Raw genomic sequence first — 144,179 nt, forward strand, 5'->3', positions numbered from 1 at the left:
GCAATGTCTCAGGGGGAATCAGAAGAGCGGAGCATGGGTAGAGGCTAATCCTTGGCTCATCAAGCAAGCAGCTCCAATTTCTCACTGAAAACCCATGAAGGGAAAGAAACTGCATTGACCACTGCTTCTTGTGTTATGGTTCGCCAAATGGCACAGAGCTCCATAGCACACACTTGGCTCTTGGGCATCCTCCTTGTGTTCTGACCAAAGGCTTGGCTGTCTCCTGCAGAGATGTGGTCAGCTCAGTTGTCCTTCAGTCACTTCAGAGCTTTACTTCTCACACAGACAAAGTAAAATTGCTACAGATGTCCTTGCTGGCTACCTTGCCCTGACCACTTTGAGCATTAATGGGAGGGAAATGCAGCTACCAGCACACCTTGGTGTGACCACCAGTGCCTGTTGCACAGGCTGCTAGGAAAAGTAATCACATCCCTGAATCTTTTATGTCCACAAAACAAAAAATGATGTGCACTGAACCCTGATTTCGGCTACATCTCTTTAATCCTGGAGGAACAGTTTAAATGCTGGAAATTGAACGTAAACTGTAAAAGATCTGCAGCTGAAAATCAAGCACAGTGCAAAAAATTTGATGTGGCTGCAAATCAAGGAAATTAAAATAAAATACCAATACTTGATTTCATTCAGAGGAAATTTTGTGAGTCACAACAACTTACTCTTTATGTTTATAAACACTTCAGCAATAATGTAAATGAATAAATCAAGCAAAGAAGAGAAGTTCATTTGAAATAATCTCTGGTTTTAGGACACCTTTGTACAGAACTATGTTTTTCAAATAAATAAATAAATCTATTCTTTGTTGCCATAGCAATAGATTCCCACAGTGAAATAATATCATACCTGCCTTTCTCTTAGCCTTCTGCAGTATGCAGTCACCACCCACTCTCCTAGCCATCAGTAATCAGCAAGCTCTCCCTTCTCACCCCCTCATGTTCTGGGTACACATTTCAGGGCGGGGGACACAGCAGTTGTCATGCTGGCAGGTGCACAGAGCCAAGAGGGCCCTCAGCATGCTGAGGATGTGCAGGGCTTACTGACACCACATCCCCTGCTCAGGTCCTCCACCTGTGGGGTGCTCCTCCTGCTGCAGTCCTAGGCCTCCATGCGTGCTCTCTGCCTGAAAATTGTGCTGAGAGTACTGAGAAGGCTGGGAGCAGGTCCCAGCACAGGGCTGGCACTGCCAGAGCAATTTCAGGTCTGGAACAGAAGCTTGATTTCCTGAGGTTAAGCATTAACTGCATTAATTAATCCAGCGTGCTACCACAGAGATTCAAAACTGGCTCCTTTGCAAAAGTCTGCAGGGCCACCAAGATGCACAGAGCACACGGCACAGCCAGGGGTCATGTGATTTTTTTGAAGCAATGTCCTGTCACCACTCGAGCACCCAGCTCTGAGTTTAACTGTATGAGTATCCCAGCTCTGAGTTTAACTGTATGAGTATTTTCCCACATTTGAATTCCTACATGACCTTCTAACACTAAATCTCCAAAATCAAACTGAGTGGTTAAATTAAGCAGATAATTCATGCTAAAAATTGACCAGGTACAATTACTTCAGGGGAGCATGACTGTTTATTGTACTGATTTGCACTACTTCAGGAAATAGCCCAGAACTATGAAAAATGGGCTAGAATAGTGCAGTTGTTGATTTACAGGTGGACAGATAAGAGCTCCTTCCTGCTGCCTCCACCAAATCCACCTCTGTCAGCACTGCTCCTTCTCTGGCCACAGGACAAGACTCCAGCCTGCTCACAGCTGAGGTCCCCTCTCCCCACAGTCAGCATGCACCAGGCTTTCAGTAGTCATTCCCAGTCTCTAGTGGGAATCTCTCAATGTGTCTGATTTTTAATTCCAAACCGCCTGACTACATTTTTCCTTGGCTGGCCTGCTTATAAAATATTTATTCAATTTATTAGAACTTCCTTGCAGAGACATTATTTTTAATAAGTACAAAAGTTTCTCATTGGTTATATGGAATATACTGCAAAATACCTGCATAGTATTATGTGTCAAAAGGAAAAAAAGTAGCATGACAGAACTCTTTCTCCTTGAATGTCAGTTAATTTAGTTACTAAATATGGTTTCAGGTACATGAGAACGTTGTTAATGCATGCCTTTGTTAATCCAAGAACAAGATGGTTTGATAGCTCACTGACCACTCAGTAGTTCCTTATGGACACAATAACACCTATTTAAGCAATATGTATGTAAATAATGATTATTTTAATTATAACTGAGGCATGATGCTACTTTTATGCTGGGAATACTAAAATTGCATTCTTCATTCTAACAGCGGACTAAACAAAGCCCCTCCTTATGTCTGAAAGACAAAAGACTCAGCATTTGAACAGCAATACATTTATTTTGGCACATTAACAAGAATTTAAGGGCTTAATCCCTCAACACACTGCACTGCTCACCCAGCAGTATGGTTACAAGCTCTCCAGCCCTTGCCTGGGAGAGCAGTGGCCTTGCTCTGCCAGACTTAGCGCTCAGTGTTCAGTGCTCACTTTGGCAGCCAGACCTCCAGACCTGCTTTGCAGAACCTAGAGATTCCCACAACTTTCTACCACTGTGGTCAAATGTGACAATCACTGAGAAAAAAAAATATGTTATTTTCAACACTGACAGCAAGAACACTGCTTGTCACACATATTCTATTGCAGCTGAGGATCCTCTGGGGTATTAGCAGTGGGAAAACCCCCGCAAGACTAAGAATTTAGAAGTCTAATTGGACAATTGGGTATGTGGGCACGCAGCAGCTGCCTCTTCTCTGAAAGCTGTGCAAGGAAAAATCATCACTGACACACTGAACAAAAAACTGACCCATGTCAGACACTGAATTCACAACGAAGCCCACTCAGATGTATCTGATACAGTAATAAATCAATTAAAAGACTGAAATGATAAATCAATTGTGTGCATGCTGGCAGGAATTATCTCACCTGGGAAAAACAGGTCCTAGCCCCTATGAGCATACTCTGCACTCCATGGCAAGGAAGGTGCTGCTGGCCCCACACCACCACTACACCCTGACATGCTTTGGAGATTATTGTTTTAGCCCACAGCTTATTCCCAGCACAAAGGAGCAGTCAAGCACTGGTTCTCAGCAGCCATCTGCAGTGAAGTGGAACATAGTTTGCATGATCTCAAGCTAACCGTGAAGCCAGACAAATAAAGATGATAGAGCGAACCAGGCAACACCAAGCATCACCACCTCCTATTGCTCATCTCCCAGGTGCAGCTAGAGACCAGCCCCAAAAGCCAGCATTTCAGCAGGACAGTGGGCTTTTTCTGTACCACACGGAACTTCAACTGACCTGATTAGCATACATATCTGAACAATATACACTATCTTTTAATCGACCCACCAAGATCAAATGTCACTTGCACAACAGAAGACTCTTGTGCTTTTTTTCCAGCTGTCTTTGTCTGGCGGATTCAACTCTCCCAGTTTAGTAATGCTCCAACTTTGCTATCTTCCTGGCATGACACAAATCCACTGAAGGATTCCAGTTTGTTTTTGGCAGTGCTTGGACAAAGGAATTGCACACAGAAAGATGGACTGTAAACTTAGTTTCTCTCTGCAGAAACTGCAGCACAAATGTTTCATTTTCTGCTGTACAAACAGACAAGACAGGCGAATGAAGTGCAATAGGTATGAAAAGTCAAATGCAATTATTCCATCTACCAAACACCTTGATTACAACTTCATGCAGACATAATCTGTTATGGATTTGTGTTTAGGGATCTTTAGCTTTAGGAAATGCCCAAATATGCAAAGCAAATGCTGCAAAACAGTCAAACAGGAATTTCTTCCTATGTTAATGATTTTGTACACAACCATTTCAATAAAAGCTGGGGAGTGCTCCATGCCATGCATTTCCATTGCAGGTCAGGGTGCCAGGCAGTAGATAACCTCACTCCACTCCATGAGTTCCAAACCACTGCCTATGACTCCTCAGCATCTCAAAACTGGTGTGTAAGATCCAGCAAAAGAGTTCTCCCACAGCTTCACCAAGAAATAACACCTACTTCATCTATTCTGACTCAGCAGCAGCTAGGCTACAACAAAAGGGGTGATAGCTACATAACAGCACCAGTGTGAAGACAAAGCCCCTGACTGACACAGTGTACAGATTCTGAAGCCCCCTTGGCAAATGTTGCTTCACAATAAAGACAATAATGCAGCTGAGAATTTAACATGGACTCCTCAGCAGTGTATTGGCCATGGAAAATGGCCATTCATTCCCCATGGAAATGAGAAAACTAGGGGAAGCTGTTGGAAGCATTAATGATTTTGCAGCCAGATTGTCACAACTCATCCTCACAAGCAGCACTCCCATGTAGGTGTCTGGGCTCACAGAAGCTGTCAGGGCAGTCCCTGTGACTATAGGGAAAAAGGAGCCAAGCTTCAGGGTAGTGTTTTTGTACAGTTATCATCGCTCACCTCAGGTGTGACATTGTGCAAGTCAGTCTGCTTCTACAGACATTCTGCATGCTCAGCTTAACCATGTTAATCTGAAAACAAAACAAAACAAAACCCGACAACAACAAACCTAAACAAAAATATACATACATGCATTTGGGGTTATGCCCCACATCTAGCCTGCATTTCCTGTGTCTCATCTATAACGAGATCACACTTCTCAGCATTTACTTCTAAGTATAAAGCAATGACTGCATGTAGTAGAAATGCTAAGTCACAGCTTGAAATGGTGATTGAGCATCCTGCGGAAAGGCAGGGCCAACTCAGGGGAGGTCAAGTGCATGCAGTATACCTGAGTGACTAAAACAAGTGGAACCACATTCCACCCCTTCCCAGACCCCATTTAAGAGTTGGCAGTGGAGGCAAAGGTATCTTACTGGAGATCCCTGCATAACTAAGGCCTTCTAAAGGTAAGTAGCTTCTTTCCTTTATTTCTGTGCCCACAGTTGTTGCATTTGAGCTAATTATTTAAGAAGATGGCTGGTCATCGAGACTCCTAATACCCCAAGAAGGAACTGTTGGGGGGAAACCCTACAGTTCCTTGGTTACCCCTAGCTGAGTGCTGCATGGATTATTGAAGAATGGGGACCTATAAGGAACAATGGCCCCATTATTAAAACCCCTTGCAAGATGGCAGAATTTTTGAATAAATTAGAATAAACTTTCTTAACAACTGAGGAAAGTAGTAGCGGTGTCTGCTGTGGCATGGCTGCTGCTACTACTATTAATGCATATTGTTCCTTTGAGTAGAGATTGAAAGATGAAAAGGAGCTTTTAAAAGCCCACATCAGATGACTGGAAAACAATATTACACTTTTAGATAGGGCTAACTGCCTCATCTTTGACTGGCATTTCTCCTCTATAATTAAGGACTATCTCATTAGAAGGGAAAAAGATCAACAGGATCCTTGGATACCAGTTGAATCTAAATATAGAAAGAAAATCAGGAAGACTAAAATGCAACTAGAGGACACAGGGACCTCAGATCCCCTTGAAATAAGACCAGTAATTACTCAAAAGACAAAGTCCACAATAGACTGATGGGGTTGTCACCCAAGCAGTGCCCCCCTGTACACACCACATTACATGTGACAGCATTCCCATACATGGCTGCTGAACTCATGGATTTATTACAATTTAAATAGAAACCATAAGAGAACATACTACCCTGCCTGTTAAGATTATGGGGCATGGAGACCTAAAGTGTAGTTATTAATGGACCAGAGATTTCTAAACTTGCATCCATCACCACACATTCAGACTATATGCAACTGTAATGCATAAGGAGGAAAATAATTCTCTAATTCAATGGACAGTGGCAGGATCACGAAACGTGGCCAAATGAAAGTGATGTCCCCATAAACACTGGACTTTGATGAAAGAACTTCAAAATTATATCAGAGAACGGGGAATGAAGAAGGCAATTTATGATGAGACTTTTGAAAGTCCAGACCTGGTTAAGTTCTCAGCAGGGATGAGGGACCTCATCTTACAATAAGCTCCTCCCCATGAGTATGGCACACTGGTGTCCATACTAAACCCTCTGGTAGGCACACAGTTCAGTGTCCAGCAAGCTGCCCTGCTGGAGAAACAGGAAGCCTTCAGGCCAGATACAATATCTGGACATTGGAAGGGGAAGAGGTCCTACTTATAACTAAAACTAGGAGACCCGCTCTATGGACTTCTTGATCAGGGCCCATACAGGTAATTAAAAAACAGATGTTTAATGATTTTTGACAGGCTCCTTTTTTAATAAAAGGAAAATGCCTCCTCAAGTGACCTAGGCCACTATGCCTGAGCCACCTGAAGAATGAGAATTGGCAATTGCACAGTTACTTGCATGATGGGGGATGCCAGCCCTCCTGCACCTAGGGCCCCTAGATTGGAACGGAGGCCCTGTGTTGAATTAACTATTTTTTGGTCCCAGAGGAACATAGAGCAAGTGATTCTATTAGTAGACATGGATGCAGAAACATCAATTATTTATGGTGATCCAACTAAATTCCATGGAGATAGGGTAATGATTGGTGGGTTTAAGGGACAGACCATCCCTGTAACCCAGACATGATGAAGCTGGGGGTTGGGTGTTTTCCTACCCTGGGAGTATAATGTGTCTATTGCCCCAGTCTTGGTGTATATATGAGGCGTAGATACACTACATAGTCTGACTCTCCAGATGGTCGTATCCAGAACATATCTGGGTGGTGCAGTTGATATTAAGAGGCCATATGAAACATGAAACTGTTTGCCTGCCAGGACTGTGATAGATTACTAATACTAAACAGTATAGACTCTGAAGGGGGAGGGAAGAGGAGGGGGGAAGGAAATCTCAATAACAGTGTACAAACTAGACAAAATAGGAATCATAAGGCATATGCACATAGCCTGTATAATTCCCCCCATATGACCAGCACAAAAGTCAGACAGCACATGGAGAGTGACAGTGAATTACAGAGAATTAAATAAGGTCACATTACCCATTCATACAGCTGTACCCAATATTGCCTCCCTGATGGACACACTAAGCAGGGAGCTAGAAACCTACCATTGTGTCTTAGACTTGCCAAATACGTTCTTCAGTATTCCTATCCATGAAGAATTGCAAGATCAGTTTACATTTAAATGGGAGATGGGAAGTGGGCCTTTGAGGTTCTGACAGAACAGTATGTGCACTCACCTAGGCATTGTCATAACTTAGTGGTATGTGACATAGCAGATTGGAATAATCCCAATAACATCAAACTGTACCATTATATTGATGATCTCATGTGACATCTGACTCACTGGTGGTATCAGGAAAGGCAGTAGATTCATTAACTACCTATCTACAAGAGAAAGAATGTTCAAGGACCAGGCCTGTGAGTGAAATTCCTGGGTGTAGTTTGCTCAGGAAAGACCTAAGTATTACCTAGTATGATCATAATAGACAAGGTTCAGGTGTTCCCAGTCCCTACTGTGCCAAGGCAGCTGCAAAAATTTTTGGTTATGTTGGAATACTGGCATTTCCTTATACCCCACTTAGCACAGCTGCTGAGGCCTTCATACTGACTCACAAAGAAAGGTCAAAAATGGGATGGGAAGAGAACTAAACAAGAGGTGTTCCAGCAAGCAAAACTAGCTGTTCAACAGGCCCAGGCACTGGGTATATTTGATTCCACCCTTCCAGCTGAACTAGGTGTCCAAGTAACTCAGGACAGGTTTTGCTGGGGCCTGCTGCAGTGCTGGAATTCTGTTCAGACCCCAGCTGATCTGGTCTCGGGTCTGGCATGGAGCAGGAGAGAGTTACAGTATAATTGAAAAATGGTTATTGGCTGCCTACTCTGCATTACAGGCAGTAGAGCCAATAACCCAAATAGTTGAAGTTATAGTTAAGATGACCTTGTCAATTCCAGGGTTGGGTGAAGGATCTGATCCCCCTTCTTAAGACAGGGTGGCCCAAGCACAGACAGTGGCACAATGCATCACCTGTCTCAGCCAGAGGAGTAGTCTGTCATCAGTGAAATAAGAGCTTCAAAAGAACCCAGAGCTTCAGAAGGCCTGGTAATATGTTACAGTGATGTGCCAGAAGAGACAATGGTTTCTCCACTAGAGAAGAGACCTGTTCAGGAGAGGAAACATCTAATTCCTGAAGATTCCTGGTATACAGAGGTTTGCTGGAATGCAACACTAAGCCCTCACTGCTGACACCTCCATCCATAGCATGGCTCTGGTCCCAGCTGCTGTGAAGCACAGATGTGCACAAATGTGACTTAACAGTCATCACCTTACAGAGGTGTAGTGAAGGACAATCAAAACTACTGATATTTGTAAAACATTTAGAGTCATTGAGTGAAGGCTTTTAGAGAGATTTCATTATCCACACTATTTTTTTTTATTCCTTTACGCATATGTACTATTAATTCTTCTTTTGGTTCATGATTGAGATTCTGTAATAACAGACTAGTTAGTAAGAACTAGTAGTAAGAACTAAGAGTAAACTGAAATAAACTTCCCTTCATTCACCCTGGTGCTGGAGAATAAGAGCTGCAATCAGTACATAATGCTTTGTCATCTGCAGTTAGTTCACAGTCATTCTTCCCTATCCTCAATTTGGGGTCTATCTCATGGGATGCAGTCATTCACAAACTGATTCAACATGAGTTTCCCAGACTACAGTTCTTCAGAAGCTGCTCCAATTTGGTTTTATACCATGAGGTCCATCCTCCAAGAGCAGACTGATCCAGCACGTGCCCCATAGGTGACAGCTCTGACCTGGAGCTCGTTTTTGTGGGGGCTCCCTATGGGCTCTGGCGTCCTTAAGGCCAAATCCGCCTGCTCAACTGTGGGCTCCTCCATGGATCCTCATGGAGATCTGCTCCACATGGTGTCTCATGCTTTGCAGGGTGACAGCCCACTCCACCATGCACTGCTCCACAGGCTTCATGGGAGCTTCTGTTCTGTGTCTGGAGCACACTGTACCCTCCTTCTGCACTGATTTCATTGTCTACATAGTTGTCCCTCTCTACAACTGCGGTGATCTTGACCAGTGATAGGACCTGAGGAAATGGCATTAAGCTCCTTTTTGGGAAGTTCAGGATGCCTATTAGGAAAATTTTCTTCATGGTGAGGGTAACAGAACACTGGAACAAGCTGCCCAGACAGGTTGTTGGGTCTCCTCTGGAGACATTCAAAACCCACTTGGATGCATTCCTATGTGACCTAATCTAGGTGTCCCTGCTCTGGCAGGGAGATTGGACTAGATTAGCTTTGAGGTCCCTTCCAATCCCTTACATTCTGTGAGACAGTAGAGATTTCTTAGAAAAGGACAAGGAGGAAACAGACATGAAAGCAGGACAGCACATGCTGCCTTGTGCATATTGAGCAACAAGTCAATATAAAGCCTATCATTTTACAACAGCAGAATTGATTGTTTTTAATTTTAAGCATGTACATTTAGATAACAAGATGTCATCCAAACTCAAGTTTTACTGGACAAATTGGATCCTCAGTTTCCCTGCAGAGTTCATAAGTAGATTGAGCATTGTTGAGGACTTGCAAAAGAAGCTTTCTTGGTTTTCTCTTTCCAATGTAGCTTTACTCCTCCCTAACAGTAAAATTTCCTGTAAAATTTAACAAATGCGGTTATGTAATTGATGGGTCTTTTCTCATAGGGAAGTAACCACTTTGAGCCCAAAGTCAAAATTCCATAGGACATCCTCATGCTACTTTGGGACAAATATTTTGTCTCAGAATATCATATGCAACATTATTATATCATTTTATCAAGAGCAGTAATTTAACTAAATGCAACTACAAATTATACATTTTTACCTTGCTGAAATTGCTTGTTAAAAAATCTTTGTCAAAATGTTTTGAGTAAACCTTTTCAGAAAGACATGGTTCTGGCAAAAAAAAAATCTATTAAATAAATACACAATAGCACAAATTTACAGAGAAGAATAGTTGCAAAGAAGCTAAGCCAAATAAATGTAATTTCTGGTTAGTTCTTATTGCCATCAGTGGTTATCCCTGGGTCATTTGGAAGAGGTTTTCGTAGTCTTTAATTCAGCATCATGGAAAGACACAACTACTGTGGACACAAGACTCCCATTTTCAATTAGCACCTTCTTTTTTCTTCTGGAGAAGAGCTGTTGTCAAGGGCATCATTGCACAGGGAGCAACATTCAGCTTTTGGACAACTGAACCCCAGAGCGCTCTGCCAGAGTCAGAGTTTTGGCACAGGGAGATACTGACACATGTGCATTCAGACCCTCAAGTAGCTCAGCTGATCTGCTACTTGTGGCTCAAGTCAGACATTCAATTAATCATCTTGTCAAGGAGCTGCTTTATGGAGATGTATGTGATACAGCCCCTTATGAATAAACACGTGAATTAGCAGATCCTAGATTAGCTGCAACTCTGGGGAGATGGAGCACATTTCTTTGTATGAGGAACTGACATAAATACCTAGAAATTAGAGGAGGCACTGATCTTTCCGGAGTGCTTGTGGAGGAGCAAAGCCCATCATTCTCATTATGTTATGTTGCTGTCTTTCTGATTTTCAAAACATAGCAATGAGACAAATTTTAACAAAATGGTATTTTATTGACAGAATCACTAAGGAGTGATTACTGCAGCATGTCCAGTTTACCCTGCACCCTGACATGAGAGCAGTGACAGTGCTGAATACTGCCAGGTGAATCCATTTTCTTCGTCAGCTATGTGGGGTTTTTTTGTTTGTTTTTTTTTTTTCCTTCTTTTTCCACTATTCTGTGACATCTGTAAAAGGAGTACTTGGCATACCTGGAGCTCCTTTTGTAATAGCAACGCTCTGGGTTTACCCAAACTGAGTGTCTCAGTTATACAGAGCATACGGAACAGCAAATTTCTGGGGCTGACATAGCGTGCTTTGTGAAAAATAAAATAGGTATGGAAAACCTATGAATCAGCAGAGAGAACATCACACATTACCCAAGAAATTGCTGTTATAGTTGTGTCAGAAGCAAACACTGATCTCTTAAAAAGAAAACTATATGCAAAGGAAACAATAGCTCTTCTAAGTGACTCACATTTTTCACTGTGAATTCTATCTTAGGTTATAAGGAGAGGTATCTTGCCTGGATGACAGAAACAGACCACCCAGTAATCTTGAAAATCTTACTGTACAGCAATGTACTTAACATGCCTCCTTATCTGTTGGTGGTGGTGGTGTTTTTGTTGTTGTTGTTGTTTTTATATTTGTTTCTGTTTGTTTGAATGTAGAAATGAGTGCCTAGATGGAGTGGGAAAGTGGCTGAGGAGTGCTGTGAATCACAGGGCTTGAAGAGATATTGTAGCTTTTACTAAACAGTGCTTGGAGATACAGGAGCTCCCTACAAATTTGAATTCCTTGTAATATTTATTGAGAAAAAGAACACTCATCTTCTACATAGCAAAATATATGCACACCAGTTGACACAGTAAGCTGGCAGGCACAATCCAGCCCTTTGCAAATACACTTTTGTTATTAATCTTTGTACCTGATCCTCTTTGATTTAAAGGTAATCTTACTGAAGTCAGTACCACTCCTGATTTACAGCAACATAAAGAGTTACTTTCCCTTTTTTAGTTCTGTTAACAAGGTGTGGCCTCAACAGTGCCAAGTACAAGGAGAAACCTCCCTGCTCCCACTGACTACAAATCTCTGATACAAGCCAGGATGCTACTGGCTTTATTGGCCATCTAGGCACACTGCTGGTTCATGTTCAGCTTGCAGTCAGCTGACACTCCCAGATCCTTTTCCTTTACACAGCCTTTCAGCCTGTAGTGCTGCACATGGCTGTTGTGACCAAAGCGTAAAGCCCAGCACTTGGCCTTGTTGAACTTCATCCTGTTGGACTCAGCCCAGCTATCCACCCTGTCCAGATCACTCTGAAGGCCCTTCCTACCCCCTGGCAGACTGACACTAATTCCCAGCTTGGTGTCATTTGCAAACCTGCTGAGGGTGCACTTAATCTCTCCAGGTCATCAATAAAGATATTGAACAGGACAGGCCCCAGTATCGACCCCTGGGGAAAACCACTCATGAGCAGCTACAGATGCATGTAACATCCATTCACCACTCCTCTCTGGGCCTGACACTCCAGCCAGTTCTTTACCCAGCAATCCTTCAAGCTACCAGCTTCTCCAGAAGGGTACTGTAGGAGACAGTGTCAAAGGCTTTGCTAAAGCCTAGATAGACTGCAGTTCACAGAATCACAGAACTGTAGGGGTTTGAAGGGACTTTCCGAGATCACCAAGTCCAATCCCCCTGCCAAACATCAGGTTTCACCAGTAGGTGTCCAGATAGGTCTTGAGTTGAGACCTTGTGGTCTCAGCTCAAGGAGACATATTCTCCAGAGAAGGAGACTCCACAACCTCACCTGTTGAATATCTCCCTAAAGATGCAGAGATGGTGCTTTGAGTGTCAAAAGTCTCCGCTGCGCCCACATGTGCCCTTGTCACAGCCTTGCCACCTGGGCCACATGCACCATGCAGACCACAGATGGTGCGCTAATGCTGAAGCAGCATTCAGACACAGCTGCTTCTGCAACTGAAGAGCCTGAGTGTGAACAAAACCCAGGCCTAGCCCTCTATACAGCTATTAAATATTAAATAAATGAGACAAACACTGTGAGCAATGCATTTTTTCTGTTGATGCTATGCGTCTAGTTGATTATCTCAGAAACAGCGCATTGACTCCAGAGTGTGCTCATCTGGACCAACACTGAGATTCCAATTGCTTCACTCAATGCAGGGCTGGGTCACAAGGAACACCTGAGCTGCATACATGAGTGGTGCTGGTAGCACAAAATACATGTGTGACAACAGGTGCTATTCCTGTGTGAGCTCAGGGCCATCACAAAAACAAGAGGAAAGGGGAAAAATGTAAAGATTTGGCTGACTGCAGCAATTCCTTTTTGCACCCATCAAAGAAACTTCTAAAGCCAAAAGGAACTTTTCTGAACTTTTACCCAATGCTTGCCAAAATGCTTGAGCTGTACAAGTACTGCAACCACCTCAAATGTGTGAGTCATGACTTGAAAACCCATTAGAGACAAACGCACAGACGGGCTGCGCGCAGGTCTGCTCTCCTCGCTCTTGTCTAACAGCAGTGGAGGGCAGTGCTGCTCTGACAGCTCCCACACCGCCGGTGTAATGCCTGCTGTGCGCTCCTTGGAGGCAGCACGATGAAACTGCACCTTACAGCCCCTCTGCCTATGCCTCCATTTCATGGAGGACATCGTTGGGGCCATAGAAAATTCTGACACGCATCCGAGGCCACATCATGACTCCCTCAGGAGATTTCAGGGCTTTGCACGCCTGGTGCTGAGCTTAGAGGAGGCTAGGCTCTCTCAAGTGCTAAATGGAGCGAGCGTGACACCGCATGGCTGTGCTGAACTCTTCACCTCTGATGAGCAATCCTCTTTCTGAGAATCACAGAGCTCAGACGGGTGCTGAAAGCTACTCGGTGACCCGACGTCACACAATCCCTCGGGGCTCTATTGCGCGGATGAAGGGAACAGAGCAGCTAGAAGTTAATACACGCGGCTGACTTCCACCCCAACACTGGGCCACGTGCTCCAGAACAGGCCGATACCACACAGCCACAGAGCACAACAATCCAAGGAAAGGCCAACGGACAGAAAGCACGCAGCACGGCAGTAACAACGCGGCGGGTTTCACGTGGGCCAGCGACACGCCGCCCCACGCCGGGAACAGCCCTCCGGAGAACGGCCACGCGCTCGGCCCGGGGAGAGTTCCCCCTTCCCGGGGTAGCGGGGAACCGAAGGGCCGCGGCCTCCATCCCCCACACACACGCACACAATGGCGGCCGCGCCTGCCCGCCGCCGACCCAGGGCGGCGCCACCGCCATCCGCTGCGGCCGGGCAGCGCCTCGGCCGCCGCCCGCTCTCCTCGGCGGGGCCGGGGGCGGGGCGGCGGCGCCTTCCCATTGGCAGAGCGGAGGCGGCCTTGCGCGGTGCCTGAGCCGGCCGGCAGCGACCGCGGACGAGCGGGCAGAGCGAGCGAGCGAACTCTGACAGAGCGGCCGCGTCCCAGCGCGGCAGCGGGCAGGGGGACCCGTTCCCGCTTCGGCTCGCCGGGCTCAGGTGCGGGGAGGCTGGGTACCCCTATGGGTAGCGGAACCACGGTGGAATGCGGCGGGCGGGCGGCGCCCTGGGGAAGGGGCGGGGGTCTCGGGAGGCGGCGGCGCTGCTGAGGGCGGGCGTTCACCTCCGCGCTCCTCCGCAGGGCGTGGGGCGGCCCCAGCGTGGCGGTGATGAGGGCGCCGAGTCGGGGCTGAAGGCGGTGGTCAGCGGCGAGACGCTACCATGATGGTGTTTCGGCAGGAGAACCTGGACGAGCACTACGAGACCGGCGAGGACCTCGGCAGGTGGGTGCGGGGCGGCGGGGACAGAAGTTTTCATTGTGCCGCTCTGGCGCGGTGCGGCGGCGAAGGGAAGGGAAGGAGCGGTGCCGGGGATCGTTGTCGTCCTCCCCGCTCCGTAGGAGAGGGCTGCGGCATGTCGGGATAGCACGGGGCTGAATCTGTGGCCGGCGGTGATGTCAGTGATTGCAAAGCTCGGACGGTGTCTGATTACCACAGGGCAGTGCCGAGGGCAGGGGATGTCCTGATGCCCCCGGAGGCGACGGTCTGGCAGTATCGGCCAGGCTGCGCGGTGTAGCGGGGCTCTGAGCTGTGGGACTGCTTATAGAAGGGAGCAGTGCGTTGTTAGAGACGTTTAAAGCAACAGAAACGTGCTCGTTGTGCAGGCGCGTATAGAACCTTTTCCTACGTCTCAGGTGACAGGCTGTTGGTCAGCCTTGTACTGATTTGTTGGCTGTCGTGGTAGAGCAGCGTGTGGTCACGCTGAACCATAGATTTCAGGTGTGTGGTTCAGGTGTGTGGTTTTTAAAAAAAAATTTAGGGAAGAGTGTGTGAAGTGTTATAGCAGTCCACAGACTGAAAACTGAATTCTAAAACTGACACCGTGCTTGTGCTCACAGACATTGGTACATAATTTATCTTAGAAGAAAATAAGCAGAGTCAGAAATTATCTTATTATGTTTTCTTTAAATTCAGGAAAAAAAAAAAAAAAACAGTTCCAGCTTGCTAGTTTAGGAAATGCTAAGGTTTATGTAACCAGTCATGTATTTGTTTTAGAGGGAAGGTGTCTATGCAGCCCTTTCCCCAACACCTATTTGTGAAGGAAGAGCCAGTTCTGTAATGATGCTCACATACAGAAAAGGTTTCATAAGGACACTTGCATAGACAGTGTTTAAAAATTGGGTATTTTCCCACACAAGCATGCTTGAGAAGTCTTGTGTTAGCTCCAGAATGTAGCCCTGAAGATGGAGGATTTCATTTTTAAAGCATGGACAAGTGCAAATACTGAATGATGATACACAGTATTAAAAAAAAATAAAACAAAAAGCAAGTGGAGCTTTTAAAATTGTCTGAGTATAACGTAATCAAATTCATTAAAAACCAGAAGTTGTTATATTAATGTGATCAGTTAGGGACAGGGTGTTACAGTACTTGAGGCAGTTTGCTTTTCTTCATTTTAGTGGTTTATAACCTTGGTGTGCAGTTTAAACCTATAACATATAAGAGTTTAAAATAATTAGTTGGACTCCAGTCTTTTTTCCTTAAAAAAAATAATCAATGTTAACAAAGAACCTCACTTATTTTTAGCAACTGTTGTGAGAAAATGCAGATTGATGATAAATATACCCAAGTTTGTAGATTTTGCTTTAAAAATAAAAAAGCCTGAAGAGTTTACTTCAGTCTCACTTTGAGAAATGCGCATCATTCCACCACCACTAACTGCTGTCAGTAGTAGGGGTGAAGAAATCTCAGCAGAGCTGAGCTGTTTAGTTTAGTGATGCTTTTAAATTGCTTTTGAACTTAATCTTCTAGGGTTGCTTGAAATACTCTTATAAATGCTGTTTCTTTCCCTTCCTTCTTTCCTCCTTAGCCTCATCACCTTTGTTTGCATGTAATTGTACTTGGAAATGTCAGCCCTGTGTGAGGCTTACAACTGAAGAATCAAATAACTATTAAAAACACCATTGACTTGAATTTTTTTTTGTATTTGTATGAGAACCTGAGTAATGACCTAAGCACTGATTAAAGGTTCTTTTTTTGCTAAATCAGCCTATTTTTCCCTTACTAGGGATGAATTCATTTGCTTCCACTTAGCAGCAGCAAAACAAACAAGTGAGTAGGCAAACAGATCAGTCTTGTGTTGTTTTGTTGTTGCTGTCTTTTTCACTACAGAATATTTGCATGTATGGATCCTGAAGCTTCTGGGACCACCGGAGTTTTGAGAAAGCTTTGTGAAGATGCAAATACTCTGACATTTTAATCTGTTTTCACTATTTTTCCTTGTGAAATATTTTGCTATCTTTATTGCCTTACAACACTTCTGGCAGTAACTAGAATAAAAAGTACCTTTGCAGTTCTAGCAAAACTCTCTTGAAGAAAATGTGTGGATTGTGTAAATGAAATTTCTGATCAAAGCTAGTGAAGGAGGTTTAAATACTGCTTACACAAAACCTGCAGATGGCTGAAACAAGGAGAAGAGGTAGTGGTGTGCCTTGCCTGAAAAATAATGCACTTCTCAGTTTTATGTTATTTCTCGGTGTGATTTTAAAAGCAATAAACAGTCCTTCTTTTGCCAAAGTGTTATGAGTTTTACTCCATTTTTTGGTTTGCTTTTATTTACCACTGTAGAAAATAAGAGTAAAGGAGTTTAGAAAAGTGAATACTGGTGGGATCATTCTTTATTTTTTTCATCTTGCCTGTACATGAATTGAGCAGATAATATTATAACTGTTGAAGTGGATATACTTCTTTTGTCATGTTAAGCTTTTGAAGTGAGTGACCTGAGACTTGCTGATCAAATGCTGTCTTCAAGACAGAACCTCATATGTGGAGACTGTGTTCTTGGTCATTGTACATGTTGTTTTATGCACACTTTTTTGCATCTTACAGATTTTTACAGGTATGTATCAGTGTATTGTTAGGTGCATGTTACTTACAGATATGTTACGTAATCATGTAACCGTGACATTTCAAAGAGTGTTGGAGATTCTGATCCTGCTGGGTTAGAGATTATCATCAAACAGCAACAAATTTACTGAAGCTGGTTTATTCATTTTAATTCTGTCTGCAGTTGCAAGTTGTCTGACTGTGCATTTTAAATACCCTGCTGCAGTGCCTCTGCTTCAGTTCGCCCAAAAGATGGGAATTAAAGTCCATCAGTATTAGAAGCCTTACCATGGGGAGGACACAAGGAAAGACCTTGAAACCAGATCAGACAAATAAAAATGTTTTTTTTCTTTCTTTCTTTTTTTTTTTTTTTCTCTCTTCTATGATTGACTTTGCCTGGAAGTTGTTACTGTGAGAAATGATGCATTGCTCAGGAAATTACTGTGAGTGATATCCAAGTGAAGCTCACTATATACATTGCGTTTGTTTATATGGATTGAAGTTACTTAGTTCTTAGTCTTAAATACTAATCTCCTTCTGACTCTGCTTTTCCTCCCTTTTTTTTTTTAATCATTAAACTTCTGAGTTTTTCCTAAATGACATGCAGATTGATGAAATAATATTTTGGAATTGAATAATGGTATTTGCATTGCACTGTGGTTTGCCACTTCTTAATAGGAGACCCCTGTTATTTCAAAAAGTAGGAAGAACTATCAAACAAGTTTAAACTTCACTTGTTTGGATCTGTTGAATTCATGAGAGAAACACTTTCAACAGTTGTTGTACAAAACCCATGATGGATCTCAACAGCTCCAGAAGTCTGTATGCTTCTCCTTGGTAGCTCACTGAACTGAGGAGCTAGCAGGGTTAGCTTACTGCTTTCTGCTGTTAGCTAAGGTATCTAATCACTTTATCAGTTCAGAGAGGAAAATGCATAAGGTAATGTGATGAAGGTGCTGATAATAGAGGATAGGCAGTTGTGGAAGCATATATTTATGATTTGAAAAATGTTCTTTTCCTTTTGAGCATTCAGTTAGAAATCATTTTTTAGGCCATGTGGGATCTGATTTCAGTAGTAAGCAGTGAGTACGTAGGCAGGAAATATATATATGTTTTGGTTATTCACACTTCTGTTTTCAGAAATGCTTATTTTTAGGACTACAGAGGCTGTCCCACACTGATCGTAACTACATTGCACTCTGATGTTGAGAGGAAAGAGAAAATATTGGACAAAAAAATGCTTGGATGACAACTGCAGCGTAACCTTCATGGTGCTTTTCAGACTTGACAACTTAAACAACTCATAAGCTGATGTGAAGAAATTGTTCACGTATTGTCAAGTTCCGTTATGAGATGTACAGCATGTGAAATTCCTTCAAAGTGATGCTTCATCCCAGAATGGCCAAGCTGAGAACCATGCTAATTATCTTTTTAATACTGTTGTAGTGTGACTTTTTTTTCCCTTATCAGATTAGAAAGTCATGGTAAGGGGGGGGGAGGTCAGGGAAGGAGCAGTTTGAAGGATGGTCTGGTAAAGCTAGAAGTACTACATAAGTCTAAATTTTTTAACTGTGCCTGTGGAAATTTCCAATTTCTGCTTCACTGCATAATCCTACCAAAACTGCAGCTCAGTTTGCTCCCTTGAAGGACACGCTAACCTTCATTTTTGTGTGGAGACAAAAGTGCTGAATATTGATGATAGGTAACAAGCAAACCTCTGGAGCAGTGTTTCCCAAGTTACTCATGTAGGATTTGCAAGTGTGGAATTCAGAGCTTTTGTAATTACGTCTATGCAAATTCCAGTAATATGTGTAAGTGAATTGCATTAAATTGAATGGGCTGAAAATACTGGCCCCAGAGCTGCTACTTGTGTAGGACACCTGAGTGGCTGATGAAACCCAGGTTGCAGCAAAGAGCTATTTCGTGCTGTCTGTGAGCTGTGTATATGTTGTATCAGCATTGTAAGCTTTGAGAAGCTGAATAGTTAATGCTTACCTTGATAACATGAAGTGGAGCAAGTCCTAGCCCTGTTAGTTGCATGGGGACTGAAAAAGTAATTTTCTAGCTGTGAAGTATGGTGGTAAGAGTTACTCTTTTGGATCTCATCTCACTTTACCTCAAAGTCATTCCTGAAAATGCCTCTATTTGGAAATACATAATGAACTGTGAGCTGCTGATCGTGCAGACTGCACACAGCACAGCCAGTGACAACTGTTGTCTTTTAAAATGTGTTGAGAAGCGTTGCTGCAGGAAAACCATAGGAAGTGCAGCTGTTTTTTGGTGTAAGAGCTTCATTCTTAGTGCAGTTCTCTGAACAGAGAAGTGTCTGTTTTAGAGGACTTCTGAAACTAAGTGTAATCAAATCTACAGTTTGGTGATTATTATTCATTCATCTAAATGCAGAAATTTTTGTAAATCTGAATTTATCAGGAAGTAGATAAATATGTTTGTCTTTGGCTTTTCTAGTTAGGCTCAGTGAAGTACAGACAGCTCCTGAAATGATGTGCTGAGGGTGTGCTTAAACTTTAATTTGTTCACTCTGGCTTTGTTTTTTTGTTTTTCTGTGAGTGTGGAGGTTTTTTTTTTTTTTTTTTGTGGACTTCTTTTCTCATCTCTGTTATCTGGCTTTACAGATGTTCAGGTATATCTCTTCCTCTGTCAGAACTGTGTGTACTGAACAGAATTTGGCATGTTTGGCTTAGGAGGAGGCTGAGGCTGCATTTCCCTGAAAGGTGTATGCCAGGCCCAGTCCAGGCTGATTGTAGCTGACAGGAGTAGTATCACTTTCCCCTGCTGAATGTTTCTACCCTTTTCTTCGATGCAAAGATGCTGTCAAAGAGAAGAAACACCTTATATCTAATTTATGGCCACAGTTCATGCTCAGATCAGCTGAAAGCCCTTTGAAATCTCAACCTGTGAGGAGGCCTCTACAAATCTGTGTCAAGTTAAACACCTGGGAGGAACAGAGGTAAAGAACCATGGTACGAAGGCAGAAGAGCATAAGCTGTCAACGAGGAATTAAAGCTGAAAATAATGAGAACGGTGCAGGGTACTGAGGTTGCAAGGTAACCTTGCCAGATAGTTGTTAAGAGTTGGTAATGCATTAAAAGGCATGTCAGTTTTTGGAGGAAATTGCGTATTTCCTGTGAGAGCCGCAGCTGGTCTTAATGACCAAGTTCCTGTTTTTGCCTGATTTTGTTAGCCTTACAGCAGACACACAACTTGTTGGTATAGATATATGTTAGGGAGGGAGCAATGTCTGTTAAAGCAGTGGTTTAGTAGTTTCTATTTCCTGAACGATAGTGTCTGGCATAGTAGTCTTGTTTCAAGTAAGACTTCTGTCAAACTGTGTTTTGACCCCATTGCAGGAAGATGGGTTACCCAAAGGAGTACTACCTAGCAGACCTGAAAAGCATTAATCACCAGAACACTAGATCTTACTTAGACAGCAGTAGCTTACAGCAGGAACTGAGATGGACAATGAAAAGTTTGCCCTTCAAGATCCAGGAGCTGAAAGTACTTCCTTGTGTATCTTAATAATGCAGTACATAAAGAGTAATGTAAATGGTGTGAAAGTTAGTGGAGCAGTCTGCAAGAGCCTCTGCCAGGGAGCCTAATGTATGTAATTTTACTGTACTCAGATCTCATAACTTGGGCTGATATAACAAGAGTGGTGCCTGCCTGTCTTGGTCAGCTGTTGGGTAACATTCCTGTCACAATGCAGGAGGGTGAGGTTCTTCTGAGTATGCTGAAAGAAAGAAAATGTTTGCGGAAATGGAGAAAGGTTGAACTTAAAAGATCAAAATTAGATTTACACTTTAACATTCACAAGTAAGTGAATAGGCTGGAAAATGAAATGCTGCTGGCCTCCAGGAGAATTAACTTCAGGATTTCTCTTTGAGACAAACCCAGTTTGAACAGGGGACCTTAATTGTTTAAAGGCTGAGCTTGTTGAATTAATGGAGAGTTTAGGTTGACGCTATTGTGGGTAAAAAGGAGACTGATAAGAATTTATTCTTTGTAGATAACTTAGGTCAGCTTTAAATCTCCCTTCTATCCAGGCATGTTATAATACTCGAGGATGTTTCTTTCTTTACTGAAGGTATTAAATTTTGAGCATCTTGGAAGTCTTATTTGGTTTTTTTGGTTGTTACACACATTGATGTCATGGAGAATGTCTTCTGGACGGTGCTTTTCACCTAAATCCAGAACAGTTCACATAGTTTAGCATTGCTGTGAAACACCACACTGAGTAATCCATTTGGTGGTTTGCAGTCTTATGCTCATGGTTTTGATATTTTATCCCCTTCCCCTTGTCCTCTGTCGATTATATAACCAGATGTGACAAATGACTACCTCTTCTTGAAGGTGCAGTAGTGCTGAGGAGGAAGCATCGCTATGTGGTTGCCCAGACCATGAGAATACATTTTCCACCTCCAGTATGAAACCTGCTTGGCAGTAGTATGCCTCTTCTTAAAGGAGCAAGTCGCTCCCTGAATAGCTTCCCTGCAGATTAAAGATGCTGCAGGTGTTTAGAGCATGTTGTCTGTACTTCTCTGAAAGAAAACTAGCACTTAACAGGTGATGGCAAGCGTAGGAGGGTATATCCACACCTTTGGAGAGTTTGCAGTCAGTGTGAATTATAACTGTGCTTACAGTCTGATTGACAGGCATAGTTTTATTGAATTCATTGCTGAGCTGTGCAGGGGAGTGAGCTATTGGGAAGGAAAAAAAACAACACATTGCTTTGTGCAGTGCCCTGCTGTTTGTGCGTTTCTTGCTTTAGCTGAATGGTAGGATTGTGTTTTAACTGAGGCAGTGTACTATAAATATTTGCTTTCTGCTGTATCTTTATGTCTCTTTGTTAGGGAGCAATCCATGCTGTTCATAAGTTTTTGCCAGTTACCTGAGGAGGCCCTGCTTTTGGTCTGGTATGTCAGTTGGCTTCTGGGCTCAACTTTATCTTAGAGACCATCTCTCAGAGGCCCACTGTAAGGCTTGAGGTACAGGGTGGTCAGTGCGTGCCTCTGAAAGTGTTCACAGAGTGCATTGCTTGTGAGCATGCCTGTGGGGCTGGGGATCAGGAAGGCCGTGATCTGGAGCTACAGTGTTTTGAAGTTACTGCCCTTACAAAAGAAAAGAGGAAAGGGGTTCATTTTCTGGACTCTATGGTGACCTTCGAGACATGATTACAGAGTGCCTTTTATCACTTCAGTCTCAGCTGAAATTTTTAGTCTCGATTTGTATTTCAAGTTGTCTGCAGTTTAAGAGGACTGTATTTTGTTTCTGAAATGGTGCCTTGTAGTTTTGCTTTTCTAAATGAGAAGAAGAAAAACAGTGTTAAAATACTGAGATCCTATGTTCTCTTGAGTGCACGTTGTTGTTTAGCTTTTACCGTGCTTAGATATGTAGGTATCACTAGTAATGTAAGAGTTAGTGTGCCTTGACTGTATTGTATTCTCTTCTGGCACTTCATGCAGCTAAATTATTTTGCTGAGTTTAATGGAGATTTAGTGGCGTGGAATTTGTTTATCCTTGTCCAGACAGGGAAGTAATATTGCTGGATATTTTACTTGTGTCTAACAAGTTCTTGGCCAAGATCCCATCACTTCCAGTAGCTCCATCAAATAAACTGTTGGCTTATTGCTTCCTAGGAAAACTACGTACATGGCAGTCTTGGTCACAGCATCTGTGAAACAATGGGTTACTTCCATTGGTGCAGATTTTTACAAGCGTTGCATGCAGGCTCTTGTTTATAGCTGGTTAAAATGCTAATGGTGCTAACTGTTGAAAAATAGTGTTTTTTAGCTGAGAACTTGTTCTATCAAATATGTCGTCATGCTCTTTGTAACTGTTGTAGCCTCCATGGAAATAGGAAGCATTACTTTTGGAGCAACGTGTGCTGCAGGAGCTGAGCTATTTGCATAGATCTGCTGTCTGTTCCATGGGAAAGGAAAGCATGCCAGGGAACAGCTTATTCCATGGTGTTTTTGTTATTCTTGTTGTTTTTTATTTAAAGGCCATCTTATACTACTTACTTCACATTCCAGCCTAAAAGAAGCATTGCTTTTTCTGCTTTTGTCACTAGCTACATTAATTGAGGAAAAGATAGTTCCAGATCACATCTTATAAAGCTGATCTGTTTCTGGTTCCTTTCTTTCCTTCAGAAAGGCTTTACATCATGGTTTCCTGTATGAATGAGTATGCTGCTGTCAGGTAGCTCCTGGTGGGTGCTGCAGTGTCTCCCTCTTAGTCTGCCCAGGTGCCCTTATATCTTGGCCAAAACCGTCCAAGGAGAGACCACCAAAGGCGATGCTCTTTGTCCTCACCTGCCATCCTGTCCCTGCAAGCACCAGAACCTTACAGTGGCATGATGAGTGTCAGGGGAGTTTGTGGACCTCCATGGCATTTCATGGAAATACTGCTCTGAGCAGAGAGGGAAGCTTGTCTGCTGATTAATCTAGGTAACAAGGACTGTGGCTGAGCAGGCTGTGACTGTGTGGTCTGGATGCTTTCCCATCACAGAAGCTGTAGTGCAGACAGGCCTTCGTTTGCATGGAGGTCAGAGGGGGCAATTTGCAATATATTTTTTTAAATGTTCTGAATTCCTAAGTGCTCCGGCTCATCTGTGAGTGTGAACAGATGTAAATGAAGACTAAAGAGCAGGGGAAGCAGACAATTACTTGGCTGTAAATAGCAGCTCATAAAACCGTAATGTATACAGACAGTTATTAAGACTTTTGGTATGAGGTTTGAATATATGACAGAAACTGTGCTTTGTTTGCAGTTCTTGTAATAACAGGTCTTGATGTCTTCCTAAAAAGCTTACTGTAGTCAGGAAGAGGCAATATGTTCACTAGTGCTGATTTTCTGGAAAAACATCAACAGATGATGCACTTATGGATTATATTTCTTGTTGAGTTTCGTGTGTATCTAGCTAACACCAAATTAATAACTGAAATGAGAAAACTAAAAATCTTTCCAAGCCAAGTATAAACTTGTGATTTTATGCTTTTATTTGTGCTCTGGTACTGGAATGTTAGTAAAGTCTATGGATTTTACAGTGATTATTCATTCCCAATGGGAAGTAAATGTGATAAAATCTGTACTGTACCTTTAACTGTATCCTTTCTTAGAAAAGCATAACCAGTTGGGGGGCTTTGCAGTCTGTCTTCATTTCTGCTTACTGTTTTTCTAACAAGCATTTACTGAATAGTCAATGCCCTGTCTTAGTATTGAATTACTTTTTCAAAGACAATGGAAAAACACTTTCTTAAATTAGCCCTATTTTATATATCTAATAACTGCTTCTCTGCTGTGAGTGCCATGCATTTGGATTTTTGGGTTTGTGACTGCTGTGTAGACAGCCTCTGGAGCTGGAGCATGGAAATTTTTCTGGATGCTGATTACTATTGTTCGTTAAGATCATAGGTTGAATGTCCTAAAACAGGGAGGCTCTTAAAGGTGAAATAGAGGGAAGTTATGCATTATAATGAAGGAGTGGATGGCATAACTGAGATACAATAAGCATTATCATTAGACTCTTCCTTCCCAAGCTGCCAGACAAGCACGTTTATCAGACAAGCTTCAGAATCCTTTGCTATAGAAGAGAAGCAAAGCAGGAAGCTTAGCCTTTTCTGTTCGTGAAATTGCAACAATATTATTTGTGCTTAGTATCACCAAAATCAGATGTTTCTTCTGATAATGTACTTTGACACCACAGGTTCCTAGTTTAAGAATTTTTGAAAAGCATAGGACTGATCTGTTGTCTTTAATTCTGAGTTAGGTGTACCTCATAAATCCTTATAACATGTAGGCAGGCTAACTTACAAAGTAATGTTAATTTCTGAGCTGGTTTACAAATTTCATGAAAAGTCTGAAAGGAAAAATAAAGTCCTAAGGAACAATAGAAGCATTAAGACTCAAATTCTGGCATTAAGAACTGGCACAGTAAATTATGTTCTTTATTTATATGGTTATTTACTTAGGCATTGATCCTGTAAGTACTTGTAAGCTCTTTTTTATTATTGTAAGTGATGGTTACTGTAGTGATTAAAAAAAATAAAAAATTGCTGCACTTCATCTTCTCGCCTTATTTCTGGCTTCTTCATTTCCATCAGAGACGTAGCTATTATTTGAACTATTTGCAAGTGTGAATACCCTGTTTTTCATATGATAAGATCATTTCTGAAAAGGCTGTAACAGATGTACATATATTCAGACCAAATGAATTCCAGCAAGCTCCAGCACAGGCATCATTATTACAAAATGGCTGGTATCCAGCTGGCTTGGAAGTTTTACAGCCATACGTATTCCCCTAGCTTATACGGTAGCTACTGCTACATCTAGGCATGGATTCACATTGGTATTTTAAACCACTGTATATATGAGTAGACTTCTGTCTCGGAGCATTTTCTTGAGCCCTTATTTGGGCAGATGAAATAATACTTGCTTCTTCCTGTTGCAGGATTTGAAAATTGCTAAGTGCTAATATTAAGGGACTTATCATACAAGCCCTTTTCTTTGAGTGTTATTTTTAACATCTTCAAGCTTTACAAGAGTGATAAACATGTGAAGCATGATATATGTACTTATGCTTACAAAGGAATAACTGTTGATATGATGTTCCCTGCACCCCCCCCCTCCAAAAACATTGCAGTTGTTATTCACATCTAGGCAATAATTTGATCAGGAAAAAGAAATGTCTTGGCATTGCTCAGCCTCTTGCATGAAGTTTCATTGATGTTGATAACTTGCATTTCTTGTCTACTGGCACAGTGACAAGCATGCTTGTCTAGCATTATACAGGCTGCATAAGTGAATGCTACATAGATAATACGGAACTGAAGACAGAGCCGAATTGTTTGTGTGTGTATACAGGAAATGAGGAAGGTTTTGTCTGTGCCTGTTTGGTGTGTGCCTCACACCCACCTATGCTAACAGTTCTAACAATTTGAAAACGCTAAAAAACAGAAAAGAATTTAATCCTTAATTGGCTACTTTAGTATTTAAATAATTCAGTGAAAACCTTATAGCAATCAGGAAAGTTTTCTTTGCTCGTCTTTGTTTTGTATCTGCGTTAATTTATGGGTTTCCAGCAGGACAGAACCATCAGACCTTCAGTAATGCTTCTTGATTTTTTCAGTGCACTTTCTTTTCCAAACTGCTGCCAGCACAGATCCTGAGTACTTTTATTCAGTTCCATTTGCATTCCAAAACCCGAATGTGAATAGGGAAAAAAAAAGTCTGACATCAGAATTCCTGCTCAAGCAAGGGAACCTGTTTAAGAAACATCAGCTAACTCCGTATCAGCATGCAGTATCTCTTTGTTCTGATTATCAACAACAACACAAATTGGCTTATTTACCTGCCACATTGATCCATTGACAAAAGTCTAATTTGTATTTATCCATGCAGTACTAGTGAACAGATTGATGTAAAGGAGTTTCTCTCTCTTTTTTTTTTTTTTTTTTTTTGTGAAGCTTAGGCCTTGGAAAACACTTTCTCTATTTGTACACAGATGCCAGTTTGCCTGTGCCAAGAATGTTCCTTTTATACACTAGAAAGTTCTACCAACAGTGCAACTCCTCTTTCTGGCAAGGGCTTTATTGGTGTTTGAGAGATAAAATAAATCTTTCTGCTCCTTTTTTAACCTCCTCTCTTTCCTCATATGCTTTCTTTCCTTGACCTTCAGCTGTGTTAAACTAATTTTAAAGGGCACAGCTTGACCTAATTGCTTAACAGAGTATGATTGTGGAGAAATCCTATATATTGTCTGCTAACCCTGCGGTCATAATTTCTTTAAAATCATGTGCTCTTTTGAAAGAACATGCTGGTGGGAGGGCTGTGTGCTGGCGCTGTCTGTGGAGGATTTAGCAGCTGCACGATTTTTCCTTTTCTTCATTGTTTGAAGCACCATTGACAGTGCCACCTTTTCTGCTTGAAAACCGTTTATCCTTCATTTTTCAAGGCACTTTTTTTTTGAGAAAATTGGTGTCCGGCTGAATCACGAATCTCTGCTTTGCTTTTCTACCCAAATGAAAAACACGTGGGTGTAAGTTCTTGTGTGATCTTCCCTTGAAAACTTATGACAACTTAGGTGTGAGTGCAGTGTGAATTTGAACACATACAATTAAAGATAATTGCTGTCAGCCCCCTCATTCCCAAACCCTTCGAGTGAGAGTGTATGCAGCCCAGGGGGCCTTGCCTCCCTCTTGGTCTGTGGGTGCTGGCTGCCAGGCCTGTCACAGCCCTTGCCCCACCCTGAGTGACAAGTGGAGAACTGGGCAGATAGCTGTGCACACACAGGCTGGAAGTTATACTTCTGTTTGTGATAAATCAAGTCAGATTAACTGAGGATGCAGGGTTTTTTCTGGTTCATAGAATAACTTAGTGACAGAAAACTGGTTGATGTTGAACCTAGTGGTCTGAAAAGTATGGCGCAAATAAAAGCATGTGTTTCCTAGCTATGTTTGAATTCCTTAGATAAACTGATGGCATGCTATCAGTTTTAAGCTGTTTCTGAGAGCTGATTGTGATTCTTGTATTCTAGCATGGAGCCTGCTGGCCCTTACTCCCCTGCTGAAGTGCTGGGTAGGCCTTGGTGCCATCACCACACTCTTTTTAGGGGAGAAAGAAAGCTGATGTTGGAGGGCACTTGGAGCTCTCCCTTTTGGCCAAAAATAGGGATGCAAACTGATTTTCTATGAATGGTATTTCTTGTGTTAGTTACAGTATTAGTCGTCCCACTTAAATATTTATTCTTCTTTATTTTATAACATCAAAGAGCAAGTTTAGAAAAGTGTGACCTCTTTTTTTTTTTCTGTCATGTGTATTGCATACCCTGTGTTGTAAAAGGGTGACTTTGCAAATTAATATTATTCCTTCTGTGTGTTTCTGTTCATCTTTAGTTTATGTGGCATGCTCTTAAGGTCCAGTATTATCCACCATACACCCATAGACGTTTTTGCTGTATTATCTTGCTGGTAGTTATAACAGAAGCTGTTGGGGCTCGCTCTCCCTGAGAAACATGGGAAAAACAAAGGCTCCATATGGTAGAGTAGGATTTGTGAGAAGAGATGCAGCCCATTCTTGTTGTGATAAGCAACACATCAGGTTTGGTGTTCCTCTGTGAAACAGAGCTCTGTTAGTACTTGAGTGATGAGACAGTGACTCAGATGAGATAGTGTTTTTGGGGGGAATTTTTTGCCAAAATGCTGGTGAGAGTGTGAGAGTGTGAAGCAAGTACCTGAAGTGTGCCTGAAAGTGTTACTTAACTTTTCTGCAGAAGTAACTGTTCATTTGTTCATTTTTTAGCCCGGGAGCTCACCTAGCAGAATCTAAAAAATGTTTCTGAAACCTGCATCTGCACCCTCAATTTGCTACATTAAACCAAAATATGCCTAAATACATTTAAGCCTCTTAATATTTTGCTGCTATCTTTTCTTCTGTGGTGTCTAACCAAGTTTAGCCAACCAGTAGTGCCAGGTGAAGTAAGAGAGCTTTGTGAGTTTTATCTTAAAAACAAGGGTGGAGGAGGAGAGGAAAGAGACCGTGTCTGTGTCTGTGTGGATGTACAGGATGTACAGTGTTTGGTTTTCTTTGCATGTTTTTTATTTTTACTTCACACATAAACTATATTGTCACTGGTGTGTTTTGAGAGGTCTTGTGTTTAAACAGCTGTATAGAATGGTCTAATACTAACAGTTCTTTTCCTGCAGCCAGTTTGGTTCAATTTTTTGGGGCTAAGAAGTTCAAAAGCATTTTGAGCTGCCTCATTTAAATACACCTTTCTTAATCCTGATGAATAATGTTATATTTTAACAGTATTTATGTGATAGTAGCTTTTAGTAAGGATGACAACCTGTACTTTAGAGAAAAAGAGGCATCTTTTTGATACTGTTTCTTGCTTACAGTCTTCATTGACATACGCAATGGAAAAAGCCAACTTTGTAACAGGATACTTTTTGAAGTAAAAATTGAATCCATCATTTCAGGAAAGGGATGAGCCTTGTGGGTGTAGTCAGTTAATCTGTATCAGTGTTTGCAGAGTGCATATGCAAGTGGCTGGGCAGGTGGTGCCTTGAGGCAGCAGGTAGAGGGCATTTATTCGTCCAAGGCAGTCTTGTACTGGGATAAGGGTAGGTGGGCTCTGCCTAGCCTGGCCTTTGGAACCCTGTGGTTGTGAAGTGGGGTACTATTGCAGCTCCAGTGAAGAGGGGTTGCTGCTGCTTACCTCATCCTCTTAAGCAGCTTCCATGCTGCCCAGGGTGCACTAATGCACTAATCCACATAAAAATTGGACCAGTTTGCAGTTTGTATTGGAAATATATTCACTTCGTTTGTGTGTAGCTTTGTTCAGATTGCTTATCGACTCTGTATTCTCCTGCCTCTTTCTTTGTCATTGTGTCAAGGTTCAGTTGCTTCTATATCCCAACAGAAACAACGCTCACTGTGTTGTGGGTTGTCTTGGGTGTTTATCTTTGTTCACATTTGCTTTTTGTCCTTTGCACTTTACCTGTTGTTTCGCCTCAACTGAGCACTTGCTTCCTGATTCCTGCTGGATTTTTTTCTTTGACTTAAGCATGTCAGAATGCACCAACCTGGTCTTAGTACCTGAATATCTGGACAGCAGTTGAAATTGTTCAGAATGTTCATGGTTAAGAAAGGGTGAAAATGTGTTAAGTCTTACTCTAAAATAATCAATTTTCCTCTAAGTGATGCCCTCTTAGCCTTTATCCAACATCTGGACTGTAACACCTACGTCAGAAAGTTGTCTTCTGTGATAACGAGCTCACCTTGATACTTTGTGAATCAGCAGAAGTTTTATTTGTTATTTATGCAGTCGTGACTGCTTTCATTGGAAATTTCTGGAACAGTGTGAACTCAGTTGATCACTTTTTTTGTTTGTTTTTATTGGGAGGCACCAGTGTCAGTACTGTGTGCACCCTAACCTCACTGTCGATATGGATTCCTAGCTGAAATTCCTAAGTGGCCGAGCCAATCAATTATTTTCTGGGATGGGAAGACTAAGTGGTAGAGGAGTATATGGGAAATAAATGTTATTCTTTTGCACTGAATTTCACATTACAAAGACAGCTATGCTTTTTGTCTGCTTAAGATTTGAAATGGCCTCTCCAACCATTGCAGTGTAGCCCTTCTGTTCATACTGGATTTTGAATGTTGTTTACCAGCAGTTGTGTTTGGTGTTACCTTTACATTTTTCAGGATAAGTGATCTGATGCTACTGCTGGTGAAATTAGAGTGTTGAAGTGTTAGTTTTCTGTATTCTGTCCTCTCTGCTTCCTAATTCAGGGAGGAAATCATCTATAGGGAAATCATCAATCTATCATATAATTTTCTGACCTGTCTTCTTTTTGTTTTGTCTGTGTTATTTCAAACAGTGAACTTATGTTTAGTGTTGGGTAATCCATCTGTAATAGTCCTATACAAAATCAAATTTGATGTTTCCAGAATAGTATCCTAAATGTAGCGAACTATCTAGAATTTAATTCACTTTGATTTCTTAACTTGACAATGGTAGACTTTCTGTATTTGAGAGAAGCTGTGCATTGTGGAAAAATACCAGGGTTCTTGACTGATCAAAAGTGGTAATACGTTGCTTCTTGGTAATATTGTGTTGCATCACTAGTAACCTCACCTTTGTTACACAAACATCCAGCTAGTGATGGGTCACAAGTGGTGTTCCCCAGGGGGTCAGTGCTGGGACCTGTCCTCTTCAATATCTTTATCAGTGACCTGGATGAGGGCATTGAGTGCATCCTCAGTGAGTTTGCAGATGTCACCAAGATGGCTGGAAGTGTTAGTCTGCCTGGGGGTAGCAAGGCCCTCCAGAGGGATCTGTACAGGCTGGAGGGCTGGTCTGAAGACAATGGGATGAGGTTCAACAAGACCGTGTGCTGGGTCTTGCACTTTAGCCACAACAACTCCAGGCAGTGCTACAGGTTTGGGGCAGAGTGGCTGGAAGACTGTGTAGAAGAAAAGAGTGTGGGGGTATTGGTCAGTGCTTGGCTGAACATGAGCCAGGAGTGTACCCAGATAGCCAAGGAAGGCCAATGGCATCCTGGTTTGTATCAGAAGTGGTGTTGCCAGCAGCTGCAGGGAAATAATTGTCCACCTGTACTCAGCTCTGGTGAGGCTACACCTTGGATATTTGGTTTTGGATCCATCACTGCAAGAAAGACATTGAGACCCTGGAGTGTGTCCAGAGAAGGGCAACAAAACTGTAAAGGGTCTGGAGCACAGGCCTTATGAGGAGCGACCGAGGGAGCTGGGATTGTTCAGTCTGGAGAATAGGAGGCTGAGGGGAGACCTTTATTGCTGTCTATACCTGAAGTGGTTGTGGTGAGCGGGGAGTCAGCCTCTTCTCTCATGTAACTAGTGATAGGACGGGAGGGGATGGCTTCAGGTTGCACCAGGGGAGGTTCAGGCTGGATGTTAGGAAATATTGCTTCTCCAAAAGAGTGGTCAGGTGCTGGAATGGGCTGCCCAGGAAGGAGCTGGTGGAGTCACTGACCCTGGAGGTATTCAAGGAGTGTTTGGATGTTGTGTTGAGGGACATGGTTTAGTGAGAATGATTGGTAATAGGTGGTCAGTTGGACTGGGGGATCTTGTATGTCTTCTCCAACCTTGGTGATTCTATGATTCCCTGCTTCAATTTTTTGAGTTCCAGTGCTGATATTTTTCATTTTAGTCAAACACGTTTCATTGCATTTACTAGTAGTCTGTCATATGAGGAGAAGAGTTTCAGCATCTCAGCATGAAAAATGATGTAAGGCTAGAAGAAGAGCAATTATTTCTAGCTGTCAGTGTTATTTCTTCATGGTAATGGTTTTCCTGTGATATCTTTGGAAGTGGGTGTTGTCCTGTATGCTTACTTTAACTCTGATATCCCCTCTGCTTGCAGTTACAAAAAAGTGATGTTTATGCTCAAGTCATAGTAACATCATCTCTGCTGAGCAGGCTGTAGATACTTTTCATGTGGGTGACATTTCAAGCCATTCTGTCATTTAGTTTCGCCTTGCAGTCATTTTCCTGTCTCTAATAAAACTACCTTCTATCCATCTCTGTGAAATGGTTTTGTGCAGGCTTGTTTACAGCTACAAACTAACTTTCTTTTTCTTGAAACTTGAATATAAACTGTCAATTAAATTATTATTAGTTCCTGTTCCTGGTTCTATGGTATCCTAGATCTAGGTTTAGAAATAGCTTTTTTTTTTTAATCATATGGTATTTTACCTGCTTCTCTCTGCTGCCCCATGCCACGTTATGTCAGTGTTGCCATTAGGCCATGGTTTTTAAGAAACCTTTGTTGGAAGGAGTTTTTACAGTGCGGAGTTTATTTCTATGTCCCTGATACCATTATGTCCGATTGCTTAAAGCAGTGCCTGCAATAATTCACTGTCTTCTGGAAGTCTGAACCTACGCATCTACCAGGGTTTCAACTTGTTTACTCAAAATGTTCTTTACAACAGAGCTTGAGATGGACTTTCTTTATTGATAAAGGTTTTTTCATTTCTGTTTTTTGAGAAAGCTTTCAAAAACAAGCAATAAATATCTTAAACTGTATGTAGTGAGTGTACTGAGAGTGACAGTGAGTTCAAGTCTGACAGGTGCTCCAAAACAGCTCAGGCTTCTGATATCTATATTTTGGTTATTATTGTTGCCAGTATAATGAGAAGTAATTCCGAAGCTTTTCTGTCTCAAGGTGTTACTGTATGATTTTAAACTAGGAAGTATTTGGGGATTCTGTATTCTAGTTCACAGATGTCTGCATCAAATATTCAAGCTCATTTTGTCTGCCAAATCTGCAGAAGCTGTTATGCATTATGGCAGCTGATCTGTGTTCTTTCCTCTGTCATCACCAACAAGCTATCACTTCAGCTATGTTTCTGCCAGCTAGGCAGTCTGAAGGTTATGCCTGGAGTAACGCTTGTGCAAACTCATTGAGAGGGGAGTTTTACTGGTGTCACTGTGGGAAATATGGAGAAAGTTGTCTTCATTTGATGAACTCACATTTTTCCACTTCTTGCAATTCTGTTTAAGTTGTTACAGAACTGCTGTTCACACCAGCAAGCAGCCACCCTTCAGCCCTGCTGAAGCTGTGAGGCTGTAGCAGTTCTTTTTGTGAGTACAGGAGAAGCTCCCAGTTTTGGGAGGAAAGGGGAACTCTTACACATGCCTGCTACTCTGCAGATTTAAACTTGCATGCCAGCACATTTTCTGGACAGGCTGACAAGACCACAAGCAGCTTCTGTTATTTTTTTTTTTTAGTCACCACTGAAGACTGTAACAAATATGGTGGCTCCTGGCGGATAACAGTGGATGCATCCTCCAGGTTTTCATAACAAACCTGTCTTTATGGAGTGAGAAGCTGTACGTTCAGAATGTTGTTCACATGCAAATATTTGCCTTTCTAAAGTTTTGCAAGTCCCATATGCTCCAGGTCAGTAAAAATCTAGTCAAGTCCACAGACAGTATAGAAGGAAAGGCTGGTGTGCTTGGCAGCAGATAGAGCCGACTACTTCTGGTGAGCTGCTGTGTGCTGATATTTGCTTTCCTGTGTTACCTGAGCTGTCTGCTCTGTGAGTGGAAGAGGAAAGCAGCCAGTTGTAGAACCATAGAATATCCCAAGAATATCTCAAGAGTATCATGGAGTCCAACACAAGACCACCAAAAATCCGAACCCTGTATCTGGAAGCATTGCCCAGAGTCTTCTTGAATGCTGGCAGCCTGAGACCCTGTTCCATGCCACTCGCCCTGTGGAGCAGACCCAGTCCCTAACCTCCACCTACCCCTCCCCTGACACAGCTCCATGCCGTTCCCTCGGGCCCTGTCGCTGTCACACAGAGCAGAGCTCAGCGCTGCCCTCTCTCTGCTCCCTGTGAGAGCTGCAGCCGCTATCAGGACTCCCCTCAGTCTGCCCTGCTCTGGGATGGACAGACCCAGTGACCTCGGCTGTTTCCTCCCACGTCCTTCACCATCTCAATGGCGCTCAGTAGTTGCGTGGACCATGGTGGAGGCTTCAGATGTCAGAGAGGAGGAAAAGGGGATCTTTCTTTTTGGGCAGATTGAGTTGTGTTTTTTTTTTTTTCAGCCGTGTACTACATACCAATAGAGCATCCCCCCATTTTGTGGAATACACAGTGTGCTGTTCTCTGCTCTTGTGCTGAATATCATTGTGTCACATGGCAGCCACAGGCACAAGGTCTGCTGTGAGATAGGCACAGGCAGCTTGTTATGTGGGTTGGTTAGAGCTTTTCATTAGCTGTGCAGTATGCACTTGCTCCTAGGCTTCTGAAGGCAGCGTGGAACTGGCATCACTATCCACAAAGCTACGTCTGAATGCTGATGTCACGAGGAATGGCACTGGCTGCTTTGTCTGAAGTGATGCAGGACCCTTGTGCTAGGCAAAGCGAGGGACTGTTTCTGTCCAGACCCTGCCCCTGACATGGTGTGTTCTCAGGCAGTCCTAAGTCCTTAAAGGATCTGTTTCTCAAAGTGAAAAAGGGCAATTACAATTTATTCTTTATCCAGCTCTTCTGTAAGGTGAAATGTAGCAAATGCACTAGCATACTGATCTCTATTCTTTTCTATTTACCCTTGGATGTTTTCTCTTTCATTTAAAGTGAGCAGGGAGAAGCTGCCCGCCAATCACAGTGATTTTTTTTTCTTTTTCATGTTAAAGTGTCAGATAAATTAAAAAATAAAAAATAAAATAAAAAAAGAAGCACGATGCTGAGGGGAGAGGCCATTGTGTTGGTCTCCCTGAGACAATTTGTTTTGAATTGAAAAGATGGGGCTGGCCAGCTTCTAGAAAAGGCAGGGTACTTGCTACTGCATTTATACAAGAGGTGCATGCTGAGGAGCGGGTGGTAATTTCATGTAACAGTTTTTGTTTGAAAGAAACTCTAGCTTCTATGTAAGAAACTCTAGTAGGCCTTCCTAAAGGGAGCCTTGCTTCAGGTGGCATTTCACATAGCTCATACAGGAATGATTCTTTATGTCAGAAAAAGGAAAGCAAATGCATAGAGTTTGCATTCTTGAAGCTGAAAAGAAATGTCTCGGTGGATTTTTTTTTTGTAAAAAAACTGCAAGGAAAATTAGTTGGAACTTTGCTTGCGTTATGAGAGCTTAATTCATTACTGTCTAGTTCCATTTGTATTCCATGTAGGAATATTATATTTTTTAAGCAGGTAATATATAGGAGAAGAGCTCAGTAATTAGTTCTGTTTAATATTTCAGGTATTTACATGAGAATTCTTTATGTAGAAAATAAAAGATTAATGCCAACTATGGTTTATGAAGTTAAATACTTCAGGGTTGTTTGTAATTCTGCATGCCATAATAAGTAGCATCTCAATCAGATATGTTTTTGATAAAGCAGACTGTCATTTGTATTCAACTTTTTAAAATTATTATTATAATGTACAGAAACATCTGACCAAATCTTCAGAAGAGTGTTTTGATGCATAGTTAAAACTAATTGAGTGCCCTTTGTACCCTTGCAAATTGTCAAGAGGAGTTCTCCCTAACTTTCTAAAATCTCTGAAAAATTAATCTCTAAGAGTAATGACTGAAAGAGTAAATGCATTTAGTGAGTTTTTAAAGTGTTTTGAGGAAGTCATGACAGCAAAGAAGGCATAGCAGAATCTCTTACGAAAGTGGAAGTGGTGAACAGAAAAAGTTTACTGAAAATGCTGAAGGGCTCTTGGGTGAGCTGGTTCTATTTTTCGTCTGGGTTCTCATCTGATATATTCCAAGTAGAGGGAAGCTGATGATGGCAGTGGGGAAGAGGCCTGAATCCCCAGCTTGCCTGTGCTCATCTGTTTGCAGCAGAGGTGGTCTTGGATGCTTTCTGTAGGGATGCTGCTTCTGCCAAGTATAACCAGAGAATGCCAACTTGCAGGAAAAAAATGTTACTGTTAAAACTCGGATTACAAAGTCACTTGTGAATCCAAAAACTATTGATTTAATTTGGAGCTGTGATGAAACACGCTTTCTCTCTTAACCAAGTGGCCCAAGTCTTCCACTTGTTCTCTGTGTGCTGTAATATAGTGTATCTACAATATACGGACTGCTCTGAAAATATGCCTCCTATGTTACTCTGTTGGCCCATGGTGTCAGAAGCAGATATTGGTGACATGGCAGTAGAGGCTGAACCTTTCCACCAGTATTACGTTACATGTTCCTGCCATGTGGCAGTTGGCAGCAGAGGGGCAGTCTCACAGAATGGCATCTGACTTGGAAGAGTATACAAAGCAAAGGTGTGTAATTGACTTCCTCCATGGGGAAAGGTGGTGCCCACTGACATTCGCTGATGCTTGCTGATTGTTTATAGTGACCAAACAGTGGATATGAGCACAATTAAAGCTGGACTGTGTGGGCAACATTTTCCTAGCAGCTATGATGGTATTGCATCTGCGAAACAGTGCATCACCTCTACTGGTGCAGGCTTTTGTGAGCACGATGTGCAGGCTCTTGTTCGTCATTGGCGGAAATGCATAACTAATGGTGGTGACTACTGAAAAGTAGTACTTCGTAGCTAAAAATGTACTCTTGTCAAGTAGCATCATCATGCTCTTTGTATCTGATAGTTTCCGTGGAAATAACTAGGAGACGTTAGATCTGGAGCAACTTACTTCTAGGAAGCTGGGGGGGATGGGGAAGATAGAGTGAAACAAGACCAAGTTATGAATAACAGTTCTACAGTGGAAAAATTAACAAAAATGCTCTGTGGTGAAGACCAAGGTTTCTGGAATGAATTCTGTAGTTTACACTCTCCTTTGCTCATCCCTTGTCCATGGGAGGAGGAAGAGATTCTGCAGCTTGGAGTGGTTGTTATGCTGACGTTTCTATGACTACATTTTTGTTCCAAGGTCTAGCTCTTATTCTGAGTAGAAGGAGCTGCACCACTGAAAGCTGGGGCTGATGTGTGTGAGCGTTTTATAGACTGGCTGAATTACCTGTAGAAAGTGAGACTTCTGCTCCGCAGTGTTACTGATTATAAATATGCAACTGTTTTGAATGACAGATCTCCTGGCATCCTGTTATTAAAAACCCAACTTAGAAAAGCACTTTATTTTTTGGCACAGAATCTGAATTTTAGGGAACAACTCTTTTTAGCAAGGCTATTTTGAACTTGACACACTTTCGACTTTCATTTATTCTCACTGTTGTTATTTACTGAGCATAAATTGTGCATGACTTAATCAAAGTATATATATGTTGCTTGCACTGGTCCCCAATTTTTCTTGTATACATTTACATATTCCTTTGCTGTTATCAACAAAATAGTTTTCATGGTGTTCAAAAATGTCATCGAAGTATGCATGTGGATTTTGGATTGCTTCATAATGCTGACCATCAGAGTTGTTAGGTCAAAGCTGCCGGAAGGTAGTTTCTCTGCAGTGTGTGTGCTTGCAGAAATGCAACTGGAGTGGAGCTGAGATTCAGAGGATGCATTCATTGCCAATGGAAATACTGTGACACAGCTGTGGCTCCAGACAGCCGGCTGTCCATGCACATGTTGCCTTGCAGCATAGCCCCAGTCCTGCTGTGTATAATCAAGTGACTGTCTCTGGCTTGCTGAATTTTCATTAAGAGCTATGTAGCACATTCATCTTTCATCCCAATACGGCTTACGCTAGTTTTCTGGAAAGTAAGCAACAGTTTACTACCATAAGTACATTATGTTAATATTGGAAGTATAAAAGCCTGAGTTCCGGTTCAGACTGCAGATATTCAGGTGAGATCTGGGTGTTCTAGAGTGCTTGTGTTTCTGGAGGTCCTTTTTGTTCACATCACCTCAAATGTGGGTTACTGTCTTTACTTATCTTCCTTGAAGCATGGTAATTTTTCTACTTATGAGCATTAAGTAGCACCTCAAAGCACTATCAACTTGAGTGCCTGCAAGTATAGAAAAAATACCATTTTCTGGGTTGCAGCACTGATGCTGAGAATTGAAGCTTTCAGTATTCTTTTATCATCTAAATGGATATTGCTCTTTTTGATCATGGGTCAAAGCAAGTGCTTATTGGCAAAAAGCACGTGTTAAAAACCATTCAAGAAAAATAGTATGGTTTTGCAGTGCTAGTGGATACCATTAAAAGCCTTTGGACACAAATGGATTCAGCCCCAAAGGATGGTGGGAGGGTTGTTATTTTTATTCGGGCAATTAAATTGAGCCAGTGGATGAATAAAATGACAGTGCACTTAATTGGATACAAGCTGTTTCAATTTTCAGTGATTTACTGTTATTTATCATTTCTTTGATTCCTGAAGAGCTTACCAGTCAGCCTCTGAAGAAATAGTATTCTCTCCTTTTCTGTAATTGCAGCTGGAATTCTTACTGGAAGCCTCATTCTTGTTCTGCAAGGAGTACTCACACAAGGAAAGTGCGTGCTTAACCTGAGCCTATCTGATTATTCAGCAGTCGTGTGCTGCGGATATCAGGGTCCGAGTTGATTATTCTCGGGTGGGGAAGCATGACAGGACTCAATATATGAGTGATCAGGCTTCAGTTTATTACCTGAACAGCCTTATTCTTATAGTGTTTAAGACAGAGGTGTATAGAAAATATCACACAACCATATGTAGAGAGCCTTGAGAAAAACAACTTTAAAACAACTCCCAACGATTAACAGCAGTGAGAAACACATTCTGGAGTAGGCGACTTTTGATACCATCCTAATCCTAAGAAACCAGGCAGGAATGCGTCGGCGGCAGACGTGAAAGGCAGTGCTGGCAGGGCATCCCCTGCTTCAAAGCAGTTGCCACAGTCCATCTCCTGCTTTTACTTTGCTCGAGGTTCACACAATGTAGTTTCCTTTGAGCACCATATCAGCATGGCCAGTGCATAACACAGAGCCCAAAGGGAACACCTGCTAGCTAAACAGAATAGACTATCAAGGACAGCTTACTCTAAAAAATACCTATAGTTACAATTATCAGCAGTCCTGTGAGGCCCTCTTCACTGAAGGCAGGCTGAACAACATCATCACAGAAGTTTCCCATAGACGTCTTGGCAGCTTGGGTTGCTCAGCTGAAGCAGTTCATGTCCGCCTTGAGTTGTCACTTGGTCCAGGGACATCGTGACCTCCTATCAACATCTAATACTTTTCCATGAGTATATAGTCTGTGCTGCCATGCAAACTATGCTCGTACATATCACCATGACCTCCTTGCTCCTGCAGCCATTTCCCAACAGTAGTGCTCCAAATTTGCTGTCTCTTTAGTGCTTTGTAACAACGTTTTCAAGTCCTATCAGAGGATAAGAAAACTTTTAAATGAAAGGGCTGTTTTTGGCACAGGTGTTTATTTTTCAGTCCATTACTTCTGCTGGTACACTATGACTGTTGCTTTTGTAATACTCTGAAATCATCTTGAGTGCTAAACAGAACCACTTTCAAGGAGCAGTAGTCTTTCTTTCAGTATGTTTCAGCATTGTACATTTGAAGGTAAAAATGCATAGGCTGAGTTGTTAGGATGCAGTCTGTTTTTTGCTGGAAGGAACAAGGTTAGAGAGGTGCGTTACGTTAAGAATTATGGGTGTTTTGTTTTGTTGCTATTGTTTTGTTGTTGTTATTGATGTTTTTAAACAAAGATTATGGTACTCCTGCCCTTGTTATTCCAGCTATTGAATCTCTTCATGTACTTAGACTGGAGAAAGTGTGAATGTGCCTGACCCCTTTCTGTCTTTGCACAAACTTTTACAGAGTGGTACAGGTGTTGTAAGTTAGGGCTTGTATGGAGTAAGCCCAAGGAAAATAAATGTCCTGTGTTCTAGGATAGGATGTTCCATTTAGTTCTGTTGTGGGGAGACTGTTGATCCTAATTCTTATAATGAGAATAGGAAAAAAATGGAAGAGGTTTCCATGTTACTTTTACTTTTTTAAGAAAGAGAAACTATGTTTACATTCTTGGAAGAGTAGTCATTTGGAATTAAAAAAAAAAAAGATGTGAAACTTCATATGTGGCAGAATTCCTGGAAGTGAAAGCATTTTGGCAAGTATAGGAACTTCAAATGGTTGTGCTTTAAATGGGATGCATTTAAAAATTGACTGGCCTTGGGCACAAAAGCGGGTGGAGTAGAGTAAACATCCGAGAACTTCCTGCTGAAATACTATTGCCTAATGAACAAAATTTTTTGTGTATATGTGAGATAGGTATGTGGGGAGAACACAGCAAGTGAGGGGGAAAAAAAGGGCAGATACTATCCCTATTGGTTCTGGTTAAACAGCAGGATTTGTAGATTAATCTTTTTGCCAGTGCTGCAGATTGATGGGCAACCACATGATGTGCCATCTGCCATCAAGATGATATGTTAAATTTAGATGTTGTGCATAGATATTTTTATTTTTCATTTATCTTTTAAGACACTTGTTACTGGAGTTATTATGCTATCAAATAAGAGAGGAAATCACTTCAGAAAGTAAGAATTAATTTTTTTAATGAGGTATGTAGAACCCTTTAAGTCCTTTATTTGCAATTTACTCTCAATTCTTTTATTTAGGTTACAGTAAATAATTTGTTTAAATTGTGTGTTTTAACTACACGTGCTATGAATCCATCTGTTTAAGTCTGTAGTTGAGAAGGTAATAGGTTCAGACTCATTGTTCTTCCCAGTGTAACAGGTAAGCAAGTTTCTCTCTATGTAACAAGTTTAATGTACTGGATGAGTATGAAGGTCACATTTGGGGTGCAATTCTGGAGTGAAGGAAATGGGAAACTCTGGACCAGACAGCACTTCATTTAATCTAGAAATAATGCAAGATTGTTTGTTTTTGTCTAGTATTTGTTAAAGAATGTTTCTCTGATGTGCCCTGCCATTTTATTGAACAGACAAGATAGGTTGGAAGGAATCCAGGTGGTGCTGAGAACACAACACCATGTGCACAGCAAGAGAACAGTTGTGAAGATCTCTCTCCTACAAGGGAGAGAGTTCCAATTCATGGCTTTAGCTGTGAATGGGGAGGGGACATTAGTGCCTGGCTGTCCTGCTGGTATTGGATGTGCTTGTCAGCACAGGGAGAAGGAGAGGAGAGAGGGCCAGAAAGTATGGGGAGGAACTTCTCACGTTTTCAAGGTTTTGATGCTATAGCTTTATTATCTGCTTAGATCAGACAGGAATCAGAGAAGTGGACTTGAGGCTGGAGAGGGAGGTAGAGATCTCTTAATTCAAGAATTCTGCAGACTTGGTGAGGAAAATAAGTACAGTGGGCTGACAGCTCTCAGAAGACTGAGGAGAAAGCCTTTCAGTTGTGTTATGGGGGCACAGCAGTGGGACCAGTCAGAAAGTGAAGGTGGTGAATACTGGTGATGAACAGAAAGCTTTTGCAACTGTGCCTCTTGTTCAGAAATCTTTGTTCAGCAGGAGCGAAGGGTCAACAAATGGTATTTTACATGTATTGCAAGCCTTTGTCTTAGCCTGCTGCTTGGTCAATTTTAAGTCTGTCTGGGAAAACAGAAATTAACTTCATTTTTACAGTTACCTAAATTGATGGAAATAAGTGTATAGGAATCTTGTCAAAATGTTCAGCTGAATTTAAGACTAGGAGTAGGATCACACAAGAGGCAGGACTTGCAGCTTAAACTCCGAAAGCGGCTAAGGACTGTGTAGAAGTTTCAAGATGCATCTTGCAAAGTGTTTTCTTCTGAGCAGGCAACTTTTGAAGAGCTTACTGAAATCTCTCTTATACTACTGAGGTGTCATCTGCCAGTTTGTGTTTGATTGCTAACTTATTTTTGAGTCCTAGGTAAATTTCAGTATTTATTTATTTTCAAACTGTGATGAAATGACCTTTTAGACCTTGAGTAAGGCTTTGTGTGACAGTTTAGATCATATTTATTGAACAATCTATTGTATATATGCAGTATTTGGTTTGTCAGAGCTTTCTTTGCTGTCCTGTATTTCCTCTACTGTTCTGTTGTTGTTGTTTTAACAAAGACCGGTGACATCTTTCAGTAATCTTATTTGTTTTCAGTACAGGAAGTATCCAGATGTATTCCTTAAGTAATAAATTTACTCTTTGAATTCCTGATTTAAGATTTACTTATAATATCTGCCTATATTTTGGATGATGTTCTTGAACACTTTATTTGTTATACAGTATTAAATAGATAAATATAAATATGTAAACATTTCTTTAATAAAGTGTAGTTCACTCACATCTAATCATATATCAGGGGGGTGGTCTGCATAAAGAAAATATAAATAGTCTGTATTCCAAGCAGTACACGTGCTGCTGTTCTTTCAGGTGTTTTCATAACTGCTTCCACACTGAATTGCACAATAAAGTATCTACAACTTTGAGTTTTACAGTTCCTTCCACTGACCCATACAAAGTCACATGCTGATCCTCAGCAATAGCTCTGAGCAAGAGTTATTTGCAACTTCACAGGGAGATCTGATGTTATTCAGACAAAGCACATTCTGCAAACTGCAGTCCAGTTTAAAACTCTGACTGGAAACAGAGCCTTGCATACAGGAAGAAAATGCTGGGGCTCTGTTGTCGGATGACAGAAAGAACTGTGCTCTAATTTAGTTAGTAGCAGCTATGCTTGGCATGGGTTCTGCATCTGCCATCAGAGAAAGATGTCAGCAGGAAGCAGTATTACAGGCTTTTTGACTTTTTGATATATTTATTTTCAAATTCCACGTTTCTAGTTAAACCCATCCAAGAACAGTAACACAGTTACTGCATACCAAGAGGGTGTATTCTGAATATCTAGATATTCATTCCACAATGTAGTGTAGTATGTGTACAATAAACTATCAACAGCATGTCATACAGTCATGTTTTATTTTTTGCCTTGTTTCTGCAACACTCTTGTTGTAATGTAGTGAGATTCTGGCATTTACATGTATGTAAAGAATAAATGAAAGTGTTTACATGTTCTGGATGTGAACAGGAGGGAACAAGCTGAGCATTTTTTTTTTTAGTGGTTGTCCTCTGTTCCACTCCACAAAATCGACTAGTCATCACAGGACTGCATCTTTATCTTTTACTCCTTATTTTGAGATGTGAGCAATTCACTGTTCATCTACAATTGAAGTTTACTGTCAAACTATCAATACTTAGAATTTACTTTTCCCTCTCTGCCTGATGGCCTATATTGGTTAATAAGTGCTTTTGCTGCAGTAATTGTATGCACAGGTGTGTGCATGCATGCCTAAACAAGTTTTAACTTGTTTTTTATTAGCTTTGTTGGTAAAATTGTATTGTTGTTCTGTGACTAGAAGGAGAAAATCCTAAGCAGATCAGCTTCTTTCTTTTATGTGATGTTGTTGAGCCGGGGGAAGGTGTATTATTTTTCCTTTCAACACATGGGTAAAAAATATTTGAAAAATATATTGTAAATACTTCAAATTTAGCTTTTTCTTTATGGCAGTCAGGTGAAGTCCCTGTTGACAGGAAAAAAAGCAATGTCACGCAGTTTTTAAGAAGGGTGGAAAGGATGATCGAAGGAACTGCTGACCTGTCAGTCTCACCTCTGTGCTGGGGAGCTTCGAGGAACAGATCCTCCTGGACACTATTCTGAGGCACGTGGAAGAGTGGGAGGTGATGTGAGAAAACCAGCATGGGTTTACTAATGACAGGTCCTTCCTGTCCAGCCTACAGACCTTCTGAGGTGGCATAACTGCATCATAGACAAGGGAGAACTCACTGATGTCATCAATCTGAACCTCAGTAAAGCCTTATTCAGTAAGGTCCCAGTTCGTTGCCATGAGTTGGACGAGATGACCTTTGAAGGTCCTTCCCAATTCAAACAATACTGATTTGCCTCCATTGAGAGCCATCTGATTAATTAACTTGTACTTAACAATAGCTACTATTCTGGAAAGCCCTGTTGGGTGAGATGTGGTCTTACCAGAAGTTGTGCATGGTTAACACTTCTTATAGTTAATCTTGGCAGTACCAGACACACACTTTGTCATTTGCATTTTTAAATGAGGCCCATGAAGTACTCTAATACTATGATAATCTGGTGTCATGAAGGCACTTAGTAGCTTAAGTCTTTCATTAAAACTGACTACTTGTGTATACATGTACGTGGATCAAAAATGAGTCCTCTTGTTTCCTTTTTTTTTATTTTAGTCCAAGATCTCGTAATTTTTTTCTCTAATTTTTTTCATACACTAGTCAGGTTAAACAAAGGGCATAAGTAAAGTACAGGAAACAGTAAGAAATGTGCCATCTGTCTTCTCTGTTGTGGATACTGAAATGCTATATCATGGTGTTATGTTGTTACATCCTTCCTTAGGACTAGAGGCTGTTCAGGTTTCTAAGAAAACAGTGTGAGGACTGAAAAATTGCTTTTCTTTAAGTATTGTAGACATCTAGAGAAGTCTGTTAACAGCCTAACAAAACTAGAAGGGTGGAAAACAACAAAGAACTCTAATGCAGTCTAATGTTAGGGTCATCTATAAATTTCTGCTAGAATATACTTAAAATGTGTAAATTTAAAGAATGTGTACACTTAAAATGTTTTCATTTCATTCTGTTGTGAAGCAGTAAACCTTTTTCACAGGTCCACAATATAACGTTTTTAAAACTTGCCATCTTCTCAGTACAGACACTTTTTGCACAGGGAACAGCATACTGGAAAAGTATTTGGCACGGTACAAAACACAGGATTTTCAAAATTGAGTGTGTCTTCACATCACAAAAGTTCTCAAATTACAGAGAGAGATATGGGTAGGTAATTATTTTAGTCACAGTAGTGAGAATCCACAGAAGTGCAATTACTGTGGATATTTTTAGCAGCAGATACAATCCAGCACTGAAGAAACTGGAAGAAGTAACTCACCACATGAAAATACAATGTGCAACATCCCTAGATTTAAATCCAGTGGAGATGATTTCGTATGCTTCAAATGCTGTAATGGTTTTACTTATATACATGCAAAAGAAGGAAGCTGTTTCTAATAAAAGATATCTACTACCAAGACACTTGCTTTATCTGAGGTACCTGTTTAGTGCTACTTTAGTGTCCTTTCACTGAAGCAACATGAGTAGATTCAATGATCCCTTCAAGGGAGACCTCTCATTTTTTCACATTACCTTCAGTTCTTCAGAGTGAAGATGGGGCAGTTAGAAACCAATCACCTGCTCTGCTGGCCTTCCCTGCTGCAGTCCTCTAAGAGAAACTGCCAGCTGTGTTTTGGATTTGTGGATTAGTACTTCAGCAGAAGTAATGTGTCAGCTTTCCAGGAACAGGACAGCAAAATTGGGGAGAGGGTATTTGCTCTTCCACTTTTGAAAACTTCTGAAGTAGAGATCAAGAAGGGTTCAGAAAAGAGAGGAGGTGTGAGGATGTTCATAGTGTACTAGCTGCTGTTCTTGAGGGTAAGCAAGTAGCTGTGTGGTTGACTTGCAGTGTAATAGTATTATTTGAGTGTCTTTGCACTGGATAAAAATGATTCTAAAAAGGAGAGCAGTTGAATAGTAAAACCAGTAATATTTGAATCTTAATACATCACAGTGTCAGAGCTGTGTAATGAATATCAAGTTTTTAAAATACTATTTGCAAAAAAAGCATTAAGTATTAGAAATATACCAAGACATCTTATTGCTGTCATTAGTACGATGTTCCTTCTTTATTCACTTTCTCAGCTACCATTAGTATCGTCCATTGCAGTAAGTTGCATGAGTAATTCCCCTACACTTGCACATCTGTGGCAATAAATACAAAAAACTGGTCCCTGGGGCTTGCTTCAGCACCTTTTTGTTCAGTTTTCACCTCTCTTGGGTGGTTCTTATTACAAGAATTTTTCTCATTACAGAAGCAGCTATTCTGGTAAACAGTACTGCAGGCTGAGTCTGGGCAGGAGCACAGGGTGTAGAACAGGTGATGAGTCTGCCATCCCTAATCACTATGGTCACCCCTCTGAAAGGGAAGGCACTTAGAATAGTGAACCTCCTTCCAAGGAAAATAGATTCTAAAACATCTGCGTCTGTAGCTGAAACTGTCCATAAATCATGCTAATGATTAGCTGTTTTGTGATCCCACTAATCTATGACCAATAAAGAGTGGAGTGTGCATGCTGTATTGAGGATTTTGTCACTTCTTTCAATAATTGTTGCACTTATCTGTATGTGTTATAAAGGACAGCACTCGTTGTCTTTATGATATAAAAATGACAGAGAAATGTAATGATTAATAGGCTAATAGGGTAAGTATTTGTTCAAAAGCGAGTCAGAAAATTCACTGGATGTGGAAGCTTCATGCCAAGTGTCCTGAAAAGAGTGGATTCAGGCTAGCAATTAGCTGCTGGTTGAGTAAGAATTACAAAATCATGAAACAAATTACTGTTATTAGCCAGAGTATTTGTTCTCATATCAAGCTGTCATCATCACTGTTGAACCTGCTTCTGCCATGTGGAAGAAAATGTCAGATGCTTCATTTATGAGGCCTTATGTTTCTTGAATGTAATTCTCTCTTATATTGACAATGATTTTTGTGACCTGGCCACTTCATATCAAACCTGCAAAAGCAAGAGAGACTGTAAAAACTCACATAGTTTTTTTTTCCTGTCTTTGAAGAAGCTGAATGAATAATGCTGGATCTGAAATAAAAGATGAGTAGGAAAATGTGTAGGAATATAAATATGGTAGCCTATACAGGGCTGATTTACACCAGCTCCACTGCTGCAGTTCTACAGGTTAAAGTCCAGTAAATACCCTTTGATTTACACCTCTCCTTTGCTTTTGAATCAGAAGTTCAGAGGGAGCTGTAAAACAGCAGGGCTTAGAGATCTCTGGAGTGAAATAGCCCCTTTGATTGCAGCTTAAAAGTGATCTGCGAGTACAGCATTTAATAACAAACAACTAATTGTGGGGTTATGTCCTGAATACCACCACAACAGCAGCAATAAGAAGGTTGTTTGTTGAGTAACTGGCACTTAATCTAGATACCTGTTAGTTGATAACTTTCTTGTACTCTTGAGCAGTGGCAAAGATTCCTGGAACCTCACATCTTATTAACTGTAGACAAAGTCCTTTGGTTTTAAGCAGTATATTGGCCATCTGATAACACTTCTATACTGTGGTATATGCTGTGCAGAATATCCTTGGAACAGTCAGTTACAGCTTGAAGAACGAAAGACTACATATCTCAGAGGAGAGGAGATCTACTTGCCTTAGCTGGTCTCCTTTGTTTCAGTGCTTCAGCCTCATGCTGTAACGTGATAGTTAACCCATCGCCAACGTCAGGTTAAAGAACTGTTAGCCATAAAGGCATCATAAGCATGATGTTTCTTTGTGGAATGGGGGATACTGAAGATCTACTGACACCATGGAGAAATCATTTCTTTAGTTTGTAGATCTACAACCACTGCATGTTTAAAATCACATGCAGAATGTTTTCTATTTAGAAGGAAGTCTAAAATGCATTATGATCTTCAGTGAAGAAGTAATAAAATAAGAATTATGTCATGGACTAAGGGAAAAATGTCAGAAATTCAGGTATCAGAATTCTTCAAACACCAACACTGTATGCTTTTTCAGTGAGAAAAGGGCTTCTCCAAAGGTGGTTCCTCCTGTTTCATTAAATTGGCTCATGATGTCAGAGATGGATGTTGGTGGTATGGCAGTAGCAGCTGAACCTTGCCGCACCAGTATTCCATTATGTATTGTTTCTGTGAGAGAGATGGCAGCAGAGGGGCAGTCTGACAAAGTGGAAGTGTTTATGAAGCAAGGGTCATTGAATTCCTCCATGAGGAAAAAATGGCATCCATTGACATTCACTGATACTTGCTGAACATCTATAAAGACCAAATTCTGGATATCAGGTCATTGAAGCAGTGGGTGCTGCATTTCAGCAGTGGTTACAGTGGCCCCTTGTTCTGGACAGCCAGGTGGATTGTTACAGGTGTGGTGTGCAGGCTTGTTCATTGTTGGTAAAAAATAGGTATCTAATGGTGGTGATTGTGTTGAAAAATAGTGTTTGGTAGCTGAGAATTTACTCTATGAAATGGTGTTATTTTGTTCTTTTTATCTGTTGTAGTTTTCATACAAATAACTAGGAGTTATTACTTCTGGAGCAACCTATGTGCGTAACTCTTAATCCCAGTCAGTTTTTCAGTTATTCTTGGATACCAGAATGTATTGTATGCCCACGTACTTCAGTGTTACTTGTCAGCCCCAGCCTCTTTGCAGCCTGTTATTAGTAGTGATTTTATTATTTTTTTTATTTTTTACTATGATAAAGCAGTAGCTGTTGTAAAACATCTGAGGAGAGCATTGAAAAGAAAGTGGTTACCCTTTATACTTTTATGACTGAAAAGGTCATATATTTCCTTATTCTGACTAATGACTATTTAATTGTTTTGAGATTAGTGTGCTTTTTTCCTTTTTGCAGTGGGTGCATGCTGCTGGAAGAGGAGAATAGGTGTTATGCATGCTCACATACAGAGTAAATTGTAAGCTGCTTGGAACTGTGAATCACTTAGCTACAAAGTCATTGTTAATGTACTTTTTGAGTGCATATACATAATAAATCTGTGGGGGAAAAAAAGATGCTAATAGCTTAAAATCATGTTGTGGGCTGTCGCACTTATGCAAAGATTGTCAATCTTTTCAAACATCAAAAAAAAAACAAACCTTTTTTTGTTATTGTCCAGAGAAGGCTTTTGTCTGGTTCCAGTATTTTTCTCTCTATGATATGGAAAGATGGGAGTGTTTTTAATAAGCTCTCCTTCAGAGGGGTAACTAGTAACTGACAAGGAGACAGTCCCTAGAATTTGTCTGGTTTTCTGTTTTGCATGGTGTATTTAACTTCTGAGCATTGTAGTAGAGCTCAGGAAAGGGAATGAAAAGTTGAGGAGGTAGTGTTAACAGGAATTTTGTGCCTGTTATGATTAAACCAAAAATTACTTTCCCTTACTGGTGGCTGCTGTTAGTCATTCTTTGTGGAGTCTTGTAATGTTGTGCGTACGCACCCTGTGGTGTGCAGTGTTTTTATCCCATGAACAGCTCCCCAGATGCCTATATAGCATTCAAGCCTATGGATGAATCATAAGGGGAAAGATCTTGCTTCTTCTGTTGCACAGTTTAGACTTAAAGCCAGGAAGCCAGTTGACAAAAACTTGAGAAAGAGCTTTTTACTTCCTTCGGACCCTTGATCTGGACTGCATTGTAGAAATGCCTGTATCTGCTGCCTAACTTTGCAATTGCTCTGGAGCTTTGAACTCTCTGAATTGTGGATTGCTTTTTCAATGATGGTAAATACCTCTGTATCTCTGGAGGTGTACGTGTTATGTGAGAGAATTGCTGCTTTTCCTTTCTATAAGCAACAGCCTAGAGCACTGTGTTAGCATTTCTTCACAGCATGGCAGGTACCTGAGTGCATGCTTGTGTTGGACATACTGATCACAACACTGAAGTAAAACCAAACTTTGAAACTTAGATTGAATGCTTTTCTCAGTGTATACTTCTCTGACTGACTGTGGCAGGGTTATAAGACTCTCCTGTGAGTGCTGGCTACTCCAGAGCCTTCCTGTAGAAGGCCAAGGTTGATGTCCCTGCTCTGCCTTCTGCAAGGAAGTCCGTCAGTGTTGTCTAGTAGTGTCCCAGTTCAAGATGCTGTCAGTCAGGTTTATGTGTGAAGATAGTGGCAACCCAACAGCATGAAACATTCTCCAGCTTATCCAGCCCTTCAAATTCATAAATCACGAGTGTGATTTTCTCTCATGTTGATTTGTGGAACCATTAGATAATTTGAGTTGGAAGGGAACGTAAAGATCATCTAGGCTAAGCCACCTACCATGGAAGTTGGCTAATTGTAATATAATACTGCTTTTAGCAGTTATTGGCTATTTTCAGTCTATCATACACTCCTTAACTATTGAGTCACTCCATCAGTATATTGGGCACAAGCAGATTCTCAGTGATATAAGTGGTGTAATGGATTGTGTTCACACATGAAAGATTCCCACTTGGCATCATTTAAGTGATGCCTTTTCTGCAGGTAATGCATCATCTTGCAGATTGCTGACACTTGTAATTAGTTAACTACCCATACAAGTTAGCTCATCTTTCAGGTACTGACAGGAGTTGCAATTGCCTGTATCTTACAACTCTGTGCAGATATCCAAGCCTACTAAGCTTGTTTTTGGTTTAACCATTGCTATAAATCTACTTCAAGGGGCAACACTTCTTTGCTTTACTTCAGAAATTTGGAAATGGAAAAACTTTAGAAAACTTCCTCTTTTATACACTTGCTCTGTTCACTTAGCAGCAGTGTATTTATGTATGAACAATAACACAGCATCTTCCTGGAGTTCGTTTTGGTTTGTAATATGATGACCTCAGGACTGTTTTCACCTTCAAATGTGTCCTTCTAATGATGATACAATAAATGTACTTCTTGATGAATAAAGCGTAAAGGAGTATCCTGAAAAAAAAAAAAAGAAAAAAGAAAAAAGCGAGCATCTTTTAAAAAACTAAATAAAATAAGAATATTTTTGAGTGTAGAATAAAATGAGCATTAATAGATTGGAAGAAGCTCAAGTCTTGGGGAACAAAAATTATCCTCATCATAAAAGAGACTGGAGAAATGCAGAAGCCTTTACCTTCTCCCACTAATTCCCAATGCACATATGTGTCAAAAATCTAATGGTCTATGCAGGCAGCATTTTAAGTTACATATGCTGAAATATGGGTATGTGTGTACATGCACTGTGTCTGCAGAATTTCAGGGTGTTTTTTTTTTTTTTCCAGTATTACTCTAGTTATCACAAAAATCAGTCACATATTTCAATGGAGTTGGTAACTTGGATTTAGAGTTGTTTTTCCCTATACTGGCAAATAGAAACTGTTCCCAGTTCTAAACTTTCTTGAACCAGGTATGCATCTTTTTCTCTCTTTTTTTTTTTTTTTCCAGTGGACAGTTTGCTGTAGTGAAAAAATGCCGTGAGAAAAGCACTGGTCAGCAGTTTGCAGCCAAATTCATCAAGAAACGCAGAACAAAATCTAGCCGACGTGGCGTGGGTCGGGAAGATATTGAGAGAGAAGTCAGCATTCTCAAAGAGATTCGACACCCTAATGTGATCACCCTGCATGATGTTTATGAGAACAAAACAGATGTCATTCTTATTCTGGAACTGTAAGTGACTCTAGAGATTGGGGGAAGAATGAAAGATTATTATTTTTTTTATTTTTATTGTTATTTTAAAGAAATTAAGATACTTAGTTTCTAAGAATTGTGATTTAATGAGTCTTTCTTACCACCCCAAAGATAACAGCCTGAGAGTTCTTTTTCTTTACATTGGAGTTGTAGCTTCTTGTTTTATACATCTGTTTTTCACTCTAAATGTGCTACAGTAGTTAAAAAATTACAGTATACTTAAGATTTTTTTTCTGCCTGTTATTTTAGTCATCATTACTATTCTAAATCCAGAACAGTGTAGAGCTGAATGAGTGATTTCAAGATTTGAGCAGAGGGAAGTACGGATTCTGGATGGAGGTTAGTTTAGCAAATTTTGTGATGTTTTGTGTTGGTGTAAAGCAGCATCACTGGTTTGGTTTTTTTTTTCCCACATAACTGAGAACAGGATTCTCACAGTTTTTTCCTGTTGAAATGTAAACTAAACTTTCATATCCTTGTTTTAGTTCCCGTTTTTTAATCCAGTTATTTGCTATTGGACGGAGGTAAATATGTCAGCAGGGGACATTTCACCATTGCTTCGAGTCTGACCTCAGGTTCCTCAAAGGCTTCAAGTTCTCTAGTTAACCAGTGGATATCCTTCACAGCTTGGCAGTATCTGCTTCTGAGACATGCATGTCTTTACATCGTTTGGATGCCTAACACAGGCTGTACTATTGCCACATTTGTTTCATACCATTTAAACATTTCAGAGTGTGTATTTCATACAAGTAAATGCATCTGATCTGTTATGAGAATCTTGGGCAACGCTTCTCTTTTTCTTTGCTGTTCTTTGTTCTTTGCTGTTTTTTCTTTGCTGATTTTTCTTGTACATTATATCTTCCTGTTTACTAGATTTCATAAGTGATAATTCCACATACCTTATAAGGATACTTTAGTATGGCATGTTTTCAGTTGTGTATATGTAGATTTACAGTAGAGAGGTAAGAAATAAAAAGCAAATTACCTTCTGGAGATTCATCTTAGCTATGATATGTACATTATTTCATGTAATAATTGAAGACATTTATATGCTTAAGTCCAACATGTGATTGTTTATTGTAATATTTGCTGTTGTCTGGGTATTGGCTTATTTAGTTTTTATGATTGTTTGTTTACACATTTGCATTAGTTTGAATTCGTGTATGAGAATTCTTCTAAAAAACTGAATGATCAAATTTCATAAAGTAAGAACTTCGTAGTTTCTGTCATAAGATCTACTACTACTGATTCTTTTTTAAAGCTCTTTAAAAAAAAAGTGTGTAATGAATGCATTAAAAAAATTAGCATTAGTAATACCCTCCCTTTGCCCTCAAATTCTTATTATATGTAACCTTACTGTTATCATATTGCTTCTTCTGCACTGCTTTCTTTCTGTTCCGTAGTCTGTCCACATGGAAGTCCAGTATCCACTACTTGAGCCATGAAGAAAACTCAGTAGCCACAGATAGTGGTAGGAGGAATGGAGCTGTTCCTCTCTTTATTTTACCACATGGAATAAAAGCTCCTTTGGCAGCAAGGCTGCTATGTCTCCCTTCGTGTACCCACTGACTTTTATTGATTGGAAGCAGATAACACATGCTGGATGCAGTAATATTTCATAAAATTGATAACGTGAAGCACAGCAGACTATTTGTATAGCTATTTAGCTAATCATATTGACAATTTAATAATCCTAATGTAGTGTCAGAGATTTTTTCCCACTTCTCAGAACTGTTGCAGGAATATTAATCTGAAGACATGCTATTTGTGGTATCAAAAGGTAACATAGTGGATCAGAGGGGAAAAGATGATAAACTAACAGTCCCTTTATAAACTGAATTGCTGTAATTGCTGTGGAGACAAGTTTTGCTGTCTTCAAAATCACTATGGTATTATGTAAAGCCATGAAAATGCAGAAAGATTGTCACTTTAATCATATACTCAAATACTTAAGTATGTAATCCATTTTTTCTACTGTTCTAATACTCACACTTTGCCTAGCGACCTACTCCCCTGACATTCTTTGTTCTTAATAGAGCAATTTCAAGCAAATCAGAGATCAAGCAGAAATCTTATTTAATAGCCTCTTTTGCTATTCTCAGAATCCAGGAAAGTGACAATTTTCTGTACTGAATTTTCTTTATTTTCTTCTGAAACTAACTTCTTCCAAATAATGCATTTTTTCCTCTAGGACATATATTCTTATATGACTACACCATAAATAAACAGAGTTTTGTGTAATGCACTTTTTACCTTAAAACTAGAGAGAAACTAAAACTCACTTTCAGTTACAGAAAGCTCATAACAAGGCAAAAATCCAGAAGAAACACTGATTTATTGTTAATAAAAAAGTGTAATAACAGGTCCAGTGATGAGGAGAAGAATCTCTGATTTCTATCCTGCCTGTTATCTGTGGTTCAGAAAAGAGATGCAATTGCAGCCGTCCTTCTAACTGTCAATAGGTGTTAGCACTGAAGTCTAAAGATGGTGTCTGGTACCTGGTTACTATTGACTTCTATATCCTAGTTCATAAGAAGATTTGTAGGATTGTGTGCAGCCTTTTAAACATCTTCTAGCATCATTCATCAGCTGTTTGTAAGGAGCAGCTAACTATAGAAGTTCTCACTTAATTGCCTTATGGCAAATATTGTCAGCCAACAAAATATTTGTTAACAATTCATATGCAGAGATCTGTAGGCCATCATTAATTATTGCAGTGACAATGCCCTTGCAGTATTGAATAGAAAAAAGAAAAAAAAAAACAGCTTCACCCACTCTGATATTTTGAGTTTTTTTTCTCTCAACTACCTTGTATTAAGAGACTAATTTATAAACATTTTTAAAATGTTCAATATCTATATCTTTAAATCAAATGTTTCCATAAAGAGACGTCAGAAAGGTGCACATGGAACTGAACTTCACAAGAGATGTGAAAAGTAGCAAGAATTCTATAGATGTGTGGATCAGGAAAGAAAAGCTGAGGATGCCTCTGATGAATGAGAAGGAAGGAAGAAATGGCAACAGCAGACATGCAGAAGGCTTAGGCACTCCAGCAGTTATTTGCCTTGGACTCTACTGGTAGTCAGGTTTCCCAGTTTTCTTACATCACTGAGCCTTCGCATGGGCGTTAGTGTAGCGAAATTCCCCTCACTATAAGAGCAAAGCAACTCCAAGACCACGTCATGAGACCAAATGTGTACAAGTCTGTGAGGCTAAATGGCATGCATCCCATGGTCATAGAATCATAGAATGGCTTGTATTGGATGGGACCTCAAAGATCATCTAGTTACAACCCCCTTGCTGCCATCAGAGTTGCCAACTGCTAGATTAAGATGGGTGCCCAGGGCCCCATCCAGCCTGGCCTTGGAAACCTCCAGGGATGGGGCATCCACAGTCTCTCAGGACAACCTCTTCCAGCACCTCACCACCCTCCCTCACTGAAAAGCTTTTCCTCATGTCACGATGTGGGTGTGAGAAATAGTGTAGTGTGTTGTATTTTTAATTATTTTATCTAGCCTGAGTGGTAGAAGTCATTACCATTGTTCTGTAGGTTGGAAAGTATCTTATGATATATGCTACTGATCCCAAAGAATTGTATTGGCAGAGTAGGGAAGTAAATATGCTACATGTTAAGTCCCAGACTGACAGTTGTATCACTTCTTGTCTGCTTCATTCCCTGACTTAGTACTGGCTGGTAGTTACTTTATCTGCCAAGCCATTCTCCAAAATATCTGAAAAGTTGTGGCTGTCAAATGAAGTCTCTGATGACTGGAAGAAGGGAAGCAACGCTCCCATTTTTGAGGATAGAAAGTAACATCTTAGGAGCTGCAGTCCACATTTGTGCTTGGAAAGGTCATAAGAAAAGATCTTCCTCGTAACTGTGCTGGGAATGTGCAGGATAAGGAGGCAATCTTAGACAGTCAGCACCATGACTTCATCAAGAGCAGGTTGTGTCTAACCAGTCTTCGTCTTCAGTGACTTCAACATTGGGATTGAGTACTCCCTTAGTAAGTTTACTTTCTTTCTCAGGCACTTCTGGCACCTACTTGGTTACCTTTTCACTGTCCTGCTGGTAACCGTCGATGCACAGTATTTGACTACTTCGTTTTGTTTTTCCTTCTACTTCTTTATGATTTCATTTAGACTGCTGACCTGCAAAATAGTGTGTGGTGCTTTCTAAATGCTACTGCAAAGAATAAGTGCTTTTATTCTAAATCCTATAAAGCAATTGCTTAGAATGATCAAAAAACAATCCAGATGGCCTCGCTTTTCAAAATAGCTTGATTGTAGTAGTGGAGTACTTTACACACGAAAGCTATGAGTAGTATGGGTAGAGTTATCTATGCATACTTCTCTTTGCAAAAAAAAAAATACATATAGTCTTCATAGAACGACCTGAGTTGAAGAGGACCTCAAAGATCTAGTTTAAATCCCCCTGCCACAGGTAGGATCACCAACCACTAAAGCAAGCTGCCCAGAGCCACATCCAGCCTTGCCTTGTGTGCCTCCAGGGATGAGGCATCCACAACCTCTCTGGGCAGCGTGTTTGGGTGCGTCACCACCCTCTGAGTGAAAGCTTACAAGAGCTGAGTAGTGGGAGACAATCCTCTCCCTATCCCTGCTGGACAGCCTTTTTTAATGCAGCCCAGGGTATAGTTGGCCCTCTGGGCTGCAGGCACACACTGCTGACTCATGTCCAACTTCTTGTCCACGAGGACCTTCAAGTCCTTCTCCACAGGGCTCTTCTTCAGGAGTTCTTCCCCCAGTCTGTATAAACACCTAGGATTGCCCTGCACAGGGCTGAGGCTTACCAGCCTGTCATTACCCGAGTCATCCTTTCTCTTTTTCTTAAAAATGGGAGTAGCATTTCCTTTTTCCAGTTACCAGAGTTTTCACCCAAGAGCTACGATTTTTCAAATACTATGATGAGCATAGAAGTAGATGCTGAGCATTAGGAATTTTAATTTAAGATTCTTATTTCTTGCATTGTATTGCTGAAAGTTGAAAATCTGTTTGTAAAATTCAGAAAACAAGAACAAGAGTAGTTTGAAAGTATCAGCTCAGAAGGAGAGGAATTTTATTGCAAGTGACTGAACATTAAGTATAACAGCTTGTGCTTTTCAAAAGTTAGTTCTTGTATACTTTAAAATTAAGTCCAAGGGAGCTGGTCTTGTTCAGTCTGGAGAAGAGAAGGCTCCAAGGAGACCTCATTATGGCCTTCCTGTATTTAAAGGGAGACTATAAACAAGATGGATATCAACTTTTTGTATGAGTAGATAGAGATAGGACAAGGGGAAATGGTTTTAAACTACAGGAGAAGAGATTTAGGTTAGATATCAGGGGGAAGTTTTTCACAGAGAGGGTGGTAGTGTGCTAGAACAGGCTGCTCAGAGAGGTTGTGGATGCCACATCCCAAGATGTGTTCAGGATTAGGTTGGATGGGGCCCTGGGCAGCCTGATCTAGTATGTGATCTAGTGGTTGACAGCACTTCTCATGGCATGAGTTGGAACTAGATAATCTTTTCAATCCTTTCCAGAGCTGCCACCTTCTTGGCACTTCTGTAATCACTATCGAAACAGAACAGAACAAAGAGTGGATGATAGATCTATATATAAAATTTTAATGGCATCTTTTGGATGTGGTTCTCGGGGACGTTATTTAGTGGTGGGTTGTTAGAGTTCATATAGTATGGTTTGTTTGCATTTGTACTTGGTGACCTTGAAGGTCTCCAACCTGAGACTATGATTATGACTAATTCTATGATTCTGTGATTCTATGATCTTGAGTTACTTATCAAAATAAGAACAAGTAACAATAAACTCTGTGATCTCTCTTATAACTCATTGTAATTAACTTATTCTGCTTAATAGCTTGACTTCCACTAAGGTTTTGAAGTCAGCACAGTGTCTTTAATTGTATTTTGACTTAAATAGCCTTGATATTTTTGTTAAATAGCCTCTAACTTACTAAGTTGTTCTTGATGGGCCTTGTACTGCCTTCTCAGATGTTACTGGGAGGTAGCAGCAGGTAGGCATGCTCTACAGCACTGATCTTGAGATGCTGTACTACCTTTTGACTTCAAAATCCTGAATTACAGGCTGTCAGATAGATCCACAGAGAGTGTTTAGGCACTTAGGAATAAAGGCTTAAGAGCTGTGTTTGGGTGCAGAAGGATTTATCAGGGTTTTCAAGTCTCCATGTTAGTGGACATTGACTGTTTAAATCCCTGCTCAGGTTATGGAGCCCATGTTTTTCTGGCTACCTCTTCTGAAGCCAAAGCTTCCTGATCACTGTGCTTGTAGAATTCAGGAAGGTCAGAGAGAGAATTTCTCAACAATGTTTATCTCCAGTATGGGCTGGAGAAATGAAGTGCCATGGAGACGTAATGCAGTAATAAGCTTTTGGTTTGTTTGTTTTTTCTTTTCTTTTAGAAAAACTAAGTACTACAATGTTGTTTTGGATTAAAAAAAAAAAAAAGTAGCTTGAAGCAAGGGCTTAGTGTTTTGTGTTTTGTTCTCTTTAACTTCATGAGAAATCATTAGATAATAATTAATTGTAACTTAGGCAATATTATCATGTAAGCAGTGTGATCGACCCAGCATGTGACTGAATCATTATGAGGTGGCCACACTGACTTTGAAGGTTAAATGGTTCTAAGTTCCCTCTGTCCTTCCTGTAATGACTTCCTCCAAGGTCTGCTTGTAAGTGATGTTTCCTAGTTGAGGAGACCTGACAAATTGAAACAGCACTATCTAGAAATCCTTTTTTCTGCAGGTGTGTTGTATTTCACCTCCCAGAGGGAAGTATGTGAGCTGCAAGAACATCTGTCAGCCTTCCTCTGGAAAGGCTGGAAATTGTGCTTACTGCTACTGCACTTCATGTAAATGAAGTAGGCCCAAGGCTTTGTTTTACTTACAGCAGTTCAGGAAAGTTAGCAGTGCTGCCTAGCTGTGTTGGGGATGCAGTGATACCAGTGTTACTCTTAGTAAAAATGATCGTACAGAATATTTTGAAGTTCGGGGATATTGCTTTTTCTAAAAGTGCATGCTCTGCTGCTTGAATGGCAGTGAAAATGAATTTACTCAGCCCTTACAGCTTTCTACATTATGGCATAGTAAGTAAGATCCTGGACTCCAGGATCAAGATGTGGTACCCGTGAGTCATAAGTTCTTAGTATATTGAGGCAAATATATGAATGACATATTGTTTGTAACTACAGGATATTTCCAATTTCAAAGTAAGTAGAAAGACTTTATTCAAGAACAGCTAAGAGTTAATGCTGCAAAGGAAACAGTTATGCAATGGTGAATGTAAAGGTTTTGCAACTGTAATGGGATTCAGATGTGACTTATGTTCAGCTGTTATTGTTAATATGAAGAGAGATAGCTTATTGCCGACCTGTTACTTGATAGCAGCTTGTGGAGTAGAGTTGTCAATGCACAGATGAATTGCTTAGAAAGCTGTCAGTAACTCCAGCTAGTGAACAGAAAGTGCACAGAGAAAAACTGTGCACTTCCAGAGGAGACAAGATATAATTATTCTGAAATGCTTTGCAGGAGAAATTCTTGTGCTCGGTGAACTCATTGCCCCTGCACCCTGAGGAGAGCAATTCTCTACCCAATCTGTTGGCAGCAGTCAGTTACATAGTGTTGTATGGATCCCTGTGTAGTGTCTAAAAAGCAAGGTGGAAGCAGTTTGCAGGATTCTGGCAGCAGCAGGGAGGCTTGTCTGGTGATCTGGTTTCAGCTAGATTTAAACAGAGCATTCATTCACCAGCGATCTCAAACCTAACTTGTTCTTGGTGAGAAACAGTGCTGGATCACTGTAACGGGAGTAGAACCAGTGTTCTTGGGAGAGGCTGAAGTTTTAAAAGATCAGGCTTGGGGGGCTGAATGGTCTACCTCTTCTCCTTTTGATTAAGACTGCTGCCATGCATTGGATAAGACTGTCTGCAGGTATTTTGGTGTATTAGGGTTTTCTTTTGTTACAGTTCTGGCTTGCAGTTTCAGCTCTGAAGTTAAGCATAGAATAGTAGATTACACTGTGTTTATTTAGTATGGGAGTACATTATCCTGGCAGAAGCACAGGACTAGAATTGAAAATCTGACAGCATTTTAGATTTGTGAGAATGGAAATAGGTCTGACAGCCAGTGTCCTATACTGGCTTTTTTTAAAGCAGTTTCTTAATCTGTAGTATTTGGAAGTCCACTCAAGTTATTCAGTGTGAGTCTAAGTATATAAAGTGCTTATGAAATTTGTGAGAGTAGATTCCACTGATCAAGGGAACTGTGAGACAGTAAATAAATTGCAGAATTGAAATTTAGTTTATAAAGCATGTTGAGAGTAAATGTGCACTAATACTTTATAAGTTGTTGTAAAACAATTACTTCTAATGATGCAGTGGTTTTCTGTATGCCTTTAGTAGTAGTGTTTTATATCAGACCTGACCAGGGTCAGCAGGAAAAGAGCAGAGTTAGCATTCTTCTTATGAGCCTTAGAAGGAAGCTAAGAAACAGTACTCGCATATTTAAGCTCCCTGAAACCTTTTACTTTGTTTCAGAGGGAATCAAAGAATGAGGGAATAGTCATACACATCCATTTCTAAAACAAACAAAAAAAAAAAAGATTATTAAAATGACCTCTCTTCCTTCCAGTCTTCTTGCATTTCATTTTGCACTTATTTTAATAATTGCTTTCATGAAGAAAATATTACAACACTCGAAATAATACCCAAAACAATACTCTTATTATCTTCTAGGCAGCTCAGTGAAGGCTTCAAGAACTCATTAAAATTTACTTTTCATGCAATTTGCATTACAATAATGCAGATTAAGTCTCTTGAAAAAATAGACATGATAAAGCAAGTCGAATGAATTTCCAGAAACTTGCCCAGACTGTTTAGTCATTGTTACATGTTAATCCCATTATTTTTCATAATCAGAACTATAAATTATGAACAGATTATGTTTTTATATACAGTGAAGCAGTATAAATTAGGTTGTACTTTCTGATACATATACATATAATTTTTTTAATAATTGGTATGCTACAAAGTACAGGGAATGATGTGACTTCATTTGCTCTCTCTTAACACCTTTATGTGCAATAGTGCTGTTTTAATAAACAGGAAAGAACAGTTGCTGGAGTGCAAGTTACCTCAGTAGGTGCCCTTAAACTGAAGAGAGCTTGATTGTTTTTTAAGAAAAGTTGTGAATCTTGTTTCTTGGTCACTTCACACAATAGTGGAGTTCACAACGCTGAGGGATATGGGACAGAGAAAGTAGGAAATCAGGATCCTAAATTTTAGGGAAGGCAAATTCCAGCTCCTCAAGGAGTTAAGTCAATAAAACTCCCCTAGAAATCTGTCCTCAAGGATGAGGGAGCAGAGCAGAGCTGGCAGATCTTTAAGGAAGCTTTCCTTAGTGCAGAAGAGCTCTCCATCCTCAAGTGTAGGAAGGCAGGAAAGGAGACCAGCATAGCTGAACCAGGACCTACTGGTCAAACTGGAGAGCAAGAAGAGAATGCACAGGCAGTGGAGATGGAGACAGGTAACCCAGTGCTGCTACATTTTGTAGGGATGGAGCCAGGAAGAAGGCTAATGCCCAACTAGCAAGGAGCACAAAGAATAAAGAATACAAAAGGCTTCTACAAGTATTTGAAAAAGGAAAGTCCGGGAGGTTGTACTACCCACCTAGTGAGCAATACAGACAGACTGGTAACAGTGGACATGGAGAAGACTGAAGTACTCAACAACTTTTTTACATCAGCATTCACTGGCAACTGCTCTTTATGCACCCTTCGAGAAGATGGAATCAGATGGAGAGGGTTGGGAAACAATGACTCACCTGTTGTAAGTGAAGATCAAGTTCATGACCACCAGAGGAACTTGAACATCCCTAAGTATATGGGTCATTATGAAATACATCCCAGAGTCCTGAGGGAATTTTCTGATATAGTCACCAAGCCACTCAGTGATGTTTGAAAAATATGTGATTAACTGGAAAAATGCAATATTGCACCCATGTTAAGGAAGGGTAGAAAAGTTGACCTATGGAACTATTGACCTGTCAGCCTCACTTTTGTGCCAGGGATTATCACGGAGCAGATCCTCCTTAAAGTTCTGCTAAGGCACATGGAAGTGTAGGAGGTAATGCAGGACAACCAGCATGGTTTTGCCAAGGGCAAATCCTGCCTGACAAACTTGATGGCCTTCTATGAAGCTGTAACTGTCAGTGAACAAGGAAAGATCCACTGATGTCACTGTCTAAACTTCTGTAAGGCCATTGACACAATCCCCCACAACATCCTTCTCTCCAAATTGGAAGAACATGGATTTGATGAGTAGACTGTTAATTGGACAAGGAACTAATTGGAAGATCATAACCAGCAAATACTGGCCAATTGCTCATGTCCGAATGGAGGTCTGTGATGAGTGGTGTCCTTCAGGGTTCAGTACTAGGGCTGACACTTCGTAGTATCTTCATCAGTGGCACTGACAGTGAGATTGAGTGCGCCCTCAGCAAGTTTGTGGATGACAGCAAGCTGTGTGGTGCAGTCAACACACCTGAGAGACTGAATGCCATCTAAGAAGACCCAGAAGGGTTCAAGCCCAGGAGAGCCTCATGAAGTTCAACAAATTAAAGTACAAGATCTCAAACCTGGGTCATTGCATTGTCCACTGTCAGTACAAGTTAGAGGATGAAAGGATAGAGCACAGCTCTGCTAAAAAGAGCTTGGGAGATGTGGATGGCAGGCTGGATGTGAGCTAGCAGTGTGCCCTTGCAGCCCAGAAAGCCAACTAAATAGTCTTAAGAACAGTTGTAGATTTTCCTTGTTAGGGAAGTTGTGTGGTACCTTAGAGTAGAAATACAACATGTATGCTGAGTACAAAACAATATTTCAAAGAATACACTGTTTTTAATGAGTTGAATGATTTGGGGAAGTTGTGTTCTTTAATTCAGATTATAAAGAGTAATTAAAAAAACGGTACTAGTAATTGTTATGAAGAAAGTTTTGAATTTTGTATTTTCTGATAAAATACAACCAAATAAAATCTGATGTTATGTGGGTGTATGAGCAAAAACAAACTTTATTTTTTAGCTTTACAGTATGTGGCTTTTACTTAAATTTAGATACAGCCAACCATGAATATATGTATGTTTAGTTGTTCTAACCTTTTTTTTTTTCTTTTTAAGAAAGAAAAAAAACCAACTTTATTCTAATCCTTCCTCATCAGGGGAAGTAGGGAGTGATTACTATTTCCGATATTTAATTAAATATTTTCCATCTTCTACTTTGATACTGACAACTTTGAAGCTTTTGGATGCTTTCTGATGTTGGTCTGATAACAGTTGTGCTAAAAGGAGCCTGGAGGTTAAAACAAGCGTGGCATTAATTCTTCTATTTTCCCAGTGTTGCAGGTGGAGAGCTTTTCGACTTCTTAGCTGAAAAAGAGTCTCTTACAGAGGAGGAAGCCACAGAATTTCTCAAACAAATACTTAATGGTGTTCAATATCTCCATTCTCTTCAAATTGCCCACTTTGATCTAAAGGTATGTTGAGAAGATAAGAATGCATACAACTGTAAGCAACATCCATTAAATTCTTGTGTCATGCACAGGGCTAGTGGTATCATGAATGGGACTTTGGTTATTTATGTCATGGAACTAGTTTTTAGAAATCTAATCTTTTGGAGGGGATGGGGTTCATCTCTCAGAGAAGGGAAAGACCATCTTTGCCAACAAGTTCTACAATTTAATCAGGAGGATTTAAACTAGAGTTGCTGGGAGAGGGAATCTTCAAATCATCCCATTTTGGGGCTAATGATAGTAATGGGTGCCCTGGGCCTGGAGTTGGATCACAGGCCGGTAAGACAGCACCTAAGGTGCAGGATAAGGGAGCTCCAGTTGGTAAAGCAGCCTCAATGGGAGCCCAACTCAAACACTTGTACACTAATACATGGAGCATGGGGAACAAGCAAGAAATGTTGAAGGCGTGTGTGTACCTACAGGGCTGTGATGTCATTGGCATCACTGAGACACGGTGGAATGGACAGGTATAAACTCTTTAGGTAGGACAGGCAGGGGAAAAGGGAAGGGGGTGACCATCACTGGCCGGCTGGAGTCCATGGAGCTCCACGTGGGGGTAGAAGAGGAGCTGACAGAGCTGATGGGTTAGGATTAAAGGAAACGCAGGGAAGGGAGACATCATAATGGGAGCCTGCTGCAGGCTGCCTGATCAGGAAGTCTGCTTGGATGAGGCTCTCTCTAAACAGATTAGAGCAGCTTCACATTCACAAAACATAGTCCTCATGGTGAACTTCATCCAAGTAACTGTTGGAAATGGCAGCAGGGCACCAGAAATGGAAGAGATTCCTGGAATGTGTTGATGATAGCTTCCTTTTCCAAGTGGCACAGCAACCCATGAGAAAAGGTGCTATGCTAGACCTTGTCCTCACTGAAAAGGAGGGGCTGATGAGTAATGTGGAACTCAAGAGCAGCCTTGGCTGCAGTGCCCACAGAATGGTGGAGTTCAGTATCCGTAGAGCAGCGAAGAGGATGTGCAGTAAACTTAATACTCTGGACTTCAGGAGAGCAGACTGCAAACTCTTCAGAGAACTACGTGGCAGGATGTCATGGGAGGGAAAAGAGGCCCAAGAAAGCTGGTCAGTGAGATGGTCATGGACCATCCCTTCCAAGCCCAGAAGCAGTGCATCCTGAGAAAAATGAAGACAGGCAAGAATGCCAGGAAGCATTCCTCCGGAGTTGTGGTCAGCAGCTCAGTGTCCAAGTGGAGGGTGGTGACAAGTGGCATTCCTCAGGAGTCAGTGCTGGGACCAGTGTTATTTAACATGTTTGTAGGTGACATGGACAGCAGGATTGAGTCCACCTTCAGCAACTATGCAGGTGACACGAAGCTGAGGGGTGCAGATGACACACTAGAGGGAAGGGATGCTATTCAGAGCGTCCTGGACAGGCTTGAGAGGTGGACCCATGCCAACCTCATGTAAGTTCAGCAAGGCCAGGTACACGCTCCAGTACCTGGACTGGAGTAGTCCCAAGCACAGATACAGGCTAGGCTAAGAATGGCTTGAGAGCAGCCATGAGGAGAAGGATTTGGGGCTGTTAATTGATGAAAGATTCAACATGATCTGGTAGTGTGCACTTGCCACTTAGAAGGCCAACCATATCTTGGGTTGCTTCAAGAGATGTGTGACCAGCGGGTCAAGGGAGGTGATTCTACCCCTCTGCTGTGCTCTTGTGAGACCCCACCTGCAGTATTGCATCCAGTTCTGGTGTCCGCAGCACAAGAAGGACATCAAGCAGTTGGAGAGGGTTCTGAGGAGGGCCACAAAGATAATCAGAAGGCTGGAGCACATCCATTACAAGGTCAACCTGTGAGAGCTGGGTCTCTTCATTCTAGAGAAGAGAAAGCTCTTGGAGAATCTTATAGTGGCCTTCTAGTACCTGAAGGGGACCTATGGAAAAGTTGGGGGGGGAACTTATAAGAGCAGGTAAGTGACAGGACAAGGGGAAATGGTTTTAAACTGAAAGAGGGTAGATTTAGGCTAAATATTAGGAAGAAAATCTTTACTGTATGGGTAGTGAGATACTGAAACAAGCTGCTCAGCAAGGCTGTGAATGCCCCTTCCCTGGAAGCATTCGAGGCCAGGCTTTATGTGGCTTTAAGCAACCTGATCTAGAGGGATGTGTCACTGCCTATAGCAGGGGGTTGGAACTAGACGATCTGAAGGGTTCTTTCCAATTTGAACTAGAGTATGATTCTATGATCCTTTTGTAACGTCAACCAGTAAATCGCCGTCATGCAGATCATTGCTTGCTTATATACTTAAGAAAAACACCAGCCAGTGGAAAGAATTTACTGAACCATAAGTAGTTCTCATCTGTTTTTAATATAAGATTCTTCATGGAAGATTGCAACTTCCATCAAAATGAAACCATTTTGAGGAGGAGATCTTGAAATGATGACTATGATTATGATTCTATGAAACATGAACAGGATCTGGAAAAAGACATCCTGAACAGAATGCCTTTTATCAACTTCCTTGCTGTTGCATTTACACTGTATGTTCTTGCAAATGTTACATCTAAGTACTAAAATGAAACATTACCAAACAGTACTGAATAGAGCACAGTGATTCTTGTAGGTCAGATAGAACAGATCATTTCTGTTTTGGAGGATGTTGGGGAAGGATTTGTTCTGGTGGGATTTTTTTGTATTGTTTCTCTTTTATTTTTTTTTTTAGGAAGTGCAGTTAATTGCATCCTGTCAGTAGTGGAAAGAGGTCTTTTTAATCTAAACTTGGTTATTGCTTTTTTAATGTTTCCATTTCAGAATGTTTTCTGATGTAAGATTCTATGATAAATAGGCAGCTGAACATTTCATGTCTGCTACAGTAAGCAGCTATGTCTGTATTAGGAAAAGAAGACATAATTATTATATCGCAATGCAGTTCTGAAAAGGATTGCTGTATTTTGGAGGTGAGATAGGGCAAGGAGTGTTTTTGCAGTATAAACACACCTGTTCCAACCTCATCCTTATTACCTACTGTAATATATTTTTGTATTATAGTCAGTAGGAGTTACAGATCTACTAAGAATGTTTCAATGTCTCCCAACCTGATATTTATTTTTTTGTCAGTGTATCTGCAGTGAAGCAAAACATCCTTTCACTTGATAACAAGAATGTGTGAATTAAGTTATACAGCAAGAACAATAGGAGTATGTAATAGAAATGTAGAGAGGAAAAGAAGAAATCAGTTTTGAAGTCTTATTACTCACGGGGCGGTAAGGCTGCCCAAGAGAAACTGTAGATGCTCCATTCCTGGTGGCATTCAGGGCCAGGCTGGATGGGCAGCAGCCCTGCTTATGTCAGAAGGTTGGAAGCAGATGATCCTTTAAGGTCTCCTCTAACCTAAACCATTCAGTGTTGTAAATAATCCTTCGCTGTATTTTAAAAGGTAATAGGTAAATACAAGAACCTGCTGTTCATCTATGAAAGAATGTTGAGCCTTAAAGTCTGGGAGCTAGACCACTCATAAAGTTTCTCTTGGAGACCCAAAAGCAGAAAGATACACTTCCCTGATGTGTTGTTTCTTCGCTTTCTGTGAAAGAAACCTCTTCATGGGGTTAATATGGACCAAATACTGGTATTTATCATTTTTGTCTCCTGCAACCTTCTAGCAGAACTGGAGTGATCCTATCTCAGGTTTTGTGACCTTTACTGAAGAGAATGTATTTCACCAACATCTGTCCAATGAAAACTGGTAATGTTGAATTCACAAGAGAATTTTGTGCCTGCAGAGATCATAGTGGTTTGTCATCAGCATGAAATTCTGTTTTACTGTATTTTTATCATACATTGAATTATGATAGGAAAAAGCAGGATTTTTCTGCTGAATATACGAGAAGTGCTCTATGCTGAGGAGCACTGGGATGTATTGCATATTTTGTACATATATGTAAACTCCGTTTTCTCTCTTTTCCTCCATTGCAAAGCCTGAAAACATAATGTTGTTGGACAAAAATGAACCAAAGCCTCGAATCAAGATTATTGACTTTGGTTTAGCACACAAAATCGACTTTGGAAATGAATTCAAAAATATTTTTGGAACACCAGAGTTTGTTGGTGAGAAACTTGATGTTTGTTAAAACTTTTCTTTCTCAGTCTGTGAAATGATAAATGTTGTTTAGCTTGGTTTGACTAAGATAGAATTTATGTGGTGGCTGCTCTGAAAGTATTGCCTCCTATGTTGTTATATTGATCCATTACATCTGAGACACATGTTGGGGGTATGGCAATGGAGGTTTAACCTTCCTGACATTATTCCATTATATTTTGTTGCCATGTGACAAATGGCAGCAGAGAGGCATTCTGATGAAATGGCATTTTACGTGGAAGGAGGTATGAAGCAAAGGTGTATAACTGAATTCCTCCGTGTAGAAAAAGTTGCACCCCCTGACATTCACTGACACTTGCTGAGTGTTTTTGGAGACATGAGCACTGTGAGGGATGGGTGGTATGCTTCAGTAGTGACAACAGCAACAGTGGGTCACCTCCACTGGTGGAAGATTTTAATGAATGTGCCATGTAGGCTTTTGTCCATTGCTGGTGAAAATGTGTAGCTGATGGTGATGAGTGTAGCTGAGAATTTGCTCTATCAAATTGTGTAATTGTAGTTTCCACAAAAATAACTAGGAGACATTACTTACGGTAATTTGTGATATTTTGGAATTTAAGCAGTTTGTGGCATTCATTCCTACTGTAAACGTATGTTAAGGGTATTTAATCTGTCAGCATCTTAGTTTATTGTCTCTGATTTACATAATCTGAGTGAAAAGGATTTCCTCATTGGCTTTATTCTGATCTACCTATTTTCTCCCTTAGCTCCTGAAATAGTAAATTATGAGCCTCTTGGTCTTGAAGCAGACATGTGGTGAGTTATTAGATCTTATCTGAAATAAATGTTATGATTATTAATATGTTCTAACCTTATGTTTTTCCTTCTCTTTCTCTATTTCTCTCCACTCTCCCTCACCCCTCTTTTTGTTTTCTTTTTTTACTCCAGGAGCATTGGTGTAATAACTTACATTCTGTGAGTACAAAAATCTATGGGTGGTTCTTAGAATTGCTAGTTTTTTAATCTGTTCTCTGGGTTTTTGGTGATGCTTATACAAATCAAGCAATTTTGATTGCACAAGATGTTTCAAGTTGAACTAATCATAAAAGCAGTATTATAATTATTGATTAGAATAGCCGTTGATGGGCCTTGAGAATGCATGGGAAGCTGTCTTCAGATCTGTAGGTAATATCCTCTAAAATCGCAGCGAAGTTTTTGCCCTCTTAGACCAAACTGTCATGAAAGTACTATTTCCAGCCTTTGAGCAAGAAAAAAAATTGTACACTTTCTGCTGTTGTTTGAGCTGAGAGAGTTAAACAGCTATGTTTCAACATGTAGTGTGAGGATCATTCTGTATTTCTGCAGTCTAAGTGGTGCATCACCATTTCTTGGAGAAACCAAGCAGGAAACGTTAGCAAATGTGTCTGCTGTGAATTATGAATTTGAAGAAGAATTCTTCAGTAATACCAGTGCCCTTGCGAAAGATTTTATACGAAGACTTCTAGTCAAGGATCCAAAGTGAGTCATTCCTCTTGCATATGCATTGTTCCAGCCTGAAATGTCTTTTAATATTTCAAATTATACAATATTTTGCAATGTTATTTTTTTATGTATAGTAGTTTGTATTTTGTACTACCTGAAATAATTCTCTTTTCTGCTACTAAAGGAAGAGAATGACTATCCAAGATAGTTTGCTGCATCCTTGGATCAAGGTGAGCATGTAATTAATTCTCAGTTTTTCGGTCATTCTTGATTTCTTATTCCACTTTCACTTCTTAAGTTCTTCAGCAAAGCCTTCAAATTGAAAATTGGTCTAATTGTTAAATATATATTACTGTTTTTGAAGGTTATCTGTATGAAAACTGGCATGTGTGAATTGTGGACTTTGTTAACATATGGAATTTATACAAGAAGAGTGGCCTGTTGTTAAGATAAAATTCATGTTCAACCAGAGAAGTTAGGACTGTAGAAAGTGTTGTAATGACAGAGGTGCATTATCTTAATCCACTCCCTTTGCTGTCTTCAAATCTCCTTGTTAGATTAGTCATAAAAGAGTCATCTTTCTTCTGTCTTTCTTCCTCTTTTGGACTGAAGTCAACAGTTGCTGTGTTTCTAGGCTGAAAGAGAGAAAGTGGGACCTATTGTTCTTGAAATGTGCACTAATAACTGTCATGGATTTTTTTCAATACCCTATCAAATTCTGGTTATGAATAGTAAATGTCTTCAGCATCAATGATTTCCCAACTTTGGGGTTGCGCAGTGACTACTTTCCACTTCCCAGAGAACCAGTTCACAGTTCAGCGTCCTAGGACAAATACTTCCACAGCAACATGCCGTACTGCAGATTTGACTGGAAAAATACTGACATTCTCTGTGCTCTGCTGACTTTTTCATGGGTTAATCTTAACAAGTACAGCTGTGAAATAGACAACTGGGGTCATGTTGAATTTATTTTTAAACCAGAAGAGCAAGCACTAAGTTTTTTTTTTGACAGACATGTTTTCCAGGAGCCATTCTTTTGTACTTTACAATGTTCCTTTATAATCTTAACTTTCCAGATGTTCTCTTTCTGTCTCCTCCACTGCTCATGTCCTCTCTTACTTCCTCCCATCACTACCTTTACCCGTATTTCTCAATAAAAATATCTTCAAGTACAACATCATGCTTTTCAAAGTTAGGTGGTTTCATTGGTGACTGGTGCTTAATATTAGCCTATGAGAAATGTCAAAGGCTGCAACCTTAGAGCTTCCCATACAGGTAGGTGGGATATGATTATTATCCTGTTCCAGCAATGTCTAGCTGATGACACTGAGATTGGAAAATTGGACTAAATTCAGACAGGAAATTTTCCTAGAAGACATATTTTGTCTTGGAAATAATACACAATTTCTCCATCACACTTATACATTAAGGATGAAGTTTCTTTTTAGAATGTTAAATCAAGATTCTTTTGATGTTGGCTTTTTGTTTTTGTTGTTTAAAAAAAAAAGAAACAAAAAACCCAACTGGGTATTTTATTAAATATTCTTAGATCTGGATTTTCTTTAGAGTGTATTCTTAGAGAGTTCAGTCTGCATGTGTCACTAGATTGTGGGTATTCAAATTCATGCTTACATTATGAAAACATCATCACAGTGTAATAAAAGTAATTATAAGTGGAAGTCTTACATAAAGAAAGATGCTTTGTGAAAGTTCTGGTATATTTCACAGCTATATTCTACTTTTGCTCACAGCCTAAAGACACTCTACAAGCACTTAGTAGGAAAGCATCTGCAGTGAATATGGAGAAATTCAAGAAGTTTGCAGCACGGCGAAAATGGAAAGTAAGTCATTGAGTAATCTTCACAATGCTGGTAGTGTGTACATACAGTAGTGGTACCTGCTCCAGAAAAACATGCGTTACCTTTATCATTTGGAATAAAGTAGATGCTTAAGTATAGTGAGATGACCTCCTTGCCAATGATCTGCACATAAGTGCTCAGGTGTTGGAGTGTTTATGTGTCTAGTTGTTTGCTATCATCTATCTATTTTGCTTGAGTTTGTAGAGGAAAGGCACTCCTAAGTGTAGGTACATGTTTGTGCAGCAGTAATACCAGTAAATCAAGTATCTTTTAAACAAGTCTTGCAGAATCAATTCTTCCAAGTTATGCGAACAGCCAGCAGAATAGAAAGGAAAAACTGGTCTCTTCTGCAGAGGGTTTTTGCGCTTCTTTCCTTCAGTGTGCACACTAGAGAGTTCACAGTGATACTAAGCAATGACTGGCTATTATTTATATGAGGAGAGTGAAACATGACACAACAGTAGTCTGGAATATTTGAAAAAGAGTTTTACTGATATAAATAGAGGACAGAAATAATTTTGCTAAGCCACTGAGCAGAAACCAAAACTATCCAGATGTATGTATACTTTTATTTATTTATTTATTTATTTAGGCACAGTGCAGTATCCCTGTTGGGTAAATACCTATGGTATTTATTAAACTGAAATATGAATTTGCTGCCTTAGTATGAAATTCTAAGTTTAGGAATATCTTATATTTATGTATATATATATATTAAAATAACAGTTTAAGGGAATACTGTCAGTTAATTTATGCCCAGTTAGGTTTTCTGTGTGTACATACATTAAAGTCCACTCATTTAAATATTTTCAGTGTTTTGCTCTATATCTGAATGGCTTTTTGAAATAGTACCAATCCAGAAGTATTATATAGTTCTACTAGTGCAAGTGCATAGCTTATCTGTATTCTACTGGAAGATTCAAATGCAACTTAAAAAGGAGATGGGAGAGAGGCTGGAAGCAAACTCATTTGTGTTGCTGTTTGACAGTCTTACTTTAAAAGCTCTGCAATAGCATCCTATCACATGTATTGCTTTGATTTTCTGTTAATGTAGTTTTTTTTTCTTCTTATTTTTAAAAAGCAATCAGTGCGCTTAATATCCTTGTGCCAAAGATTATCAAGATCCTTCTTGTCCAGAAGTAATATGAGTGTTGCTAGGAGCGATGATACTCTGGTAAGTTTATACGTATATGATTAGGAAGCTTTAAAACATCTGAAACAGCGTTTTCTGAAATGATTCTAACACAAATTCTATCTGTGGATTCTATCCACAAATGGATTTTAAGTCTACCAAGGGCAATTCTCTGTAGTCTGATCTTGTGCGTGACAGAAACTTTGAAAATTCATTAATCAGTTAGCACACTGAGACTCTTTAGCTTGTGCTTGAAATCCATTTATCTCAGTTTTCGAGTTTTATGCAGGAGAAATTTTAGTGTGGGAAAGTTGTACCTAATATTTTTTATGGCACAGTGTAACTTAAAATAACAATGTGATTATTTTTAACAGAGTATTCAGAGTTACTGAACCTCCATAGATGTAACAAATGCTAGACAGCAGTATCAGAATAAGGATAGTACAATTACTTACTGACAAAATTTTAGACTTGTCCAGTATTCAGTTTTTGGAGTCGTATATGTCTGCTAGTTTCTAAGAGGTAGAAATTGTATGCTTTGAAATTACAATTTCTTGTGAATCCAAGAGCATCTTATTTATCTTACTCTCTATATTTTAATACAGGCTTTATAAATCCCATGTGTTCAGCAGTGCTAATATGTTTAGAGCTGGGTAACCTCATTTTTCCTGTGCATTAATAGGATCATACTTCAGAAATTCCACAAAGCCTTTTTTGTTCTTGTTATCTTCTTTGTGTGCCTCCTTTGTAACCACACGTACCTTTGTCTCCATTTTCTCCTATTTCTGCTTCCACACTGCTTATTCTCTGTCTTTTTCCACTTTGGCCACTTCCCCCATCACTGTTTATCAGCTGTTGTCATGTCTTTTAACACACCCTCAGCATTTCACACCTGTGTTGCAGCAAATCATCCTCTGTACATCCTAATGTATTATAAAAAAAAAAAAAAATCAGAAACCACAGTATGAAGGAGATAAATGGTACAAATATTTGCAAATATTTACAAATTTGGCTCTGTAAATTTCAGTGCATGGGAGAAAAACAAAGTTATATCTGCAAATGTATCTAGGCTCATTATTTATTTTTTTAGACTCCTGCCTGGCTTGTATGGATGTATGAAAGCTAGATCCAAAGTACCTCTTCTACAGCATATTCCCAGATAACACAAAACTTGATTCTGCGTTATGTATTTGTGTATCTCTTTTCTTTTTAATGTTTCGAATCAGTTAGGTTGGAAAAGACATTTAAGATCCTTGAGTCCAGTGACCTATCTAACACTGAAAGAGTACCACTAAACTCTGTCACATATATCTCTTAAATACCTACAGGGATGGCAGTTCTACCACCTCCTTTGGCAATACGTAATCAGTACTTCACCACCTTTTATTTTCTGAAGAAATTCTTCCTGTTTTCCAATCTCAATTACTTCTTGAAAGGAGGGAGGGCACAACTTAATGCCATTGCAACACATCACTTCTCGCCTTAGAAAAGATATGATACTCTCTTCACTGCAACCTCCTGTCAGGTGGTTGTAGTGAGTGATGAGGCCTTTTTTTCTCCAGACTACATAGCCCCAGTTCTTCAACTACCCCTCACATGTTGTGTTCTGTAGTCTTTTCATCCACTTTGTTGCTCTTCGCACATGCTTGGGCAGTATGATATTCTTTTTGTACTAATAGGCCCAGAACTTAACACAATCACAGAAATCACAGAATTTTAGCCCCCATGCAAAGTAGGCTCCCCACAGCAGGCTGCACAGGTAGGCATCCAGGTGGGTCTTGAGTGTCTCCAGAGAAGGGGAATCCACAGCGTCCCTGGGCAGCCTGTGCCAGTGCTCTATCACCCTCAGTGTGAAGAAGTTCCTTCACATATTGGTGCAGAACTTCCTATGCATCAGTTTATGGCCGTTTCCCCTTGCCCTGTCCCCACAGACCACTGAAGAGAGGTTGGCTATGTCCCTTTTACTCCCACACTTAAGATATTTATAAATGTTAATAAAATTACCTCTCAGTCTTATTCAAGGTGCAGTCTAACCTGTACCAAGTATAGAGGGACAATCACTTTTCTGCTGGCCATCCTATTTCTGATGTAGACCATTGGCATTCTTGTCCACCTGGGAACACTGCAGGGTCATGTTCACGTGACTACTGATCAGTATCCCCTTTTCTGTTAGAAAGCTTTCCAGTCACTTTTCCTGAAATGTACACCACTGCATGTGGTTTTTATGACCGAAGTGCAGCACCCAGCATCTTGCCTTGTGACAGACAGTTGAAAGCAGACTGTTCATATAGTCTATCCAGATCTTTCTGGAGTGCTCTCCTACCCTCAGGCAGATAATACTCCATCCCAACTTGATGTTATCTACAAACATACTGAGAGCACACTCAGTCCAAAAAATTCTTTATCTCAGAATCATGAAGGTTGGAAAAGACCTGTAAGATCATCCAGTCCAACCATCTTTATCAATATAATTGATAAAGATTCTAAAACTGACATAAATACTGAGCCCTAGAGAATGCTACCTGTGAACAATTACCAACCAGATTTAACTCCATTCACAAAGACCCTTTGAGCTCAGCCATCCAACTAGTTTTTTACCCAGTGAACAGGACATCCATCCTAGTCATGAGCAGTAAGTTTCTCCAGGAATAGGTTTTGGGAAACAGAATTGAATGCCTTCCTGAAGTCCAAGTAAACAATATCTACAGGCTTTCCCTCATCCACTAAGAGAGAAATGTTGTAGAAGATCAGGTTAGTCAGACAGAACCTGCCTTTTATAAGTCCATGCTGACATGGTCTGATCACCTGATTGTCCTGTACATGCCATTTGATGGTACTCAAGATGATATGCTCAGTGACCTTCCCTGGCACCAACGTCACGCTGAGAGGCCTGTAATTCCCCGATCCTCTTTCCTGCACTTCCTGCAGGTGGATATTGTACTTGCTAAACATCCAGTCGATAGGGAGCTCCCCAGTTAGCCAAGACCACTGGTAAATTTTTGGAAGCAGCTTGCTTAACACTTCAGCCAGCTCCATCAGCACCCTTGAGTGGATCCTATCCATGTAGATTTGTGTGTTCAAGTGATGTAGTAGGCTGTTAACTATTTCCCTTTGGATACATGCATGTAATTGGTTATGCTGGAATTAGTTCTTTGTCTGGAATCTCAGTGAATAATGAGTTTATGGATTAAGTATTATTGTACCAGAAGAGGTGTGAGGCTTTTTGGTGTACATTTTCAAACAACATGCGTGCATTTTAGCTGTATGTTTCAGAAAGGATTTCTTGGCAGCAGAAGGGTTCTACGAGACTTTAAACATTCCACTTTTTAAAATTTTTCAGTGTCTTGGCAACTGTTGAGTTAGAGAGGGGTTGTTTTTCTTGAAGCTAACAGTTTTTCTTCTTTGTCTTTAATTACAAGGATGAGGAAGATTCTTTTGTGATGAAAGCTATTATTCATGCCATCAATGATGACAATGTTCCTGGATTACAGCACCTTCTGGGATCTCTGACAAATTATGATGTCAATCAACCCAACAAGGTAGAGTGTGGGTCTATGATGAGGTGGGTGGTAGACTAGCTGTAACCCTGTTGAATATATCAGTATGGCTGTAATAGAAGTGTAACATGTGAAATGAAAAAGAAATGTTAAGTGGATGGGAAATTACTCTGCCTTTCTTTAGGGAAAATTTTAATAAGTTCTACCTACAAACTTCTCAAGCTACCTGAAAATGGAGCCTAAAATGTGTTTTTGAAAAAGTAAGAAAATCTACTAATCAACTCCGTTTAAGAGCTTTGTTGTATTAGATATTAGCCTTTGCTTTAGTTTGCAGCTGTTCTTACAGCACATAAAGGCAGCTGATCGTATACAAATAATCAGATGGACAAACCAGCTTTGCAAAGCACTATCCGAAACAGAAGTCCTATGCAGCAGAATCCGTACATATGAACACAGTGTTAGATTCTGCCTTTCATTTTCAGAAACACAATGAGTTGCCTGCTGAAGAACTTCAGTATCCTGCAGCTGCTCGAGTGGAACTATTTTAACTGAGCCTACAAGACCAAGGTTCCAATGCTGGCTCTGCTGTTAAACCTTGATTAAATCATCTCAGCTTTGATTTTCAATTTTTTTTTAAGAATTATAGTGTTCATTATAAAATTCTTCAGGAAGTATCTTGAAGAGTACTGTGGAAATAAAGCATTTATTATTTTGCTGCAAAGGAGTCCTGAACCTTTCAGATAGGCGTTTGTATTCAGATGCTGCAGTACTGTTTAACTTTCTAATATGTTGTTAGTTGGTTGTGTCTTTGAGGAATTGAGGCCAAAAACTTAGATATTCTATTTATATTATTTTCTATTTTCTAAGCTGTTTGAAATGTGGCTATAAAAAATTGTGAGAGGTACCATCTTTTGCAAATTGGGCCGAAGAGAACATTACTGTTCCTAGTTGGAAAGTGTGCCTTTAATATTTTGTGTCACATAGCCAATGTGACTTTATCCCAAAAATGTGGAAAAACGATACATAATAAATTTATTTGAACAAAGGAGTGAAATATTTACTGTACAGTATTCCCAGGAGACTTGTTTAAAACCGGAGATTCAGAGATGCCTTTTACTGTCTTCCTTATTTCATTCTCTGTTCTTAAGACTTCAAAATCTAAATGCCTTAATCTTGCTTGTTTTGTTTGTTATTAGCATGGAACACCTCCACTACTCATTGCTGCTGGCTGTGGAAACATTCAGATGCTTCAGTTGCTTCTAAAACGAGGATCCCGTATTGATGTCCAAGATAAGGTCAGGGCTCTGATTTGTCACTGTTTCTGTAGAAGATTTTGGCTTTCAGTACAGCTAGCAGAGGACAAGCAGTTCAGGCCAGGTTGTGTTAGAAATGAAAAAGTATGCATCTTAGAGCCTGTTTTGTTAATTGTTCACTAGTGTCCATAGAAAAATGATAAATATAAGTCATTACTGACTTCATTTGTTATTAGTGCACATACCCTAGTTTTGATCACTTAACTGTTAGCCGTGATAATTTGAATGATAACTAATCTTAAAATGCAGCTCTCACTTATAAAGTTGACTGAGTTAGTTCAAATTAGTGATTGCCCTAAATCAAAATGGTGAACTTTGTTTAGTATAAAATGATAAGCACACATTTCAGCAGTGAGAAATGTCACAACTAAAATTCAGGTACCCTTTGCAACTAGTGTTTTTTCTAAATATCTTTGAATGATGTGGGTCTCATATAAAGTGAACTTGGAGCACTGTCCACTCCTACCTCATAAATTGAAATGTAATCACAGTGGAAGTTTTTATCCTATGACTTCTCCATAATCTCCCTTGCAAGGGTGAAAAGGATTATCCTTGCATAGAGTTAATTATCCTATTAATTATCCTTGCACAGAGAGTGGTGGTTTTTTTGGTGTTGATACATCCAGTTGTTAAATCAACTTGAATAAATAAAAAAAAATATATATATATGTATAAATGTTGATATAAGTGGTGAGCTCACATTCACTGTGATTAATCTGATTTGTTCAATGTATCCATTACCTGTATGTGCATTTTTACCTCAGTAAATGTCTAAAATTAGAATTCTAAAGTGATCACTGACACATATAATTAAACATTTTGGACAGGCTGGATCTAATGCCATCTATTGGGCTTCTCGACATGGTCATGTAGAAACACTGAAATTTCTTAATGAGAATAAATGTCCTCTGGATGTTAAGGATAAGGTAAGTACAAAATCCCATCTTTCATGGAGAGAGCTTGTTTGTTTGTCCATTTGTTTGTTTTCACAAAGCTTTATCTTAGCTAAGAAAGAGGTCTTTGAATTTAAATGATTTTCAGCTGTGCCATAATCTTAAGAATGTGACTGAGTTTTTTAGTTAGGTTTTACAAGCTGACATATAGGGCTGTAATAGCACAGCTTTCAAGTTGCTGAATGTACTGATTATGCTTCTGATGGATGTTAACCAAGCGTGCATATAAATGTGGTGAGTACATGGTGGGTAGGTGGAACAAACCTAAATTAATTTTCACATGGATTTCTCATTGGAATTCAGGATAAAATCGTGATTCTGTTTTTCATTCTTCTTGATTGAAAATCACTTTAGTCTGACAAGTAGATTTTACTTTATTAAGTTGAATATAATGAGGGTTAAGAATTTAGAGTTGATGAGCTGTTAGCCTATCTCTGGCAGAAACATTTGCCCTAGAAGCTAGTTGCTGTTAAAAGCTTATAACACATTAATGTTTCCACACTATTCAAAGCACTAGTACAGAAGCAGGTATGCCTGTGAGATGTATGTAGTTATGAAATGTACTTTGCTCATAGAACTAGTGAAAGGAGAAGCATACTAGCAGTATCAGTGTTCCATTCCTGATAGAGATACTAGAGGAAGGGTTAGACTTTTAGTAGAAATACTGTTTCTGTACAATTACTGCAATGTAATTGTAACAAAAGTTTGCAAATTATTTCATGTAATAACCAAAATATATGTACCAAAGAATACACTGAAATGTTAGGCCAGCTCCTTACAGGTGTGGATGTAAAGTAGGGAGGGATAGTAAGAATAGAAATAGGTTACCTGTCTCAGTGACAGTTGGCACACATCTGTCTCCTCATATTACTCCCCATTGTGGCTGCAATCTTCAGCAAATTAAATAGGAAAGGAAATTCCAGAAAATTAATGTCTTTGAAGAAATACTTTTTGTCTGGTGGTACCGTAATTGTCACATATCTCCCAGTTTGCAAACTGGAGACCTCTGCTAATTGGAGCTGTGTCATTAGGGTACAGGAAGAAAGGAATGCCCCAAGTGGTATAGACAGTCAAGCTGTACATAGTGGTGTACATTTGAGGCAACATATAAAATTACATTGTTATGTTCTTTTGTAATTGCAGTCTGGGGAGACAGCTCTTCACGTTGCATCTCGATATGGTCATGTGGATGTGGTGCAGTTTCTCTGTAGTGTTGGATCCAATCCTAACTTCCAAGATAAGGTGAAGTACTTTCTGCTTTTCTTACAGAAACACAGCCTTAGTGGAAGTGGTCAAAATTCTTAGCCTTTCCTTTTCAGCCTCTAATATGTTTGAATTCCCTTTCAGTATCTTAAGGAGGTTTGTAAGAAGGAAGGGGATTGACTCTTTACTGGGTTCTGTTGTAATAGGAAAAGGAGAAATGGTTTCAACCTAAAAGAGGGGAGATTTAGATTAGATATAAAAAAGTTTTTTTTACAGTGAGGGTGGTAGGTAGGAACTGGCTGCCCAGAGAATTGATGGATCTCCCATCCCTGGAGACATGCAGCGTCAGACTGGACCGGGCTCTGAGCAGCCTAATCTAGCTGTGGGTGTCCCTGTTCATCACAGGGGAGTTGGACTAGGTGGACTTTAAAGGTCCTGGATGATTCTATGGTTCTGTGAATTTGAAAAAGAAAAAAAAAAAGAAAGAAAGAAAAAAGGCGAAATATGGAAGTCTTGATACCTCTTTATAAATAGCTATTCAGAAACAGAGTGCATAAACCAACCAACAATTGCTGTACTCATAAAGCACAAATTAGCTTAAAAATGGAAGCTTAAAGATGAAAGGTCCAATTAAGGGTGTGTACCCTGCGAGTTCAGTTTATACTTCTTATTACTTGTTGCTTTGATTTCAGCAGCTTTTTGTGAGGAATGGGAAAACATTTCTGAAAACGGGGAGAGCTCAGAAGGGCTCCTTTAAATATGCTTTTTTTCTGTGAGCTCTGAGATGTAAATTCTTGCAAGAAGACGGGAAAGAAAAGGCTTAACTGCAAAAGAAAACATACATTTAACCCAAAATTCACTGATATTGGGTTGTGTGTGGATGTTGGCTTGTGGAACTAAAATCTGGCGTCCTGTAGAACTATATTTATATTGTTTAAGCAGCAGCAAGCTAAAGGACTACAGGACATGTAGTCTTTTAAAAACTTCTACTTTTTTCCTTAGCTTTTTAGAGGAGCCTTGAATACAGCCCAAGATTTCAAATATCAGCACGAATTATCTGTTGCTATTAATCAGATAGGATATTCCATTTCTTAGAATTTGAAAAAAAATATCTGTTATAACTCTTGTTTTGTAGTGGGATATAAATCAGTAATTTCAATAGCGTATTTTTATAGAACATTTGAATTTCTTAATGATATTCCACATAACTGTTACGAAATACAGAGATAATGGAGATTAAGTTTTGAATCTTCCTTGGTTCAAAAAACAAAAAAAATCTATCTCAGGCTTATAGTCTTGTGGGATTTATATCTTGATTTTAGTCCCTCAGTCTGCAAGATGTGGATGTAGAAAGTGTTTGTGAATGAGAATCACTTTTCAAGTAGGAGAACTAAGACCATTCGTTAACCTTAACAGCATGGGGATGTCTAGACTAGTACTGCTGACATTCAGAGTGTTGCCAACAGAAAGTCTTATAGATAGAAATACAGACTCCCAAAATCCAGGTGATGATGCAAATCTGGTGCTTCATCATAATCCCACAGTGTGTCAGCAGGCAGGAAGTTCTTTGAAAATGTCAGCATTTGTAATTATATCCCCTTTCCACAGGGCTTATGCAGTAGACGGTCTTTTTTCTTTCCTGCCATCTTGCTTTCTCTCTTAAGTTAAGGAGGTGAATTGCTTCTTGTAGCATTTGTTTCTGTTTTTTTCATTGTTAGTTGCTGTCTTGTTTCTCTTATTATTCTGTGTTGCTAGGAAGAAGAAACCCCATTGCATTGTGCAGCTTGGCATGGCTACTATTCTGTTGCCAAAGCACTTTGTGAAGCAGGTTGTAATGTGAACATTAAAAACAGAGAAGGAGAGACTCCACTCTTAACAGCATCGGCTAGGGGATACCATGATATTGTGGAGTGTTTGTCAGAACATGGGGCTGACCTTGATGCAACAGATAAGGTTAGTTATGGGTGAGTGATTTGCTTTTAGTAGGAATTGCCTCCAGAGTTCACACGTGTCCTGTGAATTTATTTATTTGAATATTGCATGCCAGCATTGTTTTTTGTGATCTGGGTTTTCTGAGCAGTTTCTACAGAGAATGTGGATGGCTGCACTAGTCTTTAAAGTTGCCAGCTGATTATTTTTACTTTTTTTATTGTTAATATTTTGATGATTCCTTATCACCTTTATCAGTCATCACCTTATAAATAATGTTGTAGAAAATTGAAGGAACATTTGGTTCTGTAATTGTTAACAGGCTATTAACTTAAGAGGAAAAGGATGAACTTATTGTTTGCCTTTGATTTCTGTGGGTCAGATAAATCACCTGTTTCCAGTACACTAACATCTAACTATTTAAAAATACAGTTCTATGTGATCATGTTTCATCTCTCACAACATGATCCCCAAAAGTAAACGTTGCATTTCTTAGCTTATACTTTTGCTATGTTTGTCTTCATAGCTAAATCAGTGGTAGTTACAAACTTGTATGTTCAGTGCAAATGCTGATTTTTTATTTTCATTTTTTTCCCAGAAAGAAGTAAACTGATTTTTTCTAGTCAGGTTTCCTGTAAGTTATTCCACTGGGAAAGGAAGCTCTGTCTCTGAAGTGATAGATCACTAAAAAGATTGTTTGACTTTTATATCCCTAGCTTCTGTTAGTAAATGCTAGAGTGATTTATTCTGCTGAGACGATTGTTTCCGTTGGTCACACTCCTACTTTCTGGGGAAGTCTTCCCTTAAGAGTGTATTTGTATTTCATCCATTCCACTGCAAAGCACACTGGCTTAATGAAAAAAATATTTTCTACTTGTTGATCTGTTCTGACAGATATTGTGCATCTCCCTGCTTCCAGCCCTGCCCTTCCCTTTTGCCTCCTCTAAAATGTATATATATATTTTATTCTGGAGGCAAGGAAATGCATACAATTATTGGGACATTATTGTGACTCTGAAAAATACTTGGATTTTTATTCTTACCTCATGTCTTGGCTGTCTTGTGATTTCAGGATGGTCATATAGCCCTACACCTTGCTGTAAGAAGATGTCAGATAGAAGTAGTGAAAACCCTCATCAATCAGGGATGTTTTGTAGATTTCCAAGACAGACATGGCAACACTCCTCTGCATGTGGCCTGCAAAGATGGGAATGTTCCTATAGTAATGGCACTTTGTGAAGCAGGTTGTAATTTGGATGTCGCTAATAAGGTAAATGGGATATGGCACTGAACTGCTTTGTTTAAGAGGTTACCAATTTGGAGATACTAGTGCTTTCTTGGCTTCATGTTGTATTGCTGCAGGGTTTGGGATAACTAAATGCAGTGCTGTGCAGGTTTAACATTCTTGCTTTCCTCCTTTGTACCTTCAGGTGAGAAGTGAGCTGTTTGAGGAAATTTTCCTTTAGCTGGTTTGAATAAGTTTACAGTCAGCCAGTAGACTACTGACATGCTGTGAAATTTGGGGCTTGATATTTAGTTCCATTGTCTTTCTCTGCTCTATTTAGTTTTTTATGTGCTCTGAAATTTTTTGTAGAAATCTTTATATCATTATCTGTTAATTGTTTAATTCAGTTACTTAAATTCACTTGTTTTTCTGAAAACCTGCATATTCTAAAATTACATTTTATTAACTAATATTTCCATTTACTATGAAAACTGACCTTCTCTAGGTTAGCTAGCTAATTAAAATTGTAAGTCTTCTGGCTTGAAGACTGTACAATGAAATTACTTGGTTTAAAAATTAAAATCATCAGCTGCCAAGTCAAAAAACATACGGTAATAAGCTCCTTGATCTTTGCCTCCGAGCTTAAATATGATTGACTTGGCAATTAAATCTAGATTCGCTGCTGAGAACACATTTGGGGAAAGTGAGTTAATTCAGCAAAAGGCTGGATTAGCACCTCTTTTCATAACTGAGAATACTCAGCTGGGAGCAGTAGTGTGGCCTCAAGCATACCATATTAAAAAACAGCCTTCAAGTGTTCAGTAGATATAAGATCATGGCACAGGAACTGCAATTAAAGTTTACGTTCTGTTAGTCTTTTAGGAGTCAAGTATACTAGACTCTTTTATTTGAAAGAGTGAGTGAAGATCTTATGAAATAGAGGAAATTCTTCTTTATTTGTCCTCTTCATCAGTGAGACCTGTAATAAATTGGTCTTCAACTCTGGTATTGTCTGATGCATATCCAATGCCAGTTGAGGGCATTGCTAGCTTCTTCCACAGTCTGTGTGTAACAGAACATCGTAAGCATTTACTTGAGTTTGAGGAGTAAGCATCTTTCCACTTTTCAGCTGGCATAAACTTAGCTTTACTTTCAAATACTCTTATGAAGTAAGCAAATAAATTTGGTTCTGAATGTAGGGTTAAAACAGGGAGAAGTGTATTGAAAATATGAAGTCATAAGAGGAGGTGATAAGAGGATTTACAAATAATGCAAGGATTTACAGAATTCATGACATTAGCTGTGAGCATGAAAGACCAGAAGAGAATATGAAAACCTTTTTTCTGTGGAAAGATTGGTGAAAAAGCAAAAGATGGGGTGAGGAATACTTTCAGCACTTTCCTTCTGTCACTATAGTCATGGATCCCTTCATGCTCACTCCCACTGTTCATCTCTTACGCCTTGCAAGGAAGACACTTCAGACATATTGTCTTCAGTAATACTCGGATTGAAATAAATAGAGTCCAGAGTTTTAAAGGCTAAGGACTTTTTTTGTAAAATTTTTACAATACCTTTGCAGAGTATCAGTACTTAACAATTGTATGATATGTTTGATTATTAATCATAAGTATTGGAATGATATTTTTTTACTAATATAACACTTGATTTTTTCCACAATAGTATGGAAGAACACCTTTACATCTTTCTGCAAACAATGGCATACTTGAAGTTGTCCGGTTCCTGTGTCTTACTGGTGCCAACGTGGAAGTTTTAACCTCAGTAAGTATTAAGACAGTGCTTCATGCATGTTTTATATACAGTGGTAGAAAACAAGTTAATCTCAAGAGAGAGCAATGGTTAAATACAATCACATTTTGAAATGAAAAGATAGTAGGCAGTAGAATATACTTATAGCATTGTGTTATCTGTATGCATAACAGGCTGCCATTGTTAATCTGTATGTCATTTCATACCATGTACAGTTACTGTACAAATGTATAGTATGTATCTTGTGACTTTTGGTTTGCTTTTGCTTTTGTAGTGGATAAAAAGTTTTATTTTCCCATCATAAATGTGTGGGTGCATGGAAAAGTGAGATAGTGTGCAAGTTATCTTTGTAAAAACAAATCATTTGTGTCAAGTCAGTCAGTACCATTGCTTCCAATTAGCACCACTCGAGATATTTTTCTTTCTCCTTCTTCCTGGACACCTCATACACCCTCCATGTATCCAAGGCTTTGTATGCACCTTTACCTGCCCACCCACCATGATTTATTTTTAGAAGAATTGCATTGGTTTATGCTGTTCCTTGCTCTAATCATTGCATTCTAATCTGAAATAACTATGTTCTTCTGTATATTGAAATCATGTGATTGTGATTTGGTATCTATACAAAGTATCCTTGAGGCAAGAAAAATGGAGAGAGAAGGAAGATTTCCATTTCATTTGCTTAATGTGTTTGATGGAAATTACAAACATTTTTGCTTTCCCATACATTCAGCACTGTTTTTAATTCTAAGTATGTATCTCACATGACAAATAGAAGCCTTTCAAAAGCAGTCATTAAAACCATTGAAACTGTGGCTTGAAAAAGTTAAGTATCTAAAAATGACATTTGGAAAACTAGGTCAATGACTGCTGTGCCCTCTATTGGTCAGTAATGAAAAATGCATGCAGTGGACTTTGTGGGGCCTTTTAAAGCTTTTTCTTTGCCATCTGTTTTTGTCCTTTGCTTTTTTTTTTCCTTCTCATTCTGTATTTCTCTTTCCAATACTGCATACTGTAGGGGTGAGATATACGAAAAAGAGTGTGGATAGGGGATTCATGAGCTGTATTAGTTCACTTATGTCTGTAAGACTGGTTGTCCATGTAAACCTTGTCTTTCCGAGATAAAAGTACTTCTTGTATCTGTAGATTGTGTCAGCATCAATGAGATGACAAAGTAAATTGTGCTGATATTAAACCTGCCAGGAGGAACACACTGAATATACACTAATCACAGAATGATAGAATGGCTTACATTTGAAGGGTCATCAAACCACCCCTGTTGCAGTCAGGGTTGCTAACCACTAATCGGTCGCTAGATCAGGCTAGTGGAAGTCCAAGGAAGAGGTCTTAATTTTCCAGTACTTTGTCTTAATATGTGAAAAGTCTTTCATAAAAAAAAGAACTAAAACCCTTACGAATTAGTTACTTGCTGCCAAAATATAAAACAACAATAGTATTAATGTAGTTGAAACAGGAAAAACAATGAGCAGTTTTTCTTTCAGCTTATTTCATATTAAACTGCTGATGTATGAAACATGAGTAATTAAATGTCAAGAGCAGAATGCTGAAGGCAGCTTTTCTTCTCCTGTTGTGGTTTTGTGATTTTCGCTGTCAGTATTCCACATCAGAACATCGTGTAAAAGAATGCGAGATAAAGAGTTCATGTTCTGGTGGGCAGAGGGAGAGAGGTGGAGCTCCTGGCTGGACACCAGCCTTCCTCTCTGGCTCGTGGGCTTCCTCTCTCAGTCTCTGGCTGCAGAGAAAAACACATGTGCTTCCTGCAGTCTACCAGAGTGAGATCTCATACTGTTGGATACTGTTGTCTCTTATTTTGTTTGACTGTGTTGGTTTTCTTTCTTTCCCAGTCTCTCCTTGGTTTATTTATTTTGTTTCGTATTGTTTTGTTTGTGTTTTTGTTTTTTTGGTGCCCCTGTCATGGACTCAGGTCTAGAGGTAACTCCATGACATCTCCTTTTGAATTTGCTGATGCAGTTTAAACCATATCCTTTATAATGCTCATGCTTTCTTAAAACCTCCACTGACTGATATGCTGTCATGATTCTTTACCCATTAGTAAACAAAATTGACCTGCTGTTCATGCAAGTGAATATGCCAGTGTGTGTCCTCTTCATGAACTGTTTAAACTTTGAAATCTATTTAGAATGTAGTGTCTGGAAATTACTACAACCTACTAATTGGTGAGAAAAGACAGGTAATACAGAACAAAAGTACCATCATCGCTCTGAGGCTCTGAATTCAAGCGTCTTGGTACAGTGGCATCCAGATGCTAATTTGTTAAAGAAATACTGTGGTGCATTTTACTGTATTTATCTTTGCACCACCTAAGAAAACAGAAATTCCAGTGGGTACAGTCAGTACTGCTTCATTTATTTTTTTCTCTTCTCGCTGACTAATCTGGGTCTGACAGTAATTATTCTGTTATTGCCTTAACCAGAGTTGATCTGTGTTGTACATAACTTTTTATTGTGGGTAAAAGGAAGAAACTGCAGCTAATGATTTATCTTCCAACAGGATGGGAAAACAGCAGAAGATCTTGCCAGAGCAGAGCAGCATGAACATGTAGCCAGTCTGCTTGCAAGGCTTAAAAAGGTTAGGAATGCATAAATTTTAACTGAGCTCTTCATGTTTTTAAGACAGTAGAAGCGGTTTGAAAATGGGAAATCATAAGATCATTGACTAAAGCCACTCTAAAAAACTCGTTACAAATATCCTTGCTGCAAGATAGACTGCACCAACATTCCATCATAGATTCACTCCTCTCTGACAGTACCTACTGAAAATTTAAGGAATTTTTAAGAAACTGAAAAACTATTAAGAGTTAGCACATCCTACTGGAGAACGTACTTTCATTGCCATTTTAATTAGATGTAAATTTTGGACTGTGAGGAGTTTGTGCACTTCTGGAAACTCTAATACCACTTGGAATAGTAGTTTAAGTTCTCTGTGTCCCTTTTTTAGTTCTGCAATTTCAGTATCTCAAAGTCCCCTCACTTGTGGAACGTAAAGCTGATCTGGTGTTCTCATAATGGAGTAACTCTGACAAGTCTGATATACAAGTCTGATTATTCTAGATATGCAGCATCATTTAATATAAAGTTGCAGAGACCACTTTCCTGGAGATTTCAGGCTGCAGCTAAAGGAGTTAAGAGTACTAGTTTTAATTATTATGATGATGCTGTGGAGATACAAAATAAATGATCAGGTTCTTTTTTTTACATAATTTTGAAGTGGAACTGTATGTGTGCCAGGCATTGCCAAGGTGGAAGTAGAATTGTGACCTGCCAGTAAATCAGTACTTGCTAGGATTGTAAAATATATCAGCAGTTATAGCAGAAAGGTACAAAGTTGAGGTTTCCTTTGCACTGGTAGCTTTTGCATACACGTCATAACAGGATCCATAGTATAGCATATCTATATATTTTGAAAAAGAAAACAATCAAAACAAGAAATAAACAAATGTTGAGTGCTTTTGCATGCAGGTGGAGACGTGTTTCTGATGTAGGTATGAAACTAGTACAAATCAACGTAGAACAAAAGGAAGAAGATTGGTATATCTCTTCTGAAAGAGATTTTAGTAGGTCTAACACTCTTTGACAGTGGGGCTGACTATATATAGGGCAAATATATGATAATATGATCAAATACGATATTTGATCAGAGCTTTGCAACAGAGAATATGGTAAGTTGAAATTAATAATCTACAACAAATGACTTAAAATGGGTGATTTCATGTAGTACTGAGTGTTCCTGACATTTTTACATCTTCAGTGCCTGTAGAGGATTTTGCTCCTAATAGCACACATATGAGGAACTTACTGTTATAGTAGCTCTTACAGAGAATTGAATATTAGCAATGAGGGGGTGCAAAATTTGCATTGTGATGAATGTATTTCGTACATACTTGTTAGGGAGGTAGCAAATAAATCAAATACACTATTCCTGTAAAATTTCTCAGTGAAATTGCTACAAGCTCTTTATTTTAGGGAGTGCTGCTCTGGGTGCTCTTTTAATAACTAATAATAACTAATAACTAATAATAATTAATAACTCACCTTACCTGTTAATCCCAGTACAAATGCAGAACAGCAGAGCCTCTCAGCTCCAAATGGGTAAGCGAAGGAAGGAAGGAAACAAATTCCTTTGCTCCTCCAGTTTTGCTCAGTTACCTCAAAATAGGCTTTTCTGGGGTGAGAAACGCTTAATAGTTTGCTGTCCTCCACTGCTTTGTCTCGATAAGTTGATTTTAAAAGCTCAGCTCCCGTGCAGAATAGTGGAGTATCTGTGTCTGATTGCTTCTTGCTGGAGGAAGAGAGCAAGACATGATTTGTCTGTTCTTGGCTGTTATTCTTGTTGCAAAACAGAGTGATGGTGGGTAAGCTTAAAGTGGAAAGCTCTTCTGCAGAAGCTGTGATTGGGTATGAAGAAGGCCTGAATATGAGGACGAGGTTGCAGCTGTGGAAGAGCTAATGAATGCATCCAGAGGGCAAACAAGGAAAGGAGAATTAGATAAGGAAGTGTCAGAAAAGTTAGTACTGTAATTTTAGGAAACAGAATCTCTGGTAAAGAAATGTTTAACTCGCAATTGCAATGGCAGGCATCCTGTGAACAGGAGCACACACAAAGACAGTGTTGGATCTTTTATACCTGATGCTTATCTTTCTCCCCTGGTTCCTCATTTGCTGAGTACTTCAGGTTCACAGCTTAATCCAAACAACATCTCATACGGGGAAACCCCCACATCTTTCCTTAGTGCTGTCCAGATCTGGAGAAGTGCGAAGGGCAAGCACTTGGTCCAAGAGAGTCGAGTCTCTAGGATCAACTTAGGTGCTTTCTTACTGTCTGATTAATTTGTTCCACTTTCTCTGACGATGAAGGATGTCAAGAAACTCCCACTTAATCCCTAGAGTGTACATTAATTTTTGGGAGATCTGTGAAGTGAAATGACTGTCTTGGTCTGAATGAGTGTGCTCTACCACCCATACCTAGGGATTATTTGTATTTATATAAATTACCTTGGTCACTGTACTTGGCAGTGGCAGATACTGATGGAAATGTTTCCACCCACCCAGTTAAAGGATCTACTAAAACTTGTATCTGACCCTGCTTACTTTGGGGAGTTCTGTGAAATCTACTTGAATAGTTAGAAAGGGTTGAATTCCCAGCTCCGTCCTCCCTGTAGGTCAACTGTGAATGGCCTTATTATTCTCCTTCTGGAATACTACACACCCTCTGCAGATCTGTTTGGACAGGGTGTATGTATCCCTGTACCTACATATTTCTGTAATACAGCATCACTCATAGCCTGTACTCCTTCATCGCTGCCTTGTTTAATTCCTTTCTGTCTGGAAGGGTCCATCTTCCTTCAGATTCTGTGGCCCCCAAATTTCTGAGGATTTCTTTTTCAATAAATATCTGCTGTGGGGGAGGAGGAGGCACTCCGGGCATAAGGAAGTTCATTATAATTTTTGATTGTAAAGCAGCCTCGTGAGCTGTTTTACCTGCTCTTTGGTTTCACTGGGCAGTAATTGAATTCCCCTTCTGATGCCCTTTTGCATGTACTACTGCAATTTCAGAGGGTAACAATGTTTTCCAGAACCTGTCTGATCAGTTCTTCATGAACCAATTCTTTTCCTTTCCTATTGATTAGTCCCTGTTCCTCTCAAATTATTCCAAAGGTGTGTGCCACTCCATATGCACACTTGGAATTAGTAAATGTAGTTCCTTCCTCTCCTCACCTAACCTTCCTGAAGGAGGTTAAGTGCTCGATTCAAGGCATAGAGTTCACATGTCTGAGCCGACCAATTATTAGGCAGACAGCCTGTCTCTCTTACTTCCCACTCTGCCCCATCCACTACAGCATATCCATTATACCTTTTTTCCATGCACCACCCTTGAGGACTCATCGATAAATAAAACCTTTCCCTCTCCAAGAGGAGCATCTTGCAGGTCAGATCTTACTTTAGTCGCTACTCAATTATGTCCATACAGTCATGTTCTACATTTTACTCTTTCTCCTCCCCCTTCCACAGGAAAGTATCTGGATTCAGACAAGATTTGGTGGTTAACACTAAATCACCCTTTTCAGTGAAGATTATTTCATACTTAAGAATTCTGGAGTCAGGTAACCATCTCCCTGCTTTTTGAGTTTAAATGGTTTTCACCTGATGTGGGGTAGTGACTACCATATGGCTTCCAAAGGTCAATTTTCTGCTCTCTTCCACCAGAAGGGTGGTTGCTGCTACAGCTTGTACACACTGGCCATCCCCGAGATACTGGATCCAGCAGCTTAGATTGGTATACCACTGGCCAACACTTACCTTCCCATTCCTGAGTCAGCACACCCCGAGCTGCCCCCTGATCTACATTAACAAAAAGCTGGAAGGGTTTATTTAATGCATGAAGGGCTAGGACTGGAGCTGTAATTAAGCTTTGTTTTAATTCTCCTATTAATTCCTTCTCTTCAGCAGTCCACTCAAGGATGTCAGGCTCTTCATCGAATAATTTAAGGTATAATCCTTTGGTTTTCTGAGTATACGCCTCTATCCAGAGTCTGCAATATCCTACTACCCCCAGGAATTTCTTTAATTCCTTCTTTGTCCTGGGTAGAGATAGTTTGATAATTGCCTTAATCCTCTCTGGAGTTACTCTTCATTTTTCCCTCGGAGACCAGATGTCCCAGATATTTAACTTCCTTCTCTACATACTGTAACTTACTCTTTGACACTCTTAGTCCTTTGACTCCTTAGATCCTAGGAAGTTTAGTAGTTAGTTTGTAGCTGTTTTAACTTTCACCCTTTCTAGTCCTGACAACAGAATTTCATCCCATCTTGTAGGAGTTGTACTCCCTCTGGTGGCTCTGACTGGCTTAATATTTGTTCCAAAATATGCCCAAACAGATTTGGTGATTCTGTAAGTCCTTGGGGTAAAACTGTCGATTGATACCACTGTTTCCACCCATTCTCAGGATCTTCCCATTCGAAGGCAAATGCATTTCTGCTTTTGGGATCCAGTGGACAAGACCAGAAGGCATCCTTTGAATCTACCACACTGAACCACCTGTGTTCATTTGGGATTTTTCCCATCAAGATGTATGGATTTGAAAATACTGGGTGCCATGTTTGTACTACTTCATTAATTTTTCTCAGGTCTTGTACTAATCAGTGGGAACCATCAGGATTCCTTACTGACAAAGGAGATATTGAAGGGTGACATACATGGTTCCAGCAGCCCGTCCCTCAGTAATCCTTGTATCAGACGAAGACAGTGTCAGATCTTTTATACCCAGCACTTACCTTTCTCCCCTGGTTCCTCATTTGCTGAGTACTTCTGGTTCACAATCTTCCCAACGCTTAATTACACATATAGGTGATGACCAAACATCAGTTGTTGCTAGCTAAACAAGTGCATTGACACTTAGTTGACTGTTTTGTTTTCTTCACACAGATCTTGTCTGTCCAGTGCCAAAGTTTAGTAATGTCTCTTGTCAAGGAATTTTGACTTGTCAAAGACTTGAATGGTAACATCACTATCACTGTTTGGGAGGGTATTGGGGTTGTTCTGGGTGGCTGCACAGACAAGAGCTGCATTCTTTGTACTTGTAAATCACTCCATCTCCTTAATTTCTTATAACCCTAATTACTCTGCTGTCCACTAAGCATACACTAATGTGGAAAGTTCATCTAAAGGACAAGTGATGAAGACCCCCCCTCTCAATGAAGTAAAAGACCCCTGACAATACTGTTAGTACTGATAAAGGTCACTGAAAAAGTAAAAGAAACTATTATTTTCTCATTTGTCCTCTATCTATCATAGGCCAAAACGATCCCATTTGCTGATGTTGATCCTGAAACTATGTGTGATTTTCATGGCAATTCAAGGTCTTTCTTGACAGCGGTGATTCAGCCGTGTTTTGATTACATATCCCTCCTCCTCTGCCAGTGATTGATCACTTGCTTGATGGAGATGGGGGAACTGATCCAGATGAACACTAACCTGGCAGGAAAGTTATATACCTAAATGCTAGGTTTTGAGTTTGTTGGGAGGCAAAAGTTCCCTGCCACACACTCTGATTTCTTCTTTGTATTGCTTTTTAGGATACGCACAGGGCACTTTTTATCCAGCAGCTGCGACACACACAGAACCCACAGCCACGGATTAAACTGAAGCTGTTTGGACACACTGGCTCTGGGAAAACGACCCTTGTGGAGTCTCTCAAATGTGGCCTAATACGAAGCTTTTTCCGAAGACGTAGGCCTAGACTGTCCTCTACAAACTCAACAAGATTCCCCCCATCTCCTTTATCTTCCAAACCTTCAGGTATGGCTTTAACATCATACCGTTTAAAACAGTAACTCATTCTTCATCTCTTCATCTCCAAACACTTTTTAACTGTGCTGTAGAAGACAGAATGGCCTATGTGTGTATGGAATCAAAAATCAAAACAAAGCTGAGATGATATTGACTTCTTCGCATGCATGTATAAAATAAGAATTAAGAGGAGCAGTGGTTGTGGAGAATGAAGACTAGTTCAGCTTCTTTTTACTGATGTGTAAGTGAGCTCAAGAGAGCAGAGGACAGGACTTCGAAAACTGTTCATTTTTACAAAAAAGTCTTAAGCTGCAAATATTGGTGTCGTAACGGGATTCTACCATCATGATTTTGGAGTTAGGTTTTGTCAGCATTTTTGTTCAAGTGCAAATTCAGTGTAAAACTAACAGTTGCTGCATCCTTAGATGATCATTAAGTATAACTAAGGATACATTTAGATGGTTTTTGATAAGGCATAAAAATGGATCAGCCAAGTGAAAGTTAAAATTATTTCTAACCAAGATGAAAAAGAAGTATTTCTAAACAGAAGTAGATGTATGCAAATGGTAAGGAAATCTTGCTCATGAAGTGCTGGTTGGTCGATGTAAAGTGGAAAGATATGTGGAGAAACTGGTTAGATTTACACATCAACATGTACCTCATTCTGGAAAAGTTTGTTATAACACTGAAATTATAAGCTAATCAGGCAATTTGAGGAGCTGAGTTTAAATTGCTGTTCAGAAATAATCTCATTGACTATGTTTCAGATGGGTCAGCATTGGTCTTTTTCTTTAAAATTGTTGGCAATTTTAGGTATTATCATTATTTTAAATAATGCTAGAGCGCATGCTAGCTGGAGAGTTCATTTCCACTCTCTCTCCTATCACCTTTGGAAACTGTAAGGTAAATTGTTGTCATCTGTCAAGATGCCTAACACAGAATCACAGAATTATAGGGGTTGGAAGGGACCTCCAGAGATCATCTAGTCCAACCCCCTGCCAAAGCAGCTCCCTAGCCCAGGTTGCACAGGTAGGCGTCCAGGCAGGTCATGAACATCTCCAGAGAAGGAGACTCCACCACCTCTCTGTGCAGCTGTGCCACTGCTCCGTCACTGCACTGGGAAGAAGTTCACCCAAGCCTAAGGATTTAAATAGTCCAGCAGAAGATCAAACATGAAAGTTTTAATTATACTACTGACAAGTACTTCCTTAGAATTCAGCATCTAATAGAGAAAAGAAATACTTACTTTCTCCACTAGATGGTGAAAGTTTATTAAAAAAGCCACTTCTCATCTCAGATTCTCAACAGAATCTGCAGTGAGCCTGAACTAAAGTAAAGTCATTTCACTTAATGGCCTGCTTTTCTCCCACACCTCCTCAGAAATAGGTATCACACTGATACTTTTATCCTTATTTACAGAATTTATCTATGAAAGTGTGTAGCACTTCTCTATGCAAATTACAATCTTATCTATAAAAAAACGTATATCTTTGTGATGTAGAAAGAGCTTTTACTCTTAAGTCTTTTATTTCCTGTCAGTGGTTTTATGGGCTGGTTCATCTTGGTTCCATGACTGATGGGGCAGGAGCACCCACAGATCCAAACCTCACGAGAGGAGAAAAGGCAAGGAGATGGGAGATGGGCCTAAAAACAAAACAGCAGCAATGATCTGAGAAGGAGAGCTAATTTACTAAATAAGATATCAGAATGCAAAATAACACAATATAATACAATATCATTGGAATTAAAGCTAACAAGAAAAATAAAATGAGAGTGTCCAAAAACCTAAGGCCTTACTCCAGTGCTGGAGACAAGATGGTTAAGAGCACACACTGCAGAGATGAACAGAAAGGGAAAAAAGGGGCTCTGTGTTACCTGGGAACAGCTTTATCTTTCCCTCTGAACAGAAAACAGAAACAAAACAGTGAACAGTCCTCTGGAATACGTAGTTCTTCTATACCCAGAACTATCGATGAACCACAGAACTGGAGCATTAACTCTTTAACTCCCAGTGCACTGCATGATGTTACGATGTGGAATACTGATAACAAAAAATCATAAACCATGACATTCCACCCCTTATTTCACATGACTACATCATGCTTAACATATATACATACAAACAATAGCTAACTTGTATTAAACACACACACACACACATATATATACATATATATATATATGGAATTACTGGCTGCATTCCCTCAACATCAAATTTCCCTAGGATACACGTTGAACATCCCCCATTCTGCTGCATCACTCACCAAGTGGAGCCAGGTCCTTGAGCAAAAACAGTTTAATGGAGAGGTTTGCCCTTTTCAGAAGCTGGAAGGACCAAACTGCTTTTCCCAACATGTTCTTTATATAGTTACTACAGGGACCTTATCTCCTCTACAGTATGTAGGGAGCTGGATTGGGCAGGACCATTGTGACTGATAGATTCTTGAGTGTTGACCAACCGGGTGCCTTCTGCCAAATGCTTTTCCCAGTGCTTAAATGTTCCGCCACCCATTGCTTTCAACATGGTTTTTAACAACCCATTGTACCTTTCAATTTTACCAGAAGCTGGTACATGATAAGGGGATATGATAAATCCACTCGATGCCATGATCTTTGGCCCAAGTATTTACAAGAGAATTTTTGAAATGTGTCCCATTATTGGACTCAGTTCTCTCTGGAGTGCCATGTCGCCACAGGACTTGTTTCTCGAGCCCTAAGATGGTGTTTCGGGCATTAGCATGGGATACTGCATATATTTCAAGCCACCCAGTAGTTGCCTCTACCATGGTGAGCACATAACGCTTACCACTGCAAGATCGTGGCAGTGGTAATCAAATCAACCTGCCACGCCTCCCCATATTTATACTTTTGCCATCGCCCTTCCTGCCAGAGAGGTTCCATCCTCTTGGCTTGTTTAATTGTGGCGCATGTGTCACAGTCATGGATAACCTGTGCAATAACATCCATAGTTAAGTCCATCCCTCGGTCTCTAGCCCACTTAATATGTTGCATCTCTTCCTTGATGGCCCGAGGTCTCATGGGCCCATCAAGCTAAAAATAATTCACTTTTATGTTGCCAGTCCAAGTCTACTTGAGCCACCTTAACTTTGGCAGCTCGATCTACCTGATGGTTATTTTGTTGTTCCTCAGTTGCCCGGCTTTTAGGAGCATGAGCAAATACATGGCGCACCTTTACAACCACATTCTTTATTCGGGCAGCAATGTCTCTCCACAGTTCAGCAGCCCAAATAGGCTTACCCCTTCGCTGCCAGTCATTTTGTTCCCATTGCTGTAACCACCCCCGTAAAGCATTTGCCACCATCCATGAGTCTGTATAAAGATAAAGCACTGGCCACCTCTCCCGTTCAGCCACATCTAAGGCCAGCTGGACAGCCTTTACTTCTGCAAATTGACTTGATTCTCCTTTTCCTTCAGTGGCCTCAGCAACTCATCGTGTGGGGCTCCACACAGCAGATTTCCATCTGCAGTGCTTACCCACAATACAACACGATCCATCTGTGAACAGGGCATATCTCTTTTCATTGTCTGGTAGTTCATTATATGGTGGGGCATCTTTGGTACGTGATACCTCCTCTGCTGCTGTTGTTGCAGACTTTTTACCTTCAGGCCAGTCCATGATCACTTCCAGGATTCCTGGACAGTTGAGGTTCCCCATCTGAGCTCGCTGTGTAATCAGCGCAATCCACTTACTCCAAGTGGCATCGGTAGCATGATGGGTGGAGGGAGCCTTTCCTTTGAACATCCAGTTCAGCACTGGCAATCGAGGTGCCAGAAGGAGCTGCGCTTCAGTACCGATTACTTCAGAAGCAGCTTGAACCCCCTCGTACGCAGCTAAGATCTCCTTCTCAGTTGGAGTGTAGCGCTCCTCAGACCCCCTGTACGCCCGACTCCAGAATCCAAGGGGTCGGCCTCAGGTCTCTCCAGGAGCTCTTTGCCACAAACTCCAAGTGGGACCTTCCTTTCCAGCAGCAGTGTAGAGGATGTTCCCTACATCCTGTCCCGTCCGCACTGGCCCCAGGGCCACGGCACGGGCTATCTCCTGCTTAATTTGCTCAAAAGCCTGCTGCTGCTCAGGGCCCCACACAAAATCATTCTTCTTCCGTGTCACCCGATAGAGAGGGCTCACAATGAGACTGTAGTTTGGAACATGCATTCTCCAAAAGCCCACTACACCCAAAAAAGCTTGGGTTTCTGTCTTACTGGTGGTTGGAGACATGGCAGTGATTTTGTTAATCACATCTGTAGGGATGTGACGACGTCCATCTTGCCACTTTATACCTAGGAACTGAATTTCCTGTGCAGGCCATTTCACTTTGCTTTGCTTGATAGCAAAGCCAGCTCGCAGGAGGATCTGGATTATTCTCTCTCCTTTCTCAAAAGCTTCCCCTGCTGTATTGCCCCACACAGTGATATCATCAATGTATTGTAAGTGCTCAGGTGCCCCACCCTGTTCCAATGCAGTTTGGATCAACCCATGGCAAATGGTTGGGCTGTGCTTCCACCCCTGGGGCAAACGGTTCCAGGTGTACTGAACGCCCCTCCAGGTGAAGGCAAACTGCAGTCTGCATTCTGTGGCCAGAGGAATTGAAAAGAAGGCATTAGCAATGTCAGTGGTGGCAAACGACTTGGCTGCTTTTGACTCCAGTTCGTACTGGAGTTGTAACATGTCCGGCACAGCAGCACTCAGTGGGGGTGTGACTTCATTCAGGCCACGGTAATCTACCGTCAGCCTCCATTCTCCACTGGCTTTACGCACCGGCCATATGGGGCTGTTAAAAGGTGAGTGAGTCTTGCTGATCACTCCCTGGCTCTCTAGCTGACGGATCAGGTTACGAATGGGGAGCCAGGAATCCCTGTTGGTGCGGTACTGCCGTCTGTGCACCGTTTTTGTAGCTATTGGTAGCTTCTAACACTGAAGGCAAGACAGCTAGTGAGCACACACTGCCAAGACAAGCAGAAAGGGAAAAAAGGGAACATCCTGTGACCTGCAAACAGCTTTATCTTTCCCTCTGAACAGAAAACAGAAATTGAACAGTGAACAGAGTATATATAGTTCTCTTCTGAGACAGGTGTACCTGGAGCTATCAATGACCCACAGAACTTGAGCAGTGACTCTTTAACTCACAGTGCATTACATGATGTTATGATGTGGAATACCAATAACAAAAATCATAAAACTATGATATTTCCAAATTATTTTAACCTGGCTTCCTTCCCAGCAGTATACATGCTGCGGTGTACTAAGTGCCAAATGGGATCATTCAGATATTTTCTTTTTCAGCATTCAGATTAAAGATGTAGTTGTGTATACTCACAGCTTGGTAGTCATCTTTCTTTGGAGAACAGTTTGTGTTATTTCAATCAGTGTGTTTTTTTTTTTTTGTCGTCCTTTTGTTGTTTTTTTGTTTTGTTTTTTGTTTTTACCTAGTTTACTTATTTTGAAGTGATATGATTGTAATTTTCCCATGTTTTCTAATCTTATTTTCCTTTTCTCTGACCCAGTTTCAGTTAGCATTACAAATCTTTATCCTGGCTGTGAGAATGTCAGTGTGAGAAGCCGAAGTATGATGTTTGAGCCGGGCCTGACGAAAGGAGTATTAGAAGCTTTTGTTTCACCTGCTCATCACTCTCATTTCTCTGCTGATGATCAGTCCACCAAGGCCATTGACATTCAGAATGCCTACTTGAATGGTAAGCAGAGTTCTGAGTTGGCATACCTTGCTTCTGTGGAAAAAGTAATGCCATATTGCTTGTTTTTAGAAGTTAAAAATAAAATATATGACATGGTATGGTACTGACTGTGATTAAGAATTTAACACTGATGGGGTGGGGTATGCTTAAGAAGAAGGTAAATCTGCATGAAATTCTCTACCTGTAGTACATGTAGTAATCATTTGTGTCAGATTTGTGTCAGATAGTATTACACAGAAATACTTTAGAGATGAATAAGTGGGACTGGAGGAAGGGGTTTGTTTTAATAGGAGTAGGTTAGTAGACTGTCTGCTAGTGTGAAGGTCCCTACATGTAGGTTAGGGATTTTGTCAGATTTAATCCAGTCCCATAGGCCCAAGTGTGGTTCCTATCTGTATGAAGGACCTACCATTCTCACCCCACAAAGGGGCTGAAACACATCTGATATGCACTGGAGTGGAACTTAGGGTTTCATTTTTTTGGAAAGAGAGTACTGTTCTGCAATTAGAACCAGTTAGCAGTTAAGAGGGGTCAGACTTAGAAGGTATTTGAACAGCCCACTACTGTTCCAAAGCAGAGGACTAATGTAGTGCTTTCTCTTCATCCAGTATCTGACTTTTGTCTTAAGTACACATAGATCCTAGCGTAACGCTTTTGAGTGTGAAGACCATACAAAAGGTACCAACACCCTTACTAATAATCATAGAGGTGGTAAGATCTCTCTGTGATAAAGATGATGTTTTGCATGCTTTAGCAGATTGCACTTCTGAGGCTGAGTTCAAATTAATCAAGCTTTTCATTTGGAGAGAGAAACCTACTTAGAAATTCAGCATATGCACACTAACACATACTGTGACAAAACATTTGTCCTAGATGCTAAAGAGTTTGGTGTGCAACTAAAGCTTGTTCTTTGTATGGGCTAATTTCTTCTTTCAGTATAATTGGAAACCAGGTCAAATTCTGCAGTGAAGTAGAGTTGTGTCACAAACTGTCCACCTTTTTTCTTTCTCTGTACTGTCTTGATACTGAAGGAAAGTGTGTACATGGATGAACTCTGATGAGTTGTGCTTATAACAGTAAATTTGAGATTTCTGGCTTTTTTTCTCCTAGAAGTTTAAGGCACATCTCAATCATCATTTATTTAATAAAAGTAGTATAATAGTATTTGATTTCACACTAACCTGGAAGTGAGTCTGGGAACTGCCGTGCAGTACAACACACTAATGGTTTTCTCAACTAAAGCAAAATAAAGCAGATCACAGAAAGAAGCATTGTGCTGTTTCATCCCTTAATACACCCTTTAGTTCTGACTTCCAAATGTGATTTGAGTAACATAATTCTGTTAAGCGAAGTGGGTTATTTGAGAATATCCTTGGGTTGCATTTAATACCAGCAATCACACTTTAAATGAAAAAAATCATTAAAATGCTTTTTGGGATTAGCAAGAAAAGAACAGGAGCAGTTATATTTTGCAAGGAATTGCTCCTTACAAGGCACAAGGCAGTTTAATGTGTAAGGCTGCACTGCATGTAAAAAGCAGGATTTTTCTTGTGACATCCAGCTGAATGACTTAGAGAAGTGAATGTGAGAGAGGAACAAATTTTGAGGACACAACTTCTCAGACTCTGAGACTGTCTGAAACTTGGCCATCCCTTTTGTTCATGATTGCATTCACAGTTTTGCTTTCTTACTTGCATGCAGTTAGTCTTTGAGAAAGTGTAAATTGGATTAACTGATTCAGTTGTCTTTCCGTGATGAATAAGGCTTCATGCTTACTGACATGTGTTTGTCTGTTTTTCAGGAGTTGGTGATTTCAGCATCTGGGAGTTCTCTGGGAATCCTGTGTATTTCTGCTGTTATGATTATTTTGCTGCAAATGATACCACTACAATTCACATAGTGCTTTTTAGTCTTGAGGAGCCTTATGAAATCCAGTTAAACCAAGTGACCTTTTGGCTTAGTTTCCTGAAATCATTAGTCCCCGTCGAGGAGCCAATAGGTATGCTCTTTTCCTTGTTAATGTAATGTTAGAGGAATATAAGTGTTTCTCTGCAACTTTTTAAATCCTCTGTGTTCACTTCATCTCCTTTTATTTAAACAAAACCGAATCAATATTTCTTAGCAGTGGACAGTTTTATTTGTGGGACAAGCCTGAAGAATTTCATGCACCAGTTATCCATCTGAAAAAGGTCACAAGGTACAGCACAAGCTCTTGTGGAAAATGAAGTTTTATGTCAGATAAGCATTCTGAAAAAGTGTTCAGGAATGTTGAAACCGTTTAAGGCAACTTTTGGACACACTGACTAAAAAGCTCTGAAATCTAACCCCAGTTAAATGTTTTTTTCAGCATAAATTAGTTTTGCCAATGTTAACAGGACAGAATCATAAAATCATAAAATGGTTTTGGTTGGATGGGACTGTTAAGGTCATTTAGTCCCAGATCCCTGCTATAGGCAGAGACACATCCCTCTAGATCAGGTTGTTCAAAGACACATCCAGCCTGGCCTCATATGCTTCCAGGGAGGGGGCATTCACAACCTCTCTGGGCAACCTGTGCCAGTGTTCCAGCACCCTCACAGTAAAGAGTTTCTTCCTAATATCTCATCTAAATCTAGCCTCCTCCAGTTCAAAACCACTTCCTGTTGTCCTGTCACTACCTGCCATTACAAAAAGTCCCTCCCCAGCTTTTCTGTAGGCCCCCTTAAGATACTGGAAGGCCGCTATGAGTTCTCCTGGGAGCATTCTCTTCTCCAGGATGAAGAGCTCCAGCTTTCTCTGCCTGTTCCTGTAGGGAAGGTGCACCAGCCCTCTGGACCCACTCCAACAAGAATGATGTTGCAGACTGACATTACCTCTCAGTACATCTCACTTTAACCTGTTTTACTGGAGTTGGCTTGGAGCCTCAAATACGTTAACTTCTGGCACATCAGGATATACAGAAACCATTATTTTTAGTTCACTTCAATTTTTGTGTAGAGTTTGCATGGGTTTTAAGATGACTTTAATGAGCTGCAATTTCATAGAATCATAGAAGTTACATAACACAGAGTTACGTGACAGGAAAACAAATTAAATTAAATCACTTGGATTTTTTCCTTAAAAGATCTAAGTATACATACTACTTGATCATGTTTGTAGCTAAGCACTGGTATGCAGTTTTGTGGAAGAACTGGTTTCATTTATCAAAATTTATTCCCAGACAGAGGATCTAATTCAGTACTGATGGATGCTTATAACATTGCTAGGGACTGGCCAGACAAATACATTGAATGCTTACGTACTTGAGTGCAGAGAATTGCCCCTCTGTTTTTGTTTACTGCTCTGTTCTGTATGTATGATCTCAGCATGACAGGTGATAATGATGAGCCAAAGGGCTGACCTTTTTTGCCTCAGACATCTGCATGTCTTCAGTATTCCATTTTAGGTCACAACACAAGGTTATGAATATAACCATTTGGATATAACTCAACTTGCAATTACTTCTGGAATTAAAAGCTCAGAAATAGGCAGAAAAAATATTAAAGCTAAAAATGTAGTTAATTTGCTGTGGCTGAAAGTTTTTTCATGTCTTAGTCCAGTAAGGAAAGTTAGTTTCACAGAGTTACTAACATTTTTTAGGCACTTTGCTTAAATCTGTGTTTATGCCGATAAGCTCTTCTTGGACACACAGGTATATTTGTAGTACTTAACATTAGTGGGAAATGTTAACTTTTGGAATTACATAGAGTTTCTAAATCTTTGAGCTGAAAAACAAAGCAAAAAGATTCACATCTGGAAAAAACTTAGTGCTACAAAGCCAGGGGAAATGTGCTTATTTTTAAGAATGAATCCAGATTCTGTAGCTTAGTCGATGGAAGCATGTTTCTTACTTGTAATGTTTTTGTCAGACAAAAACTGTACTGTCATTCTTCTGAAATAATTGTCTAATAATGTCTCCTTTGGAAGATCAGTCTGAGAAGAGATTGAAAATGTTGTGTTTCATGCTGTCACCTCATTCATGCCATTTGTATCTTTCTTCCTTTCTTTTTCATTCTTTTTCATGGTATCTGCCAGGCTTTCCTACTTAACTCTCACCTAAGTGAGAGGTCACTGTTTGTGTAAGTACTGTAAAATAGCATTCATACCAACATATAAATGTTGTAGACATTTTGTGTTCTACCAGCATTTCCCTAAGCTTTACATGTAGATTTGAGGTAATCAGAAACCCTTAAAAGAAGCTTTTATTTTTCTTAACTATTTTTCCCCACATTGTTATAGATTGTGGTTAATAGATATATAGGTAGTGTTATTAATTAATGTTTTTATTAAAAAAATGAAGGCATGTAATACCAGTGTTTCTGATATTATTCAAAAATTCTAGCTATTCAAATTGAGTGTTGTGTAGATAATTCTATAGGTGGCTAACAGCCAAAACTGCAGTGGTTTTGTTGTATAGAAATAGATGTAGCTGTACTTAATTCGTAAGTGTATTGCTCCTTCCCTGGCTCAGTAAAGCACCCATCTTCCTACACGTGTTTCATAGTGAGGAAATGTTCTTGTTTCCCTTCTAGCATTTGGTGGAAAGCTGAAAACTCCACTGCGTGTTGTTTTGGTTGCCACACATGCTGATATAGTCAATCTTCCTCGGCCAGCTGGGGGGGAGTTTTGGTACGACAAGGATATGTCATTCTTGAAAGAAATCAGGAACAGGTAAGGAGGGGTTATATTGATAGGTAGTGTACATGTGAGTTTCAAAGAAAATATACTAAAATGCATTTTACATAACCTTTTACATATTAAAAAGGTTTTTTATTTGTCTGAAGCTATATTTACGCTGAAGTAAGTGTCCTACTTTGAGGATTTTTTGTTAAATGAAAATATTCAGGAAGGTTATTCTGTGGAAAAAAAAAAGAAAAAGGAACATTTGCCAATACTGTGTACCAACGAGTGAGCTGCCCTAAGTGAGCTCACATGGGCAAATAGTGAGTGAGGCTCAAAAGTCTCACTCTGTAGATGCATCAGATCCAATGGCCAGTGTCAGCAATCTGTCTGACATCCTCACGTGTCACTTTTGCACCAGTCTCAGGAAAATGGGTAATTCTGAGCTGCAACCTGCAGGAGCAAAAGAGGAAGCTGCACAGGGCAGCCACCTTTTAATCTGGACTGATTTAGCATTGGTAGGAGAAAAACTAAGCCAAGTCTGGAGGTACTGCCCATACAGTTTCTGAAGAACTGGACATGGTGGAGTCACCTATGTGAAGATATCAGCCAGAAGATGTTTGGTAGTCAGAAAAGCTTCTAACCTTCTTGAGCATATGTTTGGAGAGCACGCTGATTGTCAGTGGCATACAACAGAGAACTTTCACAAACTGTAGGTATTACATAACGTATTCACACTGAGCACAATTACCCACAAAATGGATAATCTCCATCAACTGAAACGAACTATCACAACATATCTGGGTGTAAGCTTTGGTGCTGAAATCCTTTTAAACGTAAACCACTACAGGGCTAAGAAAACAAGTATGTGTGATTGGAAAGTTAAATAAAAGTAAGAAATACAGAGAGTGCCTGTATTGATGAAAACTGAACTATTTTAATTGAGTAGAAACTAAACAACAAATTTCAAGACCTTAAAAAAAATGATTCCTGCTATCCATTATCTAGTAGAGTGTGCTGGTAATTACCAATGTGCCTGTAATTACCAGTGCTAGGATGCATTTATAATTAGGACTCTTCAGCCTTCTTCCATTGGAAAGATAATATTCTGTCAGTGTATCTTCCTAAGATCAAGAAAATCAGAGAAAAAACTATTCTGTCTTTCCCTATAAAATATCTTACTGTAATTAGTACTGCATTTCTTCATTATTCTTTGAAGAAAAATAAGTGTTGTGTAATGTTAAGGCTGAAGTGCCACTGGATTGAGAAAATAGATACAGAACTGAATAAACAATGCTGGGTCTCTTTCTCTTTAAGATTTGGAAATGATCTTCAAATTTCAGACAAGTTATTTGTTTTGGATGCTGGAGCATCTGGATCTAAAGATATGAAGCTTCTCCGAAATCACTTACAAGAGATAAGAAGCCAGATAATTTCTGTAAGTAATATTAATGGTCTACTTTGTGCCTGTCAGAATGTGAAGACCTAGGGCAGGATTTTTTTTTTCTGTAAACTTACTGTTTAATTTCAGAAATTAAAACGAAACAACAAACTGCTGACATGAAGGATTCTGTCAGTGGTTCCAAAACTGCTGGCATATTGTACAGGTGCCAAAAAATAGCCTCTCTTTAACAATGAAATTATTAGGATTATCAGTTTAAAGCTATATTTTCATATTTTATGTTGATAGAGGTTGTTCAGTTTCTATGTGCTTGTTTGTTTTATACTATGTGTCACAGCAGCATTGCAGAGAAATTGAATGCATTTGATGCAAATAATGTTTTTCCATAAAAAAAAAGACCAGGGTTGGACACTTTCCTTACAGATGTGTGAACTTAGTATCTGTCTGTCTGTCTTTACTTTTTTGTTTATCTATATTTATTATATTTAATACTTATCTATATTATTTCTCTATATTTATATAATAGTAATTTATATATATAATTTATTTATTTATCTATATTGTTACATAGACAAACTTTTTACTAGATCCTTTTACTGAAAAATATTTTCTTGGATTTTTCATAGATGTGTATATATATGTATTTGAAACTAAGAGTAAAATTGCCTTTAACAGCATGTAATAACCATGAATCTACACAAACATCAGTATTGAGGGTGACCAAGTCATTCTGTAGTCATTGTCATTTAAATTCTTCATACTGAAATCCATCTTAACCATATGACGTGCCAACAAAGCATTCTGCAGCTGCTTCTGTTGGCGTAAAAGAAATAATGAAATAAAACATAATGTGTTGCTGAGGTCATTCTGTAGATTCAAGGAAGAGGATTTTTTAACATAATAAAATGTGTCTTATTTAATGTTCTCAATGGTGTATTGATTTTAATAAGCTTTTTTTGTTTGATGGAACTTTTTTTGGTAGCAGTTTTCATTAGATTAAATTTGAGGGGGTTTTGTCGGGTGCTGTGGCTTGAGATTGCAAGACAAAGTCATCAGTAATGTCCAAAACAGTCAGTAGATAATTATGCTATCTGTACGTGTTACCTGATATTCTGCAATGTCACCTGTTGAAATAAATTAGTCCAGAACAGGTAGTGGTGAGTACAGGCTTAAGTTAAATGCCCAGCTGTTTCTGGAATGTATTTTATTAAGTGTAAAGTAGATCTTCTCCCAAGTGCATACCAGGTAGAAGAGTAAGATCAATCAGAAGGGCTTTTCAGACATGTATATATATCATGTATATTAATACATACCTCAGAGTTAGCAGAGTACACTTACAAGCTGTTTTCTGTGCTTTTTGTAAGGCTTGCCCGCCTATGACTCTTCTGTGTGAAAAAATAATCTCCACACTGCCCTCATGGAGGAAAATGAACGGACCCAACCAGCTGATGTCCTTGCAGCAGTTTGTATATGATGTACAGGAACAGCTTAATCCACTAGCAAACGAGGATGACCTACGACATATTGCACAGCAATTACATAGCATAGGAGAAGTAAGTACTTTTTATCTAAACTGTGTATTCTTATTATCTAGCTACTTATTTAAGACATGATAAGTGATACAGACTGGTCGATAATGCTTCTTGTCTTCATTATTGTTTTGGGGTACATGTTCTATTCAGCATTATTTCTGCGAGACAGAGAATCGCAGTTCATTGTTATAGTTGTAACAATGTAAAATACAAAGGATGTGCTATTACTAGCATCTTAAAATGAGGCAGAGTTTAGCATGTTCACTGCAGATGAGAAATTTCTGTTTGTCCCTTAGAAACTGAATTGTAGGAAAGCGCTTTGCATGAATAGCTTGCAGAGCATTGGCTAAGCTTTAATGCTGTTGGGTTCTGATGGCTTTATTATTAGTGGAAGCCAAGAACAAGTTCCATTCCTAGTTCTGAATATTTGAAAGAAATGAAAATGCAGTTTGGGTTCTGTCAGCTGTGCTACTTAAAACAATTTGGCCAATAGGTCGTGAAAGTCAGAATGTTGAGTATCATCTTGCTCTTCACAAAATACCAATCATAGTTTTCCTATTTATAAACAGATTAACATTATGCAGAGTGAAACAGTTCAAGACGTTGTGCTTCTGGATCCTCGCTGGCTTTGTTCAAATGTCCTTGGAAAAATCCTGTCAGTAGAGAACCCAAAAGCTCTCCATCACTATAGAGGTCGATACACCATCGAGGACATCCAGCGTCTGGTAGTTGATAGCGATGTGGAAGAACTGATACAGATTTTGGATGCTATGGATATTTGTGCAAGAGACCTTAGCAGTGGAGCAATGGTGGATATTCCTGCTCTCATCAAGACTGACAGTCTCCACAGGTCTTGGACAGAGGAAGAGGATGAGGTACTGATTTACGGCGGTGTTAGAATTGTTCCTGTGGAACATCTTACCCCATTTCCTTGTGGAATTTTTCATAAAGTTCAGGTGAATCTCTGCAGGTGGATTCACCAACAGAGCACCGAGGGAGATGCTGACATACGTCTGTGGGTAAACGGATCAAAGATTATGAATCGTGGAGCTGAGCTTCTAGTGCTGCTTGTCAACCATGGTCAGGGTATAGAGGTTCAAGTTAGAGGACTGGAAACAGAGAAGATCAAGTGCTGCTTACTGCTGGATTCTGTATGCAGCACCATTGATAACTTGATAGCCACAACCTTACCGGGCCTTCTGACTGTAAAATATTACCTTAGTCCTCAGCAGCTGAGGGAACATCATGAACCAGTAATGGTATACCAGCCTAGAGACTTCTTCCGTGCACAGAGTCAAAAGGAGACTTCGCTAACTAACACCATGGGGGGGTACAAAGAGAGCTTTAGTAGTATACTGTGTTTTGGGTGTCTTGATGTCTACTCCCAAGGAAGCCTAGGAATGGATATTCATGTTTCAGATCTGAATCTGCTTACCAGGAGAAAACTAAGCCGACTTCTGGATCCGCCTGATCCCATGGGCAAAGATTGGTGCCTTCTGGCCATGAACCTGGGCCTCCCTGATCTTGTTGCGAAGTACAATACAAATAATGGAACACAAAATGACTTTCTGTCAAGCCCAGTCCATGCCCTGCTGCAGGAGTGGAGTAATGCTCCCGAGAGCACTGTAGGAATCCTAATGTCTAAGCTGAGGGAATTAGGTCGCAGAGATGCAGCGGACTTTTTACTGAAGGCATCTTCTGTGTTCAAAATTAATCTAGATGCTAATGGTCAAGAGGCTTATGCTTCAAGTTGCAACAGTGGCACATCTTATAATTCAATTAGCTCTGTAGTGTCCCGGTAAGAACAGGTGTTTTTGCATAGATATGTTTTCAAACTGCAGAAAGGATAAGAGTACATCAGTTTCTGTATCTTCTCAATTACAAGATTTTACATCAAAGCGTTTTTGTCTTTCTTTGGCACCACCTTTTTGTGCATAAACTTTCTACTTCTAGCTGAATGGTTGCTTTTTCTTCGATCTCTTAAAAAAGGCTGGTGTACTTCTGGTGTTACAAAGTTATTACAGATACATAATGTGCTGCTTACTACTGCCCTTATAACTGAAAAGTCTTCTAACTTCTGGATGTACCACACCTGTTTTATAAAGTAATTCCCTCTGTAAAAGGAAAGGGGAGAAGAATAGCACATAGTACCTGAAGTGTGTATTTCTTACATCCATTTTTTTTTCTTTCGATGCTGTTCTCTGTTTAACATTTTTTAATATTTGTAAGGAGAGAAATCCACCTACACTTGTGGTCACCCTGCCTGAATATAACACCACATTGTTTTTTGCTGAAAAAGTGAGTGCCTTTTGCAGAAGGGGGGTGTTCCATTGGTTTGAATGACCCTGCTGGAGTTACAAGAACATGCTACCTCTGTTTCACTGAAATTGACTGCATGCTTATCATTGCAAGTGGTGCTTGCCTTTTAAGTTTTCCTTTATTTCTAAGACATTGGTGATGACTCATGCAGAGCATTCATGTGCCAATTCTGTGGGTACAGATGTGTGATATGTAATCAATTCCAATTACAGTCAAATCACAGCGTGAAAAACTCTTAACCTTGCCAATTATCGTGCTTCATTATTTCCATGCACCTCAGGTATAAGTTTGTTCCATTAGAGAATTCAGAAAGGACATACGTGTGTTAGATACTGAAGAATAATATTGTATAGCTGTCAGTTGTAATTTGTGTATACCAAATGGTTTTCTACTATTAGATCCTAGGTTACTTCTTGTACTTGAAAATTTTAATGGGGATAAAAACAAAAGGACAAGATTTCTTGCAGCGAGAACTTCAAAATTGATAAGAGGGGATACAGCGCATTCTCTGTTCTAAAAAGCATGTAATTTAATGGTGCAGTGTGCGTTTGTCTATATGTATTGTATGTATATATATTAATACTATTTTTTCCTTAATTTTACTATGTAGTAAAATTTTAAAGGATTTTTCTACGAATAGTTGCTTGTTGCATCCCTTTTATCTGTATTCTGTACTTTTAAGTAGACTGAACTGTCTCTTTTCCATACAGCTGCAATCCTGCGGAGGCAGCACATGGCTCCTGGGCACCTCCTCTGTCACACCAGGGAGCTTTCAAGTATGCTGTGGAACTATTTATGTGTATTTTATCATGTGGCCCCTCTGCTGTAGAGTATATGAGTACTCATTTTGACAACAGGAAGCCAGAAGAGATCACACCATCCCTTTTCCTTTGTGTATTTCAACAATGAGAACTGTAACAGCAGATGCAAGCCTGACATCAGGAATCCTCCAGGTTGTGCTGTGCTGTAAGCATGGTTCTTACCGCATTCGAGCCCATGCATGGTGGTGGCTTTTAGATTAAGGATCTGCTCCCTGCAGGGGAGGTGCTCCAACTCTCTGAACATCATCACGGCTCTCCTCTGGAACTGTTCCAACAGTTCAGTGTCTTCTTGTCTTGGGGGACCCAGAACTGGGTGCAGTACTTCAAGGGAGGTCTCATGAGAGCAGAGCAGGTGGGCAAATCTCCGCCCTCAACACACTGGCAATGCAAGCCAAGATACAGTTGGCCTTCTGGGCTGCAATTTGGTACCATTTTTCGTGGAGCCGCACTTTGTTCCTTCTTACGTTCTGGCTCCCCACCGCGATCCCGCTCCTTTTTCTCGACGTCACTCGCCTCAGAGCGGGCCCCGACCCCGCTCCTCCGGGCCACGCCCGGCGGCAGCCGCCGCCCCCTCTAAGGGACCCTCACCCTCGGAGCCCCGTAGGCGTGCGGTGTACGGAGGCGGGGCGACGAAGGCGGGGGTACTGAAGGGACCTCCAGGCGGCTGCGCGCCAGGGAAGAGCGTAATACCGGAGGCACCAGAACGCCAGCGACCGCTAGGTCCCACTTCACATCGAAAAGATGGCGCGGGGGGGTTAAAAGTGATCCTCTTCGAAAAGAGAGGAGCACCAGGCCGGCTCACGCGTATTATCTCCCTCCTCAGGGTGGGAGACGACGACCGCGGCAGCTGCGGCGATCCCTCCCCCTCCCTGTTTTTAAGCTGGCCATGTGCCACCTGCCAAAGGCCCTTCACCTCCCCAGCGCCATCGAAGAGTGTCCGCAGTGTTTCCCGCTGGTAACATAGCTATTTTAGCACCTATAAACCTGTTTTGCATTTAATGGGAAACTTTATTCCATGCTGATAACAGGATCAGAAAATGGGCTATGACAGCATGTTGTGATTTTACAGTATCCAGAGGTAAAACCTGAGCTAATTATGAGCACCTGGCTTTCAAGAGTCATACTTCTGTATTTAACTCTATAATGCTAAGTGAAATACAAACCTGTGTCTACAGCATTTGCTAATCGTTAGGTTATTAATTGGTTTTGTTTCTTTCTTTATACAAGATGAGAATGTTTGAAGTTTTTTTTTTTTTTTTAAATAAATGTCTGCAAAAAAAGAAAAAAGAAAAAGGAAGTACTTTCTTTCCCTGCTGTAGCTGTAACTTCACAGGAGGTGTTTCTGCTCAACTGTCGGAGCTAAAAAAACTTGTTGGCCTCCTAAACAAAGGCCTCTGTGGAAGAGTTTTTCAGCACGGCAATTTAAATGGTGTCTAGTTTCAGCCCAGAATACCAAGGTCATAATTTTAGGCCATAGATGGCTCTCCCAGATGTCTTCGGTCACAGTTAATCACAGTTTGCCTGAAGGTTGTGCTTTCAGGTAATCCATCAAGGCATAATTGTAAATCAAAACCTTCTTCCAGCTCAATAAGTAGCATATTTTTAGCTTGTGTTAAGACTGACATTGGAACTTAATCTGGGTTAGAATATTAAGCAATATTACTGGTTACTCTCATTTGTCACAAATACATTTAGAGCAGCGTGCTTTGATAATTGTTATCAAAATGTTTCTCACAGAATTTTTTTGAAATCCTCTTTTACACTTGAGTAGGAATTACTGTATGATCTTTTAAAGCTTTCAGCCAGCCCTAATGTGCATTGCTTAAGCCACACACTGCTTTACTCCACTCCAGACAGAAATGTCGTTTCTTGGCCTGATTCTTCCTTCATAAATGGCTCTCAGACAAGAGAGAGAGAGAAATGCAAACTTAAGCTAAATGAATTTATTCCTTCTAAGACTAATTAGTGACGATATTTGTTTAATCTCTAGGTTCCATCATGTGCCACAAGAGTGCTGTGCTTTTATAGACTGGAGCAGTGTAAAAAACATTCCATATCCAAGAAAATCTTGCCAAAATGCCTGGCATGCATCTTTTCTTTTTCCCTGACCTGAAATCCTTGATTTGCTCATGGTAACAGTAACAGCTGTCGAACATGGCTTCAGGCTGTCGGACTTTATGTGTTTCTCTACTTCCTTTCCTTATTAGGAGGCAGGAATCTGTGACACCTATTAGAACAAGCATGCATAAACGGTGATGACTATGCAATTTATTAGTGGTCTGATTAAGGATCCACTCATCATGCAAGGGTCGGTGTTGCTGCTACACGAACTGTCAGCTTTGTGCACTGACAGCTGCATGGCCTCTGGCTGCGCTCCATGCACGCAGCTCTGCACAGTGCCACTTCCCTTTGCACGCTGCAAAACTGCACTAGGGTTTTCACCGACTTTTCTTAAAGAGCTGTTTCCCACTGCTTTCTATATGTATTTCATCATCGCTTTGTTACATCCTTCCCCTGACAGTGCTGAGCTCCTTTGTTGAATGTTTTTTCTAAATGCGTAGTGTGCAGTAAGAACCATACTTAATGAGCAGTCCAGCCTTCATCTACCTCTGCTCTGGTGTTTTCCTACCATTGACAAAGTGAGCTCAGCTTCTCCCTCCCACCGCTGTTGTGCGTTGCTCTCTGAAGAGCTCTGCTTTCTGCAGTCCACTTCAGGGAGCTTTGCTTGCGTTTCTTCTTGGCCACTACTACACTTTGCCTCCTAGCAGTGCACACCTGGGGCAGTTCTCCCATATTCTGGTATGTGAGTGGGTCTTGCTCATTTCATAATACCTCCTGGTTGTGTAGCTATAGTTTCTTCATTCTCTGCCCCGGACCTGAAGCCTCTGAGTTAGCTTCCCTGAGTCTGTATGGCTGTGGAGGACAGGGACCGGCTATATAAGCTCTGTGAGAGGTACTTTTGGTGTGCAAGTCTGCCAGCATGGGGATTTAATTCACCACACTACTGCGGTGAAGTGATGGAGTTGAAAGACTGACTATAGCAGTTAGTTCTTTGCATGCCTAGCCCCCTTCCCCCAAACGCTTTAAGGATGCTGAAGATCTGTGTTTCACTTATAAATTTAGGGATGTTATCTTTATTTTGTTTTGGTTATCCACCCTTCCCAACAATATATTCTTGTCAATTCTCTGCTTCCATTTGCTGTAAAATGCAGCCCTGGGACTAGCGGATGCTATGATAGATCTCTGAATGGCAGAAAAAGCTGATTGCATCATTTCCAGCTTTTATGGTAATAGGCTCAGGAAAGTGAATCACAGTCATAGGATAGCTTTGGATTGCATTCCTGTAAGTCACGTGCCATACTACTGAGATTCCAGAAAAAAATCACAGTTGTTTTAAATGATGATTTTGACAGAAAAAGGTTAGCAAAGTGATGCAAGTGGGCATCCTTCACACTCATCAACTGTTTCAATTGTACTGATTCCCTGTTTTGTTTTAATGCAATAAAAAGCAGAGCTTCATTCCTCAGCTTGTACAGATGTGTTTGAAAGGCACTGGCTCTGACTCGCTCCAGAAACATGGGCAGTGGTTTCTAGGAAGATAAAAAAAGCTTGTCTGTAGAAGTATATTCTGGGTGTTTGTGCCATGAACACGCTAACTGTGTACACTCAGCTCCTGATAGTGAAACAAGTGGATACTGACCACTCTTCACAGCTGCACAGCTTGATGATACGGAAGTTAGCCCCGGTGTTAATCAGTAATATAGACAAACTCAAGGACGCAACACAATTGCTCAAGTCCAAGACACAAGACAGATGGTCCTACAGTTCGCTATTGACATCTGAACTTAAATTCTGAAAAAACATTTTTCTGAGTCTCTTTTCCCAGTTGTGCAGCACTATGCATACGATAGGAGAGTGCCTCATGGTGCTGTGTGTATTAGAGGCTGACTTTTTGTCTTGTGGGAGTTTTGCTGCAGATGCAGCAGGTGAGACTGGAAAACCAAGAGAGAATCAGTGGCTTCATGCATGTTACTGAGCGTGGGACAAGGAGGGCATCCAGAGGTGACCTTAGGTGTGGAGAATAGATTATATATATATTATATATAAATTACTCTTTTCACCTTAAGAGCATGTAAACCAGGGACAGCCACAGGTTTCAGGAACCTCATGATTCAAATGATTGAGAAAGACTTATGAAACTACAGGGATTTAGCAACACTGAAGTGTCAGAGATTGAGAGGCAGGAGGCTCTGAAAGGAGCCAGAAACTTGCTTTCTAAGTGGTTGTGTCTTTCTAGAGCAATGGTGAAGCTTATCCTGCACTGGCTGCATTCCCCAACCAGAGCTGAAGTTATTTGTTGGTATATTGCAGCTTTTGTGTTCCAGAGAGGCTGTGTTGCAGCACTGTTCAAAAGAGATTCCTGGATTTGAATCACGTCACTCTTTCAGTTTTGCAAATGAAATGGAAGAGGGATGCACAAATTATAACTCCAAAGAAAGTAAGTGAAGCGTGCATTGAGCTGAAACCTCTCTAGGTTTTGAGCAGGGAGAGCAGTGCAGCATCTTCTTTGATGGTGGCCTGAATGTACCAGGTATAGAATTAATAGAATTAAAGTGTTACACTTTAAATAGCTTGTCAAAATTCACAAACAAACATACAAACAAAAAACCATTACACAGGATCACAGGTCCATCTCTTCGTCTTTTCAGTCTTTTTCTGACTTGGAAGGCAAGGCAGGCAAAAAGAAAGAGGAAGAAAAGATTTTAACAATGCCAAGGAACTTGTTTTCTAAAAGGGATGAGCTGCTCGAACTTCACCTCTGTGAGGCTGGGTCTCCAAAAGTCACAGGAGATGTAGACAGAAGGCTGCATGGCAGCAGTTTGCCGTACTGAGCTTTAATGAAACCACAGGCCAGTGGGAAATGCTGCCTCCAAGCTGAAAGTGCATCCCTGTGCCCTGGTTTGCATTAACCAAACTGACTTCTCATCCAAGCTATGCCTGTCTAAAGATCATTCTTGAAAACGCAGCCATGCTGCTGACTCAGTTGGGTGTACCTGGAAAACAACCACCTTGCACTGAGGATGCCCCACCTGCTCTGTGTCCTGCTCTCAGCAACGTAGGACACCATGCATCAAACACACAATCACATCCTTCTGCAGAAAGGAAAGTCTTGGGCAGACTTTTAGGGCTGGCAAGGGCTGCTGAGTAGGAAAAAATGACTAGGCACTCTGCAGCTTGCTGGCAGAGAGGTTGTCAGCCAGAGCCCTGCCATCTTCTCCAACAGAAATATGGCACCTTTTGTTAAGAGCAGGCAGCTGTAAGTATGGGTTCCGGAATATGTGCTCACTCTTTTCAGCATGGGACCCAAAGGGCAAAGCAGAGAGGTACCTCCACTGCAGCCTTGGGCATGCTGGCACAGCTGGGCCTCACCATCAGGATGTCTGTGCTGGAAGGACAGTGGAGATGCTCCTGCTGCATTTCAGCAGTATTTCCATGTATGAGTAAGGCCTGGCATGAGACACCAGCATGTGGTACACAGCAGGGAGCAAGAAGTTGCACTTTTCAAAACTTCTGAAGAAAGCATGGGAAAGAGAGGCAAGCCTCATGTCAGAGGGGTTAGCCCACACTGATGCTGTTAGAGATCTGAGCATGACTCTCTGAGTCACGGTGTGTCTCACTTTTCAGCTGCCTATTCCATTGCAAAATCCACTGGTTTAGCAGAGCCACAAAGAATACCTTCATTGTTGTAGTCCATTGCCTACCAGAGATAAGGGAGGCTCACAGGGGCATTCCTGCAGCAGGACAGTATACATGCTCATGTGTTTGTAGCAGAGTGGATCAGGTAATCAAAATGAGTACAAGGAGAGAGATCACTTGCTGGGAACTTTGGGATATCAGTAAATCCAGTTATCCCTGTTTTTGCCTTTCAAGTCCTACAGCTGTGTAGCACTGGCATCTACATGTATATGTAAATTTAATTCTGACTTCTTATTGTTTGTAAATACAAATAAAAGTTATTCTGCAAAGTACCGAGCACTGTCAGATACTGCTGAAGCTAAAGCTCTCATTCCTCTAGAAAACAGAGGTCACAGGTCTTGAATGCTGTAGGCAGTGTCGACAGCTGGTGACAAACTCAGGTGAGCTCCAGGACAGAACCAGCTCCTTCTCTTCTAAGCCCATTGTGTGGATGATTTCATCATTCTGAATCATTCTGGCATATACCTGCAGAGGATGAAAGAAAGAGATCGCTTTAAAGCATTTCCACCCATTTGATAGCTAGGACAAGATTATTTATCTTTGAGTTAAACCACCACCCTCTATCACTAAAATGTTTTGACTGAAACATTTCTAAAGGCTTCTGGGGACTATTGGTAGCTGGAGAATGTTGTAACTATTAGACTGGAAATCACAGAAGAGGATGAGTCACTGCAAACAAATTAGTGCTATATTAGGATGGGATTAATTTCCTTAGATGCTCATAGGCAGAAGGAAATACTGCTTGCAGTTGTTAGACTTGGCAATCAAGTAGCAGTAAGAATTGGAGAGGAAGCTTGAGGCAGAGACACGCAGCAGCAGGCTGCTTACAGAGGTTCTGAAAAGAGCCGTGTGGACACTTCAACTCATGGGTTAATGCAGTTTTAGTGCATGCTCCAGGAACTGATCAAGACCCAGAGCTTAGAGGTATTGCTAGGAGGAGAGGGTTTTTTTGTTTTTAATGCATTGGGCAGCACTAAGAACATCCAGTTATTTAAATTTCTGGTTTTCATATGTTTGTGGAAGTGTGGTATTTCACCACACACCCTCTAGAGCTGCCTTTCTGCTTGAAGATATGCACCCCATTCACTCCGCAGTATGAGCTGGGCAGAGAGGTGCTGCAGAGGCCACCAGCTGCCTGGCACAGTGACTGCTGTGGGCCTTGGCCTTCAGACAGACCTTGCTCAGCTGCAGAAGAACAGAATATCCCAAGAAAGAAGATACCTACGAGGCTCATGGAGTCCAACTCCTGGCTCCACACAGGACCACCCAAAATCCAAACCCTATGTGTGAGCATGGTGTCCAAAGGCTCCCTGAACACCGGCAGCCAGGGGCTGTGCCCACTGCCCTGTGCAGCCCATTCCATGCCCACAACCTCTGGTGCAGACCCTGTCCCTAACCCCCAGCTGCCCCTCCTCTGATGCACCTCACACATCTTCTCCTTCTCATAGTCCCTCATTGGTCCTAGTACAACTCAGCTGTGTGGTGAGGATGTGGCCCTTAAATATCTTTCACCTTCCCTCAGTGAGCCCTGGAGCAGGCTATATAAGAGCAGGGACAGGGAGATGTCTCTGAAACTCAGGCCTGACATTCTTGTGCATGCAGCCACATGTTACTGGAAATACTGCTAAACTCTTCTGTGTTTCCTGGTCTCCTCTTTTTCACTCCCAGAAATAATTCTGGTTTCTATGCAAGAACTTTTCACTGCGTGTTTTTCATCTCCATTTCTAGTCACTGTTTCTGGAATGTGGCTTGAATGACATTTCTGAAATAAATTCTTTCCTAAACAGAGAAACATAAATCTTGGGAGCAGTTTTCTACTCGTAGAAGCTACTAATAGAGACTGCCTCCAACCATTACTTGGAGTGGTAAGTGAGGTAATACTCAAGTTGTTTTTGTCAAAGCCTGATATAAGCACCTCCTTTATTCCACTATCTATCTGGAGTTACTAGTCCTTGCTACACATCTGTGTACAGGGACTGCACAGCAGCTGCACCTCCTGTGTGTCTCTGTTAGGGGTAGAAAAGGATGAAGACTACCTGCCCCAGCAGGAACTGAGAGACCCATCAGCCTGCATGTGCTCAGTATAACAGAAGCATGGGGTTCTTCCTACACCTTTGCAGGCCAACAGAGGCTTGCCTATACCATTCAGCTCTGCTGCTAGCATCCACCAGGCCTAGAGCTGCTGTTTCCTTAAAGATTTCAATTTGTAGGTTAGGAGAACTGACCTGCAGGCCCAGCCTCTGTCCTGTCCAAGGGTTCACATTACTCTACCTAACCCTTTTTTCTTTTTTTTTTTAAATCTGCCTGCAACTCTGTATTAACCAAGCTGAGCTGAACTTCAAAAAGTAGCGTGCAAACACTACTGATGATAATTGTGAAAAGCTGGAGACTGAGTGCAAGAAATGTCTTTCAACAAGTTGTTTTCATTCTCTCTCTGCAAATTTCAGTTTCAAAAAAATCTACGAAGGCAGATAATGTGTCTCTTCAAACCTAAGGGATGTAACAAAGTCTAGAAAGTATATAGTATAAAAGGTTGGGATTATACAACAAAAAAATGGCTTTAAAGATTGGGCTGAATTGGTCATTGGAAACACTAGCCAGGAGCACTTTCTGTCTGACCAAAGACAAGCCTGACTACTGTCTCCTCTGCTTGGCAGAAATATGCTTCCAGCCTTCACCAGCAAAAGCGTCTCTTTCTAGCGTGTTAGGCTAAGTCAGCACATTAACCAGGAGGTACTTGCATCTCCTTACTGACATGGTTATGGTTTTTGCCTCTGAGTCACTGCCTCTGTTTGATAGTGCTTCTCAATACCAGCAAGTTCCAGCTGAAGACATGCTATTTCTGCACTTCAAACTAAACCTCCATTAGCACTGCCAACAAGAGTGATCTCTTGATGTGCTCTGTTTCCATTGAGCAGGGCGTGGTGCTTGGAATTAAACTGCCTTTCCCACTTAGTTTTCATCTGACACATGCTTAATTGTGAGGATGTCCTTCCTCTCATTAGTGTTTGAATCAATCAAACTGCTGGTCAGGGATATTGGCCAACTGACATAGCAGTAAAGGTGGCTTGAAGCCACAGTGGAGCAGAGCCAGGCTTGGGCTGGGCACGCCTTCTCCTTCCTCTCCCCAGCAGCAGCTTCCTCACACCACTGCCTGGCCATGCAACTGTCTTGAGCATCCCGGGGACAGGCAAGAGCTGTGGTGTAAGCTCCCTGTGTGGGAGCACCTTCTGGCACCCAGGCAGAATTATATGTAAATTATATGAAAGAGGAGTAGTGATGGAAGTAGAATAGGATATAAAAGAAAATAAGGAAACTTGTGAAATTAGTGCTTATCTTCCAGATGGTTGAGTACTTGAAACTTTTTATCATAGGTGCAGTGTTCAGATGTTAAGGTCTGGAATTAGAGCCTAGAGTCACAAAAAGTTTGATGTTCTTGCAAGGATAACAGATTTCACAAGCTTTGCCTGTATCACAAATACCTGCAGTCTTTCCTTCCACTTTAGTCCACTGGGGCACGAACTTCGGGAACTATTTCAGATTCAACAACCCAGATAATGCTGCTGCCTGAGGCCCCTCTGTGATGATTGGAGCCACGCAAATAAAACCTTCTGGGCAGTAGGAGTGCAGTAGTAATTAAGTGTTGAAATAGCCAGACTAGAAAGCATGTTGATGGAACTCACCTTTGTGAGACATCTCTACTGCTTTCTTTAGGGAGGAGAGGTGATTTTAGATGTTCTCGGAAAGCAAATTGCTCCGCCTTCCATTCCGCATTATTTTCCTGCTAAAAAAGACTGGGGGGTATCAGTGGATGGGAAGCTGGACAGTTTGCAATGTGCCCTCACAGCCCAGAAAGCCAACTGTATCCTGGGCTGTGTGAAATGATGCATGACCAGCAGGGTGAGAGAAGTGATCCTGCCCCTCTACTCTGCACTGGTGAGACCTCACTTGGAGTACTGCATCCAGATGTGGAGTCCTCAGTACAGGAGTGATATGGACTTTGTTGGGAGTGTGTCCAGAGAAATGCCATAAAAATGATCTATGGAATGGAACACCTCTCCTGCAAGGAGAGCTGGGGCTGCTCAGACTGGAGGAGAGAAGGCTGCAAGGTGATCTGAGAGTGGCCTTTCAGTATCTAAAGGGCAGCTACAGGAAAGAAGAGGACAGTCTCTTTAGTACAGTCTGTGGCAACACAATGAAGAGAAATGGCTTCAAGCTCATGGACGGTAGACTTAGGTAAGAGATGAAGAAAAAATATTTAGAGTGAGGGTGGTGAGTCACTGGAACAGGTTATCAAGTGTTGTGGTCGATGCCTTGTCCCTGGAGACTTTCAAGGCGAGGCTGAGTAGGGCCCTTTGCAATCTGATTTAGCTGTGGTGTCCCTGTTCATTGTGGGGGAGTTGGACAAGGTGGCTCTCAGAGGTCCCTTCCAACTCTAAAGATTTTGTAGCTCAATGATTACCCACCCTGAGACCGTGGCACATCAGGGCTCAGAGTGGCCACGCTGCAAGCGCACACCAGGTGGACCACAGAAGTATGACAGCGCATTCTCTCTAAGTAGGACGGAGCCTGTGTGCTTGTAGAAGTTCCTAAAGAGCCACATACATCCCGTGATGGTAGAGCCAGCTACACCAAATGCAGGTTGTCCTGTTCTGCTGGCCTGGCAGGCATCCTGCTCCACCTCACCTGAGCTTTCCTGCAGATGCACTGCAGAGATTGGTGGAAAGCAGTAAACAGCACCAAGTGGTTCAGCAGCCAGGCTGTGTGTTTGGGCAGAGGGAAAGGAGCAGGTGCTCCGCTGGGTCACTGCCACAGTTTCAATCCTCAGTTCACATTTTTCAGTCAGGAGACTGCTGGCAGCCGACCAGCAGATTTGTCCAAGGCCTTGTGTTTGCAGGGCAGTTCATGCATGGGTGCATGTGTGTTTGTAACCCTACTCAGTACAGCTGATGGGGGTTAGGTGCCCCATGGCAGCAACACCTGTTTCCAATTTGTTTTTAATTCTTTTGGGATATTCTTATAGCAATGAAGAGAGCTAAACAGAGAGTTTGTGTATGCAGATAGGCGAAATCACTGACAGCCTGTCTGAACTCCTGCAGGATCTGGCATAGAGGAGTTGTTAACCAAGTTCCTGCATAGCTCAGGCCAGCACTCCAGTCTCAGCCCTGCAAGGTTTTGGACTGTTTTTCTCCAAGTATCCTACACAAGGCAAAAGCTACCTTGTGCTGAGGGTGAGGTCCTATTCCATCCATCTTCCACTGCAGCCTCATCCATTGAGCTCACACCAGGCCCTATGTGCTTCCTATGGGCCTACCAGCCTGCTGCTGGCCCTGCAGGCTTTGCCTGTTGGCCTGGTTTGCTCACTGCCGGTCTAGAGGCCAAGGGGCTGCCAGCAAGGGCAGGGCCAAATGTCTTCTTGTCAGAAGTAACTCTGGTCCAAATCACAGAATCATAGAATTGCTCAGGTTGGAAAAGACCTTCAAGGTCATCAACTCCAACCACAACCTAACCATACTACCCTAACAACCCACCACTAAATCATGTCCCTGAGCACCACATCCAAATGGATTTTAAATGACTCAACCACCTCCCTGGGGAGCCTATTCCAGAGCTTAACAACCCTTTCTGTAAAGAAGTTCTTCCTTACATCCAACCTGGCACAACTTGAAGTTATTTCCCCTCTTCCAGTCGTCACCAGTGAGATGAGACTCACACAGCTCTCACTGCAGTCACTTTTCAGGTGTTTGAAAAGAGCAATAACGTCTCCCCTCAGCCTCCTCTTCCCTAGACTAAATAGCCTAAGCTCCTTCAAGCTAAGCTCCTTGGGAAAGCACCCATAAGCAATTTCCATTCTGCCTCAAATTAAAATTTCATCCACATCATCACCAAAACTGGAACAACCCCATGAGAACTGGACTTCAATATTTGTTTTAGCTAGAAAGATTTCCACAGGTCATGAGGTCTGATGTCAGTGACCCTTGGCAAAGAAGATCCATAAGAAAGTTCACCATTACCCAGAGCCCTTGTCTGTCCCCTTGTGGGAGGAGCACAGGGCACGCTGCAGTCCTACAGCAAACAAGAACATACAAGACAAAAGAAATATGGTGCTACTTTCCCACAAACATTTCTGAATATAACTAGTCTGCAAGTCATCTGACCCCTGTCTCTTTTGTTATACCCAGCAGCCATACTCAGTCTGTTCTTATCTGGGTTTGTTACCTTCCTTTGAGTCAGGAAAGAAGAAAAATACATGATTTTACAGTGCAGCAGCCATTCAAATGCTTTTTCTCAAAAATATACAATGAGCAAATGTAATTAAAAATCAAAGTGCTTCCTAGGCAGTGAGCCTAGATTTTCTATTTCTTACACATCAAATACCACCACCAGTTTTCTGACTTAAGTCTAGTTTGCTCTACCTGGAACAGCGTTAATTAAAAAAAAAAACAGCCATGTAAATGAATCAGAAAGCCCTTTGTCTAGTATTTTAATAAACCCCAACAACTTTAAAGGATGTTCTCTGTTCCTTCTTCAGAAGTTGGGTACTCATTTGATGTCCCCGTTCTTTACTGAGGATGGCCAGACTGCCCTACAGTGGCTGATACACAGCACAGGCTGTCCCAGTCAGAAAACATCACGCCAAGAGCCAGAGCAAAAGTCACCTTGGTGCTCAGTGCTAGGTCCTTTGTAACACAAGTCAGGGTGGGCTTTTCCCAGGTATTGTAGCTGGGTACAGAATTCCAGGCAGTGCCAGAGACAAGCCATTACCACAGGCGAGGGAGAGCTTTTCTCTGAGTGTTCCACACTGACTCCATAAGGAGGTTGCAGTACCTTTTCTTTTGATGGCAGGAAGCTTGACACACTCTGCAGAGGTGCTGATTGTACTCTTCATATTGAGACATCACACTGCACAGAGTGGAGGTGATGTACCATTTCTGGAGTCTCTGTATGTACCATTTCTGGAGTCTCTGTATCTCTAGGTACTCAGTATGTATATTAATGGAGAGTACACAGAGATTATTGTAGTTCTGTTCATCCTTAGGTTTTGTGTTTTGTTTGTTCTGTTGCATATGGAAAACAAAACAGTAAAGCTTTTGGTATATGATTGTGGTGGAGCTTTTGGAGTCTCAACTTGCAAAATATTTTCCTCTTTCCTCCTAAAGCAAATATAATATCAAAATAAATAAGTGAGAAGCACTGGACTGTGTTTTGGGATGAAGACAAGGTTGAGCTTCTCAGTGCCCCCTTTAATTCTGTCTTTAGTAGTCAGACCAATTATCCTACAGCTACTCAACCCCTTGAACTGGAAGACACTGATGGGGAGCAGAATAAACCCCTCACATTTCAGGAGGAGACATTTAGCAACCTCCTATTCCATCTGGACTGTTTTAAGTCTATGAAGCCAGATGAAATCCACGTAAGAATATCATGGGTGCTGGCAAAAGTGATTCCTGAGCTGCTTTCCACCATTTGTCAGCAACTGGAGACTTGTCAGTGCGATGCCTGTCTACAAAACAAGTCAGGAGAATCTAGAGTCAGGAGGATCTACATACCTATCAGCCTGACCTCAGTTTTGGGGAAGGTCTTGGAGCAGATCAACCTGAGTGTGATCACACAGCATGTGCAGTACAACTGTGGGACCAGGCCTAGCCAGCATGGGCTCGTGAAAAGCAGTTTCTGCTTGACTGACCTGATGTCCTTCAATGACAGCAAACCCATATAGTGGGTGGAGGAAGGGCTATGGGTACAGTCTACCTAGACTTTGGTGAAACCTTTGACTCTTCCACAACATTCTCCTGGAGAAGTTGATAGTCTCTGGCTTAGGCAAGTGTACACTCTGCTGGGTAAAAAACTGGCTGGATGGCCAGGCCCAGAGGAGGGAAGGAGGGAGGGAAGGAGGGAGGGAGGGAGGAGGGGAGGGAGGGAAGGCAAGAAAGGAAGGCAGGAAAGGAAGGAAGGGGAGAAACAGAAAGAGGCTGGGATCTGAGGTATATGTTGTATTGGTTTAGAAGACAAAAGGTCATCTACCTTATCTGATATGGATATGAAAAAAACAAAAATTTCAAGAGAAAAAACAGGTGAGAAGGGAGAAGTGCTGGCAAGAAGGTTCCCCACAGCAAACACTCGAGTGTTTGGACAGGCAATTCTATGTGTGATCAAACTACTTTTTTCTCTCTCTTCTTTTTTTTTTTTTTTTTTTTTTTTTTTTTTCACCTAAGTACGTGTAAGGGTGTTTTATTAAAACTGTTCAAAAAGTAGCTCTGGTGGCCAAGTCCAGGAAAAAACAGCAAAAGAACATGTGTAATGCTAAGCTGAGGAGTCACTCAACAAGGGTGTGTGAAGATCTCTCACTGCACTTTGAAGTATTTTAAACATTTGTTGGAAAAAATGCTTAATATCCTCGAAGACTGACTGCAGAAATGCTTAGGTTAAGATTTTTTGCTTCCTGGAGGAAATAAGTCTTTAGATGCTTCCTCTCCTGATTTCATTTTCACTAGGCATTTTTATCACCAAGACATGTAGTGATGGTGTTAGTGCAGGATGGAAAGTGAGGGCCTCCTCAGCTCTGCAGCTTCTCTGGCCTGAAGGCTCCACACTGTGTTTTTGTAAACCTCTGCAAACACACTGCTGAAGTGCCTCCAGTGCCCTGGATGCCCACCAGAGCCTGATGAGCCCCTGGAAGCAGACACCGAAGCTGTCTGCAGCACTGACCTGGCAGCAGCCACGTCCCCTCTCAGCTGCCTCAGTTCACTTATCAGCAGCATGGGGGAAATAACACATGCTTTCTAGCATTTGTTGATGTGAAGAGGCTGCTGACAGGCACCCACATCCCACAGACAGTGACAGATGCTGTAACCAGTAGCTCAGCAAACACAGATAAGAATGTCCAGCCCTGTCTGTCACCCAGGAGAAGCAGGAGATGCTGCAATGGGTTTGCTTAGGGCACCCAGTAGCCCTCATGTAGTACAATCCACACAGGTTAAAGAGTTCCTTTTAATTGCTATTAGCACATAAAAGAGAGGAGATGCTGCAAGGAGATGAGATAGTGAGAGGCACAGCAGCAGTGTGGACCACTCTCCATCACTCATGAGCAGCTTCACCTTGTGGGCAGGGTGCTTCTGCTGCCTACCACACTTAAGCTGATAGCACTCCTAGGGCCGCCAATGCTTTTTTTTTTGTTTCTTGTTCCCAAATGTTAGAAGAGTATTTGCTGCAGCTTCTGTCCTATAAGCCATGCAGACTAAAACTGCAGGTGCTGCACTTCAGTATGAATCATCACATAAATATCGCCACAGTCATTGCTTGTCACAAACAGGTTTATTTCAAAATGCCTCTTGCAACACTCCTCCTTTGTTTGGCTGCTTTACAGCCAGCCCTTCCTTGACTACACTGAGTGCATTTGACTCTGGAAGGAGAGAGGGACTGTCTGGGTTTGTCCCTGCCACCCTGGAGGCACAGTCTGTTCAATTCACCTGTGGAAAGAGGTGAGGGACGTCTCATCGGTCACTTCATGGGACAAACATATGTTGTGATTTCACAAGGTGAAGGCTTTTTGCAACACAGTCACGTATCTAGTACATCCTGTTTCCTGCATGGCCAGTGTGTGGTGTGACCTGGTGGCACAGGGGGATAAGGCCACAGGCACCAAGTGCACTGCTGCATAGGCTGCAGCCTCTGCCCTGGGACGTGGTCCTGCAGCTGCTGAAACACAGATCGCAGCATGCCTCAGCCCCTCTCCTCTCCCCGTATGTAGCAGCATTGAGGGCACTGCAGCACAAGCTCTGTGCCTTAGCAGGAGGGACCTCTCCCTCACTACTGCCCCTTTGCAATATTGTGCCTTCAGGTTATCTTGTCAGCCAAAGTAAGAATCTGATAAACAGGAATACAAATCAAAAAAGCATGCTGTGAAGTATTTAATGGGAAAAAGACTATGTCAGCCCAAGTTACTGGCACAGTTTGTTTAATCGCCTTAGCTGCAAGCCAAATATGTCATGTGCTACCACACTAGCAGGGCCCCTACTCAGCATACCTGCACATCTCTGCAAATGCTTGGCTTAACACGAATGTACTGAAGCTCTTCATCTTTCAAAGAGAAAGCAAACTGACTTTCTTTGTCTAGCACTCTGGCTCCTGCAACTATCCATGCCTGTCAGTGTGAATTCACTCACTTCTACTCAGCCCCAGTAGAGGAGAATCTCCTCCTACTATTTCTTGTCTTGTACTGTCCTTTCAATTACCTACTCCTTACAGATAGATAGCTGAGCTTTTCTGACAGGAAAAACAACCTGAGGAGAGTAGCAAGAATTTTCAGGGATGTTGACAGCACTGGGAATGCTTTATTTTGTCAAAGAAGGAAAAAAAACCTCTTCATTCCAGTCTGAGGAAACTCAGAAAAAAATTAAGTTCTGCAGGTGACCACAGAAAACTCTAGAGACACTGTAAAAGAAAGTGTGTAAGGAAAGGCTCAGAGATGATTTTAAAAAAATACAGATTGGGTCTTATGCCATTGTGCACAAGCGGTACCACCATCAAGCCACCTAATTCAAACCCTCAATTTGGACAGTGGTTGTTCAGAATTTTGAAATATTGCTGCAACATCTGGGCAGGTCAGTACAAAACATAATAATCCTTACACTCAACAGTAAGCATATCACCTGCAAAAACTGCTGCATGGGCTTAGTGGTAGTGTTGGGGCAGAAGGAGCCATTGTCAGCAATCTCACTGGGCCTCCACAGCATACAGTGTAATTACAAACCCTTATGAAATTGCTAGTGCCTAAAGTTCAGTGTTTCCATAACAGAAATGTCAAGTTAGTCTCCATTTAGTCCTCTGGAAAATACTGTCTTACTGTATACACGCTGCTCAAAAGATAGTATCTCCAGTAAGACTACAGATACGTGCCCATAACTTTGCTACTACCATTTTTCATTTTTTAGTCTTCAAAAAATTTAGTGGTACAGACTTGAAAAAAATGGAAACACCACATTATGTGTGGACAAAAGACATAGTTTTAACAGCTGTTTCCTAAATAAAAAGGACTAATTCTGCCACCCCAGTGAGGCAGGTATGATAGATGTTAAGTGCTTGCAAACATCTAAATATCTGTGTATGGTTTATTGGTTTGAGTGAGTTTGCCAAATTACAGGAAATTACCTCTGTGGATAACCTTACAGGGCATGGTTTATCGCTGCCTTCAGAGATGGAATGGATTGAGTTTCTTGTATAAAGCATTTCTTTTAGAAGTGACACCTACAGAAAGTGCCCTACTTTTAAAACCTTTTTAAGGGTTTTTAAATAAGGTATTCCTTAAAAAAAAAAAAAAAAAAGCAACTGATACCATTATCTTGATTGGTTTCTGCTGCTGATGGGAAGTAATTGCCACATCATACCTGGCAGTCACAGGGTGTTCAGTCTTTACAGTGATTTCACATACCCCAGAATCACAGAATAGAATCACATGGTTGGAAAGGACCTACAAGATCATCTTGTCCAAGCATCCACCCATTACCATTATTACCACAGGCTACTAAACCATATCTTGCAGCTCCTCATCCAGATACCTCTTGAACACTTCCAGGGACGGCAACTCCATGACCTCCCTGGGCAGGCCATGCCAGTGCCTCACCACTCTCTGAGAGTATTTCCTTGTGTCCAATCTAAACCTCCTCTGGTACAACTTGTGGCCATTTCCTCAGGACCTTTTTGTTGCCTGAGAGATAAGGCCAAAACCCTCCTCATCACAACCACCCTTCAGGAAGTTGTTGAGTTGAAGACTTAAGTGGTCAAAACCAGACAAACAAAAAAGCAAAACTCAAGCTGTCTTTGCTTCTCCACAGACTGCCTGCTTGCACAGCAAAGGATTGTTCTTCCTAGCCACTGTCACTGTACTGCTCTTTGCTTCAGTATAGTCCGGTTTCTTTACAAAAATATGTTCCAGTAGGAGTATGTCTTTCTTGCTCTTTCTAGCTACAATGCTTTGTTTCAGGAGTCTGTCTGCAGTAGTGGTACTGATGTAGCTATAGATGGAGTCTTGTGCAAGTAATTGAGAAAACCAACTATGAAGACAGCTGGACAACATGGATGAAAGAAGAACATGATTCTGTATGATGAGAGATGGCAGGGCAGCTCTGAACAGTTCTCATTATCTTCAGACCTCTCTTTTGTCTCTGTTCCTCACTAGAACATCACAATCCCTTGTTTCCTGTGTGTCTTCCCATCCCCACTGGGCAAGAGGGAGCTGTGCCATTAAGTCCAGAGCCTATCAAATTATTGCTGCTGTTCTTTGAGCTCAGCCTGTCTTCTGAAATCCAGGAAGAAAACTCTCTGATTCCAATGTGGCATTAGAAAGAGGCATTCCTTTATTCCTCATGATACATTCTGGGCAACTTGACAAAACAAGCACATCCTCCCAGAGTTCAAGTTCTACATTTAAATGGTTCATACATACATATGCAGTACACTGGCAAACATATTCATTCTTTTCCAAGAATTCATTAGTATATGCTAATGTCCTCCTCGGCATCCACAGTTGTGCTTAAGGTAGTCCTATGTCCACTTACTTTCTCCCAATTTTTCCATCATCAGCTTCAGCACAGAGACTTTTGGCTGAACTCTAGAAGTCTTTTCCCAATTTGGCAAACTTCCATTGCTTGTTAGGCCATAATAAGCAATTTCCAAAACAATAAATATGAAATCCAAGGAAAAAGTAATTGCACCTGGTGGACAAAGACGAAAGTAATCCATTATGACTCCAGGGCTTCTTGTGAAGCAGAATCACTGAGAAAATATAAGGCTGTTCACACACCAAGCAAAGCTGAAATGGAAAGTTGTAGAACTAGCACTCATTGATTTCTTTTGTTACACTAATATATTGCTCCTTAGAATAATATACAGATCTCTACTGCTAAACAAACCAGCCTTTATCAAGCCTACATATGGATGCAAAAAGCTGTGTGTTTTGCTGCCATTCACATGAAACTAAGTATTTCCTTGTCCTTCCAAACAGGAAAATGGAAAAAAAATGGCTGTGCTTGCATTCTGTTTATAAAAAGCCCCTGCTTTGTGGTACATTCTCTTTCAACTCAGTGAGAAAAACAGTTGTTCTAGTAAATTCAAAACTGTTTGGGTAAGGTGAGGTAACGCTGGCTGTTCCCAGAACTAGAGTGAGGGATGAGCAATTGAAACACAGAAATCAGCAAGGAAGAAGCAAGCGAGATATGCACAATTGCAAGTACAAAACTGAGGATGAGGAGAAGGTTGTCCAGGAATTCGAGGACAAAACTTTACTGGAAAAAAAAAAAAACAAAACAGTCTCACCTATTAAGAGCCAACCAAGTCTGTCTATCAGCAGTCTTATCAGGAAAAATAAACACTGCACCCTGCAGGTGGGTCTGCATGACTGTATCTTTGCTGTACTGTGTGAGGGCATAGACCCAATATCTTCCATGACCCCTGCTTAAGGAGACCAGCAGCTCAGCCAAGACCTCAGTAGACCTGAACATTTCAGTTCTGCTGCTTTCTCCTCCTCCAGGCTCTGTACTGAATTCAGGATGCAGAACTATATCTGGGATCATGAATTATGAGCAGAGCTGAGGAACTCTTCAAATGTTTCTGGTGTTTTGCATGAAACAGCTCCAGACCTTCTTTAGAGATGGAAATAACATTTTCTCTTTAAAAAATAGAAAATGAGTATTGAATTAGCGTTCATCTCAAGAATTTAGGCAAACCTGTGGTGATATATATTCCAATTCTGCAGTCCAAATGATTTGCCTCTGACACTGTAGCTTTAGGTAGGAGAATGTGTAGAAGAGTGTCCCAAAAGCTGCATGGAGATCTTATAGACACAGCAGTCACAGGTTATTTTCAGCACTGACCTCCCACTTCTCCTCCAGATTTACTTACCAAAGCATCATTACTTAACAGTCACAGAAAAAGGCATTCAATCAATGCAAAGCATTTGGCCATGATGTCATTAGAGTGAGGTATTCTGTTATCTCCGTTTTATTTTTTATGGTTACCTTCATTGAAGTTTTACCCGAAAACATGCAGTGTGTACATTAACACTGTATCTACGGTGGCTCTTCCCTTCTACTTCTCTCAAAGGATGGTGATAAGGCAAGGACAGTGCTCAGCAAAACCCAGCTTCGCTGTGAGGTGTCCTGCTGATAAAGACTGGGGAGAAGGAAGGAGAAATCTTACTTTTGCTTATTTTTGTTTTGTAGATGTTGAGGAATAAAGGAGCGACACAAAGGACTGTGAAGGAGGCTGATGGGTGGAAGAAGAAACCCCACACACTGTGCCAACTGCTTTCGCATCGCTGCCATTATTTGCCTCTATTTTCACCCCTCAGCCCAAGGAACAGTCAACACACAACTCTTGCCACATCAGGCAAGGCTGCAGAAGGGATGTGCTGAGGAAGCAGGCTACCTCATACAGGGGCTGGTGTGCTCGCACAGCCTCTCACACAGAAGCTTGCCGGTGTGTGTCCCTCAGCAGAGGTACAGTCCTTCACAAAGGACGCCAAGCAGCAGAGCAAAAAAAACAGTAAACACAGACAGCTAGCTAACCACCTGAGCCTGGACTACCTTAACTGGTTTTTAAAGACAACCTGTGCTTGCTGGGCTTGACAGAGTAGCTTTATATAAGTTAATTAACATTTTCAGTCCCCTTCATACAATGTGGGCAACTGAAAGTGTGAATATCAGGCAGTGGGCATCTCATACCCATTTATAATGTGGCCAAGTGCTGAAGGAAGTGTGGGCTAGTCTTCGTAGATTTTGCCACCCCATATTGAGCTGCCTTTCATTGGGCAGTAAAGGGGGAAACAAATCTGGTTATTATTAATTACTAGAAATCAACCAAGTCTAATCCTGGTATTTGAGTAGAAAACCTGGTAGGTTTAGTTGCAACTGTTCTGAGGTGAGGAAACTTTAATACTACTTTGGGGGAACGTTTTAATTTAAATGATCTTTAGTATACTAGGCGCAGAACACTGTTAAAATGTTTTACACTAAAAGTTTACCTTTTTTTTCTAGTAATTTTCATGCACATTCTGAGTGGTTAGGACAATGCAAATTCAGCACAGGGAACAAAATGCAAAGCAATGTTTGTAATGCTGTATATGGGTTCTGGATACACCATCTTTGGCGGTCATTTGGGGAGATGTCCCCCTCCTCATTTTTTCCATGGATGGGCACAGGTTTTAAAAGGACATTCAGTTTCCACCTAACTTTTACTGATTACTTTTTTGGATTTGAGCCCCCATGTTGCTCTTGTTGAACAAGCATTGCAGTTAGGAATTTATCATAGATAAGCAATACATCTGCATGCTATATCAGTTAGATAAAATGGCAGATCTTCTAGGACATTGCTCAAACTGTCTTGTGTAGAATTATATTTGGAAGTCATAAACAGCAAAAATGGCAAATAATTGATTTTCAGATATCACATACAATAAAAACAGACACAAAATCAGATTTTATAGGTAAACTCTGGATTTCTAACTTGATAGTTTTTTAGCTCTTTCCTTTTTGACTCTCTCATCTAAGTGTATCTCTAAGAGAGACCCTTTTGTGGTCAGGCTGTGCATGCACCCAGTTGTAGATCTGAGTGCCAGGGCTATGTGCCAATGCCTGCAGCAGAGGAAACCCCTGAGCAGAGAGGCAGTGACTGGAGTAGCCAGGCAAACTAATCTCTGTGGTTTGGAGAAGACACACTTCCACTTATGTAGCCCTGCAGCATGGGTTTGTCAACTGAAGTAGCCCAGGCTGGTCTCACTCACGTGGATCTTGCATTTTGAACAGTCATTCTTCGCTGAATCAAATCCAAAATCCTTAACAAAAGCAAAGCAGGGAAGGGCCAGCACTGTGTTTGGATTGCAGTGTGTGCTCAGCTGTCTGCCCCGCATGCTAATGGGAAGCATTTGGGGCTCTATCAGGGGAAGGGGGCAGGAGCTAGCTCAGGCACGTGGTATTGGGAAAAATCCTCTTACCAGTGATGGGCAAGGGTTGGATTTTTGCATCAAATCGAGGGTATTGCAGGTAATGAGTTTTTTGCAAGTCAGTGTGTGAAGCAGCCTACTTGGCTGATACTTGAGGCCCTGACTTCCAGAAATGCTGCCTGGGGAAGGAGATATTTCCTAGTAAAAGATGCTGGCACATGAATGGTGAAACACATATCTGAGCAAGCTCCAATTCTAGACAGCTGGGCAACAGTCCAGCACAGCTGTGTGGAACCATAGGCACCACATCAATAATGTTATGCTGGAGCGTGTTCAGAGAAGGGCAGCAAAACTGGTGAGGGGTCTGGAGCACAAGTCTTATGAGGAGCGGCTGAGGGAGCTGGGATTGTTTAGTCTGGAGAAGAGGAGGCTCAGAGGAGACCTTATTGCACTCTACCACTTCCTGAAGGGGGGTTGTGGTGAGGAGGGGGTGGGCCTCTTCTCCCTGATAAATAACGACAGGACCAGAGGGAATGGCCACAAGTTGCGCCAGGGAAGATTTAGATTAGACCTGAGGAAGCATTTTTTTTCTGAAAGAGTGGTCAGGCACTGGAATGGCCTGCCTAGGGAGGTGGTTGAGGCACCTTCCCTAGTGCTGTTCAAGAAGCGTTTAGATGAGGTGCTAAAGGATTTGATTTAGTAGTTGGGTAGGGATAGTGATAGGAGGATGGTTGGACTAGATGATCTTATAGGTCCTTTCCAACCTTATGAACTTATGAACGTATGAACTTATGCTAATCCCACTCTCCTAGCACTGAACAACTAAGCATCAAGAGACTGCCATCTTTGAGAGAAAAGGAAGACGGGTGGTGGGCATGAGATTCATTGTATGAATACTATGTCAGCTAATCGCTGTGCTCCTCTGCAAGCCTAGGGGTACTGTTTAGAAAACTCCCTGTGAATGTTTCCATAGGAGCAAGAGGAAATTGTGCAAGCTAATAGTTGCTCATGAGACAAGTTGGAGGAACAGCAATTCAGTTCTCTGCTCTGTGAAGGCTGAGCTATGGCCTTGTCATGGAGTCAACAGGACATTACCTGTTTAATGCTGACCACTAACTAAACTATTCTAAAACTTTCAGCTTCAGCTCACATCCAGAAGAACAACCCTTCATGCACACTCACTTCTAGAGCCTCTGTAGGAACCAGCTCAGACTTCTCCTCCTTTCAGCTGTGCTGTCCTGAAGTTTCAAGGTGTACATCTAGTGTGCTTTGCTTGCTGAGGGCAAAAGATAAAGAGGCCAAAGGAGATTCTGCTCCACTGATACTGATGAGATTCCAATCAAGCAGATCTTTTGTGACCAGAAAGGTCCTGTGAAAGACCTGGTGTAGTGTGTCAAGGGCACAATGATTAAAGAACCATTTCAAAAACAGTGATTAAAATATCTGAAATGACTACCTCACATGGACAGCAATTACCAGCATCCTGGTGCACCAAGGCTGAGCTTGTGGACCTCAGAGAGAAGCAAGGCAATGCATACTGCAGTGATTTATACTGCACTTGTTTGCAAACCCAAAATGAGCTAACATTTGCATTGATTTTTACTAGCAGAAGAGTGAGAAAAAGGAACACAGTATTATTTACCATACCTCTGTGAAGAGCCTTGAGTGAAAAAATCCATGGGTTATTAATTTCACTTCACTGGCAACAACAGTGGCATTGCTTCTTTTTTTCCCCTCAGTCTTCCCATTTGTCAAGGGGGATTAAAAGCAATTGTGAACCACCTTTGTTCTTACCCAAAAAGCACATGAACTCATTTCTTTTTTTCTCTTAGCTGACTGTAAGGAAAATAAAGTTTAAATCAGTATTTGATTGCTTCAGCTGCTTCTCTCCTCTTCTGTAAACTAGCTTTTATTTAACCTTCCCTCACATGATCTGTTAATGAAGTCCAGACTGTAACTTTTAAGTTTAAAAATAATTCTTCACATCACTCACAGTCTCTAACCTTATCATAGGAAACTGCCCTTTAGACAACACTGCTCCGAGAACAGCAGGAGACAGACAAACAGATTTTCTTTCATGCTTTGCAACTGTTTGCAACATCTTGCTGAAGCACAAACATTGCACTCAGGGTGTATCTCTCTGAACTTTATTACTACTTCCTTTTCAAAACAGAAAGTTTGGCTCTTTATTTCTTTAAATTCAAATGGATATGAAGTACTACCCTAAGCTCTCTTGGAATTCTCTTAGAATGCCTTCACGGTGATCTCTAGAGTAAGAATGGGTAGTGAGAGGAACTTTAAAACACGGACAGGATTTGCAGCTTCTAGACTATTAGAATAAAAACTAAGGAAGACAGGAGATGGTAACTCCTTGTGCGTGAAACTTGAAAAAAAGCCATTTTTAACATGAGGAAGAAAGACCATCAGTGTTCTGAAGTTTTAGAGAAACATTAATGCAATGTGAAAATTATTCTACATCTGCAAACTTCAATATCAGCAAGTTATCCTCCTACTTTTTCCCCAGCTCTTAGAATCACAAACTTTCCAGAGCTCAGAAATTACTATCCGCTAGAAATCAAGAGACACTGAGTAAGACTAAGGAATCCTGAATGCAGTTTCAGGTGCAAGAGTCTACACACACTGATTAAATCTTCAACAGCTGACCACTATGATTCAGTATTTAGGCTCTTTTTATCTTTTTGTATGTATACAAATGTAACTTTATGAGAAAAACCTCAAGGAAAATTAATATTGAGGGGTTTGAGAAAATCCAACCTTAAAGAAGTGGTGATAATAGATCTCCCCCCCCCTCCTTCCTTCTTGCAAGGCAAGCAATTCCTTGCATCATTCCTCAACTCCTGTGACCAGGTGAGATATTGAGATGTAAATTGAAGCCACCTTTGCCTTGTAGGCCATCAGGGAAACTGGAATGCAGTTTTATCTGTTGCTTTTAATCTTTTCCGAGATCACAAGGATCACGAGACCACTAAAAACAAAGAAAAGCTGTGTTGCTGCTCCCCAGCCATCTCCAAGGTCAGAAAGCCAACAGAACCCTGTTTGTGTTTCCTTGAAGAAGACTGTTCCTTTTTTAACCTACTAACGATGCAACTGACGTCTCTGTAGGTGCTCCAACTGAAGCACCGTTTGAATCTGATTTCCTACTAACGAGAAACGAAAACAAAGATTAAGTGGGTACTTACAAATGTTTTTAATGTTGAAGGACCATTACAAACCCCAGAGTCACCTGAGGTCCTAGGTGCGGAATGCCCTGCATTGGGGAGAAAGGAATTTTTATGGAGCTGCAAGAACAAAAACTACTCAGGCTTTTTGGTATTCTTTATCACTCATGTTCAAATTGAGTGATGTAAAACAATACCCACAGTTTCTAAAACATTACTGTAACTAGCATTAAAAATACGCATTTAAAGCAAGCAGTACTTAAGGTAACGCAGGTACATCTGTTCCATGACACTCCTAAGTGTATGAAACAATCACTTTGGTACTGGAAACTTACCATGCTTGTTTTCTGCAAGAACATTTACTGTAAAATACAAGTACAGATCGTAGTATACAAGTATAGTGCCCTTTCTTTCTTGCTGGGAGAAATGGCATCCAAACAAACCATTTGTTTGCACCTCAATAAGAAGCATGGCACACAAGTTACCTTGAGATAGCTGGTCTGTGGATCTTTTCCAGTGCACACCCCTGCCACAGAGAAGTATGACATACCTTATTTTATTCATGATTCACAGATGTTTCTGACACATTGCCAACCTGCTGCAGCTTTGCAAGTCAGCTAGCTTTGATTTTTGGATTTCTGGGTCTTTTTCTGGCAGATACAGGTAAGCCCATTCCTCTTTGCATTGCAAGACGATAATGAAGATGAAAGAGGACGTAGAAAAGGAAAACAAATTTCAGAAATTGTGACTTCAAATAATCAAAGTAGCAAATGGAGAGGGCTGTGCTTCATGCCTGGGATGTGCAGTGGTAGCTGAATTTCATGTTGAAGTTTCCCTGGAGATTAGTGCTGAGTTCAAACCACCAACCACAAAGGCAATACACCACTATGCAAGTTCTTGTGCCTATTGAGAAATAGACAGCTTCTGTCACCTGGTGGCTTGTGGAAGCTGAGAGCAGTTTTGGAGCTGCTGCAAGGGGAACATGACCAGTTATTAAGGGGTCGTCCTTGCCACTGAGAAGAATGGCAGGTCTTTGCCAAAATAATTGGAATTTTGCATATATGGAGTCCTTCAAAAGCTTGAAACAATCAGGAATGTTACCTTCTACAAAAAAGAGATGTGAATTAATTAGGCAACAGAGGTTGTGATCCTTCACTGTTTTGATTTCTGTGTTATTGGAGAAGGTACTGTGACTACTGTGATTAGCACAGCTACCTATAGGTTGGCATTGCTTGTCATTGTCTGATGCTGAAGGAGGTTCTGCCTTTCATCGTTTCTTCCAGCCTGGAAGGAGTGCTTTGTACACAAGATACTAGTCCCTGCAGGGATATTTTCAAAAGAACAAAGACTACTGTGGCTGGTGTGACTGCAGTAGGACATCAGAAGGTAGCAGCATTTGATGAAAAAAGATTTCTAGCTATATCTGTCCACTCATTACCTGTAAGTACTTCCACTGGCCCACCACTCACTTCAACAGAACACTGCCATACTGCAATTTGGTGCGTGAAGACATTGTGGTGTACAGAAAGGACCAACAGGAACAGTGCTGTGACAGCACAGTCCATGGCCTAGGAGCAGCACTGAAAATAAAACTATATATTAGCTTTACAATAAGGTATATTTAGCTTGATCTAGTCTGTCACCAGGCTCTGCAGTATGGCTGGTGGTCTTCACATTGAGGACAACTCTCAAACAGGAGTTGTCTGCACAGGGGCCAGAAACACAGGAGTCCTAGGCCAGCTTCCCATCACAGATTTCTAAATGGCATTCTTGTGATGGCCAAGTTGAGACCACAGCCACTCACTGCCATGATTATTTCACTTCATCTGCTTATGTTTCCATACCTGGTCTTGCAAGCTTCCTGTATGTTTGCTTCTCATCAAGGGCAGAGAGACTCAGGACCTTGAGATTCATCTACTGAGAAGCCACAGTGAGTAACTGTGTGGCTGGGTTGAATAAATGGTTTAGACAGGATGACTTGGAGAGTACTGAAGGCAGTGAGAAAGGATTTTCAACCATGTACAGCAATGAAATTAAAGGCAGAGTGGGGAGGGGCAGAAAGAAATCTGGCTTTTGAAGAAGAAAATATTGGAGAAATTAGCTGAACAACCTACAAAAATACCTGAGGAACTGATACATCCACCTTGTAGTTATGATTCATAGCAAGCTGTAATTTAACGTGCTGAAGGTGAAAGTATTCCTGTTATCTTCAGGAATTTCCAGAAATTCTTTGATTATATTTGCTTTATTAGGTAGTTAAAAGAAACCTGTAATGTGAGCTTACTTTCACAGTGAAAATGGCATCTGGTATTTTGTGTGTTGTGAACACGCACTAAGAGTACTCACAAAAAGAGGCAGCACCATAGATACACACCATGGGATCCCATACTGGCTGGTGACATGGTAACCTCCCAGAGGCAGGACACAGTGTTATCTGGGTAAGCTTTGGTTTGTCTTGGTGTAGCCCAGGGCACATTACAGCACACAAGTGATTCACCGTGCTCGTTTTAAATTCCACAACTTGCTACCATCCCCCCATCCCCAAAACCCCACAACAACCCATAAGTTAGACAAACTATGAAATTATCTCGCTATCACAAATCATTTGCACATAAACTAGCTATGTAGCAAAGTTTCAAGTTGGAAAAATACAAACGTATACTCTTATTCAGTGTATATATTTTAAACTCTCAAATAAGGGAATAGAACATTTTCCTTAGGAAAGGCCAGTCTTTGACAACAACAACTGTTGTTTGTCAATTAAAACTACAAATGGTAAATGTTTAGCTGAGTAGAATAAGGATAGTGAGATTTTCAGATGTTAATAGACTTAGCAGTTCTTGTGCAAATGCACAGACTGTTGCAGTTTATATTATGCTTTTTTCTCCCCCCTCCCCCCCCAAAAAAAAAAAAATATTGCTTCTATGGTAGCCATACTAGTTGTAACAAAACACAGAAGGTAAAAACTTAAACTTACAGGAACTCTTGTCCGTGGAGACCTCTTGAATTTTAACAACACATCTTTGCAAATCAAAAACGTTGAGCAAGTAAGTTCTAAAAATCGTGATGCCTCTAGTATGCATCTGCTGCATTCCAACTCTGAGGGAATCCTTCAGTGTTTCTTTTACAAAGACCTCATGTTTTCAAAGTGACAAGTCTGCATGCACAGATCCATCATGACAGCCCCAAGTGTTTGTATACAATCTTCGACTTAAGTAAGCAGCTCAGCTTTAAAATGTCTTGTTTTCTCAGAGGTTTTGCAAGGCAAGTTTATTATTCTTGGTCTATTTGCACTTCATGACCGTGTGTGTGTAATGAGTACTCTGAAAAGACAAGACAACCTCTTCAGCTTCTCAATGTGTATTTGGCTCTGTGGGGCTTCCTTGGGCCAAGCACTTCTCTCATGATAATCTGGTTAAGGAAACACGTTTTGTTTGTCCATGTGTGTTGTGACACATTTTGTGTCTTAAGACATCAAAAAGGGGAGAAACACTTATCATGTGATTTCTGCCTTTTCTCTGTTGTGCAACAGTTCACAAGCCCCGCATTTTAACCCAGTGTTTGTAAGCAAAAGCTATCAGAAGTGCTGTTTTTACAAGAATTTACAGAGGAGCCTCACATCGCTCCTATTCCACTTGTAGAGGCAAACACCCTGATAAAAAACAAAGCCTGTCTGCTCTAAGTCCACACACGCCGTAAGGTGGTGAAACACCCAATCCTTACTACATCAGGTCCGGAGGGAAGAAAAATAAAATAAATAAATAACAATAAACAAAACAAAACAGTTTTCACAAATTAAATCGCGGCAGGCCAGAGCCTCCACATCGCGATCTAAACAGCGCCTGCAATAACAGCCGGGGCACTGCAGGGCAGTTCCCGCGGTACAGAGGCCGCCAGACAGCGGCCGCGGACGCCCTCAGGGCCGCAGCGAGCCCCGCCGCAGCCCTTCTCCGAGCGGGCGGGCGGGGCGAGGCCGGCGCTGCCACCAATGGGCGCGGTGGGGCGGGCGCGGCCGCGATGGCTATAAAACATGGGCAGCCGGGCTGTCGCCGGCTGAGCGCTGCAGTGCTGCGAGTTGTGCTGCGGCGGATCGAAACGAGGTGAGCGGGGCGGGCGGGTTTCGGGTGCTGCGAACGGCGGGTCCCGCACATTCCCGCCCCTCCAGGAGTCGCCATGCCCGGCAGGCTCCCGCTGAGCCCGGCCTTGCTTACCGCCGCAGCGGACGGCTTCGAGGCCCGGCGTGATGGGGCGGAGGGGCAAGACGGCCACGGAGGCTGCGGCCTGGCTGCACGCCCGGCCTGGGGGAGCCGCGGTGCTGAGGGTTGGTTACAGAGCTCCGAGGGGTGAGGGGGGAGGAGCGGACTGCTTTCTTCGGCGAGACAAAAAAAAAGCTCCGTTCGGGATCTATGCCCGACTTGTTTCCCTCTCCTTGTAAGGGAAGAGGGGAGACCCGAGTCTTGCGTTGCGAACTGATTTGTTCCAGCGTTAGAGGCTGTGAGGCGAATGGGGCTTTCATGCGTGTTGTTTTTCCCGATGGGCGTTGCTCAATTTCCGGCAGATTTGTCAACATGAACGTGTGCCTGACCGTCCTGTCCCTGTGCTTGGGGCTGACCTCTGCTGCTCCGAGGATAGATCCCGATTTGGACAGTCACTGGCAGCTATGGAAGTCCTGGCACAGTAAAGATTATCATGAGGTGAGTGCTTGTTGGGTGGCCCCTGTGGTGTGCGTTCAGCTCAGCAAATACTGAGCGTTCTCGGCCGGGCCCCATCGGCTGAGTCACGAGTGCTTTGTTTTAATGCCGGCCCTGATCTGTGTTTGTGGAATTAAATCTCTACCTTCCTGGATCCCTTCGCTGTTTTCATGTAACTGCTCAGTTATGCTGTGCTTTTTTTTTTTTTTTTTTGCACGGGAGTGGCAAAATGACCATTTCTGAAAGCATTCCAGCTCTTTTTTAGAGGGGTTTGTTTGCCTGAGTATACAAGCTATAACAAAGCATGGTGTCGCTTAAAGCAGATTTTGAACTTTCTCACTGAAATGTTGCTTTTCTGGCTTGTCAGAGAGAGGAAAGCTGGAGGAGAGTGGTGTGGGAGAAGAATCTGAAAATGATCGAACTTCATAACCTGGATCATTCGTTAGGAAAACACAGTTATAAGTTGGGGATGAATCAGTTTGGTGACATGGTATGTACAGAAACATGAAACATACAGTTCTGAACAGTAGTATGCAGTAGATTATGACTTCATGTCTTGAATTTTCTTCAGACAACAGAGGAGTTCAGGCAGCTGATGAATGGCTATATACATAAGAAGTCAGAAAGGAAGTACAGAGGATCCCAGTTTCTTGAGCCCAGCTTCCTTGAAGCACCACGATCTGTAGACTGGAGAGAGAAGGGATACGTAACTCCAGTTAAAGACCAGGTATTCTATGGTGGTGGATTTTTTTTTCCTGAATGCAGCTTCAATTTTCATCAAGGACAGATGGTATTGTTTAATGAACCTTAGCGCAAGCCTACTGAATTAGGTTCCTTTTTGGTGAAATTCTGTACCTTGTTAGATCTAATGAGTAGACCTTCTGTATTAAACGACATAAACCTCAAACAGTGTCTCTACTTGAGCATAGTAGGAGCATGAAACTGAAGTTGGTCTTGAGGCTTTTGATTTTTCTAATGTTTAGATCAATGGCACAGGACCTGTAATTGCCTGATGTATCCAATATAGCAACTTGTGGTTTTTGCTTCGTATTTCAGGGTCAGTGCGGCTCTTGCTGGGCTTTCAGCACAACAGGTGCTCTTGAAGGCCAGCATTTCAGGAAAACTGGAAAACTTGTTTCGCTCAGTGAACAGAATCTTGTGGACTGCTCCCGCCCTGAAGGAAATCAAGGCTGCAACGGTGGTCTCATGGACCAGGCTTTTCAGTATGTACAGGATAATGGGGGAATTGATTCAGAGGAATCCTATCCATACACTGCAAAGGTAAATGTTATAGCTGAGCATGCTGCAGGTACAGCATCTTTAGTGTGAGCTATAACTGTTGAGAAACCTTACGACTAGAAAGTAAAAAGGCTAAATAGTCATCAGTACATCTGCTTTTCCTCTTGCATCCTTCTGAAGAGATGTAGAATGGCTGCTAGCCCCAGGTGCTGTAGCAGTCACTTACTGCACTGACCTTTGGGGTCAAAATCTTACCAGACCAGTTGGAGAAACTAGGGTAAATCTTGTTATTGCTTCCCTTCTATCAGATGCCAGGCCTTACCTTTGATGACATGCCAAACCAGGATTTGGATCTTGGCAGAACTGATGCTTGGCCCTGGGGGTTCATTTCTGCTTCTCATAACAAAGATATTATGAGTTGTTGCCCATAGACTAAGTAATTCTTGCAGCACTTGTGGATTTTCTCAGATTTGACTATGCCTTATGTGCTATTTCTGGGCAAAATTTGCATAAATGCAGTCAATGAGTAGATTTCTAAAATACCTGTAATGATCTACTGAAAGTTAAACAGGCATGAGAGGACAGAAGGGCAGTAATAAATGGTGGTGTCACCTGAGTTTTACTGTTCAGACTTTTACCACTTCAAGTTTTGCTGCTCTCTGGAGACTTTCAGTTTGTCTTCTGTTGACTGAATGTGCAGTAGCAGTGACATTCATCGTGAATAACACTGAAGGAATTGGATTCCTATCTGCTTGTTTCTCATCTTTTTTTGTGGAGAGGGGAGGGGAAAACTTGGCTCTTGTAGCGCTTCCAGTTGTTTATAGGAAGTGCTAACTTGCTGAGTATGAGAAGTAAACAACTGAGGCACGTGGCCCATGTTCTTTTAGTTGGAGGGGCAACTTAAGCTCTAGTTTCACCATGCAGATGAAGCAGGACATGCGTACTTTCTTTTTTTATATCAAATTGCCAGATGTCCCAACTTGACCTTTCTCCTGAGACAAATGCCTGGAATACACACAGTTCAGGCTTCGCTGTATGTGAAGAAAAAAGTAAAGCCTGAAATACAGGAATACTGCAAGCTCTTGCATTAAAAATGAGTAATTTCTCAGTCATTCTTCATGGTTTCCAGACTGACAGACTGTGGATTTAAGTGCTTGTTCAATTAGCAGTTTCTGGACTGCTCTGTAATTAATGAATATTTGGCTCTCTTTCTTTGCCTATTAATGCATTCTGGACATTGTTGTCTCAGAAATGTATGTATTTCCTACTAGAGAATGCAGTGTTCCTAGATGTGATGGTCTTCTGCATCTCATTGTAGGCTTCTTCGCCCATGCTCTTTTCCCCTTTTTCTGCATCTCTGAAAAACTCAAAAGCAGTTTCTTCTGCATCTGGTCTTCTTTCAGAGCATTCCCTAAGTGGGAAAAGGGTCCTTCTCAGTGCCTTGCATTCAATACAGTGAACTTGTGGTGTGTCTGGTAGCTCTTATGCTCACTTGTATGCTAAGTAGAGAACTATGTAGTAACCACTAGTTTTCTTATTTCTTTTAATTCAGGATGATGAAGACTGTCACTACAAGGCAGAGTACAATGCTGCTAATGATACTGGCTTTGTTGACATCCCTCAAGGACATGAAAGAGCTCTCATGAAAGCAGTAGCAGCTGTGGGTCCAGTGTCTGTTGCTATTGATGCAGGCCATTCTTCATTCCAGTTTTATCAGTCAGGTGGGGATTTGTTAGTAACTTGCATGAAGAGAATGTGTTGAGTACGCAATAGTTATTTACTCTTCAGTTTAATAAGTGCAAAATAAGTGCAGAACATGTGAGTCCTTTTCCAGCCCAGATTCCCACACTTTATACTTCTCTTGTATATGCTTATGCTTGCTGCTTACTTGTCTCCCGGTGATACATTTCACTTATCACTCCCTTCTCTGCACAGCTTGAGCTAATTAGCACTATACTGAACGCACTGATTCTAGTAGGGGAAGTTTGTTCATGTGTAATCTCTTACTTCCTCAGGTATCTACTATGAACCAGACTGTAGCAGTGAAGACTTGGACCATGGTGTTCTGGTTGTAGGCTATGGTATTGAAGGTGAAGATGTAGATGGAAAGAAATACTGGATTGTTAAGAACAGGTAGGACTCTTTTTCTGTGTGCTTCATGCTTTTTCTGGGAGGAAGGAGGGGGGGGTAGGGGGGTGGTTTGTCTTTTGGCCTAGGGTCCTATGAGGAGGCAACAGAAATTAAAATCTACACACAAAATCTGTAGACTGTTCTTGAGGTACTGCACGATGGAAGTGAAAAGCCATCTTAGATGCTGACTACCTAGTAGAGTGGGATCTGAACAGCAAATGCATTCCTCTGCCTTTTCAGTTAATTTGAGGGATCAAGGGACCTTGGTTCATAAGTTCATAAGTTCATAAGTTGGTGAGTAGCCTATGCAGCTAGTAGATGTTCTGAAGTGGTAGTGCATAGGAGAGCAGGAGGAAAAACAAGGTTGTGGTGGTGGTGAGGGGACCATGAGTTTTCAGACTGTGGGTCTACTCACTGGTCTGAGATAGCTACATTCCAAAAATTCAAATGTTGCCCTGTCCTGGGCTGGAAGAAAGGAAAAAAAAAACAAATTAATACTTAAGGGCATATCACATGAGTTAGTCTCATGCTGTCAGCATTAGTGGGACACCATCTTCACGCTGTCTGCAGTGTGGGAGCGCTGTCTGAACTCCAGCACTTATAGACCAAAATCCTCCTTTTGTGTGGCAGAGACCTCACGGTAGAGCTGCACTACCTTGTATGTAACAGAGGAACAAGAAACCAAAACATCTGATTACAGTTCCCTATGAGCATGGAAGGCAGTTCTCAGTTTAAACACTTTGTGGAGGAATAGTGTAAAAAAAAAAAAAGTCTTGAAATATGAAAATAAACCTTTTATTTCTTATTACAGCTGGGGAGAGAAGTGGGGTGACAAAGGATATATCTACATGGCCAAAGACAGGAAGAATCACTGTGGAATAGCAACAGCTGCTAGCTATCCACTTGTATAGTTTGAAGACTGAACATTTCAGCGTAAAAGGGGATAATAAACTGAATGACCAAACCCACGTTCACACATGTGATAGACTTGTATTCTTCAAAAGTCAACTTAATTTTTTTTAACTCCTGAAGTCTGTTTTACATGTTGGTCACATGCCACTTATTTTAAATTAATGTGAATGTTGGTATGTAAACAGCTTGTAATATTGCTGGCTTTTAACTGCTTAATCTAATAGATTCTTCTATGTATTTTTCTTTTTTTTAAATGGCAAATGTGCCCAAAGGTTTACTTTTTAAATAAAAATTTAATTTAGTGTGTACAGAGACTGGCTTTTGATCTCTTTCCACTTGGAGCTCATTGGTTAGGCATCCTATGTGATACTGCTAATGAAAGCCTGTCTTCTCACCAGGAACTTGGGAATGGTGAACAGCTTTTATAAACTGTATCATAGCCTTTGTCCCATTTTTAAGGGACTGAAAGATGTCTTCAGTGGAAAAAGCAGGAATAACTGAAATTGGATGCACGTTCTTTGAAACTCTTTGTTAATCTGAAATATGGTTCTAAGAAAATGTTGTCTCTCTTTGGTTACTCAGGGGCAATATCGTGTCTCTTGCTACTATCAGCAATTCATTATTTTTGTCCTATGTTCATCCTCTGATTATTTCTTACCTGGAATACCATATTTCTAGCCTCAGGGTTTCTTCATCCTACCTCATATGAGCTTATTCAGAGCATTGATCTCCTTGTGAGCATTGTAGGGTAAAACAAGATCCTAAAGCAAGCATTTGGTGAGACAGCTTGTTGCTAGATTGTAGTGAGCTTACTACTTCCCCTTCTGCCCCACCTCTAGTTAGGGAAAGAGGGGTGGGGGAAAAACTTACTTCCTGTAGAAAGTAGTTAAACTCAAATTAGCTGCTCCTACTTAATCCTTTCATGTTCTTGACTGCACTGGTGACTTGGAGTATAACCTGAAAGGATTTGTCTCATATAGATCTCTGATGCTGAAACACTTCTACTAGGTGTTCCACACTGCTGTTTGGATGTCTTTTGGGTACCAGCATTTCCTGTACTAAGCAGAAGTGACAGTACCAGAAACACCTGCTGGGAGAAGACACCTTGTATTTAAGATGTCTGCTCACAATTTTGTACTTCAGCTGAGGCAGGAGTAGGGTAGTGTAGGCTCAGAATTCATAAAGCTGTAAGTTTTTGTGTATGGTATCCTTCCTGATTCTGACAGTCATGTGCACAAGGGTACACCTGAAGTCATAGAAGCAGAATTTCCTTACTGTGGAGAAAGTAAGTTTTAAGGTAGCAGTTTCTAAGCCCTTCTTGGGGGAGGGGAAAAAAGGAAGTTAAATTCAGAAATATTGAATAACTGAAAGTTCACTACTTTTCAGCTGTGTCCATGTGCTGTTAGCAGATGAATTCTTTAAATCTGAATCTCCTTGCAAACCTTTTTTTCTAAAGAAAGAGCCTTCCTCGGTGGCAACTTAGTAAGCTACAGACCAGAAGCACTGGTTGGAGTTGAGCTGTTATGCTGACTTGTTAAACCTGTTATGGAGAGCATCCACACTGCTTGGTGGAAGCTATGTAGGAAACAAAGGAAAGCAACTGGTGGTACCCATAAGGATAATGTTTGGAAGGAAATGTCAGTGGTCTACCTTCAAGATGCCAGGAAACTGACTGCATAAATTCTGTATGTATTAGCTAATTTTCATTCTTGCAACTGTAGAACTGAGACAGAAACTTGTCTTTCTCAACATTTCAGTGCTGGACATAAGGTATTACTAATTTTGTCTTTCTTCGAATAAGATAAAATACCAAGGGTATGTGAGCTCAACACAATGCCTACTAGTACTTGAGCTGAAAAGAAAAATAAAACAGTGGATGAAAGGTATTTGATTACAAAAGCCAAGGTTACTAAAAGTTGCCAGGAAGACAAGATATTGTTTATGAATAGAAAGGAAAGGAAGAGGAAATAACTTTCTGAAGCCATATGCATATAAATGGGAATGTTGCTCATAAAAGAGACACCAGCCCATGACTTAAAAAAACCAACATGATAAAACAGCTGTTTGTATGCACTAAAACTTGCTGACTATTCTGACTGAACATCCTCCCTTCTGAACAGTATTATCGAGAAGTAGACAGGGTAAAATGGGTCATGCAGATAACTGGATATTTACACAGACATCTTAAGTAAAATCTTCAGCCCAGACTGCCTTACATGTCACTGTAAACAATACAGTTTGTGTCAGTTGCATTTAAGTCCAGTGGCAGAAATTTAAACCTGTTGTACTTAAGAATTGTTTTAAATTGTACTGTAGAAGTACTATTATATGGCAGCTAATGGGTATCTGTCCTACTGGGGAAAGCAGTATATCTCCATTGAGGTTTTTTTCTTTCTAAAGACCATGCAAACACATGCTAGGTAAGTGCAGGCAA

At 40.9% G+C, this 144,179-nt stretch overlaps 2 protein-coding genes across 2 annotated transcripts; both read left to right on the forward strand.

The window, feature by feature from the left end:
- The first annotated feature begins 13,993 nt into the window (after positions 1 to 13,993).
- DAPK1 (death associated protein kinase 1) lies at positions 13,994 to 107,712 on the forward strand. Its single transcript, XM_065745669.1, has 26 exons — positions 13,994 to 14,114; positions 14,257 to 14,398; positions 50,906 to 51,127; positions 62,562 to 62,700; positions 66,667 to 66,796; positions 67,556 to 67,604; positions 67,737 to 67,763; positions 68,154 to 68,306; positions 68,455 to 68,500; positions 70,022 to 70,111; positions 71,211 to 71,303; positions 74,681 to 74,800; positions 75,955 to 76,053; positions 76,899 to 76,997; positions 78,168 to 78,266; positions 79,983 to 80,180; positions 81,229 to 81,426; positions 83,062 to 83,160; positions 85,681 to 85,758; positions 91,263 to 91,485; positions 97,000 to 97,188; positions 98,990 to 99,187; positions 101,739 to 101,877; positions 103,144 to 103,264; positions 104,593 to 104,781; positions 105,330 to 107,712. The coding sequence occupies exons 2-26, from the start codon at positions 14,337 to 14,339 to the stop codon at positions 106,560 to 106,562; spliced, it is 4,293 nt and encodes a 1,430-aa protein (XP_065601741.1). The 5' UTR covers positions 13,994 to 14,114; positions 14,257 to 14,336; the 3' UTR covers positions 106,563 to 107,712.
- A 29,489-nt stretch (positions 107,713 to 137,201) lies between these two features.
- Positions 137,202 to 141,844, forward strand: CTSL (cathepsin L). The gene is made up of 7 exons (XM_065745660.1): positions 137,202 to 137,467; positions 137,832 to 137,954; positions 138,036 to 138,191; positions 138,521 to 138,745; positions 140,256 to 140,424; positions 140,719 to 140,836; positions 141,645 to 141,844. The coding sequence occupies exons 1-7, from the start codon at positions 137,288 to 137,290 to the stop codon at positions 141,742 to 141,744; spliced, it is 1,071 nt and encodes a 356-aa protein (XP_065601732.1). The 5' UTR covers positions 137,202 to 137,287; the 3' UTR covers positions 141,745 to 141,844.
- The last annotated feature ends 2,335 nt before the right edge of the window (positions 141,845 to 144,179 follow it).

This window comes from Cyrtonyx montezumae, unplaced genomic scaffold, assembly GCF_038088225.1.
Source record: "Cyrtonyx montezumae isolate F1298 unplaced genomic scaffold, pur_monq_1.0 scaffold_36, whole genome shotgun sequence".
Lineage (NCBI taxonomy): Eukaryota > Metazoa > Chordata > Aves > Galliformes > Odontophoridae > Cyrtonyx > Cyrtonyx montezumae.

Excerpts from the sequence above, each read along its gene's own strand:
- DAPK1 (XM_065745669.1), top strand. The coding sequence starts at position 14,337 with ATGATGGTGTTTCGGCAGGAGAACCTGGACGAGCACTACGAGACCGGC. Across the intron at positions 66,797-67,555 it reads TGGAACACCAGAGTTTGTTG|CTCCTGAAATAGTAAATTAT; the intron begins GTGAGAAACTTG and ends TTTCTCCCTTAG. Across the intron at positions 76,998-78,167 it reads CTCTGGATGTTAAGGATAAG|TCTGGGGAGACAGCTCTTCA; the intron begins GTAAGTACAAAA and ends TTGTAATTGCAG.
- CTSL (XM_065745660.1), top strand. The coding sequence starts at position 137,288 with ATGCGTGTTGTTTTTCCCGATGGGCGTTGCTCAATTTCCGGCAGATTT. Across the intron at positions 138,746-140,255 it reads CCTATCCATACACTGCAAAG|GATGATGAAGACTGTCACTA; the intron begins GTAAATGTTATA and ends CTTTTAATTCAG. Across the intron at positions 140,837-141,644 it reads TACTGGATTGTTAAGAACAG|CTGGGGAGAGAAGTGGGGTG; the intron begins GTAGGACTCTTT and ends TTCTTATTACAG.